We start from the raw sequence: 144,179 nt of genomic DNA, 5'->3' as shown, positions 1-144,179 counted from the left end.
CAAGAGTAGAAGCCATATAATGCATCACATGAATCAAAGCATTGAAATGAGGTACTCTGGGAGTCTGCATATACTGACTGAGTAATTGAACAGTGTAACTCAAGTCAGGTCTTGTGTGAGTAAGAAAGTTAAGCTTACCAACAAGACATCTATATAAACTGGGATCAGTAAACAACTCCCCATCAGAAGCAGTCAATTTTAAATGTAAGGGTAGAGGAGTGACCACAGTCTTGAAGCAAGAGACACCACAATCTGCAAGCAATTCTTTGGTAAACTTTCTCTGGGACAAAGTGACACCAGAAGAAAGATAGCCAACCTCTAAGCCCAGAAAATAACTCAGTTTACCAAGGTCTTTAATGCTAAAAACCTTGTCCAAGTGAGCCCTTAACAACTGAATACCAGCAACATCATCACCAGTCAATAGCACATCATCCACATACACAGCAGCTATGGTGAGAAGAGAAGAATTAGTTCTGATGAAGACAGAATAATAATTCTTGGATTGTGAGAAACCTAGAACTTTAAGCTCACTAACCAACTTGGCAAACCATTGCCTTGATGCTTGTTTTAAGCCATAAAGAGACTTCATGAGTCTACAAACTTTACCAGAAGGAATAGAGTAACCCTCAGGTGCTTTCATATAAATTTCTTCATGTAGATCACCATGAAGAAACGCATTGTTCACATCAAGCTGAAAAAGAGACCACCCTTTACTGACAGTAAAAGCAATGAGACATCTAATAGTAGTCATCTTCACAACAGGGATGAAAGTTTCAGTAAAATCAATACCAAATTTCTGAGTAAAACCTTTGGCAACTAAACGTGCTTTGAATCTTTCCACAGACCCATCAGCATTCAATTTCATTTTGAATACCCATTTGCAACTAATGCACTTCTTCTTTGCTGGCAAATCAACAATCACCCAAGTTCTGTTGTCTTCAAGAGCCTTAAGCTCCTTCTGCATAGCAACAACCCATCTAGGGTCTGCAGCAGCCTCATTGTAACTAACAGGCTCAGATAATGACTCAGTTTTCTCAATAAACTGCTTGGAAGTGGCAGAGAAAGCAGAATAAGAAATAAAGTTGCACCAGTGTTGTTGATCTGCTGCCTGACTAGTATGACAATAATATTTGTCTAACCAAGCAGGTGGCTTCCTAGGTCGATCAGACCTCTGCAAATCCTGAGGAATCTGAGAAGAAATAGAATTTGGAGATGTAGAAGAAGAAGAAGTTGGAGAAGAAACAGAAAGTGGAGAAGATACAGATAGAGGAGAAGAAGGAGAAGAGGAATCAGAATTGGAAGCTTCCTGAGTCAAAACTGGAGAAACAGGAATAATGAGAGAGGGATCATCAAAGACAGTGTTATGAAAATGGAAAACCTCAGGCAGATGATCATCATGGATAAGAGTGAAATCTGTCAAAGTTGGAAGAAAGAAAAGAGTTGGGCTAGAATGTGTTTGAGATTGTGTTTGAGAATGTGTTTGAGAGTGTGTTTGAGAATGTGTTTGAGAAGAAGAAAAATGAAAAGGAAAATGATGCTCTTTGAAAGAAACATCTCTGGAGACATGTATTGTAAAAGTATCAAGCTCAAGAACTTTGTACCCTTTTTGACCAGGAGAGTAACCAATAAACACACAAGGGGTAGCCCTAGGATCCAGCTTACTCCTACCTTGCTTAAGGGTAGAAGTAAAGCATAAGCAACCAAAAACTCTAAGATAGTCCAAGTTAGGAGGATGGCCAAACAACCTCTCATAAGGGCTACAATTATGCAAGACACTTAGGGGCATCCTATTAATAAGATGAACAGCACAAAGAATGCATTCATTCTAATACTTGACAGGTAATTTGGATTGGAAAAACAAGGCCCTAGAAACCTCAAGTAAATGTTTGTGCTTCCTCTCAACAACTCCATTCTGTTGAGGAGTATCCACACAACTTCTATAGTGTTCTATTCCTTTATTCAGATAAAAACCTTTCATAACACCTTCACACAACTCCAAGGCATTATCAGTTCTAACTCTTTTAACAGAAGCATGAAACTGATTTTCAACAAATTTTATAAAGTTCTGAAAAACAGTAAACACATCAGATTTGTTTTTCATAAAGAAGACCCAAGTCATTCTTGTGAAATCATCTACAATAGTCAAGAAGATCTTACAACCAGTGTGTGTGATTTCTCTATAAGGGCCCCAAATATCCAAATGCAACATCTCAAAAGGGAAACAAGTTTTGATAGAACTGGAAGGAAAAGAAGACCTATGTTGTTTAGCAGTAGGGCATAACTGACAAAAAGAATCACCCATACTAACAACATTATTGAAAGAAGAAGCATACCCAAGCTGTTGAACAGGGATATGCCCCAATCTTAGATGCCATAACTTGGTATTATTCACATCATCAGGCTTGGCTACATCAGCTACCAACCTTTGCTTAGCAAACTAAACCAGAGAATCATCCAAGTAGTAAAGACCATCCTTCAAACTACCAAGCACAAGTGGCTTCATTGAAATACTCTGAAGAACACATGTGTTATCAGTGAACACAGCAGAACAATGAAAGTCCATGCAGATCTTAGGAATTGAGATCAAGTTGAACTTAAATTCAGCAACATACCATGTTAACTTCAGCAAACCGAAGCTTGAAGAATCATCAATGGCGGAATTCTGTTATAGAGAGAAAGAAGAGAGAGAGAGTTTTGTAGGAAGAAAGGAAAAATTATGATATCATTAAGTGTAATAAAGTTTACATCAAAGTATTTATATCAACTCAAAATTAACAAAATAAGAAATATATTTATTACACTATTAATGATCTGGCATAGCTAGTTGTAACTAACTGTTGCTGACGTGTCATCCACTTGCTCATTAGTCAATATCTCAACATCCCCCCTCAAATTGGGAATGGTTGAAATCATGCCCAATTTGGACAATAAATCCCTGAACTGAGCTGAAGGAAGAATCTTTGTAAATATGTCTGCCAACTGAGCAGAAGTAGGGAGGTAAACAACCTCAAGAAGACCTTCAATAATCTTATCTCGAGTGAAATGCACATCAATCTCAATGTGCTTAGTCCTTTCATGCTGAACTGGGTTCTTAGCAATATGAATCGTGCTTTGATTATCACAATAGAGAGTAACTGGCCTTAAACCAGTAACTCCAAACTCCTCCAATAACCTTACAAGCCATTCAACCTCACCAACAGCAGAGGACATGGCTCGATATTCTGCTTCAGTAGAACTCTTAGAAACAATACCCTGTTTCTTTGATTTCCAGCTGACAGGTGAACCACCCAAAAGCAAAATGTAACCAGAAATGGACCTTCTGGAGTCCAGACAAGCACCCCAGTCAGAGTCTGTGAATGCTTGAAGCACCAGAGAATCAGAACCATTCAACAAGATCCCTTGACCAAGAGTAGAAGCCATATAATGCATCACATGAATCAAAGCATTGAAATGAGGTACTCTGGGAGTCTGCATATACTGACTGAATAATTGAACAGTGTAACTCAAGTCAGGTCTTGTGTGAGTAATAAAGTTAAGCTTACCAACAAGACATCTATATAAACTGGGATCAGTAAACAACTCCCCATCAGAAGCAGTCAATTTTAAATGTAAGGGTAGAGGAGTGACCACAGTCTTGAAGCAAGAGACACCACAATCTGCAAGCAATTCTTTGGTAAACTTTCTCTGGGACAAAGTGACACCAGAAGAAAGATAGCCAACCTCTAAGCCCAGAAAATAACTCAGTTTACCAAGGTCTTTAATGCTAAAAACCTTGTCCAAGTGAGCCCTTAACAACTGAATACCAGCAACATCATCACCAGTCAATAGCACATCATCCACATACACAGCAGCTATGGTGAGAAGAGAAGAATTAGTTCTGATGAAGACAGAATAATCATTCTTGGATTGTGAGAAACCTAGAACTCTAAGCTCACTAACCAACTTGGCAAACCATTGCCTTGATGCTTGTTTTAAGCCATAAAGAGACTTCATGAGTCTACAAACTTTACCAGAAGGAATAGAGTAACCCTCAGGTCCCCAAATCCCAATTTAAGTAAAAACAATACAATCTTCAGCTTATGATCAGGTCAAACTCATAAACAGTAATATCATCAATTAAATAAACAAATAACAAACAAAATATAAATGGACCGTCCATGTAAGAGTAAAACCCCAGTTTCTACATTCTCCAAAAATTAATTTCACATTGCTGTTAAAAAAATAAAAATTAACCCCAAATAAGAAAACTTTGAAATTTCTCAACATTATAAAAAATTCACTATCACTTGATCAATAAGAAGAGTGGACGACAACTATTTGATATCCGTATCCGATTCAAAAATTTATCTACATATTTGATATCCGTATCCGATTCAAAAATTTATCCGGATATCCAAAAATTTCGAATCGGATAGTTCGAATATTCAATATCCAATCAATTTGATAATATTGTTAAAAATTTAATTATTTATGGTTTTTAAAGGCAAATTAATATTTTATTGAACATCAAGAGTCATTTCATCTTTGTCCAGTATCTTAACATTCATGACTACAAGTCTACAAAAACAAACTCGTATACAATTCTTCATATTTTTTGAATCTAAATATCCCACAAATTCCAGAATCTAAATGATAAAAACCCAAATGAAAAAAACCAAATCAGAATGAAATCAAAGTACCCAGTAAAATATATGAGTCATATACAAAGAAATCGTGAAAAACGAAATTAATTTACATGATCAAACGTAGATGCCCTCTCTCCGTTCACACAGTTCTCAAAGCAGAAGAACGAACGGTAAAAATTAAACCAAAAAAGTCGCCTGAATGAACGGTGAGAAACTGAGAACAAACGAAACCACAAAGCCGCCTGATCAAACGAGTGAAGCCGTCTGAACGAATGAGTGAAGCCGCGAAGGAACGAAACTGCTAACGTAGTAAAAACTAGCTATTGATGAGATCTTAGATATTGAAATTTATATTTGAGAAGATGAAAGGAGAGAGAGAGAGATGAGGAAAGGAGAGAGAGAGTTAGAGAGATGGTGAGGAAAGAGGCGGTAGGGGCTGGGGGGAATTTTTGAGGGAATTAGGGTCAGTCGGTTTGGGCCTTGGGCCTTTGAGGGAAGCATTTCTTCACCAAAATTTGGATATTCGACATCCGATTTTATCCGATCCGAAATCTGTTTCAGATCGGATATCCATATTTTTTGGATCAGATGCAGATCGCATCATCGGATTTTTAGATAGTTTTGCTCAGCCCTAATGTAATGTGGCCTATGGTACAATAATGTTGTACGCACACATAAAATATTCTTGACCATCATTGTTTTCTGTCCAGGCCCGTTTTAGAGCATGTTTTTTATGATACACAGAACAGGGCCCCCAAAATTGAGGGGCCCAAAATTTCGTCGGTTCAAGCCAAAAAAAAAAAAAGTGAGTAAATATCTCATGTTTATCATATTCCCGTAAAATAAGGCCACCATTTTCAAAACCATGTCCAAACTCTTCGGATTCTTTCTTCTTCAAATTTAAGTCTTTGATTTTTAGTTTTTAAATTTTCAATTAAAATTAAACTTTTTTTTTTAGGAAAAATTGTAAATAATAATTCCAAATTTACTCCATTTTCTTTTAATAATCCCAACTTTGAAGGTTGTTTATTTTCTTCAATCCCATTGACCGATTACCGGTTGAATAGGTTAGGTTTTTTTTTTTTTTTTTTTTTTTTTTTTTCTATTTTCTTCAATGCCATTGACCGATTACCGGTTGAATAGGTTAGTTTTTATTTTAAAATGACACTTGTTGCAAGTTAATTGTTTAAAAATTAAAAGAAAAAACAAAAACAAAGTTTTTTTTTATTTAAAAAAAAAAAAAAAAAAAAAAAAAAAAAAAAAAAAAAAACCAAAATTTTTAAAATTCTCACCCAGACCCCACCCCTTTACGGATGCCAAACAACTCCGGCCACCTTTACTCCCGGTGCTGCGCCGATTTCCCCCTTCCCCCACGTTGGTACTGCAAACTACCCCAATTGTCGCCTTCCTTCCCTAACCCAGCCCCTCCTTTTTCGATTCTTCTCCGCCGTTGAAAGCCCCAACCTTCGCTCGCGAAACTCCCTCGAAACCCCTTTCCTGCTCTCAAAAACACCTAACCAGCCAATTCTCTGGTTTGAAAAATTCGAAGTCCTTAAAATAAAGGGAGGATACCAAAGTTCAAAGATTACCAAATTTGCAAATCAACTTTGTTCTAACAGCATCTAAAATGGGCAGAAATGAAGAATATCATCAGTTAATTCACTCAACTTATCTCTTGCATCATCTTTCATATAAGCCTTACTTTTCTTTGAAGTAGACACCATGTTTTTCGAGGTCGCCATAATTCTAGTAGAGAAATAATATTGAAGTGTTAGTTGCGGGAGAGGTTTTCTTAGGGGTTGCGGTGGGGAATGGGAGGGGTTTTAAGAAAAAGGTGACAGTGGTTCTAAGAGAAGGGGGAGGGCCGACCGCTGGGGTGGTTGAGCAACGGTGGTCCGGCGAGATGGCTGGGCAGTAGAGTTCCGATGGGGGAAGGGACAGGGGCTGCTGTTTTGGATTTCCTTTCTTTTTTTGTTGTTTTTTAAATTTTAGATTTTTTTTTTTAATTTTGTCTTTTTAATTTTTTTAGACCAATTACAACTTGACATTTGTCAAGTGACTAATTATAACAGGTCATTGACTTTAGTTGACAGGTTTGGGATTGAAGAAAGTAAACAACCCCCAAAGTTCGGATTATTCTAGAATAATCCAAAGTTGGGATTATTAAAAAAAAATTGAGCAAAGTTGAGATTATTATTTATAATTTTTCCTTTTTTTTTATCTCTCTTAAATGTCTAATTCCCATATTTGTACCCAACTACCACTATTTTTTAGGCAAACTTTAAACAATAATTTATCCTCAATTATAATTAGGGGTGTTCATAAATCGGTCCGGACTGAAAAAATGGACCAGACCACCTCAGACCGGACCGAATTAATCGGTCCGGTCTTCGGGTCTAGAAATTTATTTTAATGGTCTTCGATCCGGTTTGGTCCAAAACCCTATAAAAACCGGTCTTGGACCGAACTGATTTTTTTATTAAAAATATGCGTGAAACCTTAATTAATGGTTAAAATTATCCTTAATAAGCTTAGAAAACTTTAAATTTATGAGTTTTTTTGTACTAAATATACAAAAAAAGACGTTAAAATGTAGATTTTTCATTACTTTTTTCGAGTTTTCCATAAAATTATTAAAAAATTCTTAAATCGGTCCAAAGCAGTCCGGTCCGAGTTTTAGACTGATTCTTTCGGTCCGATCCGGGTTTGGTCCTAGCTTAATCAGTCCGATCTTCGGTTATTAAAATTCTAATTTTCGGTCCAGTCCGGTCTTGGACCGATGAACAGCCCTAATTATAATATCCGATCTTGATTGACATTAACTGCTAATTTATTTTCATATTATACCAGTATCAAGTACTTTCATAACAAACAATTAGTCAATTAGAATTTTTGCACCAAAAAAAAACAATTACAATCTTTTTTCAATTGTAATTTGGTTCAATCCATAAGTTCTTTGGCCAAGAATTCTTCCATTAGAGTTCATAGACTTGGAGCTATAATCTTTGCCGAGTTATTTTTTTTTTTTTTTTTTTAAAGTATAATAATAATAATAATAATATTTTTTACCTTTATTTAAAAATGGTTTTTTAAAAATTATTAGGACCTAATTTTTGTAATTAGATCAGGACCTTCAAATTATTGGAGATGACCTGGTACTTTCCTCATGATATGAAATATAAAATTCTTAAATTGCATGCATCAACTAATTACCTCTAGGTATTGTTTGGGGCAAGGACAAGATATTACATCAAATATGTTATACGGAGTACTGATTAATGTTTGTCAAAAAGAGTACTGATTCATGGACAGATAATGAAATTGTCATAGCTATCTAGGGTTGATCACTTGTTTCAAATCATGTGGATCAGACTGAAAAACCAGATTTTACTTTCTTTTTTTTTTTTTTTTCAATTTTAAAATAGCATCATGTATATCTTAAATACAAGGAAAATTGTCCTGTGTACCCCTAAGGTTTTAAAAAATGCACCATGTACTCTTGAAAATTTTCAAATGTATCATGTACCCCTGACGTTTGTAAATAAATGCACCAAATAACCCTAATCCTCTAACAAATGCACATATCATTGACTAATCAAATAAAAATCATGCCCACACACTGACTCACTTTTAGTACTTTATATTTATGTAGTAAAACCGCCTAAAAGCATAAATTAAATCAAAATTTAAATTTCGTTGATCATTCTAAATCCTAAATTTTTGGGTGTTAGAATTTGCTTTATTAATTAAGTTTACTTATACTTAAATGATTTAGCATTAAAGTAACATTAAATTGTAATAATTTGATGCTTAGAGAGTCTCAATTTAACAAAATTAACATTTATTGTGAGTCTAAGGGTATTTGATGCAATTTTATGCAAACCTCAAGGGCACACGGTGCATTTAAAAGTTTTCAAGAGTATACGGTGCATTTTTTAAAACCTCGAGAGTACATGGAACAATTTCCCTAAATACAATAGATAAAGGAAATTATTTTGGCACACCCTTATGTGAGAGCAAAGTTTTCTATGCTCTTCTCAAATAGGGGTGTGCCAAAATCAATTAAGGATGTGCCAAAATCATTTCCCTAGATAAACCACCATTAATCTATAAAACATGTACAAGAATAATCTTTCGTTAAAAATGAAAAAAAAAAAAAAAAAAAAAAAAAAAAGGTACAAGAATCATCTTTGTTAGAGAAACCTGGTCAACGGTCCAGCCCTTCAAGGATCGAAGCGACTGGACCAAATTTCTCAGTCCATATTAGACTTTGCGTATTTCTCCAAAGCCTGGCCTTAAATCGAAAAGCCCAAGCCTAAAATAGATATGTGTGTACATAGGCCCCAGTTGTTAAAGGCTGAGGTCGACCTCAGCTAGTGCTGGGCCTGCTGGCCGAGGTCACTGCCAAAATGAACATTTACTATAGTAAAATTGATCATTTTCTAATTGAACATATTTTATAATAATTTTGTATTCCTTATAAATCACATGTTTATTTTCATGTTGTATGATGTTCATTCTTATAAAATAAATGTTCATTTTCATGTTGTATGATATTCATTTTTATAAAAATAAATATTCATTTTATTTTTAAATTACTACAAATTTTTGTGTTTGTTTAGTTGTATAAAATGTTTGTTTTTATAATAAAGGATGTTAAATTAACATAAGCATTTTGTTCATTATTAAACAACATATTGTTGATTTATTTAAGGAATATAGGTCTTTTATTTTTCTCCTCCACAATAATCTCTCATTTGTCCTAAAAAAAACAAAAATATGACTTTAATGACATGGGTAAAATCTTCATCAATACTTTATTTTCTCTTTCCTCCCCAAAAATGGTGTTTCTAACTCAACTCAACTCCACTCTCTCTCTCTCTCTCTCTCTCTCTCTCTCTCTCTCTCTCTCTCTCTCCACTTTCCTTCTCAAACCTCAATTTACAAAGATGCTTAATAATCAAATTCTACAAAAGTAAGCTGCGATTATTTGATGCATGAAATGCAGACAACCCAAGTTCAGGGGTACCCAAATGAAAGCATCGGTCAATAATAACGAGTTTTTAGCGAGATAATCCAATGACTATTATAAGTGATTTGAGTGGTTTCAAGTCCTCAATTTTATTGGTGAGTTTTTTTTTTATTTATTTTTATTTAATCGAACATAGCATTGGGAAGAAGATAAAGATGCGAATTTTCTGCAATTGATAGGAAATAAGTTGGAGAAAGTTGATTAAAGCTTTCAAAACCATGTCATAAATGTTCATTTTTATATAATGCAATGTTCAGACATAAATATTCATTTTTTTTTTCTAGTAAATGTTCATTTTTTTTAGTAGATGTTCATTTGCTGGGCGCGACTTCAGCCAGCTCTGGCTGAGCGCGACCTCAACAAAAAATTTGCGCATAAGCCCGACTATGTTGATAGTTCAATTAGTATCATGTGCACCATGGCGCACCTAGAAATAGGTGCACCACGTCTATTCTTTTGAACATTTAGTAAAAAAAATTGAACATTTTACAAAAAAATGAAAATTTAGTAAAAAGAAATATGAACACGTCACAAAATCTGAACATAAATATGCAATTTTTATGTTCATATTTTATAAAGAAATGTTCATTTTGTATAAAGTAAATGTTCAGTTTATATTACAAAACTATTGAATTATTACGAGTCAAACCAACTTCTTTCAAAATTTGTCTGACTCGCAATAATTCAAAATTTGCGATTATTCAGATTTTTTTTTACTAAATGTTCAAAAAAAATTTATTGTTCATATTTTTTTTACTAAATGTTCAAAAGTATAGGCATGGTGCATTGCGGTTCTTCAATTTTTTTTTTACTAAATATTTAAAATTTGCGACGTTCAGATTTTTTTACTAAATGTTCAAAATTCGTGACTGTTTAGATTTTTTACTAAATATTCAAAAGTATAGGCGTAATACATTGCGATTGTTCAGATTTTTTAACTAAATGTTCAAAATTTACGATGTTCAGATGTATTGACTACATGTTCAAAATTTGCAATTGTTCAGATTTTTTTACTAAATGTTCAAAAGTATAGACGTGGTGCACCTATTTCTAGGTTCACCATGGTGCATCTTATAATTTGTGTTGATAGTTAAAAAGCAAAATGGTTCCAATCACTTAAAAATGACCTCTCGGAATCTCGTGTGGAATATGGAAAGCATCTTGACCTCTTTTAATTTCTATATGGAAAGCACCTCTTTGCAATTATTGAGAGAGATTTTGATTTGATGAGCTCCTTTCGAATCAACTTGTTGCATCTTTGCAATGAATGTAGCCCTATTAATTTGTCAAAAACTCAATTTAATAAGGATGCTCGCTGGGACCGTAGGAGTCTATCTAGTGGCTAATTGGGCTTACCGCTTGATCCAGTTGTCTTGAACTGTAGCTGTATTTGCCACTTAAGACTTCTCCTAATGTAGACATAGACGAGGAAGTAGTGGGGGAGGTTAGTTATGCATTTGCAAATGCATAACAAATACTAAAATATTAAAAAGCACATGGGGTGTGAGAAAGGAGGAGAGAGATGGGTAAGTGGGGCCACTTTTTAAATGTACCGTTGAAAGTTTAGATAGTACCATTGACTATGTAGTGATACTATTTCTACACGTAGTGAGTACCACTGAATGAATATATAGTACCACTACATACATAAATAGAACCACTGAAATGTTCAATGATACCATTTAATCATCTAGTGATACAATTGATCACCCACTAGTACTACTCTAAATTCAGAAATGCATTTACGTGAAATGACACTCATGCCCCTCGTTATGCATTTACTCATATATAACTAACCTCCCTTTGGAAGGCCTCAAAACATGACAAAGACATACGAGTCCTCTGCGATTTGTTAAATTGGATCCTTGGTTCATGTAAGTAGTCCACAATTAATACCAACATGTTATTTCATCATATATATAGATTTGGGCTAGAGAATGAAGGATAACTCAAGTGGTTAGAGATTCCCTTCCGCTTCTAGGAGATTTTGGGATCGATTTTCATCCACGTCCTTGTGTGGTCTCTAAGCAGCTAAAAAAAAAGAAAGATTTGGGCCAAACACTTCTCACGATTGAGAATGTATTTTCCTACAATTACTATAACTATACAAACATTAAAATGGTTAAACTTAGATCGTTGTTGATTGCTTAGTTGACTTATTTTGATTGTTGCACTATTTATGCTAAACAAGACCCTTTTATTTTGGAGATCCTATACTTTTAAATTTCACAAGGTAATAATAATAGCCCTTTATTCTTATGAATTTCTTTTGGTGTACATTCATAGGTCCTTTAACTGAGAGTGAGGGATAGCTCAACTGGTTAGAGCTTCCCTGCCGATTCTAGGAGATCCTGAGATCAATTCCCACCCCCGTCCCTGTGGCTCTCTAAACATAAAAAAAAAAAAAAAAAAAAAAAAAAAAAAAAAAAATCCTTTAACTATATACACATATGAAATAATATTCGAGAAAATACAAAATTATCAGCTTGATGAGATCTCATTAAAAGTACCTAGTCACCTAGAAGTTATTAGAAGATTGACCTAATATTTCCTCATGTACTATATGCATTTGTCTACCACTTACATGATATTTATATAGCTAGTCAGTCGACCAAAACATGAAGCAAACACATTTGACACCGTAAATCCATAAGAAATAATGCTAATTATTCTCCTCTTCTTCCTTGCAACCCTTTCTCTGTTTTTTCTTCTTCTTACAAAACACCAAATAAATGAACCATTATTTCATCCTCCACCCGGACCTAAAGGCCTCCCCTTTATCGGAAATTTACACCAATTCGATTTCACGAAACCACACTTATCTTTTGCAAAGCTCGCTAAGATCTATGGCCCTATATACACACTGCGATTTGGAAGTAAAAAAGTTGTAGTTATTCAATCATCGACGATGGCAAAAGAAGTCCTGCAAACACATGACTTAAACTTTTGCCATGCGAAGACTAAGTTATAATGGTTCAGACATAATGTTTGCAAAAGATTTCGAGTACTTTAGAGAAATAAGAAAGATTTGTGCTCTTCATTTGTTTAGTGCAAAGAGAGTGCTGTCATTTTCTCCAATTCTACAAGATGAATTTTCTAGACTTGTTCATAAGATTTCCTCTCTTTCTTCTGCTTCTAAAGTTGTCAACTTGAGTGAATTGTTGTTTCTTTCTGCGGGCTCCAATATATGCAGGCTTGCCTTTGGTAGGAGGTATGTAATTATTTCTTCGTTCTTTAATACTTGCATCAATTGCACTTTTATGTTATTATTTAAATTTTTTAATAATTTTTATTAATAAATATATGACTAAAAATATACATGATTGAAGTTAAGCATTAGTAAACTAAAATTTGAAAAAGTGCAAGTGACAGTGAACAGCGAAAATAGTCCACTTGTTTCAAAATATTGGTGATACGTATGAAAAGTAGGATAAAAGTTCAAATAAAAGTAATATACTCCGTAATAACGTGGGCCATAACCATTAACTCAAAATTTCGTAATGAAGATTGAGAATATGCGGTGTCATTTATTTATTTCTCTATCTATGAAATTTCTTCTTATATACATTAATCTAGCTTTATTGACTTGTATTTGATTATTCCATTTGAAATTTAACATATATACAAAATCATTTGTCCTATCTTCAAAATATCTTCAAAAACTACGAAGCACATGTCAATCTAGCAAAATTGGCATCATGTTTATGATTACTAATTGTTCCAAAATTTAAAATCCTTACAGAACCACTTGACAAAAAATTGACCCAACTAAAATTGACTGGTTGATAATATATCTAATAAATTAAAAGTTGTTATAATAAATCTATAGGCTATAGAATATAGGACTACTCGGCATATTTCAATCCGACCCGAGCCTAAAATGAACTCAAACAAGTATTTGTCAATGCATGATCCAACTTGCATTGTCTCGAACTCTCAACTTGAACTGGACATGAAACTCAATTGTTAGCTCCAAATATATGATATTCTCTCTATCTCAAAATAATTGACACAATTAACATGTCAATATGTTATTTTGACCTTAAATATGTATAATTAAACATTGGTTAAAAAAATGGTATTATGAAACTTGATATTAATAAATATTTAACAATATATTTCATGACAAATTTACGAAGTATTTTTAATATGTTATAAAAAAAAATTACTCGTATTATCAAAATTAGTATACAAATACGAGTGGTAAATATTACTTCTGTCCCATAATATAGTTCCTATTTTGGAGTGTCGAAATGTTGTTCTTGTTTCTATTTTTGGATAATATGTAAAGACCATTATAACCTCGCTTTTATAAACTTTATTCATTCTACTTCCTACATTACCCTTGAATTTTGCAGATGCCTTGTACTTTTCTCCACTTTCTCTCTCTAACTTTTGTTTATAATTGTACTTTTCACTTTTATTAATGTAGTTCATCTACTTTCTCCTCCCATTTCTTAAATACCGTGAAAAAGCATAAAGAGAAACCATATTATGAGACGGTAGGAGTATTATATATGTCAATTATTCTGATATGAGAAATATCATTTAAAATAGAACCAAAAATAGAACTAGAATTTCACAAATTCGGCCAATTTGGGTAAGGTATAATGTGTACTTTATTAATTTTGGGGGGTTGGGTGTTGGGTGATGAGGTGGAATGAATAGACCGTGTGTCTTGGATTCTTTGAGCTGCCATCAAGCTTCGGATGAGTATCTATCATTACCCATACATTAAGAGTCTATTCACTTCAGCTTTATTCAGTTCAATTCAGTTCAACTCCAATCAGTTCGGTTCAGCTCGTAATTTCCTTCTCTTATAAAATATTCATTTCAGCTCCAATCAGTTCAGTTCAGCTCCAATCAATTCTGCTCTAATCAGTTCAGTTCACCTCAATTCAGTAAATGTGAACAGACCTTAAAGTTGATAATCGTCATGTGCAAGATAAAATGTCATTAATGTCTAAATTTTTTCCCTAATGTCATTAATTTTATTTGTCTAGATCATTGTACATAATCCTTTCAAAGTTCCCGTCAAAAAAATAATTCTTTCAAAGTTAAAATAGTCACACTTATATATTTAATCATCCCTTCAAATCTAAATAATTGCAACTGTTTTATTGCCCCTTGATATCTAAATTATCGCAACTATTTAATTGTCCCATCAAATCTAAATAATTACAACTATTTAATTGTCCCATCAAATCTAAATAACTACAACTATTTAATTGTCCCATTTGCTAATGCACAATGTCCATTAGGTATTTAACATCGTGTAATTTTTACACTTCCTTCAATTCGTCTCATAATCTAGTACTCTGTATTATTTCATTTGCGCGGTCCTAAGATTTTTTTTTTTTTGACAAAAGATGTGTTTTTGACTACCAATATACAGAGTAATATTATTAATTATTTGACCCCCAAACCAATTTAATTTTACCTTGATAATTTTTGGTTAAGTAGTTGGATCAAATGTATTTTGTGTGAGAGTAATATAAAGTTGTAGCTTCCATTATTAATTTGCAACAGTGGGTCCGACCTTAAATGAAATATAAAAATAATAAGAGATGTAGTGAAAAATCATCTATATCATCAAAAGGAAAATAGAGCAAATAAATGGGGACGTAAAGAGTATCATATTAACATCACCATATTTTACATGATAAATTATTTATTTAATATGCATTTATGTAAAACTATAGTCGGGGTTAATATGAAGTGTATATTGTATAAAATTCAAATGAGTTTATTTGAGAATTTTTTTAAGAAAAACTATGTTATACGTTTCAAATTCGTTTTATATAAAAAAAATATACAAGTATAAGAAACTATCTTATAAAATACTAAATATTGTAATAAGCTATCTTATATCAGATTAATGATGAAAGGGAAGGGGAATTGGGGTTATAAGGCAACTATTGGGAAACTAGGCAGAAAAAGGGGGAAATGAGGAAATTCAAGTTTATCAATATGATAAACATGAGTTGTTTATCAAAGGGTATATTGGACTATTAACTCATGAATAGTAGGGACAATTTTGCCATTTAATATTTTTGTTAGGCAAATTCAACTAACAGTGTTAACCTTGTTGTTAGTCAAAATTTACAAACAAATTCATTTTCTTCACTAGAGAAAGCCGGTGAGTCGAACCAAACACCGGAGAGTCTGTAGTCGGTTTTCTTCTCTTTCTTCTGTTTAGAAGGAAAAGATGAGTAACTTCCGTCAGTTAGGGACCATTCTTCAGCACGTGATTAAAAGAGGATGAAAATATTTTTTAATTAACCAGCTCGAGATTCTATGCAAAATAATTACCAATTGCCATTTGACAAACATTTCAAGTTTATCAAATTGATAAACCTGGGCTTCCTCGGGGGAAATAGGGTGAGAAATGGGTCATTAAACGTCTCTTACTCAATGCGAAATTTTGTTAGAGGGTAGCTCTAGCTTCAAAAAGAAAAAAAAAACAAACAAACATTTGTAGTTTTTTCGCATAATCTGACATATATAAGGTATTTTTTTTATAAAAAAAAAATTTCTATTTTTACAAAAATAATCTTCTTGTATGAGTTGTATCTATAGTTATGAAGACGAAGAAGAATTCGAAAGAAGGAGATTTCACACCTCTTTAATGAATTTCAAGCCATGTCGACGGCCTTCTTCATCGCTGATTATTTCCCTTCCATTGGCTGGCTTGATAAGCTGACCGGAAAATACTCTAGGCTTGACAAGGTGTTCAACGACTTGGATTTATTTTATGAGGAGATTATTGATGAACATCTTGACCCAAATCGACTCGAATCTGACCAAAAGGATGTCATTGATGTACTTCTCCACCTTAGGAAAGAGCGTAACCTTTCTTTTGAGCTCACCATGGATCACATTAAAGCAATTCTCATGGTAATTTGTTCTCTTAAATCTTACTTATTCATGAAACATTATTGTTAATAATGACTCGTTTAGTACTTATAATCTAATATTATACGTCTTTCACAGAACATCTTCGTAGCAGGAACAGATACAAGCACAATCATGGTCATTTGGGCAATGACTGAGCTAATCAAGAACCCAACAATCATGAGTAAAGTACAAGAAGAGCTTCGGAATAATTTATCCTATAATAAGGGTTGTATCACAATGGACAATCTTTTAAAGTGCAAATACTTTAAGGCAGTAGTGAAAGAAACATTAAGATTTCACCCTGCAACTCCAGTAACATTTCGAGAAACACTTAAAAAAAGTAACATAAAAGGGTACGACATTCTACCCAAAACTCACGTATACTTGAGCATATGGGCTCTTAGAAGAGATCCTGAACATTGGAAAGATCCGGAAAAATTCATGCCCGAGAGGTTTATGGAGAGTTCAATTGATTATAAAGGGAACGACTTCGAGCTTATTCCATTCGGGGCTGGTAGAAAAATATGCCCGGGAATGGTTCTTGGTGTAGCTAGTTATGAGCTAGCACTAGCCAATTTGTTGTATAATTTTCAATGGGAATTGCCTAATGGTATGAACAAGGACGACATCAGCACTGATACGTTGCCTGGTCTTGTTATGAGTAAGAAAGATCCATTTTGTCTTTTGGCTAGGAAATTCACATAGTTTGTTATGGTTTAAGTGGTTTGGTCCCGCCACCCTAAGTCGCGAAATGTAGTTGAAGTCGAGTATGTGAATTGTGCATACTATTAAAATGTTGTAGTTCAAACAAATTAAAAAATAAAAAATAAAAAATTAGTTCTTGTTCTCTTTACCTTATTGATGTCATTAAGTAATTATTGCATGTAATTAATTTTTATGATTTACACAAACTTGTAACCAATTTTAAACGCCTTGATATTGATGTCATTAAGTAATTATTGCAGATAATTTTAAGATTTTAACAAAAAATCTTGTGTGAAACTAAGGTTTAACATTATGTTGAATATAGGGACCTTAATTTTAACATAGTGACTTTTGTTAAAACTTGTATGTACTTGATTCATATTAATATTTTTGCGAACCTGGGATTCATATGTGTCAACAAACGTTATGTTGAATATAGCATCCTATTTTGACATATAGACCTTTATAATTCATACTCTGTATTGACTAGTACATTGAAACTTTCATAATAAAATATATTAATATTTTTATGATCTTTATCATAATACAATAATGACTTTTATTTCAACATAATATAACCTCTATTTTGACAGGTCACCTTATCTTTATTTAAAAAATATTTAATTAAACATAGTGACCTTAATACTAATTGTTCACAATAATTTAATGTGAACTAGATCTATTTAAGATTTTACAAGATTTATTTTAAACCTAATAAACATCTTAAATATATTTATTTGCCACAAGACAAAGTGGACTTCTTTTATACATTGTTAATCCAAGTTGCACATCAGTGTCTACGTCGTCCCTTCTTAAACCACCAGGCAATTCCCAATCAAAAAAGTACAATAAATTGGCAAGCATAATTTCCAAGCTAGCAACACCAAGATGTATGCCAGGACATATTCTTCTTCCAGCACCAAAAGGAATTAGCTCAAAATCTTGTCCTAGAAAATTAATCGAACTTTTCAAAAACCTCTCGGGCTTGAATGAATCGGGGTCTTTCCAAATTTCAGGATCCCTACCAGTAGCCCAAACGTTGACATATAGTAAAGTCTTGGATTGAATATCAAATCCCTCTATGGTGCAATCTTGCAATGTTTCTCGTGGAACTAATAATGGAGCTGCTGGATGTAATCGAAATGTTTCTTTTACTACTGCCTTAAAGTATTCAAGATTTGAGAGATCATTATCTTCGATATACCCTTTGTTTTGAATTGCATTCCTAAGCTCATTCTGGACTTTCTTCATTACATCGGAGTTTTTAATTATCATAGTCATTGCCCAAATTACCATAGCTGTACTAGTATCTGTTCCTGCTACTATGATATCCTGAAAATCAGTTAAAAGTTTTATGTTAGGAGTAGTATTTTTCTTACATGCAGGTATTGTAGTTTTCATGTTAAGGAAACATATCTTTTAATATTTGTAGAATAAAGTAATTATTATTTTTTTTTATATTATGTATTGTATGGTAATTTAAGGAAGATTAAAAAAAGAATGGAGGGTGTATTGTGTACTATTTTAAGTAATCACCATTATGACTTTATTACTGAGAAATGTAATTGAAGTTGTGAGCGCAATCAGTAATCAGTATCAAGCTATCAATATCAATAATTTATACTAGCTCCGTTTTTTTTTAGTTGACACGTTTTGAGTTTATCACTATTCACACAGTTCCCTTTGACCATATTTTGTGATTTATACGTAATGAAAAATATAGTCATATGAAGTCTTTTTAGATTCGTCAGGATGTATATATTTTCAAAATATCAACTTTTTTATAATTTTTGGAAATTGGTAATTAAAGATATTAACGGTTTAATTTATATATTGGCAAACGTGACTAAAGAAATGTGTCAATTAAAAAGAAACGGAGGAAGTACGAAATATTAAAAATAATACGAGGATCCTTAAAAAAAAAAAAAAGGAGTGACACATTTGCTGGTTTAAAATTTTTCTTCCATTTTTCCTTTTCTATTAATTTTTAATTTTTAATTTCTTTTTTTTTTTTTTTTGCTAAATATTTACTAATTTTTTTAAATTAAAATATTTTCCTTTCATTTTAACATTACAAGCTAAGTGACACACAAAAATTCGTGTGTGTGAATATATCAGGTTCGATTCTCTGTTTTTTCTTTTCAGATAGAAGTTTTTTTTTTCTCTTCAGATGGTACTTTTTTTTAGATAGTAGTTTTTTTTTGTTTAGATGGTAGTTTTTTTCTTTTCTAAAGAATTGTAGCTTTTTTTTTAAAAAAAAAAAGACAAAATTGAGGTATTTTGGGAAAGGGAAACTTATCACCCAAAACCCCCTCTCACTTTATATATAGGATAAGATATCAGTATATATTTTTTTCTCACTCGAATAAAATAATTTTATATTTTCTCACTCATCTTGTTTTTTGTTGAATTAACACTATAATTTATTAGTGTAAAAATAATTACCATTAACATTGCCTTAATGTGATCCAGAGTGAGCTCAAATGAAAAGCAACGCTCTTTCTTGAGTTGGAGCAGAATGTCAATCATGTTTTCTCTTTCAAATTTATGCTTCTTTAGGTCAAGATGCTCATCAATGACCTCTTCATAAAACTCTTCCATTTTCTTGAATGTTTTCTCAAGTTTTGAATACTTTCCAGTTAGCTTATCAAGCCAACCGAAGTAAGGGAAGTAATCTGAAATGAAGAAGCCGGCGAGCATGGCTTGAGCTTCAGTCAAAAGGTCATGGAACCTACTCCTTATCCCTTCATCATCCTCGAACCTGTATATTGAGGCATAAGAGAATGAATAATATCAATACTCCCCCTATTTCTAAATAAATATCACATATTTCATTTGAACAACTAATGGCTAGCATATTGAGGAACCCATATAATCAGTAATATTGTCATTGGAGTATTAGATAGAAAAATAAGAAATTGGCTAATCCTATATATTTTTAAATTTGAAATGAAAAACATTACAAAATATCTTATTTCATTAACTAATAATTTGACAACTTTGAAAGAAAAAATCTATTTCTTCAAAGAAAGAAAAAATCTAAAATTTGTTGACTTTGCTAGTATAATTAGTAAATACTTCTTACAATTATAGTGGGTAATTTAAAATGATGACCATAAAGATCGAGTTGAAAGTCGTACCATCTATGTTATACTTGCATCTTTTATTACTTCACCTTTTTTTTTTTGTGGGGAAAAGGTAAGGGAAAATGTTTTTCCTTTTTTCTAACCCACATTTTCTCTATAAATGTGTTTATATGTATGTATTTAAATCATGCATGGTTTATAATGAAATACTTCATACTTCCTCCGGTTTTTTTTTATAGTTGCAACAGTTTGACTTTTACACTATTCACTTGTTTCAATTTGACTAGTTTTAACGATTTATGCTTAAGTAAAAATATAATCATGTGAAATATTGTTACATTCGTATTAATTTATACAATATTAATATCAAATGTTTATAATTTTTACATATTGATAATTAAAGATATAAATGATTGAAAACATGCATTGATAAGCTTAAAAAGAGAATTGTTGCAACTAAAAAAAAAAACAGAGGAAGTATGTTTTTTTATCTCTATGTGCATTATATAAAAAACATGCAAGTATATATTTTATAAAAACCCGCACAGTAAGACATGCATGATTAACATTTAAATAAACATCATGCACACACATTCGCCTTCTAAATTATTTAATTATCAAATTATCTATAATAAGTAAATATAATTAGCTAGGGAGCTTTGGCAAGATGAGTAGATACGTACCGCTTTCCAAAAGCGGTCCTGCATATGGTGGAGCTGGCACATCTAAACACCAATTCACTCAAATTGACAACTTTATTTTCAGACGAAAGAGATGAGATCTTTTGAATGATCCTTGAGACTTCTTCGTGTCGAATCGGAGCAAAAGTCTCTACTCTCTTGGAACTTAGTAGATGAACCACAAAAATCTTCTTAATTTCTCTAAAATACTCACCATATGGTGCAAAAGCAACGTCTAATCCATTGTAACTTAGCCTTTGTCTACCAACCATTACTTTTTTGTTACAAAAGTTTTTATCTCGTACTTGTAACACCTCTTTGGCTATCTTAGCCGATTGTACCACAACCATCGATCGATTCCCGATTCGAAAACTAAAGATAGGTCCATACATTTTTGCTAGCTTGGTAAAGTAGAGATGAGGGTTTTTGAAGTCAAATTGATGAAGATTTCCAATAATAGGAAGACCTTTAGGTCCAGGTGGTGGATTAAATGGCTCATTTTGTTTGTGTTTTAGATAAAGATAAATGATAGAAATTGCTGCAATGATGAATGATGACAGGAGGAATAACATGTTTTTTTTTCTTCTTCTTTTTCTTCCTATTCTTCAACTATTCATGCATGCACCTAATATAAGCATATATAGCAAGAGTAATTGTTGATCATGTAGGGCAATTTTATTTTTTTATTTTTTTATTTTTTTGGGAAAGACTTTAGTCAATGTCAATTGTTGGAGATTCGTAAGAGTAGTGGTATCTGATATGATTTATGATCGATTCATGATATGTTTCTGTCGCTATAATATGGTTCTCCACAAAACATGTTACTCACGTTTTTTTTTTGTTTTTTTGGTGAAAACATGTTACTAATGTAGTACTTCACCAATCACCACACACAATTGTGCTATTATCATAGCTAGTGTATATATGGTCCTCCTCACACAATCGGGCGTACCAACATAATACTTTTCAACACAAAATTGTACTCGTTTTTATGGTTTATTTTCAACACATTATCGATAACTTGCGTATATGTATGGTTCTCCTCTCACATTTGGTGATAGCGTTTAAATGGTTCTCCATTCACAATCGCGGCAATATACATAATGCATGCGTGGTACTCCACACACAATTGATAACCAAGCGCGGCCCTTACCATGTGCAGGTTCAGGGCGAGGGGTCCAATTTTAAGTTTCTTCTTCACTTAGGCGTACAAATGTACAACTATCATGAGCAACAAAGTATCTCCATATACTTCCTTCGTTCTCTTATTATTGCATCATAAGGGTTGGGCACAAATTTTTTGGTTGTGGAAAATAGAATGAGAAAGAAAAGTAAAAATGCATAATTGCCCAAGTAATTGTATACATAACCTAAAAAATTAAAATGGATATGGTGCAATATTTGTGAAGTTTCCTTAAAAGGCAAGTAGTGCAATATTAAAAAAAAAAAAAAAAAAAAAAAAAAAAAAAAAAAAAAAACCCAAAGGAAATATATTTTTCGAAACTAGGCATTAATTCAGTCTTGCTTTCGAAATTCTCTTTTAATGAGCATTAATTTCATCCATATTCTCTTCAATTTTGCATTTTCCTATGAACAGACGACTTTTAGAGCAATTCCTATGGTTGCTTTTTGGGGATGTACTGGCTTGCAATTTTTATATTTTTCAAGTGATAGCTAAACCATTGGAGGATAATTCATTTATTAGCTTGACAAAACAAATTAACTTACCTAAGCTAATTAGCTTAGGAATTAATTATTTATAATAAAAACTATTATTTAATAATAATATAGTTGAAAAAAATTAAATGACAACTAGCTTACCATTTAAACAAAATGACGCTAATATTAGGGTCAACAATCAATTATTGTAAACCAGATCTATTTACAAACACTTTAATTTTTTTTAAGGTAAGGAAAAAAAACATGTTTTTATTTTTTCTAACCCACATTTTCTTTATTTTGAATTATATTATATGTTTGTATGTATGTATTTAATTCATGCACAATGTTTATAAGGTACTTCATACGTTATTTATTTCTATTGAAATTTGCATAGTACACCAGGGTGTACCATGCTCACGGTACACCCTGTAAAAAATAAAGGCATTTTTCAATTCAGTTTTTTTTTTCTCTTTAAAATGATTCCTCCTTAATTTAAGGGATTGGTTAGTTATTCCCTATATTTATAGTTTTCAAAAATAGATTTGATATTTTTGGAGATATATAATTACAATTTCGAAATACAGAGACAATTTCTAGAGGGAGAAAATTTTTAGCATTGAAAATTAATGGTTGAGATTTTTTAAATTAAAGAAAATCAAATAAAATATTGGTAACTGAAATTTTAAATATGAAATGAATTTTTGAATTTAAATTTTGAATTTTGAAAATAAAATCTTGAAATATTTTGAAAAAGAAAAAAATTATAAAATGAGAAAATTATTTTGGAATCTTAATTTTTGTTGAAAAGATTGTATCAATTAATGTGGGATTTGGTTGATTTCTTTCCGAAATTTACTGAATATACCGTAAAAAAAACTCGTGTTCTTTGCTTTATATCTACATGTTCTTTTTTAGCAGGATGTTCTTTGTTCCAAAGCACTATGTTCTTTCCGCGTTTTTTTAATTTGTTTGTTGCCTGCGTTTTATTTTTTGAACAGTGTCGTTTTTGTCCGGGTGTACCATGCTCATGGTACACCCGGGTGTATAAATCAACGATTAAACGTATAAAAAAACATTAAAAGGCAAAAATAGCGGATGCTCCGGTGATATTATTTAGATAACATAACTGAAAATTGTTGCATAATATTGGTATGCATTTCAAAATTTATACGAAGTACTATTTAAAAAATATCTAACGTAATGCTTCAGAGATACTCTTAAATTATTTGGCAAGATCTTCTCTTTTTTTTTCCTAACAATCAAGACATCATGAATCACGTGATAAACTTATAAACATCATGTTACACGCGTTCACCTTCTAATTATAAATCAGTAGACTATGTAGAGATTATCAAATTATTCATAATAAACATATACTTCGTATATAATTGGTTAGCTAGCTTGAGCAAGTAAGTAGAGTACGTACCTCTTTCCAAAAGCGGTCCTGCATATGGTAGAGCACTAGAGCTTGCACATCTAAACAACAATTCACTTAAATTGACAACTTTATTTTCAGATGAAAGAGATGAAATCTTTTGAATGATCCTTGAGACTTCATCGTATCGAATCAGGGCGAAAGTCTTCACTCTCTTGGAACTTAGTAGATGAACCACAAAAATCTTCTTAATTTCTCTAAAATACTCACCATATGGTGCAAAAGCAACGTCTAACCCATTGTAACTTAGCCTTCGTTTACCAACCGTTACCATTTTGTTACAAAAGTTTTTATCTTGTATTTGTAACACCTCTTTGGCCAACTTAGCCGATTGTATTACAACCATCGATCGATTTCCGATTCGTAAACTAAAGATGGGTCCATAGATTTTTGCTACCTTGGTAAAGTATAGATGAGGGTTTTTGGAATCAAATTGATGAAGATTTCCTATAATGGGAAGGCCTTTTGGTCCGGGTGGTAATGGTTCATTTTTTCTGTGTTTTAGATGAAGATAAAAGAGAAAGATTGATGCAATAATGAATAAGAGGAGTAACATATTTTCTTTAACTTCTTTTTCTTCCAATTCTTCAACTATTGTTGATGCATATACTTAATTAATATCTTGCACCAAGAGAGTCTAAATGTATAATTATAGATGTAGGGTAATCTTTAGTTAATGTGTTTGTAAGTTGGTGAGTCTTAAATCTATACTTATAGATAAAAAGGCGTTCCTAAAATAGAATATGTGTCACGTGTCACCCTTTTAAATTCTATAAACGTGCCAAGTCATCAATATATGCCACGTGTCATGTATTTAAACACTATAAATATGACATGTCACCTCCACAATAAGAATTAGATTTGACATTTAAAAAATGCTTATAGCATGACTTGAACTTGAGACCAATAAGTACTACAATACAAGTCTTACCACCTTAGCTAACCATATATTGTGTGAATTTATCCATCAAAATTATAGTTAACTTGGATAAGATGATTAGTCCTTAATTGTACTATTTGTTACATATCATTGGATAATTTAACAACTTATATTAAATTTTGTTACAAATATTGAATATGGTTCTCCTAATACAAATCTTAATTCAAAATATTACATTTTGAAGATAATTATCAATACATTAAGCAAAAATAATCAAACGTTAATTACAAACTAACAACTCGGGGTATCGCTCGAGCCACACACTAATTAATTATTAAAAGTAGTGGTATCTGATTTGTGATCGAACCATGCGTGTTTTTGTCGCATTTATGATTTTCTATTCACAATCCGTAATTTGCTAGTAATGTATATATATATGGACATATGGTTCACACACAATCGATAACTTGCAATTTGGATCACATATTGTACTGTTATGATTAAATTGATTTTAATTTAAGTACAATTTTGATAAAGAACATACATTTAGGGTTTGTTTAGTTCACCTTAGTTTTGCTTGTTTGGTCGGATCTGATCTGATTTGACCCAACTTTGACCTTGTTAGACTTGTAATAATAGATATTTTATTAATATTTATTTTTTTAAAAAAATAATTTATTATGAAATTAAAGATAAAAAACCATGCATATAAAATGATATTGTGTGTCAAAACTTTTTTTTATATTTGATCTGAACTTATTTTTTTCTAATTAGATCTCATATGTATTTATTTAGCTGAATAAGTAAAAATAAGGTGAATAAAACATAACCTTACTAGCTAGTCTATTACCCCATTGCTACAATTTTTTTTTAATTCTACTCACTTTCTATGCATATTAGTCCATCCTTTTTTTCACTTTATTTTACTCTATTTTTGGCTTACTCCTTTTACAATAAGGCGGATTTTTGTAAACCCCTCTGTTCCCGAATAATTGACACAGTCAAACATGACAAACATGACTATTAAGAAGTTAATAATATGAAACTCTATATTAATACCTTTTTAACAAAATATATTTCATGATTAAAATTAACTTTTCATATGTTACTAATAATTGAATGTCAAAGTTGATATATGAATAGCTAGTGGAAAAAAAAAAAAAAAGTTGAACGCGTCAATTAACGCGTCAATTATTTAAGAATGAAGGGAGTGATTTTTATTGAAAGATAATCAATTTAAGGGTAACTTTAACAATTTCATTAAATCCCTAACCCATTTAAGGTTTACTCTTAATTTTTAATGTGTTTAATTGTATATTACTTTGTATTTTCTAGTAAACACATGTTATTAAAGCTAATACCATTAATCTAATATATTATGAGTGTTTTTTAAAGGTAAAATTAATGAAAAAAGGTACATTTTATAGTATAAAAAATAACTTAAAAAAAATATTTAAGGTAACTATAACTCATTTATAATAAATTAATAAGGATCTTGATGACGAACACCCCCAGCAAGACATTGATAACCCTTTAAAATACTTTATAAAATGATATTAATTTGGAAATGCATGTCAAAATCACGCATCGATTACTGTAATTAATGTTTATTTCAAGTTAATAATTCTACTTTTAATTATCTTATTTAACGCTTCTGGAGCATTTATTAGCTTTTTCCAATTAATAAAAGAACTAGTTGGTGGCCCGGGTGTTGTCCCGAGTCATTGCATTACATGTTTTATGTAAAAAATGAATTAAGCGAATTGTTAAACTATGGATTGAGATGAGATAATATTTGTATTGGATCCATGAACTTAAGTTATGAATTAAGCTAAGCCAATAGTAGGCCCCTCCCTTCACTCTTAAGAAGTTAATAGTTTCACCCTACTACTATATATACCCTTGTTCCTCATCATGTATATATATTTGTTTTTCATTATTGCATTGGTTGTTTAGACCCTCCTTTTATTGATTTCTATGCAATCTTCCTCTCCAGTAACATCACCCACACTGAATACTACGAAGTATATTAGTCGTTCTCTTGATGATCTCTCTCTCCTCCAATAGTGGAAGCTGACATATTCTATATATTCTAATTTAGTATATTGGCCGGGGGTGATTAGTAATGAAATATTTGACAGAGATGGATGATTTATATAAAAGGGTTTAGTGATTAACTAATTAATTGAGATTGAAATGGTGATGTTATTGACTATACGTTAAAAAAAGAAAAAAAAAATCATGCATAGTAATCCGTATGAAGGTGAAAGTTGAATATATTCTCAGATATAATAAATTAGCTACTCCATCTATAATTATGGACAGTGTCGATTACAAATATATTTTGGACCATTCATTAAGACCATTGAATTATTTAACGTAAATAATGTAAAAATTATATTTATGATTAACGAATCAAGTAATGACTTGTTGGTGGTAAATATTGCTATTGTTATCACGTTGACATACAATTGTTTATGTGGTGCTTTATCAATTATTAAAAGTGACACATAGCAGAATGACACTCCTTACCATAGAGTTTTAATAATACTACGCACACAAACTATAAGGTGCGTCCATCCGCACGACACCCAAATGTTTATGCGTCCAAAGACCCGAAGACGACAATGACGATGAAGATGACGATGACGACAACGGTGGATGACGACGATGACGATCGGCGATTTAAACCCTAAACTTGAAGTAGCGACTGGTCAGTGGAGTTCGCTTGGGGTGCGATTTCAGATGAGGGGTGGTGGTGGCTCGTATCAGGGAAGCAGCAATAGAGGGTGATGACCTACGGGAAGCAGCAGGGGAGGGGTCGTGGTGTTTGGTAGTTGGTGGGTGAGGTGGACGGTGGGGGTGGTGTGGCGTGAGTATTTGCGGTTGAATACTTGAATGTATTTGTGGGTTTTTTGGATGGTGGTGTTGTTTCATTGAAATGAAAAAGAGAGGAACAAAGGAAATGAAAAAGAGGGGAACAGGGGAAAAGAGCCAAAGAGGAGAGAGAAGAAATGAAAAAGAGGGAGGAAATGAGAGCCAGTGAGCCACGTATATGTTATGTGGTTAATCATATTACTATATTAGCCAACAAATAATACATATCAGTCAATTAATGTTTGATATAAGTTAATATTATGGATATATCAGATATTAATAAAAACCTATGAGCCAACAAATGGAACCTATCAGACAACAAAAGATACATATCAACCAACAAGAGAAATATATTAGCCAACAATTGGTACTTATCAGCCAATAGACGAAACATATCAACCAACAAAAGATACGACATATTAGCCAACAAAAGGCACAAATAAGTCAACACAATGAACATATCAGCTAACAAATGAAGCATATCAACCAACAAAATGATGAAATCAGCAAACAAAAGCAACAGGTTAGCCAACAAAATAAACATAACAACCAATAAAATGAAACATATAAGCCAACTATTAAAATATACATACCATCTAATGATCTAATAAAGAAGAAAAAAAATATATTAGCAAGAAATATATTAACCATAAAAAACACTATATCTGCTAACAAATGAAACATATCATCTAATACATAAAACATATTAGCTGACGAGTAAAATATATCAACCAACCAACCCCCGCATCACGCAATACCTTCTCATAATAATATTGAGTAAGTCTGTGACTTTTTTATTCCCCGTAACACTTATCGCTTTTATTGGGCGTCGTGATTCGTGAAGACGTGAAGTACGAAGTACCTATTTTGTAGGGGTGAGCAAAAAATCAGGGTACCCTGAATCGGAACCGGAACCTGTTAGGAACCGCAGGTTCCGGAACCGGAACCTGTACAAGAGGTTTCAGTTCCGAGTAGCAAATTGGAGAACCTGTTGTAACAGGTTCCGGATCAGGTTCTCAATTTTTTGGAACCGGAACCTGTAGGGTACCCTGTACCTGATAAAAATATCACTTAATTTATAATTATACACTAATTTGTACTCAATTTTTAAATAATATATATTAAAATTGCAATTATAAAAATATATATATTAAATTTGTAAGACAACTACTGTAAGTTTGTCTTATTTGCGAGTTGTAAACATTATAAATTAGTGACTAACCAGTTTTATATTAAAAAATCTACAAAAAGTTCGTGAGTATCTTATAATACAGGGTACCCTGAATCGGAACCGGAACCTACAGGTTCCGATTCCCAATTTCTAGGAACCTGTTCAACAGGTTCCGGTTCCGGTTCCCATTTTGAGGAACCTGTTGCAACAGGTTCCGGTTCCTGGAATTTTTACAGGGTACCCTGTTATGCTCACCCCTACTATTTTGCATCAACTTCCTTAATAAATTCAACAAGCCCATTTAGACCAAAAATAATGTGATAAGCCCAATTCCAAGTAATAGAGTAAAAATTGAGACAAAGTCCAAAATGACGTTTTGTTACGTGATAAGCCCAACAATAATTGGCAGTTTGACACATTTACAAATCACAATACGAGTACTTGAGAGTTCAGACTTATAGTCATACTAGATTTATTGAATCAAATATGGATTCTCTAAGCAAAACAAATTTTAAATTAAGTGTCAATAAATCATAAATTATTGTTTGCGTATGAGACAACTTAAAAAATAAAGTCCTTAATCCTCAGCTAATAGTGGCATCGAGTGATTTTTTTTATTTTTTATTTTATTTTTTATTTTTTATTTTATTTCGGGTCATTTTTTAACCTTAACATGACAAACAAAGTAGGCAAAAAAAGCTGATAATATGTTGTGATGACATTAAAATGTGTGATAAACAAATAATAAAAATCAATTTTAAAAGTCTAGTAGAACAATTTCATCAAATTAATTACTTAATAACGCATTTTTTTATGGGGCTGGACACACTGTGTGGCCGGCTTACACACACTAAAATACTGATTAGGTAAGTGGGTAACCCTCGACCAAGTAACCCCTGACCAACCAAATAACTCCTGACCACGTATCCCCAGTCATACAGAGTGATAAGCCACATATGAAATTTTGTGATTACATAATTAGAAAAAAAAATATAGAGTATTATTGAGTATATATGTGAATATAAAGAAAGTAAAGGATAAATAAATAGATACGGAGTACTGAGTATTGTTTATTGTTTTTCAATTGAGATGAGAGAAATTGAAGACAATATATAATAATATTCTGGCAAAAACTATCGAATAGTATTTAAGATGAGTTAACAAAAGAACATTAAAAGACAAAATAGAAAAAGAACCTACTCGTATTATTAAATGATTGAGAATTGAGATCATGTGTTAAGAACCTTAAACAAATTGATACATAACAAATTTTGTAACCCCTTGGTATTGATGTCACTATTCGATATATATCTGAAAATTAAATATCTTGATAATATCAATATCAATCAATCTATAACTAATACTAAAGTAGCAATCGCTGATATCATCTTTTTTTCAAAGTTGTACACGTGGTGTTATCTCAAGAAAATATTTCCCGCTCAAATGCTTTTTTTTTTTTCTGAAACAAAATGCTAATTAATTTTAAATAGGTAATAGCTATTATTTTGGTAATTAATTTAACATAGGTACCTATTATTTTGGTAATTTATATTAATATTAGGTTGTCGGAGTCTTTATAGGAGTTGTTAGCATAGTTAAGGTGAATTAAAGTGAACTTATTAACATTTTGAACTCAAAAAAATATGAAAACAAAATTTACAAAAATCCAAAGATAAATTACTGTGAAACCCGTGCATCAGCACGGGTGCTAACCTAGTATATGCTGTATATTAAAACTCATAGCAAGAATTGTAATTTTGCCACGTGTTGTCATTTCACGTACAATTATTAATTACTAATGTTTCCTCACAAAAATTTATTATTTATTAGCATTAATATTTGAACCCATAAGTCATAACCTTATATTCATTATAATTGAACTTTGACCACCACTCCTATGACACATCTTATATGATAATAAAGTTGTACTAAAAAGTGTTATTCATGTTCATAAATTCTAAAATTATAATTGTAAACTTATATGTGAATATTTTAACAACAATATGATTACAAAATTTATTTTTGTTTCTTTTAATTACTCAACCATAATTCAAATAAGTCTTATTAAAATATGTAACCCAAAAATGCATTATAATTTTACAGGTTTTTCTTTTTACCACAAAACATATTACTGGAAGGAATTTATTATGATAGCTGATTAATAAAAAAAAAAATCTCTTTAATAAAGAAAACAAACTGATACAATATAATATTTAGTTTATTGCATTTTAAAAAATGAATTTTAATGTTCAATTATATTTACAAAATTTAACAAATGATATTATTTTTATAAAATCACCAATATATTTCATTTTATTTTGTTATACGGAGTAATTTTTTATATACAAACAATCATCCGAGACCACACACTAGTTTATTTGCTAAAAGACAAAGAGGATTTTTCTTATGCATTGTTACTCCAAGCTGCACATCAGTGTCAATGTCCTCCCTCCTTAAACCAATAGGCAATTCCCAATCAAAAAAATATAGTAAATTGGCAAGCATAATATCCAAGCTAGCAACACCAAGATGTAGGCCAGGACATATTCTTCTTCCAGCTCCAAAAGGAATTAGCTCGAAATCTTGTCCTAGGAAATTTATCGAACATTCCAAAAACCTCCCTGGCATAAATAAATCAGGGTCTTTCCAAATTTTAGGATCTCTATTAATAGCCCATAAGTTGACATATAACATAGTCTTGGATTGAATATCATATCCTTCGATGGTGCAATTTTGCAATGTTTCTCGTGGAATCAATAATGGAGTTGCTAGGTGTAATCGGAATGTTTCCTTAACTACTGCCTTGAAATATTTGAGATTTGAGAGATCACCTTCTTCGATAAACCCTTTGTTTTGAATTTCATTCCTAAGCTCGTTTTGAACTTTCTTCATTGCATTGGGATTTTTCAATAACATAGTCATTGCCCAAATTACCATAGCTATACTGGTGTCTGTTCCAGCTAATATGATATCCTGAGAAGTTATGAATATTTAACAATTAATACTTTGTAATATAGACATACTCCGTATATTTTAAACATTTAATTCACGAGAAAACCTAAATTGTTGACCAAGCCACATTTTACTTTAAAATATGAATAACTTGATTTTCATTAAATACATATTTTGAAATATGAAGAACTTGAAAAATGTCTTGCCATTTATGACCTAATCGGACAATGTAAATGTTATTGTACAAGTAAATTACTAGTATGTGTATATGGCCAATATGGGATTACCATATAGTAATTGACCTAGTTTTAAGATTTCACTAGGCCCAAGTGGAGAGCCCATTATCATTTCATCTATTTCCAAAGGTTATGTACATGCTAAGACGGATTAAATTCAACTATGACGTACTATATGAGAGGTGTCAAAATAATAATTAGTTATATTATTTTCACTGAATTCAACTTAATTTTGTTTATTTTTACTGGAACTTTTTTTAAATATTTGACTAGAACTAAGCTTAGTCATACCATATCGCCTATATCTCCTTCGTTCTTCAAAAACTTGTTGCAATTTAAACTCAAAATTCGCAACATACAAAGTTCCAATTTAATTTATTTAATGGTCTCTATCCTCTATCATCCTCGTGGCATCTTTTTATTTTATTTTTTTTTTAAAAAAAACTCCTGTAGTCATATTACTCATATATAGGCTTTTTTATACTTGTGAAATTTTAATATAAATCTTCATACAAAAATAATGCTTTTTCATTTTTTGATAAATGCGTATTCCATAGTAAATGTGTTTAATATTATGGGACGGAGAGAGTATTATATAAATGAGCAAAAGTAAGAATATTTACCATTAATGTTGCCTTAATGTGATCCATAGTGAGGTCAAATGAAAATAAACGCTCTTTCTTGAGATGGAGTAGAATGTCAACCATGTCTTCTCTATCAGATTTAGGCCTCCTTACGTCAAGATGTTCATCAATGACTTCTTCATAAAACTCTTCGAATTTCTTGAATGTTTTCTCAAGTTTCGAATATTTTCCAGCTAGCTTATCAAGCCAGCCGGTGTAAGGGAAGTAATCTGCGAAGAAGAAGCCGGCAATCAAGGTTTGAGCTTCATTCAAAAGGTCATGGAATCTACTCCTTGTCTCTTCATCATCTTCATAACTGTTTATGGAGCGAGGCATAAGAATTTCTTCGTAAGAAAATAGTCACATTTATATATGATAGACAATTTAACATCATGCATTCATGCTCTTGCGTTCACCTCCTAATGAATAAAATTTGTTAGCGAGTTTGGGCAAGAGTAATACGTACCGTTTTCCAAAAGCAATCCTGCATATGGTAGAACATGCACAATTAAACAACAATTCACTCAAATTGACAACTTTATTTTCAGATGAAAGAGATGAGATCTTTTGAATGGTCCTTGAGACTTCTTCGTGTCGAATTGGAGCAAAAGACTTCACTCTCTAGGAACTTAGTAGATGAACCACAAAAATCTTCTTAATTTCTCTATAATACTCACCATATGGAGCAAAAACAACGTCTAAACCATTGTAAGTTAGCCTTTTTCCATCAACCAACACTTTTCTGTTACAAAAGTTTTTATCTTGTATTTGTAACACCTCTTTGGCCATCTTAGCTGATTGTATCACAACCATCGATCGATTTCCAATTCGAAAACTAAAGATAGGGCCATACATTTTTGCTAGCTTGGTAAAGTAGAGATGAGGGTTTATGGGGTCAAATTGGTGAAGATTTCCAATAATAGGAAGGCCTTTAGGTCCGGGTGGTAGATTTAATTGTTCATTTTTTCTGTGTTTTAGATGAAGATAAATGAGAGAAATTGATGCAAGGAATAAGAGGAAGAGTAACATATTTTCTTTTTCTTGCTATTATTCAACTATATATTCATGAAAGTGCTTTATGTGTAGTTAGTTAGAATTTTGCAACTAGGGAGATATATATAGTTAGTAATGTAGTCGGTGAAGTCTAAAGAGTGATGGTATCTTATCATCGAATTTATCACATGCGCTTATTAGGCAGCGTATGGCTCCCCACAAATACTTGGTATTTGGATCACATATTTATATTGTTAATTAATTTTGAATTTTATTTTTATTTTTTTAATACATATTTTACTAAAGGAATTTATTGTTTTATGGCACATTACCAAGTTGAGTAACCGCGTAGCTATAGTACAACCACAACAATTCAGCATATTGCAAATACGAGTAGCATTAACAATGGTTTGTACAAACAATAATAAGTACGAGTAATTGTTTTGTTTTCTTATGGTGTAACCGCATAGCTAGTGCAGCTTGTCTTATTCCAAAATTTGTCTCAAATTGTGTTATCTTTATGTGTATCACTGACTCACTGTGTGTCCAGCCAAAAATTGCAATTTTGCCATATTGAAATACCGAAATAGACTTCTTCTTATCCTTATAGTACCTGTATAATCTATAAGACACAATCCTTTTTTGGCATGTTTTTGTTAAAGTTGATTAGAGTAGGTAAATGAGTGACTTTATTACAATAAAATAATTTTGAATATTAAAATTGGAGAAAGGTTAGATACTACATGCATATATAAATGATTTTGATTAATTTGTCGGTCACATTGCTTAATCTCTTAAAATGCATGTCAAGAAAGTGTGTTGCATTTAAAAGAAAATGAAAGAAATTAGATATACTTCTTGTTATAGATGCACACGATGCATGCGTAAATATATATACAAGAAAACAAAATTAAATTAAAAAGATTTTGTTTGGCATCGTTTTTTGTTTTCAGTTTTTTTGAAAACTAAAAACCAAAAACATGAAACCAGAAAAAAGTGTTTTTACTTTTTTGTTGTAATTTTTCAAAATTACCATGATTTTAATAAGTTTAACTAATTTTTGATCATTATATGACTTATATCTTATGGTTTTGAAAAACAAAAACCAAAAACTGAAAAAACACAACAATGCCAAACAATTAGATTTTTTTTTTTTTTTTTTTTTTTTTTTTTTTAAGGACAGTTTTATTGTATTAGATCAAATCAGATCCATTTATTTCTTTTGACTAATGTGAACCTTTGATAAATTGACTTCTGCTTTCTCCCATGTTCTATCCCACTAGCATTCGATTTTCATTTTATTTTTTATTTTTTAGAGATTCTTTTTTCTTTCCTTGCTCAATGTCGTTTGCTTTCATTCTTCTTAATTGTGTTGCTTCAATTCAATCCAATCCTCATCCCCATTAATTAAATTATATAAGCATAGATTTTTCAAAAAGTGAAAGGACAACAATATTCTATTTTGATGGAAAAAGTAACAGATGAGGAGCATGCGGAAGGCAAAGCAGATTAATGTCCGACAATCAAAACCTCAAAGCTCATGTTACAGAGTTTTTACACTAATTTAAACATTGCATCAAACATACATATTTATGAATTAGGAAAAAAAAAAAAAACCGAAAACAGTTTTACAAAAACAATTTTACTGCACAAAAGCTTAACAAAAAGAGAGAATTAACACTAGTTGAACAAGAAGATGACATATACTTCTGCCAAAATGGCAAGATAATTAGTTTATTTTTAAAACTAATCTGTGAAAAATTGAAAACCGAATGTCGTGAATGACATTGAATTTTTTTTTTCAATGATTTTCAAAAATAAAATCAAATTAAAAGTCAATTTCATCAACGGTTTACATTAATCTAAAGAAATAAATAATTGTGATTTGATATAATACAAAGGCCACAATTTTATTATGGACACTCAAAAGTCATCCTACAATAATACTCCATGCATACTAATAAATTAGTTTTAAATTTTATTAATTTTTTTCGCCAAAAGGCATAATGGATTTTTCTTATGCATGGTAATGCCTGGGAACGTATCATTGTCGATGTCTTCCTTCTTAACACCACTAGGCAATTCCCAATCAAAATAGTACAACAAATTTGCAAGTGCTAATTCCATGTTAGCTACACCAAGATGAATTCCGGGGCATATCCTTCTTCCCGCACCAAATGGGATTAGTTCAAAGTCATATCCTTTGAAATCAATTGAACTTCCCAAAAACCTTTCTGGCATGAATTTTTCCGGGTCTGACCAAATTTCGGGATCTCTTCCAATAGCCCATGCATTCACATACACCAAAGTTTTAGGTAATATATCATATCCTTCAATTGTGCTTTTCATGCACAACTAGCAATGGTGTTGCTGGTTGTAGTCTAAATGTTTCTTTCATTACTGCCTTGAAGTATTCAAGTCCTACGAGGTCACTATTATTGATGCATCCCTTGTGTTGCATGACATTATGAAGCTCTTCTTGTACCTTTTTCATTGAAATAGGATTCTTCATTAGCTCTGCCATTGCCCAAATTACCATGGCTGCACTTGTATCCGTTCCTGCTATTAATATGACCTGCAAAAAGGTTTAATTTAGCAAGTTGCCACCATTAGAGTGATTTCATAAGAATGCATGTAACCAAAAAAAAAAAAAAAAAAAATAGTGTTTTTTAGAAGATGTAAACTAACAACATTAATGTTTTTTGACAAGACAAGAACATTAATGTTAGAATAATAAGTAATTTTATTATGAGAGTCTCATACTAGAAACTATAGTTATGGATCTCCATTGTCTATTATGTGTTTTATCACTAACTTTAAAGCCGTAAATGTCAATGAAATTTATAAAGACAAAAGAAAAATACGTTTGAGGGTGTATTCATGCCAAAGACGACTAGAATATGAAGTACAAGATGAAATAATTACCATTAAAACTGCTTTGATGTGGTCTAATGTGAGCTCGAATGAGCGTTCATTCATGAGTTGGAGTAGAACATCAACGATATCTTCTCCCTCGGATTTAGTCTTGTTTGGGTCAAGATGATCATTAATGATTTCTTCAAAGAATGCATCTAAATCCTTAAATGTCTTCTCAAGTCTAGAGAACTTTCCCGTTAGCTTATCTAGCCACCCTATAATAGAAGGAAAATAATCACTAAAGAAGAAGCTTGTAAACATGGCTTCTGCTTCTCTTATTAGCTTGTGAAATCTGCTACTTGACCTTTCATCATCCTCGTACCTGAATTGAAAGATACAAATTTGAACTAAATCTATGTTTACTCTAGTACAATTTTAATTTTACTAGTAGACCAACTACTACTTGGTTTTGATACAAAGTTCCTAGACAAGTTTATGAGTTGACATTCTCGGATTCTCCTTGTATCGAGTCTCAATCCATATCATGTCATCCATATGCATTTAGAATTTATGCTACAGACTTTGTCAATTTCTAACTCAACCTGAATCCAAAACTAAAGTATTGAGAGAAAACTAAACCAGATTCAAATGGAAGTCAATTGACCAGATTTGACCCAATTATCACATGTCATTGTAATGACATTATGTTTATATATAATCTGAATTGAACCGACCCGTTAATCTACTAGACATGTAACTATATTGATTCATGTCAAATTATATGTTGTAAAAAAAAAAAAAAAAAAAAGTGTATAATGATAAAGGAATATATGGATTTTATATTTGGTTTTACTCGGAATGTCGCCCAAGCCCATTAATATAGTTAAATTGTACGCAGATAATTAAAGTGTATAATGATAAAAAATAATTCAGTGAGTACTTTTTTTCGATAAGGAGAAAAACCCTGACAAGACTTTAATTCTCACGGTTTTTTTCGTTTGATATTCATGAATTAAACACTTTGACAGTGAGGGTGAAAGGGTAAGGGTTCCCCCTTCAAAATATCTCTAGTGAGAATTGAACCCCCTTACCTTGAAGTTGGAAGGTGTAATCTTTTCCACTTGACCAAACTTATCTTGGTTATTTAGTGAGTTATAAAGGTGCATTTAAGGTCTTGTTTGGTTCGCCTTAATTTTGCTTATTTGAACTTATCTGATCTGGTCTGATCTGATCTGAATGTCAGATTTGACCAAACTTTGACCTTAAATATACGGTAATCTATACGGAAAAAATATATCAATTAGGGTCTTGTTAGTTTTGTAATAATGTGTATTTTATTAATATGTGATTTTCATAATTTTTTTATTACGAAATTAAAGATATTTAGTGATAAAAAACTGCATATAAAACGATGATATGATCTAAACTTATTTTTTCTGATCTGATTTGATCTGAACTTATTTTTTTTTATCTGATCAGATCTAAACTTATTTTTTTCTGAAATAAGTAAAAATAAGGTGAACTAAACAAGGTCTTAGTCCAATTTGACTCCTTGAAAATAAATGGATACTTTTATTGTCAAGCCCAGCCTATAATCACGTCTTGAACAATGCCTAGACTCTGCCTTTTATTTTATTTATCGTCACCTTCTTGTACGGAGTACTATCTTTTGTGTGGATTACAATAGGATAAGCTTATCTCAAGTCCTCAATACATGTTCGATCCTACAGTTTTCTAATCTTACACCTAACACGTTAGTTAGATAGTTTAGAAATCATACATAATCGATCTCAAGACTCCCACTGATATGAATTAATGGTACTCACATAGTACACAAAAAGTAGCATGTACTATATGATGAGTAATATGACTTCAAGTCGTTAGTTTTTAACATAAAGTGTTACAGTATAAATTTTGTACACAAATATTTCAAAGCTATGATTATAAAAACCCGAATAATTATTAGAGTTTAATGTAATACCTCTTGCCAAATGCAGTCCTGCATACATTTAATCTTGCAAAGTTCGCTAGGAACTCAGTCAAATTTACGATTTCTGAAGCTTCGGAGAGGGATGAAATTTTTTCGATCATCCTCGATACTTCTTCTTGGCGAATTGGAGCAAAAGATTGAACTCTTTTAGAGCTAAGAAGATGAACAATACTAATCTTTTTAATTTTTATTTGATACTCATTATAAGGGGCAAAAGCTATGTCTAATCCATTATAACTTAACCTTTGAATTCCAACCATAGACGGTCTACTACAAAAGTTAAGGTCTTGTGTGTGTAAGACCTCCCTTGCTAACTTGGCTGATTGCACCACAATGACGGGTACACGTCCAAATCGTAAGCTCAAGATCGGGCCGTAGGTCTTGGCTAGCTCGGCAAAGTAGACATGTGGTTTTGAGGTGTCGAATTGGTGTAGGTTTCCAATGAAGGGGATCCCTTTAGGCCCCGGAGGTGGATGAAATGTCTCATTTTTTCTGCGGTTTGGAAGAAGGAAAAGTACTACTAGGGATAAAATTGCCAGAAAAGAGATTATTATCAACATGATTTTGTTGTAAAACTTAGGGTTAATTGATTTGATATGCGTATATTTTTGTTAGTTGTTGTAACACCATACTAATTATATATAGACAATAGACTAAAGTTTATGATCAATATTGAGAACAAAATTTTCCCTTCTGCAATCTCCATATCACAATATATTACAAGTTGCGTTACATGAAAAGTGACTGGCCATCTTTTATCCACGTGATACCTTGATGTTGTACGACATTATCAAAACTAATCTAGTATAGGTATGATCGTGAAAGTCTGAAAGAACGAAAACACATAGTATTATTTTAGCTTTAAAAAAAATATATTTAATAAATATAAGTTTAGTTCAGTAAAATCAATTTCAATTCAGTAAAAATTACGAATTAGTAACTTAAAGATGAAATATAATAGAGAATCTGTGTTTTAAAAAAAAAAAGAATAGAGAATATGTAAAAATAATTTTAATTCAATGAAATTAATTTTAGTTTAGTAAAATTAATCTTAGTTTAGAAAAAAGAATAGAGAATATGTAAAATTAATTTAAATTCAACAAAAACTATTTTAGCTCAGTAAAAATAATTCCAGTTAAGCTAATATAAGGTGAAGTGAACAAAGTCTTACCTATCTAATGCTAAAACTTATGAAGTTGTCAATCAAAATATTGCTAATTAGTTTTATTATATAACGAGTTTGTAATCTTTTTATATAGAGAGGTAAAAAAAGTAATAATGCGCGTACACGCAATTCAACTTCAAATTTCTTTTATTAGCGAGTAAAGCTATTCAAATCTTTAATAATTAAAAGGGTATCGTTATAAGTAGCCTATATATAAGCATCATATACATTTTTTATATTAAAGTGGTACTCCATTAATTTAAGTTTTTTTTTTTCACCAAAAAAAGTCACGTGCAGATCTGTGTAATTAATTGTCAAATTATTCCTATTTCTCGTATTTTTTTGGTATCTTATGTGTATCCCTTACTCCCTTAGGGTTGTATGTTTATCATTTTCCTAACTAAAATAGCTAACATTCACATGATTCCATAATATTGTCACTCGGAATACTCTCTAACCAAATGTGGGACAGAGCATTTGTCTAAATCTAAAGAGTATTAACTCACAAAGTAAATTGTGTTGAGCTAAAAAATAGGAGTATAAAGGAGAAAAGAGGAAGAGAATAAAAATCATTAAACATTGATCAGGGATGATTTTGAACATATGTAGGATGGTCGATCGCACAAGGTCATTCAGTGTTAGTATTAATAGCCCCACCTCTGACATTGATTCATTCGGTCCATGTTACAACGCAGAGATAGCTCATTAAGCTCAAAATAGGATAGACATTATCTCATGATCAACAAGTCATGCATAACTCACTACCAATCTAAGACTCCACTAACCCAAACTAATCAGACATCAAACTCGAACTATCATTAATAATTTACGTGACACACATACATACGTATGTATAAATGAAATTATTGATAAGGGACATTTAACACACATTCTCATTCATTCTCTAAATCTCAAAAGACAAATGTAAAATCATTAAGATAGAAAAATTATTAGTTACTAGTATATTTCCTTGCCACAAGGCAAAGTGGATTTTTCTTATTCATAGTCAAACCAGGAAGTGTATCAGTGTCAATATCTTCAATTTCCATACCCGCAGGCAATTCCCAGTCAAAAGAGAACAATAAGTTGGCTAGTGCTAGCTCAAAGTTTGCAACAGCAAGAAAAATTCCGGGGCACATTCTTCTCCCAGCACTAAAAGGAATAAACTCGAAATTCTGTCCTTTATAATCAATTAAACTTCCCATAAACCTCTCCGGCATAAATTTCTCTGGGTTCTTCCAATATTCAGGATCTCTTCCAATAGTCCATACATTAACAAACACGAGGGTTTTTGGTAGTATGTCGTACCCTTCTATAGTGCATTTTTCGAGTGTTTCCCTGACTATTAGCATTGGAACTGGAGGACGAAGCCTTAATGTTTCTTTCACCACAGCTTTAAAATACTCGAGCTTTGGCAGATCATCTGTTGATATATAATCCTTGTTTCTTGCTGAATCCCGAATTTCTTTTTGTACTTTCTTCATCGCGGTTGGGCTCTTAATTAGTTCTGTCATCGCCCAAACTACCATTGCTGAGTTTGTATCTGACCCTCCTACGAACATATTCTGTGTAACACATTTTCTGAACCAGTCAGTTTAAAACTGTACAACAACAACAACAAAGCCTTAAGTCTCAAATTAATTTGGGATCTGCTAACATAAATCGTCATTAGACTCTGTCATTTAACAAAAAAATATTGTAAGACAAGAACTTAATTACCATAAGAACTCCTTTGATGTGGTCTAAAGTCAGATCAAAGGTAAAAGCACGCTCTTTTCTAAGGTGTAATAAAACATCAATCAAGTCCTCTGCCTCAGATTTAGGTCGATTCGGGTCAAGATGGTCGCTAATGATTTCATCATAAAACACATCCAAATCTTTGAACGTCTTCTCAAGCCTCGATGATTCACCGGTTAGCTTATCAAGCCAGCCGATGAAAGGAAAATAATCTTTAAAGAAGAAGGCCGCGAACATGGCCTGAACATCCTTTAGAAGGTCTTGAAATCTGCTCCTGTTGGACCCTTCATTTTCATCGTATCTGTGATAAACTTGATATAGTTATATGACACAATGAAGCAAGCAGAGGGGCTACTTAATTAGATATGATTTTAATTCTAAAACATTTTGACAAATTCAAATGTACCTCTAAAACGTACCTCTTGCCAAAAGCAATTCTGCAAATATTGGAGCATGCAAAACTCATTAGCAACTCACTCAAGTTTACAGTTTCTAAACCTGAAGAAATTTGAGTAGAAATCTTGTTTACCATCCTCAAGACTTCCTCTTGTCGAATCGGAGTAAAAGACTCCACTCTTTTAGAACTAAGAAGATGTACAACACATATTTTCTTTATTTCTCTGAAGTATGCATAACTATGGGCAAAAGCTAAGTCTAACCCTTTATAACTTAGTCTTTGTGTTGCAATCATTGATGGGCGGTAACAAAAGTTAAGATCCTGTGTATGAAGGACCTCTTTCGCTGTCTTGGCTGATTGAACCACCACAGCCGGTGCACTTCCGAATCGTGTAGACAAGATTGGACCGTAAATCTTTGCTAGCTTAGCAAAGTAGATGTGAGGTTTTGAAGGGTCGAATTGGTGTAAGTTTCCGATAATCGGAAGCCCTTTAGGTCCAGGAGGAGGATTAAATGGTTCATTATTCCTTCGTTTTCGAATAAGAAAGATAAGAGAGATTGTTGCTAGGAAGATGAGTGGTAGTATCATGATAAATGATCTCCTTGGTTTTGGCTTATGGTGTACTTTGTATTTGCACACTCTATATATAATACTTTTTCGTTTCTATTTAGTTGACCATTTAATTTAGACACATATATTAAGAGGATGAGAGAGAATATTTAAAACAAGTGGATCGGGTATACTAGTAAAAGTAAGGTATAAATTTATCCAAAAAGAAAACTTGTCAATTAAAACCAAATTTTCTTAAAGGAATATGTGTCAACCAAATAAACAGAGGTAAATAGTAGATAAGCACTAAGATTATATTGGATGTACATCATAGTTAATTGTTTTTATCTTTGTTTTCTTGAAAAGTAAAGGTGCACAAATTTTAGAATAGTCTTCTTCTAATTTTGTATTTTAACTTATTTAAGTAATCAAAATAAGAAACGTAATCATATTGATTAGAAAGAAGACAAGAAGTATATAAGCATATTGGAGAGTTGATGATTAACAAGCATAGTCATGGCAGCGCCGCCATGTAGTCTATAAAAACTTTTAAAAATACTCCCTCCGTTCCTTATTTATATTCCTGCTTTTTTTATTGGGTATTTTAAAATTACATTCTTACTTTTCTTTTTTAGTAAGTAAATTTTTTACCAAATATTCCAAATTATCCCTATTTTTCTGTTTTGTAATTAATGCTTTTTTTTTATTTTCTCACCCTTATTTTCTCATTCTCACTCTTATTAATGCCTTTAAAAAATTCAGAATCCATGTGCATCACTTTAGATGAATATAATTGGTCCTTTTATTTTTCACCAAAAAATGTTATTGGTCCTTTTTCTTTTTAAAGGATTGATGACATGTGCATCATTAAATATTATTCAATCTTTGTTTTATTCAAAGACATCAGTTAATGTCTTGTAATTCCTATTGTACTTTGTTTTATTGTTCTTTGTTTTATTCCAAGTTTCTTAATTCCCGTGTAATTTTAGAAATAGGAATGTAAAAAAGGGACGGAGGGAGTACTAGTTTTGTGTCCCGATAATATCCCATGCTCGCATTGTTATTGAATTTTATCCTAAAAATCTATCAAATTCTATTTAAGATAGGGAAATTTTGCAAAAAAAAACACCATCTTTATAAGACATTTTATGCAGAAACCACCCTATAATTTATTTTATTTTATTTTTATTTTTTGGTAATAACACACCTTAATCATTTTTTTTTTTTGCAATGACACATCTTAATCAATTTTTTTTGCAATGACACACCTTTCGTCGGAAAAAGAGGATTTGACCTTATTTTTCGAAGTTGACCTGACCACGTGTGAGTCACAAAACCTCTTAAAACCAATCTCCAACTACGCCAACCACCAGAATGCCACTGAAATCGCCTTACCCACCCCATCGAAATCGCCGTACCCACCCCACCACCACCGAAACCACTCTCTCTGGTGGCGTTCTAGTGGGTGGTGTAGTTGAAGAGTGGTTTTAAGAGGTTACGTGCCTCGCACGTAGTCGGGTCGACATCAGGAAACAGGGTTAAACCCTCTTTTCTGGCCAAAGATGTGACATTGTAAAAAAATTTGATTAAGGTGTGTCATTGCAAAAAAACAAAATTTATAAGGTAGTTTTTGCAAAAAACTAATTATAAAAGGTGTTTTTTTTTTTTTTTTTTTTTTTTTTTTTTTTTTTTTTTTTTGCAGAATTTCCTTAAGATGATTAAATTAACTTTCTTATAAACATTTCTCCATTTATTTGTTGATTAATTTTATATTTTAATCAATTAAAATTTATGTAGTTTATGAATCTTATTTTTAAATAAAACAAAATTTTGTGATGTAAAAATGATTGATGGATATGATACTTAAATTTGTGATTTCAATCTCAGACAAATGAAAAAATTAATTTTCAAATTATTTGATTTTTTTAATAAACTCAAGTGTTACTTAAATACATCAACAAACAACAAATTCCTTCAAAAAAAAAAAAATACTTCCTCCGTTAACTATTAATTGCAACAAAAGGGTATTATTTGTGAGATATAAAATAAACATGTGTTGCAAATCTTGCAATTAATATTTAACAAAGGAAGAACTAACAAATATCGTATTTTTAATTCATCAACCCTTCTTGTGTGCATGTGACCGCTTGTAAAACAATAAATCCTATAACACTGAATGAGTAACTTTTATAATACTGACGAACTAACCCATATAATACTGATCGAGTAATCCTCATATCACTAAAGAAGTAACTAACCCCTATAATGACGGAATACATATAAAAATTTGTATTTTTTTAATTAAATAAAAAAAATAAAAAAAAAGTATCATTAATAGAGATTTGATCAATTTTTTACTTTTATTTTTTTTACATGTGCAGCAAACGTGCTTATATTTTGTAAATTAATAATTCGTAACAGTACATCATATTGTTAATAATCCTACAATATAAGTTATCATTAATAAGTTGTGACACATTCACAACCAATGTATAACTTAAATAATTGATGAGGAACATGTAACACATATATCACTCTCAGAAGATGAACATGAATCATTAAGATCAAGATTATAGAAAGATTATAAACTATGTATATTTCCTTGCCACAAGGCAAAGTGGATTTTTCTTGTGCATAGTTACACCAGGCAGTGTATCAGTGTCAATATCTTCCATTTTCATACCATCAGGTAATTCCCAGTCAAATGAGAATAATAAGTTGGCTAGTGCTAGCTCAAAGTTTGCAACACCAAGAAGCATTCCAGGACACATTTTTCTTCCAGCACCAAAAGGAATAAACTCGAAATCCTGCCCTTTGTAATCGATTGAACTTCCCATAAACCTCTCGGGCATGAATACTTCCGGGTCCTTCCAATATTCAGGATCTCTTCCGATAGTCCATACATTTACAAAGACGAGGGTCTTTGGTAGTATATCGTACCCTTCTATAGTGCATTTTTCGAGCGTTTCCCTGACTATTAGCACTGGAGCTGCTGGATGGAACCTTAACGTTTCTTTGATCACGGCTTTGAAATACTCGAGCTTTGGCAGATCATCTGCTGATGCATAACCCTTGTTGCCTGCTAAACCTCTAAGCTCTTTTTGTACTTTCTTCATCGCGGTTGGGTTCTTAATTAGTTCTGTCATAGCCCAAACTACCATGGCTGCGCTTGTATCTGTTCCTGCTACAAACATGTTCTGTGAAGCATAAATTCAGAACCATTTAATTTAAAAACAATTTATTACAAAGATTAAATTTGTAAGACAGGAACTTAATTAATTACCATAAGAACTCCTTTAATGTGGTCTAAAGTCAGATCAAAAGTAAAGGCACGCTCTTTTCTAAGGTGTAGCAAAACATCAATGATGTCCTCTGTCTCAGATACAGGGCGATTCGGGTCAAGATGGTCGTAAATAATTTCATCATAAAACACATCCAAATCTTTGAACGTCTTCTCAAGCCTTGAAGATTGTCCGGTTAGCTTATCGAGCCAGCCGATGGAAGGGAAATAATCCGTAAAGAAGAAGGCTGTAAACATGGCCTGAGCATCATTCAGAAGGTTGTGAAATCTGCTTCTGTTGGACCCTTCATTTTCACCGTACCTGTGATACATTTGAATCAAACTATAAGGTACTTTGTTCAACTTTTTCCTTTTTGTGTTCATGCTTTGCAATTTTTTTGTGTGTGCTCCACGTATTATTTTGCATAGCCAAATTTTAATCTAAGCTATTAGGGATGTTGAATGAGATAAAAGCATTTCACTTTAATTCCCCCGATCTAAACTTAATTTGTTTAAAAATTGCTCCTAGTTTATAATACATGTCTAAAAAAGGTGTAGAGTCTAGACACTCTACTATTTTTTAAGTATTACTCCTTCGGTCCTTCCATCCCTTTATTTTTGCCTCATTGCCATTTTTTGGGTCAAACTTTAAAAACTTTTACTATAAATTACCGTTAATCTATAAAAGATAATATAGTCATGAGTGGTCTTGTTAGATTCGTCTCATTGCATATTTTATTAATATCACATTTTCATAATTTTTACATGTATGTAAATAAAGTTATAGACGTTTTAAGAAACGTCTTGGAGACTGTGCATAGTCAAATAGGGCAAAAATTTAGGGACAGAGGGAGTACTTCTGATTTTGTATATCTATTGTATTATTTTATTATATCCTTTATATTCTTTTGTTTTATCCCATACTAGTTTTGTGCCCCCGGCAATGCTCGGGTTATTTATTGATTTTAAGATAATTTTTTAAAATCTATATGCCAAATTGATACAAACATTGTTATATAAAAGATGTATATCCTTTTTTGTTAAGGATATATTTTAACATAAGATACCATTGATTGAAAGGTGTTTTTTCTGTGTGACTGGCCACAACATGTAGTCGGAGTTACTTCTAGGGGTTACTTATTCAGAGGCTACTCAGTCAATCAGGGTGTACTTTTTTACAGGGGTTACTTATTCAGGGGTTATTCAGTCGTTTAGAAATTACTTATAGGGGTTAATCGGTCGGTCATGGGTTACTTACAAAGGTTACTTATAAGTAACCCTTGGTGTGGCTAACCACACATAAAAATTTGTGTTAATCTATATAATAGCACAATATAATATACACTCTATATGAGAAAACTATTTATGTAATTCAAATTTTTTACTCATAAAATAATAATCACTTGACAATCAAACTTGTTAATAAATTCAAAAAAAAAAAAAAAATAGTACTTCTACTCATAAAACTGTGTGTGGGAGGGATTAAAAGAATATATCCTTAAAATTTGTTTAACAATAGTAGCATGGTCATAGCAATTAAAAGAAATCGATTTGGAGTTACACTTATTTTAATGTTATTGGTTGATATTTTTATGATAAGCTGGGATTATAATGTATATAAGAAATGTTGGATTTTTTAAAAGTATAAAAGTTAAAAAGCATATTAAATTATATTAAAGATCGTAAATAGGTTTCTTAAATTTTGAAAATTTTATTATGCAAACTATAACTATAGTTGTAACATGAAAATGTACAATCAATTGTATTCTAATTAATCTAGTGCACTTTGTATTAGACCTATTGTTTCAATCAAATTACATTTTAAGTCACAAACAACACTTGTAATTTATATTTAATGTGGTGGTTTAGGCAGAACTTTCTAAGGTTACCCTTTTAGGCGAACAAAAACATTACAGGTCTTTGAGCCTAGGCATAACTCTCAAAAGGGAAGAAGAGAAAGCACATACTAGTATATAGGTAATAGGTGAACCTACATGCGAGTGTGCGACCATACAGGTTTACTATTCAGTTGCGATGATCTTTGAATTCTTGAATAATAAGTTGCTAATTGAGTCCAAGGGGTGCCTTAATCATACAAAACAGAGGAAACATATACCCTAAAAAGCACAATTTATACTACTGTTGCATGATATTTGAATTCACATCTTAAAGGTGATATATACACCTTAAATTCAGTTGTTGTCTTGAGTTAGTTGGGAGCTAGTCTCCTTTTTGGATCGTTGTAAAAATAATAATAATTAAAAAAATAGTCCTTAAATTTATAAAAATAATTTTTGAAATTTATAATTTAGTTTATACATATAAAATATTGGAATTTTATCTAACAAAATTTATCTAAATCCATCCAACATGTTTAAAATTATCCTACGTGTCATATATTAATAATTAATAGATGCCTACGTGGCGCGACACTTGGCGAAAAGTTGAAATGCCAAGTGTCGCTATCTCGTGACCTAGCTAAAAGTTTAGCTTTATATATTAATTGTTATTATTATATTATGTAGTTCTTCTATGTTTTTGTAATATTTGTTAATCTTTTATCAGGGACACATAAATTTTTGTTTTAACATATACAAAGCATTATTCTTAAATTAATTTTAGCGTATTTTTAATTGTTATAATATTAATATTGTATACAGTATTATTTATTAATTTTACATTATGGGCATCACCATACCGAGCATTTAATATTCCACTTTGAAAGGAGGGGTGGATGAGATTCAAAAGTTAAAACCCAAGATTGGTTTATATACTCTATCACATACTCATATATTATAATAACAAAATTAAAATATAAACCATTATATATTATTAATACTAATAAAGATCATAATAACATATTGTAATGAATATTATTTAAATTTAACTTGCATGATTCAAAGACAAATTTTGAAAAATGAAATTTTGAATTTCGAAAATGAAATCGTACATTATAGTTGTAATCTGGTAATATAATTTAGAGAGAGATTATTTCTGAGAAACTGTTTTTTTTAAAAAATAAAAATAAAAATAAACATTAAATATGAGGTAAAAAATATACATAGTAGTAATTATATTTTAATTATTTAAAATAGACACTAAAAAATTATCGTATTCATTATATTTTAATAATATGTCTTTATCACTTTAGATATACACTTTTTTTTTTGAAAGAGATTAGATATACATTGCTTACAATTCTGTAATATTCTCTTTTTTTATTTTTTTTAGAACAGATGTATCATGCTCATGATACATCCACCTATACGAACTAGACAATATTTTGAGTGGTTCAGAGTTACTTCGTAATTGATAATAAGACGTAGGGGTTTCTTTATCATAGATTCATAGTTAATGGGAATGATGATTGAATGGATCATTAATTTATATAATGTGTAAATGAGAATTTTTTTTTGTCCTTAGAAATTATTGCCAAAGAAGATTCAACATTTTATTACTTGTTTGTATACATAGTCAAACATCGTATATGAATATTGCAAAACAGAGAATATTCCACTTAATTTGCAAAACAGAGGAGTAACTGCAGTACTAGTTATGTAAGCTTAATTTAGTCGTAGTAGACATAATGATCATTCTTAGTACTACGGTTTAATAAAATTTAAATCAGGTCATAATTACAAATAGTAATTCACTAATACATACCTCTTGCCAAAGGCAATTCTGCAAATATTAGAGCTTGCAAAACTCATTAACAACTCGCTCAAGTTAATAGTTTCTAAACCAGAAGACGAAGAAATTTGAGTAGAAATCTTGTTTACCATCCTCAAGACTTCTTCTTGTCGAATCGGAGTAAAAGAATCCACTCTTTTAGAACTAAAGAGATGAACAACACATATTTTCTTTATTTCTCTGAAGTATCTAAAGCTTTGGGCAAAAGTTATGTCTAGCCCTTTATAACTTAGTCTTTGTGTTGCTATCGTTGATGGACGGGAACAAAAGTTAAGATCCTGTGTATGAAGGACCTCTTTCGCCGTCTTGGCTGATTGAACCACTACAGCTGGTGTACTTCCAAATCGTGCAGTCAAGATTGGACCGTAAATCTTTGCTAACTTAGCAAAATAGATATGAGGTTTTGAAGGGTTGAATTGGTGCAAGTTTCCGATAATAGGAAGCCCTTTAGGTCCAGGAGGAGGATTAAATGGTTCATTCTTCCTTCGTTTTCTAACAAGGTAGATAAGACCGATTGTTGCTAGGAAGATAAGTAGTACTATCATGTTATATGGATTTCAATGGTTTTGGCTTATGGTACGGTTTTAAGGTTTTTCTTGCAACTACCTATGCGGCTATGCAACACTCCGTACTATCTATGTATTTTAAATAGCAAATTAATGATTCAGTTCTTATCACTTGACCCATCTCAAGTCTTTCGGTTAAGTTGGCAATTCTTGGTCCATGATGAAGGTTTTGTAAGTCTCTCTTGGTTTTACCGGCTCTGAAGTCAATGGTGTTATGCAATTGGTGGTCTTCATCACAAATCCATATCTTGGTCCTCATCCACGTTACACAAGGTTGCTTGTTTGATGTTAGTGTGTTTAGTTTGGTGTGTTAGCTTGTTTTTAGTTACTTTTAGGCTTTTAGCTCTCTTAGGTATAATTTGCTCTTTATATATGAAATTCTCATTGTCCGAAAAAAATAGCAGATTAATTAGTAGTCCATTGATTTATATTAATTTCTAAGAGATCGACTGTTTGGACAATGACCGGTATGATAGGTGATAATTAATTAGTAGTCTGTATGGGTTTTTTATTATTATTATTATTGATATAAGCCTAAATGGATTAATGATTTTTTTTTTGTTTGGTACTGTAGTTGTATAATGTGATAAAAATATAAATTGAATGAATAATATATATATATATATTGAAACGTGTCCAGAAAATATTTCAATAAATAATTAATAGTATTTTTATTACTAATATGTTAAAAAAATTATAAACATTGATATTAAAGTAGTAAATTGAGAAGAATTTATAATCAATTTTTTTTTGTGATTATTAATTAGATAAAATTCAATTTTTTGCTTGGTCATTGGTAATTATTGTTATTTAAATTAAACGTTACATTATGATATTGTAATAATCTTGTTTTATTCACTATCATCCTCAATCCTCAATTCCTCATACTTCTATTCTATAAATTTTCACAGTACGAAACACCATTTTAAATGTAACTATCATCATTTTAAAAAAATAGCATAAAAAAGTCGGGATACAAGTAATTTTTTTTAAATATTATACCCTAACAAATTTACAAAGTATTGTATATATTATTTGAGGACTTAGGGTCAATGACATGCATAATTTTTTTTTTTTAGCCAAAAACTACGAGAGAGGGCCACCCATCATATCACAAGAATGGAGAGCTGTGAGGAGTCGAACTCCCATTACTTTGGGGGGGGGGGGGGGTGGAATGGAGGGACTAACCATCCCTCCATATCCTCACTCTTCATGACATGCACAACATTGAATTAGAGAGTTGATGATGAATCTGACAAACATAGACATATTATAAGATTACCAAATTGCCCTTATTTATTTTAATTATTAGTACTCCCTTAGTCTCACATTATAGTTCATGTTTTCTATTTTGAAAATCCAAAATTTTGTTCCTATTTCCATTTTTAGATGGTATGTAAGATCATTATAGCTTTTTTTTTTTTTTTTTGAAAAAAAAAAATTGTTCATTGATTTTAAATTACCCTTGAACTTTACACCTGCCTTATACTTTTTTTCATTTTCACTCTTTAACTTTTGTCTATAATTGTATTTTTCACTTTTTTTAATGAAGTTCATCTATTTTCTCCTCCCATTTCTATCTTAAAAAACACAAACAGAAACTACAAACCGAGACTGAGGAGGTTTTTTTTTTTTTTTTTTTTTTTTTTTTTTTTTTGTTGTGTGCGAGTGAGACACTTCTCTTTTTAACCAAATTCCACGTGACTATATTTTGGCTCAGGTATATATCATCATGGTTAGTCAAAATTTAACGCATACTATATTATTCCACTTAATTTGCAAAACAGAGGAGTAAGTACCCTAATATATGGTTATGTAAACTTAGTTTAGTCGTAGTAGACATGATGATTCTGTACAGTTCAACAAATTTCAAATCAAAAGGACATTACTAATTATAAGCAATAATACATACCTCTTGCCAAAAGCAATTCTGCAAATATTGGAGCTTGAAAAACTCATTAACAACTCGCTCAAGTTAACAGTTTCTAAACCTGAAGAAATTTGTGTAGAAATCATGTTTACCATCCTCATGGCTTCTTCTTGTCGAATCGGAGTAAAAGATTCCACTCTTTTCGAACTAAGAAGATGTACAACACATATTTTCTTTATTTCTCTGAAGTATCCATAACTTTGGGCAAAAGCTAAGTCTAACCCTTTATAACTTAGTCTTTGTGTTGCGATCAATGATGGGCGGTAACAAAAGTTAAGATCCTGTGTATGAAGGACCTCTTTCGCCGTCTTGGCTGATTGAACCACCACAGCTGGTGCACTTCCAAATCGTGTAGTCAAGATTGGACCGTAAATCTTTGCTAACTTAGCAAAGTAGATGTGAGGTTTTGAAGGGTCGAACTGGTGTAAGTTTCCGATAATAGGAAGCCCTTTAGGTCCCGGAGGAGGATTAAATGATTCATTCTTCCTATTCTTTCGAAGAAGAAAGATAAGAGAGATTGTTGCTAGGAAAATGAGTAGTAGTATCATGCTATAGGAATGATATGATTCCCTTGGTTTTTGGCTTAGGGTGTATTATGTAATATGTACTCTGTAGACTGTAGTAGCAGAAAAGTAAAGGTACGCCAAATTAAGAATAGTCTTCTTCTAACATTGTAATTTAACTCATTAAATTAACTTTAAAAGATAATCTATTATATTAGAGTTACATGACAACACACTTGACCCGACCCAATTCGAAAGATATTCTATTCATATTTTAATTCGACAAAATATTTTAGTATGAATCAACTATAAAAATTGACTTGACTCGACCCTCACTAAACCCGAAGCCAATTCAAACATCTAAATTGACATCTCTAGGTATGTTATTATGACATGTAGCATATGACTTTTTATTTTTATTATTGTTATTTATTCGTATAAGTTTAGATTTTTTTAACGTGTTGATGTTTTAGTCAACAAATTCAAAAATAATCATAAGAGGACAAAGATGGGTTTTATTTTGTTTAAATTATAAACATACATAATTAGCCGTTTAATTTGAATTTTTATGAATCGAGATGTACGTCCCACATAATTATATACAGTAAATAAATAGTGTAGTAATCATTGCTTAGCTGTATTTTATTGAATTATTTCAGCTTATAGAGAGTGTAATTGAAATTTTGTTCAACAATAGCGACCGACGACCGAGCAAAAACCAATAATATTTCAAGATAGTGTGTAGTTGTGATATACATGTTTTATCCATATTTTACCCTCATTCTATAGCTATTTTCGTATGGTTTTTGAGCTTTACGGAGCTATTTCTCACTAACATTCTCTTCTCTAGTGTGGCTTGGTCTATTTAATTGATTGTAGGCACATGAAGATTTCCGGATGATTTGAACTTGTTTTGAATAGCCACGAGAACTTATTAAGATAGAGGAGCGTTTTTCCCGTGTCCGCCCTGGCAGGCAACATTGTCCTGGCAGCCAGGGCGAAGGAAGGAAAAGAGAAGAACATTGTGGAAGAGATGGAGAGTTCGACTCCCTATCGCCCGGGCCGGGCAGCATTGCCCTGGCAGACCGGGCGGACAAATCTTGGCACGAGAAGGGTCACTTGAAGAAGCCGCAACTTAATTTTGCTTCTCGCGCCCGACCGGGCAGCATTGCCCTGGCTGCCCGGGCAAAGTGTCGGCGACCTATTTTTCCTACTTTTTTCGGGATTTATTATTTTGGGGGTTATAAATACCTCTTGTAAACCCCGATTAAGCAACTTAGTTATTATTTTCCAGCTTTAAAACCTTCATTAGAACCCTAATACTCTCTCTAGATCTAGATTAAATTGCATTTTCAAGTTTTGATCTTTGTTCATCAACAATTGGTACTTTTCTTCATTCAAGTAATTGGTATTCATCTTTACTTCTTCTTTTATTTTTATTTGTTTATTAATCATGTTTTCTTCATTGAATATTGTTTTTGCTTTCGTTAATATGTGTGAGTAGTTTCCTTATTCCAAGATCTAGCGGAACCCGAATATGATTGATGCATGATTTAATTCTTTCTAATGATAATTGCAATTGGTATGCTTAATTGATTGTGCTCATGCCAATACTAGATTAGGGATAATTGGTATTGTTATTAATCCATTGTTTTAATCGCAACGGGAGTTGGGTTTTGACGGGTTGAATAAATCAATTAAGGGTTTGAAGTTCATCACGGAAGTAGTTGAATGGATGATTAGGAAGTTAGGGTGATGTGTTCAAAATCTTTAATTTACATGATTCCACGGAAGTGGGCTTGATTGTGATTAGGGAAGCCATTGATAACTCGGAAGAGACCATTGTATTCAGGGATTACTTTTCCTCTTTAATCAATTGAATTATTTGTTAGGGGTAGAACGACTATTGCATTAATCGTATTCATGGTGATGCTTGATCTTGGATGTTTTTAGCATTGATTTGTCATATTGCTTAGATTTAATTGTTTTAATTAGTTCTTTAGTTATTGATTCTCACTTATTTGATTTGGTTACTTGCTTAGTATTTGCTTGAGTCTATTTAATTAGTTGAATCGTAGTCTCTTGGGATCCGACCCTTGCTTGCCTGTCTACATAGTAGTGGTCTAGTTAGGTTTATTTTTGTTAGGTACGCGACACGCCTATCAAGTTGCGTATTAACATCACATATGCCATATGAGAGGCCAAAGGCCACAATTCTTTTATTTCACTCTCTTTTGATATAGTACTGTGTTACTGTATTAGTTTAGTAAGCTTGTTTACAATAGTAATTAAAGATCAATTTTTAAATATTTACTATATATATACTTCCTCTATTCCTTAAAAATCTTTTCATCTACATTTATATTTGTATCAATCGGAATGAGAGTAGGGGATAGCTCAAGTGGTTAGAACTCCCCTTCCGGTTCCAGGTGATCTTGGGATCGATTTTCATCCCCCGCCCTTGTAGCTCTCTAAACACCAAAAAAAAAAAAAGTTGTATCATTGGGAACCAAATCCAACATACTATATATTTTATTGATTAGTAAGGTCATTATTTATACATATAATCATCCACTTATTTCAACAGTAAAAACCCATCATAAATTGAAAATACATACAAAGCTTATAATATAAAAACTTTTTCTTGGGGGGAAGGGTGCAACTATGAATATGTTTTTGCCACAAGGCAAAGTGGATTCTTCTTATGCATAGTAATACCAGGCAATGTATCAGTGTCAATATCTTCACTCTTCATACCATTTGGCAACCCCCAGTCAAAAGAGTATAACAAATTGGCTAATGCAAGCTCAAAGTTTGCAACTCCAAGAAGTATTCCAGGACACATTCTTCTTCCAGCACCAAATGGAATGAGCATGAAATCATTCCCTTTGTAATCAATTGAACTCCCTAAAAACCTCTCAGGCATAAATATTTCTGGATCCTTCCAGTATTCAGGATCTCTTCCAATAGCCCATACGTTTACAAACACTAGGGTTTTGGGTAGAATATCGTACCCTTCTATGGTACATTTTTGGAGAGACTCGCGGAGTACTAGTAATGGAGCGGCAGGTTGGATCCTAAATGTTTCTTTGACAACGGCCTTGAGATATTCGAGTTCTGATAGATCTTCTACTGATACATAACCCTTATGTCGTGCTGATGAGTCTCGAATTTCTTTCTGTACTTTCTTCATCGCGGTTGGGTTCTTAATCAGTTCTGTCATCGCCCAAACTACCATGGCTGCACTTGTATCTGTTCCCGCTACAAACATATCCTGTGAAATACAAAGTTTAGTACCACTCAATTTATGAACAATGCTTAGTAAAGTAAGGTACTAGTAATAAGGAATTTGTTACCATAAGTACAGCTTTGATGTTGTCCATAGATAGATCATACGTAAAGGTTTTCTCTTTTTTAATCTGAAGTAGAACATCAATGATATCCTCCTGCTCAGATTTAACTCTGTTTGGGTCTAGATGATCGTTAATAATTTCTTCGAAAAATGTATCTAAGTCTTTGAATGCCTTCTCGAGCCTAGAGGATTGTCCGGTTAGCTTATCGAGCCAGGCTATGGAAGGGAAGTAATCAGCAAAGAAGAAGGTGGTTAACATAGTCTGAGCGTCACTTAGAAGCTTGTGACAATTGTAACCTTCATCATCACTATACCTGTGAAACATCAATGAAATGTTAAGACTTTTTTTTTTTTTCCTGGTCACTTAGAAGTCTCGATGTTTAAGTTTATCCTGTGTGAAACTTTATGGGAATAAGGATTTGAGATCCAGAGTATTATGGGCGTGTTCGGCACTAGCTTTTGGGTAGCTTTTAGTGGTTTGACTTATTCAAACCACTACATAGAAAAAATTATGAGTGTTTGGGAATGTAGTGGTGGGGGTAGAGTTTAGTGGTTGAAGTAGCTTTTGTGAAAAGTTAACATTATTAACTTTTGTGAAAAGCTAGGTAGCTGTTGAATTTTCTTCTATTTTTTTTAGAATTTTACAGTTCACAGCTAGTTTACCAAACACTCGTACTAAATTATTTATTTTCACAGCTAACAGCTAGTTGACAGCTAACAGCTTCATATACAGCTAACAGCCACCAGCACAGCTACCTCTACAGCTATATTTTGCCGAACACGCCCTATATTACGGAGTACATGATTTGCAATAATTAGTGTACATTTGTGTTTGATATTTATTAGAAAGTACACAATTCAATGTTGGATGGAGATAGAACAATAAAATTGTTTGTATTCTTCTTGAATTAAAGAAGCCAAAAATCATATCATCATGTCTTTTATATGGAGTATTCAATGTAGGCACAATTTTCTAAAAAAATGTGCACAAAATGATTAAATTGATAACAGTTCTTTGCATAATCATTTTTAATGAATTTCCTACTCCGTATAATTAATGAATGGTACTATAAGTTGGGGAATCATTGATGGAAAAAAAAGTGTAAATTAGTGTATATAATTTTATCGTCGTCTAATTAAAATAGACTGAGGAGGAGTATTATTCATCCATAATTATAGAAATTATTGATTAAATTCAAATGTTAGTATGGAGAACTATGAAAGTTTAAGGGTTTCAAAAAAAAATAAAAAAATAATAATAATAATAATAATAATAAATAATAATAATAATATATATGAAAGTTTAAGTGTGTAAACTACTCTAGGATAAAGTAAGAGAGCATAGTACAAGCCGCTTATAGGCAATCCATAGAAAATTAATTGATATTTCCTTCATCAAAATACTCCGTCAGTAATCATGTGTTTTCTTTCTCAACAGAATTCCATGCATCACCGCACTTATTACCACCACGTCTACGCTAGCTAGCTAGCTAAGTAGCAATGACTAAATCATCACTATTATTTATTACAGAGTACCATTTATCAAACTAGCGTTTAGCTAACATCATAACATGTTATAATGAGACAAACTTAATTATAGAAGTCATGCTACATCATCAAATTTATTATTAAATTAGTAGTAGATCGACAAAATAACCGTGATAATGTAATATTTTATATGTTTATTATTTCCAAATCATAAGGTCACGAGAAGTACCTCTTGCCAAAAGCAATTTTGCATATATTGGAGCTTGAAAAGGTCATCAACAACTCGCTCAAGTTAATGATTTCTGAAGCAGAACACTTTGTAGATATCTTATTAATCATCCTCATAATTTCTTCGTGTCGAATCGAAGCAAAAGACTCCACTTTTTTCGGGCTAAAGAGATGAACAACACAAACCTTTTTTATTTCTCTAAAGTAATCAAGGCTATGAGCAAAGGTTATGTCCAACCCATTATAACTTAATTTTCGCGTTCCTAACGTTGGTGGTCGGTAACAAAAGTTTAGATCTTGTGTTTGTAGGACCTCTTTCGCCATCTTGGCGGATTGAACCACCAAGGCGTGTGCGGTTCCAAATCGCAAAGACAAGATCGGACCATAGATCTTGGCTAACTTAGCAAAGTAGATGTGAGGTTTTGAAGGGTCAAATTGGTGTAAGTTTCCTATAATAGGAAACCCTTTAGGTCCGGGCGGAGGGTGAAATGGTTCATTTTTTTTGTGTTTTAGAAAAATGAAAATAAGAGAAGAAATTGCTAGGAAGAGGAATAGTAGTATCATGTTTTATGGTTTCTCGAATTTTTGTTTATGGTTATTGGCATAATCATGAAATCTTGCAAGTACTATATATAGAAAGTAACACGTTGACTATTATTTAATATTTTGCCTCTCTTTTTTCTGTTTTTGGTAAGTAATGGAACTAACATGTTGACATGATACATGAACGATTCGAATCAATTTTGATTTTCGAGTTTTAAAACATTATATTATCATTAAATTACTACAATAAAGGATAATGTCTTACTTGTCAAGGAGAATAAATAATTAGCAGATCATATATTCTACTAAATGTCCTTTTTTTAATGTCTTCAAAAAAAAAAAAAAAAAAACAGATTGTCAAATTTTAAAGCAACCCATAGAAGACATTAAGGGACGACTAGTACTACTATAATTTTAAATTTGGAGAAATGATAATAAATAGATAACTCAGCAACTCCCCCTATTTCGTAACACAAGTACTTAATTAACACACTTCAATAGACATAAAGTTGTATTTTTAAAAAAGAAAAAAAAAATGAGTACAGTGGATTGATTTTATTGTATTGTTTCATGTTTATCCTACTCTAAAACAGTAAAATATGATACTATTGCTCTTGTAGTCTTGTGTAATGTATGGATGGAGTATATATTATACCACATAATTATATATAGGCCACATCAGTACATCATACATCATTTTTTTTTTTAAAAAAAAAAAAAAGAATTAAGCGTCTTTTACTTCTTTCTTTTTCTATGTTTTTTACACGTCTTTTACTTATTTCTCTTTATATGTATAATATATAAGATTACCGACTCATATATTATTTATTATTTTCTATATATTTCTTTTAATTTCTTATACACTTGTATGTTATGTATTACTCGGATATATATATATATATATATATATATATATATATATATATATATATATATATATATATATATATAATATTAAAGCCGGTAATTATAAGTTTATAACTAATGGGAGAGAATAAATCCAACTTATAAACCAAATTACTGATTAGCCAAGCAGGATAATTGTTTACTCCATATAAGCACCCATTTATTACAACACTCAAAAACACACTATGAATTCATAAAAACCAAGCTTATAAAAGCTACTAAGAATATTTTTTTGCCACAAGACAAAGTGGAACTTTCTTATGAGTAGTAATACCAGGAAGTGTATCAGTGTCAATATCTTCGATTTTCATACCAAGGGGCAATTCCCAGTCAAAAGAGTACAACAAATTGGCTAAGGCAAGCTCGAAGTTTGCAACACCAAGATGTATTCCAGGACACATCCTTCTACCAGCGCCGAAAGGAATGAACATGAAATCCTGCCCTTTGTAATCGATTGCATTCCCTATAAACCTCTCGGGCATAAATATTTCTGGGTCCTTCCAGTACTCGGGATCTCTTCCATTAGCCCATATGTTTACGAACACCAAAGTTTTAGGTAGAATATCATACTCTTCGATGGTGCATTTTTTGACAGACTCCCGTAGGATTAGTATTCGAGTTGCAGGTTGGAAACATTGTGACTGATTTTCATAAATGACTGGTTTTTATACTAATTCATGTAAGGTGGTGATTTAAACATTGTGATGATTATAAAGATGGTGTGGGTAACAATGAGATCAATGATACATAATGTTTGAAGTATTGCATTAAAATTTGGTTATTTGAATAAGTGTCACATTAAGGGTGTGTTTTAATCACCGATTTTCACTGATCTGAACCTATCTTAACTTATCTGACCTTATTAAAACTTATTTTAGTTGTAATTTGTACTTGGGTAACGTAACCCTTATCAAAACTTATTAAATCTGAACTGAACTTAACTGAATTTATTACACCTGAAATAAGTGAAAATAAGGTAAATAAAACAGACCCTAAATATCATAACCATTTAAAAAAAAAAAAAAAAAAAAAAAAGGGGAGTACTATTATATTTCAATATCATAATGTTATGAAAATAAAGTACCTATTGCCGAAAGCAATTCTGCATATATTGGAGCTTGAAAAGGTCATTAGCAATTCACTCAAGTTAACAATTTCTGAAGCAGAAGACTTGATAGATATCTTATCAATCATCCTCATGACCTCTTTGTGTCGAATCGGAGCAAAAGACTCAATTCTTTTCGAATTAAAGAGATGAACAACACAAATCTTCTTTATTTCTCTAAAGTAATCAAGGTTTTGAGTAAACGTTAGGTCTAACCCATTATAAGTTAACTTTCACATTCCTACCATTAGTGGTCGATAACAAAAGTTAAGATCTTGTGTTTGTAAGACCTCTTTCGCTGTCTTGGCGGATTGAACCACCAAGGCTTGCACGGTTCCAAATCGTAAAGAAAAGGTTGGACCATAAACCTTGGCTCGCTTAGCAAAGTAGATGTGAGGTTTCGAAGGGTCAAATTGGTGTAAGTTACCTATAATAGGGAGCCCTTTAGGTCCGGGTGGAAGATGAAATGGTTCATTTTTTCGGTGTTTTAGATAAAAGAAAATGAGAGAAGAGGCTAATAAGAAGAAGAGTAGAATAATCATGTTTTATGGTTTCACTGATTTTGGTTTATGGTTCTTGAATTTCCATAATCATGAAATATTGCAACTAAACTATGTATACATAGCTACACGTTGACTTGATGTATGTGAATAACTTGGGTCAATTTTAATTTCTAAGGTCTATTCTAACATAATTAATAAGGAGATAATCTTCTATTATCAAAAACAATAAATAATTATCATAAGAACCTTTCTTCTACCATATTACTCGTATTGTGTTATTTTTAATTGAAACTAACATCAAAAGGAATATAAGGACTAATATTACTTGAATTTGATAATGGAAAGATGAGTTATTAAAATACCTAACTATAAAGAGTCTTTTTAATTTTTGTTTTGTGGTAAGGAAATATCTTGCCAATACCCAATACTTATATTGGAATTTGGAAATATAAGTACAAAAAATTACAAAAAATAAGTTAGACTTGATGCTCGTGGGCTAAGTGGGACTGGCTTCGGCAAAAGTTTATATTGTTTCAGGCTAAAGATTTAGGCGGGCTTTTCATGGATTGAAATACAGTCATTCCAAACAAATTAACAATACATGTCTATTTAACTAATAGTCTAATACTAAAACAGAAAAGGAAAAATTATCAAAAATAATACAAACTTTGAGCTGTTTGCCAAAAACAAGTTTTTGAGTTATTTTAAAATAATACAAACTTTTGGGGGCATTCGCTTTAAATAAGTTATAACCTATTGTTAACTTGATTAATGGGTTAATGGGACATGTGTCAATATTTAATTGGATTAAAAAATTAATTTTTTTACTTAATAATTTTAATTTTTAATAGGTAATAATATTAATTATTATTATTATTATTAAATAAATAAAATAACCTCTTACCCCACCAGCCACCCCTTCCCTTCCCCTCCCTACCAAGGCTGCCAGCACCTGTTCCTTGGCGCACGGCCCTCCAGTGACCACCTGCCGGTGCCACAACCTCCTCATCGCGCCGGAAAAGCCGACCCAACATCCCGCCCCTTCCCATTACCGACCCCGACTCCTACAACCCCATGAAAATCGCTATAAACTCACTCTCCCCCACCCCCACAAACCCCAATAAATTGCCCTCCCCTCACCCCTGAAAACCGAGCGGCTAGGGTTTTTGAGGGTGGAGGGAAAGGGCGGTTGGGGTTTTAGGAGTGGGGGAGGGAGTTTTTAGGGGGTTTCTTGGGGAGAGAGGGGGTTTTGGAAAAGTTATTCCGGGAGAAAGGGGAGGAGCGATGACCGACAGCAGGGGTGGGGGGAAGTGCGTCGGTTCGGCGAGGGAGGGGATACGCGCCGCCGCGAGTGGGGTTGGGAGGGAGTTCGTTGGTTTTGTGGGGAAGGAGTTCGCTGGTTTGCATGGAAGAGGGATTTCGAGGGAGGGAGTTTAATTTGGTGATTCAGCCACCGCCGGGAAAAGGGAGAGGATGACGTGTGCGTGGGGAAGGGGGGTCGGCGTCGGCGCCCGCACCGGAAAGTGGGATCTGGGCGCGGCCAATGCCGAGGCTGGGAGGGAGCTGGCGCAAGTAGTGGTTGGTGGGGAGATGGTGTTTTTCTTTTGAAAAGATTTTATTTTAAAAGAAATTTTTAAAAATATTTTAATTGTTAATTAACAATCATTAAAGTTGTTGCTAAGAGTTAATTACATTGTTAAATGAAATTATTAAGAAGAGAAAAGAAATTTAACCAGTCATTCAGGTTGTAGGTTAAATTACTTGTTTAAAGCGGACACCTTCCAAAGTTTATACTATTTAGAATTAATCAAAATTTTGACTTGTTTTTGGCGGATCGCTCAAAGTTTTTATTATTTTTGACAATTTTTCCAACGGAATATTGCTGACATCATTTACTCTATACTATCGTATGTGTCGTTTTCTCAATGAAAATTTTACCTCCAATTTAATTTGTGATATCATCAATGATTTTTTTTATTGTTTTTATTTTTTGTCTTTATACAATTTAATTAGTTGTTGGACTTGGATAATGCCAAATTGTTTTGTTATCAACACTTTATACGTACTGTCAATCATTGTTTAACTCCACCTTTTCTTCAGCTTTTATAAATCAATATGCATCTTTAAATCATTGTCTTTCGACTATTTCAATTATTAATTATAATTTATAAATAATGTTGTTCATATATATTCTTAAGTGTAAATTATTTTAATATCTAATTCCAATCTTTATGTACAATATAATGCAACAAAACATAAATTATAAGAAAGATTAATTCTAACCGTGCATCGCACGGGGATAACCTAGTGGAGTATAATTGTCCCAAATCCTACTTATACTAATGTTTGTGATGAATACATAAGTTAGAAAAAATATAGTCTTGTAGGTACTTGTTAGAATCGTCTCAATGAATAGATTATTAATTTTCAATTGTTAAAATTTATACTTATTAATAATTAAAGATATAATTGATCAAAGATTTGCATCGACATATGCGCCTAGGAGAAATGGTGCAAGTATTAATTTGTGTACAACATTATAGCATAATTGACAATTAGCATAGATAGTTAAACAAATCTAAATTAAATATTCTTGAAAAAAAAAAATCTTAATTAAATAAAGATAAAAAAAAATTAGTTTAATTTTATAAGAAACTAGCTAGGTAACATTTTTAACTTAATATATACCTGTATTTTAAAAGTTATTGAATTAAAGAAACTTTGTAGCTTAGCAAACTTATGGATTAAATTTCTTCAAATTATTAAAAAAAAAAAAAAAGACTTAGTGATTAAATTTCAAAATTTTCATAATCTAGATTAATGATACAAATAAAAAAAAAAAACTAATGTTTAGAAAAATCTTTATCATCTTTTACCCATTTTAAATTACTTACTTATGACTATACAAATTCTTACTTATTTACGACTATACAAATTCTTATATGTATGTTGGCTAGTGTTGTAAGGGTTACTCAATCAATGTTATATAGGAAATACTCGATCAGTGTTATAGAGACTAATCAGAGATGTTATAGGGGTTATTACGTAGAGTTATAGGGGTTACGTGGTCAGTGTATAGGGGTTACTTTGTTATTTTACAAGTGATCACACGATGTGATCAGCCACACAAAAAATGCGTTGTTACGACTATTGTAAACATTAATTGACTCTTTAAAAAATTTCTTTAATATTTAATACAAAGTAGGATCTTGAATTCTTTTTCATATACAAAGTATTAAATACATACGAAGTTTCAAAGGTATATACTTTGTTTGTATTCCTGCAAACTTAGTGAAATTTCATATTCCTGCAAACTACTATGGCTAGTCATATCGGATATCTGAAATTTTCGGATTGGAAAAATACTAATCCAGAAAAAACTGATTATGTGGTTTTTTGGATAATGCCCAAAATTTTAAATCGGATTATCAGATATCTAATCCGAAATTCTATAATAAGTACAATTTTTTATTATTGGAAGAAACGCATATTGTAAGTTCACTAATATAAAATGTTCAAACTAGCAAACATACAATTTACCTCTTATCACCAATTTAACAAATCAATTATATGAAACAAAAATTAGAAATAATCAATATTTATATATTAAAACCCATGGCAAAACATGCTATTTTGCCATGTGTCACCGATTTTGCCATTTGGCGCCACATCATATCAGCCCATAAATGATTGTAAAACTCCATGCATTAATAGTATTAATGTTTAGTTTAATTAATTGAAAAAGTCTTCATGTGCATAACTCCCTATTTAAATTTCCCTTTGAATGTAACTCCTAAATAATTGCACAATAATAAAAATTGTAAGAAATTAAAAATTATTCCATTTTTGTGCATTAATTAATAAAATTGTAATTATAGAATAAACGAGTTGATTTATATATACATATATTACAATTGTGATTATTTTTTTAAAAAAAAAATATTACAATTGTGATTATTGAGTAATATTTTTTTGTGCATTACTAAGTACGTAGTGTATATATTGACATCAAATTTATAGATTTGATTTATCAATTTTTTTAACAACAAATTAATTGATTTATCATTTACCCTATATTTATTAATGCAAAAAAATTGTTTTATAGTCAAATCAGCTCATAAAAACAAAAAATTACTTAAACTATCACCTTTTTTAATTTAAAAAAAATAATTATAAACCACTTAAACTCTTAGTGACAAAAAAGCCAAATAATATATATTTTGATTAAAGTAATAAATTTTATAATGACCCGGGACATCGCCCGGGCCAATAACTAGTTCAATGTTAAAACCTATGAAATTATGAGGTTAGAACCAGAAAAGGAGATGCACCAAAGCAAAAATCAATCTCCTTCATCTTTATCTTTTTTTCTTACTTCACTCACTTTCTCCTCAAATTCCCTCCTTCCTCAACTCAAAGATCGCACCTTTCACAGATTTCATCACTTCGATTCTTTAGAACACTCGAATATAAATTTTTAATATTTATTCAACTTAGCTTAGAAAGAAATTTATGTGATTTTTTTTCGAGTTTGTTTAATGAATTTATAAGAATTTTCTTGCAATTTCAATCAAAAAGCCAGTGATCGGTTAGGATTTTGTCGTCTTGCTGCTTCTGACATGAGCCATTAGAAATCTAGATGAGAGTTTTTTTTTTTTTTAGAAATAGAAAACAGATCGGGTTGGATATCCCAATTTTTAAGATTCGTGATCCTAAATATGTGAAGAAAAAAAAAAGTTTGGGTATTCAATTTTTCAAACCAGATCATCCAGATCACAAATCGGATCAATCGAATTGGATTTTTACCATCGGATCATTAATTATTTTTCATATGCAAGTAAATTGGTTGCTCAATTGGTTACTATCTAGAGATAGTTTAGAACATTCTCTTAAAAGAAAAATATATAAGCGAAATTTCGATCACATTATTTCTGACTAAATTAAATAAAACAAATATAGAATGATGGAAGAAATAGAAATGCAGTTAAGTTTGCATTTGAACGTAATCACTAATGAAATAGGTTTTATATAAAGTATGTTTTATGGATAAGCAGTGACAAGATTATACTTTTCTACATGAATCCAATTAATGTATACAATTTTGTGACTCATACGAAAATTCCTATGCATGTAACTAACAGTGGTATCTGGTACAGAGTCAAGTTTGTGTTAGGACTTAGGATAGTTTTTCTATTTATACTCATACGCGATGTTTAGAATGAAGTTGGGTTGTGAAATGGCTTTCATTCTATGCCACTTGTATTTATATTGGCTTGATTGGATCCCCATCAGATCAACCTTGATATTTGAAGTCATGTAATAACACAGGAATCTTCTTAGATGTCTCAATGTATGTCTTTCAAAGTATCAACCTGTTATAATTTTTACATCTTGATAATTTGGTATATTAATGGTTAAAATAAATAGAAATTAAAAAACAAAAGTACTCTGTAGTCAGTATTAAGCATACACAGTTACACACTATACTATACCATTATCATTGTGTTATGTTAATTATATGATCTATCATATGATTCATATCATATATTTTCCACACATCATATTGAATATTGATTCCCTTAATCATGAATTAAGCCGGAGATTAACATGAGTAGAATTGAGGTTAACCAATGCTTTATCTTGAGAGTGAGGGATAGCTCAAGTGGTTAGAGCTTCTCTCCCGATTCCAGGAGATCCTGGGATCGATTCTCACCCCTGCCATGTGACTCGCTAAACACCAAAACAAAACAAAAAAAAAAAAAACCAATGCTTTATCCTCCGCAGCGGCCACCACCGCACCCTACTCCACAGGTAGTCCCAACGCAAGAACCACTTTTCGTTTTGTGTACATCATCAATATTCATTATATCATGAAATGTGAAGAGACTATTATTTACTACTTCTGGTCTGCAGTTGTTGTTGCTTGGTCTTAGCAGTAGATCATCTTCTATTGTTGTCATTATGTTGTTCGCCCCATATTTCCTTCTATATGCTGTTCGGATGGTACAGTGGGCTGATATAGTTCCTGGTAGCAGAAACCAGTCCTCCTTGATATACTTGACAAATTTTTCTTTGTTAGTAATCTTAACATGAATCTGAACTCGTTTTAAATAGTGAAAACTGTGCTGATTTTACCTGAAGAACTCCGGATTTTAAGCCAAAGAGAGCCACTGCCTTTCCATGAGGGTTTTTGGGAGAAAATTTGATTGCAGTGGTGAAGTCGTCAATTTCATCGTTCTGATCGTTGTGCTTGGTTTCATATTCTAATTTTTTACCAGGCATGAAAATTACCTGCATAAACACTAGTTCAAATAACATTTTGTTTCTTTGTAACGATTTAGTCGATTTTGTTCGGGGTAGAAAATTGTTTATGTTTACCTTCTTTTCACCAATAAGCGCCTAGTCTCATAGATGTTTCGTGGCTTGTGTTGAGGACGGAATTCCCATTGAGAATTCATGAAAGACCATCTTTCACCTACATTTTTCGCAAGTATACGAACTTCCCCTGACCTCGAACTGCCAATAATTTCTCTGATCTGTCTTTTTCCATGACATCTGAAGGTAAAAGCAACAACCAAAAGGACTTAGAACTTACCACATTAGTCTTGCTAACACTCAATAGTGTATATTATTTCTTAGACAGACAAAATTTTGGCATCAAATTATGCCCTGATCACCTCATATAGATTCCAATAACTGGATTTCCTGCCTCGTCTAGAACACAAGTATGGCTTGGGAAAAAGGCGTCATTTGAAGGAACCATGTAGAGCACATATGGAGCACCAACAGGAGGAGTGAACGAAAGAGACATTCGTAGACTTATAGGCTTTGTGTCTCTAGATTGCGAGGGTGGAAACAACTCAAATCATCTGTCAACTGAGAGTTTGTCCGGCATTTATAGCATCTACTAAATATATTGTTGTAGTGCCAATAAATTTTTCTGAATTCCTGCCTTCTGTAGTACTTGAACTAGACATCAGCTCAATAAGTAGCTGTGCAGTTGGTTCAGATTGAAAACTAACAACTGTTTCTTTGCAGATCCTGAAGAAATACTCTACATTTCCTTGCTGTTTGCTTTGTGAAGATTGCCTTGGTATTTCTGGCTGATGAAAATGAAGGAAAGTGATGGCATTAGCAACGTCGATTCCCAAAGTTCCAGACTATGATTTTTTATCTGCTGGTTAACACAACGGTGAAGTTATCAAGAATCCTACCATAAAGTTCCTCACAGTCAGTTTTATACCACGTCTGAAGAAATATATAAATATTAGTCCTCCATTGGTGCAGCAACTAGTATTCCAATAACGTATAAATTTGTCTGTTACTTCCAAGGGATACTTACCGGATTAAGGCGATGAACCGTGAAGGTGCCAGATCCATTCACAGTCAAGGGGTACAACCAAAGGGCATTCTAGGACTGCAAACTCAGCTTGTTTGGCTAGCAATGTTAGCCAACAATTTTTGTACCTTAAGATATAGAAGGTGTCAATTTATTACAAAAACTCATGAATATTGCTGTATAAATAAACTAGTACAAGTGAATGATGTACATGTATGCTGCAAGGAAATACTAGTTGATCTTCATGATCAACAAAAATTGTCAATCATAAGGGTGTAAATGAGATTTCCATCATTTACTTAGGGATGGAATGGTTGCCATTGATAGTTGGCATTCTTGCCATATCACTACTCCAGCTCACAGTTACACAATCTACTCCAGCTGTCTTACTGAAGTTAGAAGGTTTACACTCAGCGTGATCTTTTGTGCTTCGGACCATTCGATCTTTCTGCTCCTCCTCCATAGTTCTTAAATATGAGCCTATGCCGCACTCGCAAATCAAGAAAAAAAAAGTCCACTTCTCTAGTCCAAAGGAGATTTTATCCCAAAACCATATGACAATAGGAAGTTTAGCTCTTTAGCCTTATAAAGTGTTTAGCTCTCTCAACTTTTTATCAATGTGGAACACTTACATGTATTATTTGGTAGGATATACTTCAACAATAGTAATTTATAGTGTGTGAATGAAACGTCTAGGACTATACTCTGTAGCACTTAAAATTAGCTCCAACACAGATCGTGTTTTCTTAGAGATTTGTCCTCAATCAGGCTGAAAAAAGGAAGAACTTTATTGTATGTCACAAATTTGAGGTATCACCATTTATTTAGTAGCCTTACCAAAACATTCCTCGCTATTTACCCAAATGATAACCTCTTTATGCACCATGCTACATTATCGTAGACCATCATTACAAACTCCTTTGTTCATGATGAACCTAGTCCATGTGTTATACGATATTATGAGATAACATTGTATGTGATATTATATATTGTGATATAAGGAGTCTAGAATTATTAGGACTTAGGAGATAGAATTCAGAATATAGATATTATTATTAACAAATATTTATCAAAAGACTTTGAAAAACAATTATTGTGAATATGTGATATTGTATAAATGTGTAAATGATAAATAAAAAATGCTATGCGACAATTAATAAGAAAATGAAAAGTGATTATTCCGTGTAGTTATCGACAAAAATCTTCCTCATGACATAAGTAACTATAATACTACAAGTAATAAATAACTTCTTACAGTACATTGATATTATTTAAATTGCACGATCAACCAATAATATTTAAAAACCTTGACTAAAAATACGAAGTATAACATGGAGTGTGTGTGTCAAAAAAAAAAACATAGAGTGAAAATAGTTTTAAAATATTAAATAACTCATTTGTGTCAGCCTAACACCACTCGGCCACTTGCAACTTTTAGTGCAAGTTAGTGGTGAATCACCAAACAATGTACTTTAGAAAATGTTTGCAATTGTTTGTACCATCACAATTTAAATTACATTTTTACTACACGTATTCTTACAGGCTACAACTTGTAACGTCTTCAAAAATTAGTATTTTTATTGGTTTGTTTGTCCCAATTACAAATTAAAAAAGTATTAGCGTTCTAATCCTTTTTCTAGAACTGTCCTAGTGCTTCAATCTCACTCTCAAATCTTTCTCAGCTCAATTCAATGGACAAATAATAAAATCTTAGTGTGATAGAGTATAAAAATCAATCTTAAACTTAAATCATTAATTTAAACTTTTTGTTGAGTTAGCCCCCCTGACATAATATCAAAGTCAACGTGACGGGTTTATATCTCATATATCTCTCCTTCATGTATGGACTTGTATTGTTTTTTCTTAACACTCAGCGCAAAATTTGGGAAAATATTTTATATTTAAAAATTTTTGCATCCATTGCTGTAATTAAGCCACTATGAACTATTACCTTGAATTTAAGACCACTACAATCATACACAACTTTGACATTATAACGAGGAAATCCTACTAGAAGAAAGGGACCTCTTTAGATGAAGGGAATAAGGGATGATCTGGAAAATTTATTTGTGAAATGTAATGGTACCATGGTTCATTGACGTATATGATTCATTAAGAAACTAAATTATGGTAAGCGAATCAACCACACATTATGACATTAGCTTAATTGGATTAATTGCTATTTGTTAATCACTTAGTAGTCAAATCAACCACATATCCATGACATGATGACATGTTAGTTGGTCAAAAGCTAAACCAATAATAATTTGATTCCTTATCCCCAATAAAATCTAATCCTCTACCCTTAATTATTATTACCTCCTTTTTAAATTATTTGTAATGATTAAATATTTTGTAATTACACTTTATATTAAATCGTTTCAAATAATTTATAACTAAGGTAATAGCTGCATTTTTCTTGTACATTATTGATTGAGTTATAGAATTATTTTTCTTAATACTCCATAGTATTTTATCTCTACTTTCTTTTTAGATTGAATGCAAATTCATCTGATTATTTCTTCTCTCTTTTTAGTAAAATTTATGTCATACTTCCTCTATTTTGTAAGTACATATTGGTTTTATTTCACTATTTACTTATTATTATTTTTGACATATTTTTTTTCTGTTATATAGGGCTTATTTTGATTTACTGAACTGAGATGAACTGAATATTTTATGAGAGAAGAAAATTAGGAGCTGAACTGATTGGAACTGAACTGAACTGAAAATAAGCCGAAAAGAATAGGGCCATAATAATGTTATTGTATAATATATTGTTGAATTAGTCTTTTTTTATAAACAGTGTTGGATTAGTCTTAACGTAAAATACATAATGAAATACAAGTATGTAAATGGTATGTCTTTTAATGAATAATGAATAGTGATTAGTGATGAGATGCTAATTGAGGAGTATGAGGACACATCTTGTGGACAGGTAGGGTAATTATTAAAGCTATAGCAACCTACCAAAACATAGTCTTCCTCTTGGTTGGGGTTATGCACTTATGCTGTAAACGATTCCCACATCTTTAATTTTTTTTTTTTAAAAAAAAAGTTAACTTCTTTTTTTTTTTCTTTTTTTTTTTTTTTTTTGAAACCAAAAAAAAGTTAACTTTATTTAATTAATCAATAAATTTACGTAGTAATTAACTAATTATTCTCACAAAAATAAATTATAGATGGAAAAAAAAAAAACAAAAAAACAAAAAAAAAAAAAAAAAACAAATTTAGAGCATTTATATGATTATATCCACCAAAATCCAACCTAACATAGACCTATAAAAACAACATGCTTTCCCTCAACCTATAAAACCCCAAACCCATTTTTCATGTTTAATGCTTAATATTCTATGCTTTTTCGGCACAAAATTTTCATTAAACCCATACTTTATTTTCCCACCAATTGCAATTTGGCAATTAAACAAGAAAACAAAAACCCAATTTTTCAGGACTCTATTTATTTTTTGCAGGACTTTTTAAAGTTGTTAGCTTTTTGATCTTTTTTAATCTTTTTAAATTATTATAGAAATTGGGTATCAATCAAATTTCATAATTGTGGGTATTTTTTTTTCAAGATCGGTGGGAAAAGAGGAAATCTTCATCTTTACTCTTTGATTTTATGCTGTTTGTGAAGTAAAAAGAGAGAATTTTGTGTATGTCCTGCCAAATTGGACAATTGAATTTCTAGAGTAAGAAATTAAGGAGAGAAAGAGATGGTGGTGAGAAAAGTAGGAAAGTATGAGATAGGAAGAACAATTGGAGAAGGAACTTTTGCTAAGGTGAAATTTGCTCAGAACACAGAAACTGGTGAAAGTGTTGCCATGAAAGTTCTTGATCGAAGTGCCATCCTTAAGCATAAGATGGTTGAGCAGGTGATTTCCTCTCTTATCGTTATTTGACTAAGTAAAAAAATTAGAATTGGGAGATCCACTATGATAATTTTGTGGGGGTTATAATTAAGTTGGGAATTGGTTGATTTTTGACTTGTTATGTGTTTTTCTTGTGATTTTAGTTGAAAAGGCGTAATCGAGCTTATAATATATGTGTTGATGTTGCATAGTAGATGATTTGTGTATGTTGGATGGAGACTTGCATTGATATCTGATAGGCCGTCGTCGAGCCTAGTCAAAGATTAATTACCACCTGCTGACTAATGTTGTTGTAATTGGTTCTTGAAAGTACAATCAAATCCTAAGGGATAGTACATTATAAAGGGTTGATTACTTGATTTTCTGGAGGAAATTGCATTTCAATTTTGTGAATATCATTGTGAATTCCTAAAATTTAAGATTTTCCTACATTACCCTAATTACTTAATGAGTTGGTGGTGGTTGCTTCTCAAGTAGGTTAATAATGAGAAGCAATTTTGATTAGTTGATAAAATTTTGTAATCTGGCTAATCCAAGTCTCTACTCACCTGCCATTAGCAATGATCAAGGTGTAAGGATCCAGCCTTGAATATTAGTTGGCTTTGTGACTCTTGTAGTTCTGTAGTCTTTCTATGTTAGACCAATCTCAACATTGTTACCTTTTTTAGCTAGCCTCGCACCGTGATTTGAAGGGGCAAACCTAGTGAAAGTCTGTGCTTTATCAGGCTCATTCCTAGTAAAGCAGTACCACCTCACAGGCTCACGCCCATAATTTGCTGCTCTGTTAGGTGTAGTGCATACTTTGTGGATATGAATTTTCAGAAGTATCAACTGGATGATATTGAACACCTTTTAATTTTTCTTAAGAGTACCACCACTCTGCATCTATGCCTAATTGTTACTTGTTCGCCATAGAAGATGAAGTTTGCTTATGCATTATTTTTCCTATTTATGTTCGAGCTTTGTGGCACTATTATACTGTAACATAATATGATTTATTGAGATGTGTAATTGAAGATTATATTTGCATAAATTGGCAACAATCAGACACTTAATTTCTATTGCTGATATGTGTCTGTTGCTGGTTCTTTGCTTAAATGTAATTGTATGGCTTGTTCCAAATTTGTTTGCTTAGGATTGTATGAAAATGAATTTGTTTGCATCAAAGTATATGATTTTCTTTCTTTCTCATACCCCTCCTCATCCTGCTTCTATGCTCTCTAATCTTTTGGAAGTTACACCATATTGCTAATTGTACTTCCCTGCATCTCACCTCTCGTTAGTTTTCACTATACTTGATTGTACCATTACACACTGAGCATATTTGCCTTTTTGCAGATAAAAAGGGAGATAACCATAATGAAACTTGTTAGGCATCCACATGTTGTTCGGTTACATGAGGTAAGGATGCTTTGGTCAGAGTATTTTTTCATAAGTGAAGCAGAGTTTGTATTCCATGACTGGTGTGCTATAATTTTTATAGGCTGTGTGTTGTGAATACATTTTTCCTTAATAATGGAGTAGAAGAATATATTACTAGTGTTAATGGAAGAATTTTGCTTACAGAATTAGAAGGGTTTACCCTAAATAATAGGGGGCCATGAAAAAATTATTGTAGATAGATTATGCTTTGTGTTTTGTGAGGTTGCAAAATGTCCTTGAAATAAGCTGGTGTTGTCAACTGTGCAGGTACTGGCAAGTCGTACCAAGATCTATATCATATTAGAATACATTACGGGTGGTGAATTGTTTGATAAAATTGTAAGTATTTTGTGCTGAGTTTTTGTTTTGAGATATGACCTTGTTTTGTGCTGAGTTTTTGTTTTTGAGTTTTTGCTAATTGTACTTCCCTGCAGGCTCACCGTGGACGACTCAGCGAGGTGGAAGCGCGCACATATTTCCAGCAATTGATTGATGGGGTAGAGTTTTGCCATAGCAAAGGGGTTTACCATAGGGATTTGAAGGTGAATTTCTATTGTTATCAAAACGACCATTTTGCTGATATTGCTTTATGAGCATCCTAAAATCCGTTTTTATGTTTGTCCAGCCTGAAAATCTTCTCCTAGATTCCCAGGGAAATTTAAAAATATCTGATTTTGGACTTAGTGCACAACCTCCGGAGGTATATATATCATAATATTTTTGACTTTTTGTCCAGTTTAAGAGATGTTATATATTTAGATGATTAACACTAGGCTTTATTTTATTTAGGGCGTTAGTCTCCTGAAGACTACTTGTGGGACTCCTAACTATGTGGCGCCAGAGGTAAAGGCACTTCAGCAAACTACTTTATATATGTTTTTTTTTTTTTTTTTTTTGACTCCTAAATCATAATTTATCTTCAAATCGTCTACTAGGTTCTCAATCACAAGGGCTACGATGGTGCTCTGGCAGATATATGGTCTTGTGGGATTATCCTTTATGTCTTGATGGCAGGTTATCTCCCATTTGACGAACTTGAACTCACGACACTATACAGTAAGGCATGAACATTTTGATTGGACTCATTGGAGTTAATATGACTTCCTTGTTAACATTGATCCTTTGTTAAAGCTATCAGACTTTTGGTAACATTGACCCCCTGTATACTTGATCCTTTTCTTCTTCTAATCCTGCTGGATATAATTGTTCCTTTAATAAAAATGTTTTTCATTGATGAATTCTCCCATGTAATACGAGCAAGTATCAAAGCATTAAAATTATTCTGGCATTGTTCCCTTTATCTCAATTCATCTTCACACTTGACTTTTCATTTCTGATCTGCAGATTGCAAATGCCGATTTTTCATTTCCTTCTTGGTTCTCCATGGGAGCAAAATCTTTAATCAAGCGAATATTGGACCCAAATCCTCAAAGCGTAAGATTTTTCTGTCAAACTTAAGTTGTGCGTACTCAAGTGTATACAAGCATATGAAAACCTGATCACTTTGATGAAGCTTTTAGTACCTTTTCACAATTTGTTTTATGTTTTTACTTGTCAGACTATTTCAGTGACTTTATGTATTTAACTCTGAGTTGTATGTTCTTTTCTTCTTATTCTTCTCTGCAGCGCATTAGGATGGAAGATATTAAGGATGATGAATGGTTCAAAAAAGATTATACTCCTGTGAGTTATATTGAATATGAAGATGTCAACTTGGATGACATAAATGCTGTTTTCGATGAGACTGAGGTCAGTAATAACTTGAAATTTGGTTCCCTAGTTTTAGTTCATCTGAGATAGGAGAGGCTAATTCACATCACATTCCCTGAATTTAAATTTAATTTTATCTTAGTTCATCTTTTCATACGGGGTATGATGTCACTTTTATTGCAGAATCAGCAAGAGTATCAGCAACATGGAGATGATGATGCTGGGCCATTGATTCTCAATGCATTTGACCTTATCATTCTATCACAGGGATTAAATCTTCAATCCTTGTTTGATAAAGGCAAGGTATGAAGCTGTATCTCCTGGCTCCTTTATACTTTTGCTATCTTGAACCTATCATGTCTCTGTGTGTGGTATTTCACTACATTTTCCTACTTTTGCTATCTTGAACCTATCATCTCTTTTTTACTGCTTAAATTTAAGTATCCTTTCACTCTTTAACAGGATTCAGTGAAACATCAAACACGCTTTGTTTCCCAAAAGCCAGAAAAAGTTGTCTTATCAAGTATGGAAGTAGTTGCCCAATCAATGGGTTTCAAGACGCATATACGGAACTATAAGGTAGGAAGTCCTAGGAGCTTTTAACAATCTTTCTCAACCTTAATCTTAGATCTGTTATTTGGTGGTGACATTTTTTTTATGCTTGCTGTTTATGTTTGCTAGCAATAATATTTGTTTCTTTCTCTTTTTCTGTCAGATGAGGATTGAAGGTCTATCAGCTAATAAGACTGGAAATATCACTGTGATTTTAGAAGTAAGTCTTCCTCTTCATTGTGGTTGGTTACTCTGATGTTCTGAATTCTTTTCATTGGTGGGAAGTTGGAACTGGTTTAGATTCATTTTTCCAGGTATTTGAAGTTGCGCCTACATTTTTGTTGGTAGATATTCAAAGAGTTGCCGGTGATCCTAATGAGTACCTCAATGTTAGTTTTTTTACTTGCTTTTCTTATGATTTAATTAGCAGTTAACTTGTCGAGTGATTGGACACCTAAGAGAGTATTTCATCTCTGGTTCCCCAATTATTATCAACAATTGCTCTACATTTTCTGGACTGCTGTTTATGCCATGTCATTTATAGTTCAGAGGAATACTATTAGCGCAGCAGTGCTACTTCTCAAAATCATGCAATTGACTGTTACTTTTTCATGTCGTAGTTTTACAAAAACTTCTGCGAAAATCTGGATGATATAATTTGGAAGCCTCCTAATGATTCGGGGGTATCAAGAATTGGCAAGAACAAGATGGGTAGAAAGCGTCTGTAGCCTTGATCTTACTTCAGAATAATTAGGAGGCTTTTGGATTGTGATGAGCTTACTTACATTCCCACATCTGTATCAGTTGGATCCACGAAAGAAAACTAAGAGACAGCAGTGTAGCTAACTCGGGATTGAAGAGCAGAACTCACTCCAAATGATGTTTGTATATCTTTTCTTAGGGAGAAAAGGCTATAGAATTTTCTGTACTATATTACATAGTTTTGAGGAAATTAAGTATGACCTTAATTAATACAAATTATGGTTTTTGTAAATCTCATGGGTTTTCTTTACTTTTTGAAAGGCAGACAAATTTTGCTTAATATGAAGAAATGCTGAATTTTGATTTTGTTTGCTTCTTTGCTTGTTATACATATAATAGTGAGCTGATTGTCTTAGATAAGTTAATGTTACAGTGTGTTCTATTGAGTAATTATTAGTTTAATGTAGGGAAAGTCCCTGATGATTGAACGTGTAGTGCAGTAATTTCAGCTTCCTCTATTAAGAAAAATACTGATTCTTTGCTTATTTGTTTAATACCAAAAAAGAGTGATAAACTAATACGTAAAAAATAACTGCTAATATTGGCGACATTTAATTTGTCGCTGTCATGATACATGCCTGATGCAAATTCATACTGAATAATATCATACTGCCGTATACTTGGATCCTCTCCTTTCAAATAGTTGTTTTGCCGATACTTAACTATAGCCTGTTCAATTTTCCACTGGAGAGTCTGACCAATTATCTGAGCAACGCTCTCGAACTTTCGCTACTGCAATGTCTACTCTTTGTATTTCATCGTCTCTTTCTCAAAACCAATTGTCGGAAATTGTTTAGCAAAGTCCTCAACATCTTGACGCAGCTTCATGATCTCAGACTGGAAGTTGTCATTTGATTGCATGGTAGCCACAAAATCCTTCAGCTTTGTCCCTTTCAAAAGAGGTTTCAGATGGACAGCATTAGATCATTCATTATTCACTTTCATTGTGGATGGCAAAAGATGAGCATGGGGGTAATTAAAGCACAAATTGACATACGAACCTTTTGTATCAGCCTTTATCTTTAATGCCAATTTTACAGCAGCATCAAAGAAGTCAGCCACTTTGGCAAAATCCTCTTCCACAAATCCCCTGGATGTTAGCGCAGGGGTTCCTGTGACAACAAAAGAGCATTTATTTGATGACAATGGAGATTCAAAATTCATAGGAGTATGATATATTGATAGGTGACGATGGCCTACCCATACGGATGCCTCCAGGAATCATGGCTGACACATCACCAGGAACTGTATTTTTATTAGCAGCAATATGAACTGCTTCCATGACCTTTTCAACTCGTGATCCATCGATACCCTTTCCATGGGAAAATAAAGAAAAGAGAACAAAGGTTACATTTTAATAATTTGTAGACAGCCCACTTGGTTTTACCACACCTTTCCAGTCCATAAATCCCACCATGGGTTGGCAGAGGAATGCAAAATCAATTATTATATACTTTCCAAGAAACACCATAAATTATAGCATGTTATTTGCAACAATACATTAGGGGCATGCAAATTTTCCTACTTAATACTAAAAATAGCCTCCAAGCAGTTCTATAACTCGAACAAGAGATAGTGACACTATTCTCTAGTTTGGAACTTGAGGGACAACCCTTATAGCAGTTTAAAGGTTCTGAAGGAGATCAGCCATGTCAATATCAACATAAATTAATAACTGAGAAAATGCAAAACCATGAGCCATTATCTAGGACCAAATAACCTGTAGACACAAACGTTCATGAAAATACAAAAATTAGATCATTCACCTTGTCTCTCAGATTCACCAAGACTAGATGGTTATCAGTCCCGCCAGAAACCAGATGATACCCATTGTCAGCCAGCTTCTGCAAAATCAATAGTGTTGGACCAAGCCTTGTCAGGGGATTTCCTACCACAATAGCAATGAATTGATATATGAAGAAAAATACTCAGGGATTTTGTTTTGATTTGATGTACCTGGGCAAATGCAGCACAGTTACTTAGCACCTTCTCTTGATAGGCTTTGTATTCTGGAGTCCTAGCCTGAACATTACAAAGCAATTATATGGAGTAAAAATTAGTTAGATTAACATACATTACAAGCTGGAAATTGTATCTTTGATCTGAAAATTCATATACAAAATTCAAGATAGACCTGTTTCAATGCAACAGCTAAGCCAGCAATAGTGTGATTGTGTGGTCCACCCTGAAGTCCTGGAAAGACAGCCTGATTGATTTTGTCTTCAAAATCATACATTACCTGCAACAACAACTCAACTACTAAGAATTCATATACTTGATGTAAATGATCTACTCACCCATTTTCTCATTACTGAACTGGTCAACAATTAGTCCCCAGCCCGAAATAACAATTTGGAATTTGAATGAACAGAGGTTACAAATAAGCCTCAATGGATGGATGATCTCAGCATTTAAACATTACAGAGACAATGTTTCTGTAATTAGAGTTTGAATATTGTCCAGCCAAATAATTGGGACAGAAATGAATGGATTGATGCAGATTATTCTTGTCAAAGAAACAAAAACTCACTTCCTGCCCTTTCTTGTTTATCTCTTTTAGACCCTTCCTAAAAAATATCATTGCTCCTCGTGGCCCTCGGAGAGATTTATGTGTTGTAGTTGTCACTATGTCTGCATACTCAAAAGGAGATGGAATGACACCTGCAGCAACCAACCCACTGATATGTGCCATATCTGCGAGCATGATAGCTTTTTGCTTGTCACAAACCTATTGGATCAAAAAAAAAAAATTTATCATACCTTTCATTTCAAGACATAGAAGTGAATGAGGAAATAATGAGACTACAGAAACAAAAAAAATAAGCTAAGGGAGTGCACCTTTCTGATCCGTGCATAATCATATAGGCGTGCATAAGCACTTGCACCAGCAACTATTAATTTTGGCCTGAACAAAGTGGCACTCTTCTCCATCTGCAAAGAATTATATTGACAAGAATTAATATACTCTTTAATGACACGGAATATATTTTTCAATAAAGAAGTTAGTCACAAACTTATCCGTACTAAACTTTAAGAACTATGAAGAGTATTAGATTATCAGATAACAACACTATAGAGAAATACGAAGTATGGTTTATGCACATGGTAATTCATTCTTCAATAGAAACAAATGACATTATGTTATAAATTCACTTACAGATAAACTTTTATAAAACATCTAATAGTACATGTACATCCATGTTTTCCTGGCTAACATGTGACATCTAACAAGACCAGAGGAATGCTGTCCTTTTTTCATTAATCCAAAAGAAGGAAGAGCTGGAACACCACAGCAAATTGGCCAAAAACTAGATTTTTTTCCCTTTAAAAACAACATGGAGCATACAAGTCTCAAAAAGAGAGTACCTGATCATAGTCTATGTAACCTGTGCTCTCATCCAATCTATATGGCATGGTCTCAAAGAATATGGACACAGCTGATATCTTCTTGGTGTCAGTCTGCAAGTAAAAAGAAAAATGATTGAGCCTGCATTTCAACATGAGCATAAGAAAGCTCATAAGCCAGACCTACAACAATTCCTCATTTATTGTGTCAAAAAAAAAAAAACAATTCCTCATTTCAGATAGTAAAGCCAAATTGACGAAGGATAACTTTAACAATTCTCCATGGTATATAGTTAGCCAACTTAACTCAAAACCAATCAACTAATTTTACAGCTGTTTTGGAAAGCTCAATCACCAATCCGGAGAGGGACGGAAGTAGTTTTAAATATATGAACATATGTAGAGAAGGCCTATGCCATTTTTATTAAGATTGATAGTCTCCAATGGCAATTCTATTAACATGTGATCTAGAAACTTATATTTCACTTACTAAGGAAGCTGGGAAAAGTGGAGGAATATAACTTAGTTTAAGTAGTGAGTAATGAGTTCTTCCAGCAAACTGGAGGCCACAACATACAAAATGAAAGCAATGCCTAGGTCTTCTTTGAGTTGAGAGTAATTTGTTTATTAAAAATAAAACACATATAAACCAGCATGAATGATAGTTGATGATTGTTTAATTGATAAATCTTAACAAAACCCCAAAATTTTGCACACATGCACGCACACACACCCAAAATCTAAACAAATGTTTCATTGAACAAAAATTAGAGCACCTGATAACCATGCGAAAGATGTCCACCATGAGGTAGATCAAGTGCCATGATTCTTTCATGGGGTTTCAGAAGTGCAGTATAAGCTTGGAAGTTGGCTGGTGATCCAGATAGAGACTGCACATTGACTGCAATAATAATGAGAAAAAAAAAAAAAAGAATGTGCTTCATGATGCTAGATGCAAGAACTAAGGAGTACCATTGATCGCAAATTATGAAAGCCCTCATAATATGAATACAAAACAGAGACTGTTTTCATGAATCCTTTCCATGACTTTAATCAGAAATATCATCCACAATATTGGAAGTACACTGTTCAATTAAATATCCCAATTGTTCAGACACATTTTTCGTGCAAAAATGTTGTGATTGTGGAATGTATAGCTTGCGACTATTATACAACTTCTGGACATGTGCTCGCAATTATGTGCTCACCTCCCCATTTTGCAGGATCCAGTTGAAAAGCTTCCAATGCCCGCTTCTGACACAATGACTCAGCCATATCAATGTACCTGATATCCATTTCACTTAAGATGAGACAAGGAACTATAATCTATCGTAGCTACGCTACAAAAAAAAAATAAAATAAATAAAATAAATAAAATAAATAAATAAATAAATAAAAGATGGAGCTTTATCATACTCATTTCCTCCATAGTATCTAGCCCCTGGATATCCTTCACTGTATTTGTTAGTCATGACAGAACCAACAGCTTGCATTACTGAAACAGAGGTGAAATTCTCTGACGGTATAAGCTCAAGCCCCTATAGGCACCCATAAATTTTCAATGTGAGACCAGAAACAAACAATAATTCCTCAGGTCAACCTGATTAATAGGTATTACGAATGAATGAATAGTGATACTGGATTAGGGGGTGTTTGGTATAAATATTGTAAATGAAACGGAAAGGATTCAAATAAGTAGGGAAAAGGATAATGATAAACGTTATCTTTACTATATGTTTGGTATCTTAGTGGAATGGAAACAATTTGAGTAGATTGTGATTGAGTAAGGAAACGTATTTTGTTTCCACTGGTTTGTCAAGGGTAACAAATTGGGGGATTTTGTTACCCTTAGGAAACGGTATTTGTTACTTTTAACCCATACCAAACAACTAGAAATGAAAACACTTAATTGAATTCGTTTCCTACATCTAAAATTACTATACCAAACACCCCCTTAGTGTGATTTGAAAAGAAATCAAAGTCCATGGTAAAACAAACCCTCTCCCAAAGTCCCAAGTAATTGAGAGTGGAGTTGCATTAGTGTGATTTTTCTATGTACAAAGGAAACTAATTGAGACTGAAGTTGCATTAACAATTTACATTAACAATGCCAAACAAGCCTTAAATGTACACATATATGGTATATTCAATCTACATCACATGAAGTTTGGACTTCCATTATCAGATTACGGTGGCTTACAAGTTGCATCTTCCTTCCATGGTGATACATAAACACGAATTTACGGCAAGATACCAACAATGGTGTAAACAATGAAATGAATTGGCAACACATTTCGCATTTATGCATTTAAACGAAACACTCAAAAACATCATTAACATAACAGAACTGAGCAAAATCCTCATGGACAAATTTTCAATATAACTCAATCAAAATTCAAAACACAAAGAAGAAAATCCTCTTACAAACATAATACGGAGTACCATATAAAAATAAATAAATAAATAAATATTCAGTAATTAATTTACCTTCCATTGCCGAGCTTTTTCCAGCTCAATAATGTCTGCAATCTCAGGATCAATAACCTCAAGCGGTTCATTCAGCTGCTTTATCCACTAAATCCAAAAATTTAAAAATTAATAATAAATAAATTAATACATACGATCACCATTGATACAAATCACCAAACCCTAAATCACCATATTGCAATAAACATCAAACGATAAAAATGTAAAATTTCGACAAAGAAATTAAAACTTACATTAACACGAGATCGATTGCTATCCAGAGAAGCTTGATTTGACAAAGAAGACTGCCAAACAAAATGCAGAAAAAATATGAAAATGTACATACATTCAAATAAGAATGATAATGCGTAAGTTTATAATATGAAATAAAAGAATATTAACCATGTAGAAATAAGAACCGCCATTGAAGATAGGACGAAAGGAAGATGAAGAAGAAGAGGATAGTCTGCGAAGCGCCATTGACATCGCCATTGCCGCGCTTTCTCTCTCTAAAAGTGGCTGATATTCTCTCTCCTCTGAGTTTTTTGTGGCGGTTGATTGGGAAGGGAGTGGAGATGCAGTGGCTGTTGATGTCAGCAATCAGGCACTTTGCTACTTTCAGACTTCAGTGGGTTGGTGGATTGGTGCGGTTGTTATTGGTGGGACCTCCACCTACTATGTTGGATTTGATATTTTGATTACTTGATTGAGCAGGTGTTTTCATTTTCTATTTTTGGAGGGTCGTATAATTTACCTCACTTAATTTTTACTCATCCGGATGTCCATTCGGTTTTAAGTTTGAATTTAGGTCAAATTTAATCCGATTCGAAATATTATTCGGTTTTCAATTTTCAAACCAATTCAATCTGAGTTACTCTCCTAACCCAATCTGATCCAATCCAATCCAAATTGAAATTCGATTATTTGGATTCGATTCAAAAATCCGAATTAATATACGTAAATGTTTAGCCTCTAATAGATTAGTACGATAATATAAAAATAAGAATGCAATTATAATTAACATTTTGTTCAATCCTTAAGATTAATACAAATCTTGAAAATAGTCATAATTAACATAAATTATTTAACATCAAGTCAAAATACTACAAGCAACACCATTAGATTACAACAATTACTCCATGCAACAACTTTGAGCAGGTTAAGACAACAACTTTTAACAGCACACAGGTGACTACAAATACATGCTTGATTATAATTTGGTTTTCTATTTAGTTCGGATCCAATTAAGGTCAATTTGATCCAATCCGAAAATTCGAATTTCCAAAAAAATGATCCAATCAATCCGATTTAAAGTTCATATTCAATCCGAATTGAATTCGGTTTGAATTGGATTGCATTTCGATTTTAATCCGAATTATGGACACCCCTACTTAGATGGCTATATTTTTTTTTTTTTACTCAATTAGGGAAATAAAAGGATATCTTGTAATTTATTAATTATCTCATTGGGTCAACTCAAACTCGAAAAAGGCATCAACAAACATTTTTCACTTAGTAATCTAAAACTCAAATGTTATTAACTTAAAGATGATATGAATATATTTGGAAATCTCCAATCCAAATTCAAGCGATGCATTTGACAGGAGTCATATACGTAATAGGACTACCTAGTCTTGTACATGTTTCTTTTGGGTTCAATGGTAATGGAGGTTGAGTGCATGTAGTGCGTACTGCGTAGACGACGAATTGCGCTGGTTATTGAAATATATGGCCTCAAAGGAACTAGCTAGCTTAGCCTAGATTTGTTGTTTTAGATGATTTGAGAGAAATCTCAATCCTCTATTTAGTTTTAAAATAAGGATGTATTAACACGGTAAAGGCATACAGTAGGATTATTGGTGTTAGAATAGAACATGAAGACTAACTCCAATGAACATAAGAGCTACTTTATCCTTTCTTTTTTACTTGATCCACTTTGACTTTTACACTATTTACTGTCTCTCTTTTGACTGTCTTTTTTGCATAATGTGTGAGGAAAAACATATTTATGTTAGATTTTTTTGAATTCGTCTCAATAAAAACTATCATAATATATAACTTTTATAATTTTTACTTATGAAGAATTAAAGTTATTGATAGCTAAAGTTTTGCATTGGCAAACGTGATAAAAGAAACGGGTCAAGTAAAAAAGAACAAAGAAAGTATAACAATAAGATGATGTTATATATATGTTCATTGGTGTTTATATTCATAAGTGTATATGTTCATTGGAGTTAATCTTCATGTTTTTTGAATTTACTTTCATTTCATGATCTGACTTCATGTTAATCGTATGCACAATGAGCACCTTGTATATGCCTCCACCATACAATTATTGACAACCATTTAACATTGAATTCAATATTAAAATATTATGCTTTAATTTTTTTTATTATTTTTTTTGACAGGACCTTAATTTAAACACTATCTAAGATACATGTATTAATAAAATTGGTTTATTGGTTCCAAAATCTTGGTAACAAAGTTGTTATTTTTTTTTTTTTTTGGACACAATCAATTTAAACTAACAAATGAAACTGACCATCAATTAAAAACATTCACCAAAACTTTACAAATGAAACTATGTACACAAACACAATGTATGTGACAATGGTTTTGGCCGCATCCGCAATTAAGTTAGTTTTCAGTTTTTCACCATATTTTCTTATGCTCAAAATAAAAAATCACCTTGGTTAATAATAAGAATGTACATCCTCACCAATATGGAATATGATCAGTTTTTGCAATTTTCACCATATTTTCTTACAGCCAATTAATAGCTAGGTTTATTGCTGTCAGTCTGTCAAAACACAATAACGCAATACCTATTAGGTTTATTGAAATCGCTTAGGTTAAAATTATACTCCTATAGTCCTAATGTTAAGTTCCAATTCAAGCATTATAATGTAGATGAATTCTTTTTAATTTAGTATTTGTTGTAAAAACAAAAGACATGATTTCATATTGATATGGTTAATTTGCACAAATTTTTGCTATTACATATCAAAATACAAAATATTCTCAGTGTGTGCTATTACTTTTAACCATATTTTCATATGTTGAAAATAAAAATCACAACAAAAAAAAAAAAAAAAAAGAAAAGAACTACAATAAGTATATAATAGGGATATAACAGTAAATATCATCAATGTGGAATATGAATATGTGATCAATTTTAGCTGGTTCCTATTAAAAAGTCAAATCCTAAGTTGTTTTCGGCTAAAAGCCTAAAAATCAATAGATAAAATCTTCTAAAAAAAAGATTCTGTATGATTCTATCTTCAACCAAAAAAAGAATATTATCATACAACAAATTCCTATTTTTCCTTAAAAAGAATAAAACGAAATAAAAAAAAAATCCTCCTACTCTCAAAACTACGGTGTATATAATTCCACCCAAAACAAAAGTTCTGAAACCCTAGCAAAAATACACATTTCAAAGTTCAAACCAACGTTACAAAAAAAAAAAAAAAAAAAAAAAAAAAAAAAAAAACTGTACAACAATGGTGGAAACCGAAAACATATATAGAAGAAGAAAATTCACCAATAGAAGAAGTTAGATTAACAGTATCAAACACAGACGATCCCACATTACCAGTATGGACCTTCAGAATGTGGTTTCTAGGAATAATTTCATGTGTATTACTCTCATTCTTGAATACATATTTCAGTTATCAAGACCAACCATTGGTGATCACTATGATCACTATTCAGGTTGCGACGCTGCCTATAGGAAGGTTAATGGAGCGTACGATTACGACTCGAAAGTTTAAGTTGGGAGGATGGGAGTTTTCGTTTAACCCTGGACCGTTTAATATGAAGGAACATGTTTTGATTTCTATGTTTGCTAATGCTGGTTCTGCTTTGGGGAGTGGTACTGCTTATGCTGTTGGTATTGTTGATATTATTAAGGTGTTTTATATGAGGAAGATTACTTTTTTGGCTAGTTGGATCCTTATTATCACTACTCAGGTTAGTTTTTACTCTTTATTTTTTATTTAATTACCATAATATGATCTTGTTTTCTTTTGTTTCTTGCTAATGATAGATTTAAATAATTTTTTGTTCTTATTGTTGATTATTAATAAATTGTTGAAATTTTAAAGAATTAATTTACAATTCTACTATAATTGAATTTTTTAATTTATTGATTGTGTTTGTTCATGATTTTACATTTTTACTGATTTAAACCTAATTCCTTGTCAAAATCGGTTTTCTTTACTAGAGGAGACTTAAAGGCATTGTGAATAGGGCATATCAGTAAGACTTATATGAGACTTAAAGGCATTTTTAATTTCTGTTCATCAATTACAACTGTTTTTTTAGTGAATGTTACATTCGAGTATCTAAATTTTAAAAGGCACTGTGAATAGGGCATATCAGTAAGATTTATACATTTAGGTGTATAAAATATCTTTTGAGGACAAATAAACAACATTATTGATGTTTTTTTATTAATTTTTTTATTAATGAAACAACACTATAGACACCTTGGCTTTTATGTGGATTTAAATTTTACTATGGAGTAATTCATGAAATTATTAACTATGATATTATATAATGAAATCCCACACACCATGTATCTCTTGGCCCTTTTCAATTTCTCTTTAAAGGACATATCTATTGGAATTTTTAGGTCTTAATTGTTGCAATATACTACTTTTGTATTTAGGGAAATTGTTTCGTGTACCCTTAAAGTTTTAAAAAATGCACCGTGTACTTCTGAAAACTTTCAAATACACCGTGTACCCCTAAGGTTTGTAAGAACGTGTACCAAATACCCCTAGACTCATATAACAAATGATAAATTTGTTAAATTGAGACCCCATATAGGCTATAAGCATCAAATTCTATTAAATTGTTACAGTGTAAAGCTAGTATATAATGCTAAATCATTTAATTATCAAGCAAACTTAATTGATAAATCATAGTCTAACACCTTAAAGTTTAGGATTTAGAATGATCGATGGATTTCAAATTTTGAAGTAATTTATGCTTTTAGGCGGTTTTACTTTATATATAAAGTACTAAAAATGAGTCAGTTTGTACGTGGGCATAATATTAGTTTGATAAGTCAATGATATGTGCATTTGTAAGACGATCAGGGTATGTGGTGCATTTTTTTACAAACCTCAAGGGTACATGGTGCATTTGAAAGTTTTCAAGGGTACACGGTGCATTTTTCAAAACCTAAAGTACATGGAACAATTTCCCTTGTATTTATCTTCAAAAAAAATGTAACTAGATAAACTTTACCTTTAAGTTTCATAGAGGATTTATAATTAATCATATGGTGAAAAGCCTAAAATGATAATTCTTAACAAAAACTTTGATATACCATGCATTATATCTAAGTAATTAATAATTTCATTTAGCTTAGTTGAACCAAATAAAAAATCTTTGTACATACAGGTAATTAATAAAACTTGTAGTGATCATATGTGATATGTCTGAAAAAATAATAATGTACGAGTATTTATGTTATGTATGTATCAATGCAGGTACTTGGTTATGGTTGGGCTGGAATACTAAGAAAGTATGTGGTTGATCCTGCTGAAATGTGGTGGCCTGGTAGTCTTGTTCAAGTTTCACTTTTCCGGTAAGCATGCATTTTTTTAGGTCTCCTAAACTACTCCGTGTTGAATCCTTGACACTTCGGCTAAACATTTTGGAAGTTGACAAATGACAATTATATCTCTGGACTCACCATATGATTTGGTATTTTGCAGGGCACTACACGATAAGCAAGACAGTAAATCAGATAAAAGCCTAACAAGAAGCCAATTCTTTGCAATAGCACTAATATGCGCCTTCTCCTGGCAATTAGTCCCTGGTTACCTCTTCCCAACAATATCAAATCTTGCAATTATTTGCTTGGCCTTCCCAAAATCTGTCTTAGCTCACCAGATTGGTTCAGGAATTAAAGGACTTGGAATTGGGGCATTTGCTTTTGACTGGAACGTCGTAGCTGCTTTCAATGGCAGCCCTCTAGTCACTCCATTTTTCGCTATAGTTAACATAGCTGCGGGCTATGCTTTGATCATGTACTTTATTATACCAATTGCATACTGGGGGTTTAATCTGTATAATGCGAAGACTTTTCCCTTCTTTTCTTCACATTTGTTTACTGCTGCTGGGACGAGGTATGATGTTAGAGCCATTGTGAATAACAAGTTTGAGCTTGATTTGGGTGCGTACGCTAAGTATGGAAGAGTAAACTTGAGTATGTTCTTCGCGCTTACTTATGGCCTTGGGTTTGCTGCTGTTGTGGCTACTCTAACTCATGTTGCGTTGTTCAATGGCAAGTAAGTATTCTTTACAAGTCTACCTTAGTTTTTTGAAAATAATCTCAAATGAGGGTAAAGTGTATTATGCTTTGGTGCACTTTGCATGACCAAAACTAATTTTTGCTGATTAAATGTTCGACTTAAAACTAGTTTCGATTATTTTATGCAGGGACATATATAAGCAATTCAGAGCATCATCAAGCCGTAAGGAAGATATACACACAAGTTGATGAAGAGATACAAGGACATTCCTAACTGGTGGTTTTACATTCTACTAGTCGCATCATTTGCTCTTTCTTTGGTACTTTGCATTTTCATGAAAGATCAAATCCAAATGCCATGGTGGGCACTCATTTTTGCTGCAGGCCTTGCCTTTTTTTTCACCCTTCCTGTCAGTGTTATTACCGCGACCACTAATCAGGTGAGAACCTCCTTTACCTTTATACTGATCTATAACATATGAAGTACTTACACTAGAACCACTCCTTATCTTTCAATGTGACCATCTGGTATTGAGGTGACTAGTTATACTATTGAAGTGCGGGCAATTGGTATTTGGTGGCACGTCTCAACCATATGAACGACGAGGTTCTAAATAACAACTAGTACTGATAGGAATTTTTTGTTCCCACATGCAGACACCAGGGCTTAATGTCATCACAGAGTATCTAATGGGTTTGATTCTACCAGGAAGACCTATAGCTAATGTCTGCTTCAAAACATATGGTTATATGAGTATGGCACAAGCTGTATCCTTCCTTAATGATTTCAAGCTCGGCCATTACATGAAGGTCCCTCCACGATCAATGTTCTTGGTTCAGGTACGTATTGATTATTGTACTATAATATGTCCTATAATTTATTTCTGGCTTAAAGCACATCATCTAATCAAAAATCTTAGCTTTACTTAATCATTATTTCACTTTAAATCTGTTCTGAAACATGGTTCTTTTACCCTATGACTAATCTAATAGGGTCTATTTTGTACACCATAGTTCATTGGAACTATTATTGCAGGAACAGTCAATTTATTAGCAGCATGGTATTTCTTAAACACAGTCCCCCACATATGCCAAGACCAGCTCCTACCTCCAGGTAGCACTTGGACATGTCCAAACGACAATGTATTCTTCGATGCATCAGTCATTTGGGGTTTACTCGGACCAAGAAGGATGTTTGGATCCTTGGGGACTTACTCATCCATAAATTGGTTCTTCCTAGTGGGAATTGTAGGTCCTCTTCTTATATGGTTGTTACACAAAGCATTCCCTCAGCATAAGTGGATCGCGCTCATCAACTTGCCTGTGCTCCTTGGTTCAACAGGCAACATGCCCCCCGCCTCAGCCATTAACTTCACCACTTGGATATTGATCGGGTTCATCTTCAACTATGTTGTGTTGCGTTACAGGAAGAAGTGGTGGCAGAAGTACAACTATATTCTCTCCGCGGCCTTGGATGCAGGGGTGGCCTTTATGACTACTCCTTTACTTTGCCCTTGGAAAGGTTGGAGGCATTTCTTGGTGGGGTTCTGGGTCTGAATATTGTGACCTTGCTAGTTGCCCTACTGCTAAAGGGGCAGTTTCTGATGGTTGCCCTGTATTTTGATGTTTTAGTTTGGAGAATTCATATTAGGACTGTTACTTGCCCCGCGTTGTTATCTTGTGTAGGTACTTATAAATTAACAAGATTATTTTTCTATGAAGATTTCTTTTTGATTCTTCCATCTATCATTCATCTTTTAAGTTGTATAAATAATCACTTATAGCAAGCTATAAAAGATCACAAGCATCAACTGACATTAATATTGTGTTATAGAAAGTTCTGCTACAATTCTGTTATGCTTGCAGATAACCCAAAAAACTTGTGCACCCGTTGCAAATTTGTTGCAGTATAATCAGTTCACACTAAACCTGTCGAAAACTTAAATGTCGATCATGTTATTCCTCAAAAATTCTCCTCCTACTAAGGATTGTGAGAGGGTTTCACCAATGTGTGATGCTAATGTCATACTATAAGCTTGTTAAGAGCTCGTTTGCAAGGTATTATTCGCAATAATTTGGTTTCGATTTTTCTAATCTCAATAGTCAATAGTGCTTGTTAGGAGCTATAAACATGAATTCTCGAAGTTCACCAAACATATCTATTCTTTTAAATAATTAGATACAGCACATAGACGACATAGTATTACTTCATGCATAAAAAGTACAGCAACGACAAAATCACATCTTCAATAAATAAATGCCCTGTATAATTAACACTTGTATATCACTATATTGTATGCTTTCTATACAATTATAGATGACAATAATAGCAATAATCATAAATTATTTAGTGCCCCAGTTTGTTTATAACCTGAAGATACAGCATATCTGGAAGAAAACCCATGATCATAATCATCTTGATTATCATATTCAACTACACCCTCATTAAAGTTTTGGGCATAGCTTAATGCATCATACCTGAAATCATCATGAAATAAGGCCTTCTTTGGTTGAGGAATACAAACATTAGTTGCTGCTACTGCATTACTGCAGCTTTTACTAGTCTGCTTTATGTAATTCTTACCTTTCTTCCAAATATATTTGATTGGAACATTTGGAAGCTTCATCTTCAAGCAGCCCCCACATCCAACTCTTTTCCCTCCCCCTTCAATGTCTTCTCTGATAGGATATGTTGATGAATCCCCCTCCATTTTCGCGTTATCTGTTTCGTGTATTTTATCAATTTTGACAGCAATTAATGAAGAAATTTTTTTTTTGCTGAATTACATGAAGGAAAGAAGAGAAAAGAAAAACAAAAGGAGGGAATGTAGTATTATTAGTTATAATTATGTTGAAATTAAATTGTGGGGACTGAAGATCAGCATCACTCTTTCAGGATTTTGATTGTGTGGTAGAGGAAATGATTAGCTGTTGTCATGGTTGATCATACGTAGTATTATAATAAGTATTATTGTAGATTTTTATTTATGTTTGTTGAAAAATAATTAAGGGAATACAACATTTGAAGGATGGAAGTTGGTCTTTCTGATATTTTGTTGCCAAAGATACTTTTTTGGATGGCATTGCTTGTGTTTATAGGATGGAAGTTGGTCTTTCTGATATTTTGTTGCCAAAGCTACTTTTTTGGATGGCATTGCTTATATGGATTGGGTAGAGAACCATAACCCTTGCTCAAGTGGCCTTGTGAGGTTGACAGTTCATTTCTACTGCGTAGTATTATACAATCAGTAGTACTTTGTACCCGTACAGTCGTACATGGTTACTATACAATCAGTAGTATTGTAGTCGTACATTGTTACGGGAAAAAAAATACAAATACGAGTCGCAAAACAAACATCTATCAGTTGCCAGTCCTGCACCAGGGTAAAATAACATGGAATGGCCTAATGGGGCACAGGCGCACAGCAAAATTTAATCATGTCAACATATTGTTGTAATATTCAAAAACGCGCCAGGTAGGGATCGAACCTACGACTTTCTGCTTAGGAAACCGACGCTCTATCCGCTGAGCTACAGGCGCCATAATGTAGTATTTTTTATGTAATCCGTACATAAACATTCATTCATCTCAAATTATAGAATGATCATGTTAAATAAATTTCCCCACAAGGTTTCCTAATGTTTTCTTTCTTTCTTACCATTGTAAAAAAAATATACAATATATATAAATCATTTGTTGTTCATATTACATAATTATAGATATTAATTGTCATGACTTTGTGGTCTGTATATACAAATTTAATTTTTTTTTTGAAAAATTTAATTATGATAACATGACTAGTTAAATTATATTGCTAATTCCGGAAACAAACCGACTAGGCGCCGATTTGGTGTCTTGGTCCATATCAATGTGTTACAACTTACAGACTACCCTAATCATGTACGGAGTAAAAACTAAAAAGTGGTGTATGGTTTAAATATATTTGAGCCTATCATAAGATTCATAACCAAGTCCTGATGCAAGTCTTATTCTTACATGAGTTAAGAGTTTGAAGAAGGGACAAGCAATTTGATGTGATACTCTGCTACAAGCTACTCCGTACAACTCTACAAGACTACCATTATGAAGTATACGTTCCATTTGACGTTGCTGGAAGCATAATTTCAACTTCTAAAATATTACTGTACTTGTACTACATGCCTATAATAAGAACATCAAAGAGGCTTCTTAAAGCTAACCTAATCAGATTACAATGTCCTTTGATATCAATAGAACATACAGTTCGCTGTTTCTTTTATCCCTTTTGAAGTTCTCGCTTATAAGCAATAAAATGAATAAATTTGCAATATACAGTATGAATTTCATTGAGTCCCCATGTTAAGGGTAGCTCTTAAACAATATACTTAAAGAACTAATCACGAGTTTTTACAAGAAAGAGAGAGATAAAGAAATCAGCTCAAAACTATTTGGATTATACAAGTGCAAGGAAGTGATGTATCCTGGTGAAATAAACCATATAAGCAAAAGCTTACATAAGACATGATATTGAACTATGCAGGACTCAAGAACACAAACAAAATTGAATCCTGAAATCACTAACTACAGAGAGGCAGGGTAAGCAATTATAGAACTACGATAGTTTTGTGAGAAAAAAGCAGGAACATTAACTCACTAGCCTCTGTTGATCTACATCTTTACAGCTACCTGTTCAGCTGAACTTTTCTTCACAAACCCTCTAGCACACAACTCATTCAGTAACTCCAAAGCCTCCTCAGTTAGACCTTCATATGCAATACCTTCAACGAGAATGGTGTACGTAGCTTCAGTAGGTTTGCAACCTTTTGATATCATATAAGACAAGAAATCAATAGCACGAGCAGTATCTCGAGCTTTGCAAAGTCCCAACATGATAGAGTTATAGGTAATTGCATTAGGTTGAATCCCTATCCTTTCTATCTCATGGAAAAACCTAATTGCTTCTTCAATCTTTCCCTCTCTACTAAGCCCTGAAACAAGTGAAGAATAAGTTATTATATCAGGTCGCAACCCCTTCTTCTGCATCTCATCCAGAAGCTTTATGGCGTGTTCTGTCTTTCCTGATTTAGAGAGCCCGTCAATTACTGTATTGTAGGTAATCAGAACCGGTGAGCAACCCTTGCTACTTAATTGATTCAATAATTCCAAAGCAACCTCAACATTCCCATCTTTGCATAAAGCTGTAAGGAGAGTGTTGTAGGTAACAATATCAGGGTAACACCCTCGAGAGACCATTATACCAAGATATTCAAGCGCCCTATCCATTTTTTTTTCTTTGCAAAATGCATGGAGTAAAGGGTTGTAACTCAAGGAGTTAGGGGTGCATCCGTGTTTTGGCATTTTATTTAACATATCGATTGCCCGGCCCAATAGCCCCTTCCTACACAAGAAATTGATGAGTATATTAAAGGTGACAACACTAGGAGAACAGCCCTTCTGAAGCATGTCAGACAACAACTTCTCGGCATCCATCCACCTTCCAGTGCTACACATGCTTCTTAAGATAATATTGTGAGTTATTACATTTGGTTGGCAGCCAAGTGATCGCATGCTATTTAGAAAATCAATCGCCTCATCCAATCTCCCTTCCTTGCAAATTCCATTTATAAGAACATTATAGGTGACCACATCAGGCTTACAACCTTTGCTCCTCATTTCATCAAGAAGCTTCATTGCTTGGCCAACCCCACTTTCCTTACAAGTTGCTTCAATCAATATAGTATACGTGATCACATCTGGGTAACATTCCCTTTCCATCTGCCTATCAAGAACCTTCATAGCCTGTTTTAATTTCCCACTATCACACAAACTACGCAAGATGGTGTTATAGGTCACAACATCAGGAGCAACACTCATACGGTCAAGAAGCCTTAGTGCATTATCCATCTCCCCAGCTCTACAATACCCACTAATCAAAACATTATATGTAATCACATCAGGTACAGCTCCAGATTCCTCAAGAATCTCCAAAACCCTAGTGGCCTTCCTAGTTTTACCAACCCTACAAAACCCGCGAATCAAACTAGTACATGGTATAATATCAGGGATATCACCCCGATAAACCATACTTTCAAGATTCTTAAAGGCTTCCTCAAGCTCCCCGTTCCTAACCAAACGGCGAAGATGATTATTGCTCTCATATTCATCATAAGTTGGGCCTGAAGAACCCAAAGATGAATTATCTTCCTCAAACCGCCCACGAGAGTTCCTCTCGCTGTGGAAAACCTTACCATTGATAGCCATAGGTTCATTCTTAGAAACAGCACAAACCAACTTTCTCTTCTGTTTTCTATACACCCTACTATCCTTCTTCAACTCAGGAATATCAACTGATAATTCAACATACCTTATCTTATACGCTAAAAATACCTTTTCACAGACCCGCCCCTGAGCCAGGGCGCCAGGTGGGGCGGCCGCTCTGGACCCAGAGAGAGAAATTCCATTTTCATAGTTCCGTCCTAACATTCAAGGGTTCTGCAACACATTAACAACCAAATTTGGCTCAATTTTCAAATTAAATTCTTCTCGCTTAAGAACTACTAATAGCAAAATCTAGCAACAAAATTTCTCATTATAATTTTTCAGAAATTACAACTAATAGTTCAAATGTTCAATAGTTCACCTAAGAAACACCTTACAAGTTACAATGATAATCTATCAATGAAATTTCTGGTCATTATCTTTCAGTAATTATAACCAATAATTCAATAATTCACCTATAAGAACCTTAAAATGACTATAATTTATCAGCAAAAATTCTGGTTTTTATCAGTAATTATAACCAATAATTCAATAATAAACCTTAGAAGAACCCTAAATTGACAATTAAATTAACGATTAACACTAGTTTGTGAAACTAATATTCGATGAATATATAAACATATTTTACCTAAAAAGCTGCTTCAATGGAGGGGAGAACTCACAAGCCGCTTCAACGGAGTTCAGAGTAAGCTTCAATGGAAGAGAGAGGGAAGGAAGGGTACACGTGTATAAGCTCCAATATCCGTTTAATTCATTTGCAACGTATACTCCGTCTTTAAACAATTAGGGCTGTTCTATACTGGGTACCCACTTTTGTTTGGGCTTTTTAGTCTAGTTCGTATCTTTTAAACTTTATAACCCATTTTCTTGTATCTATAGATTGGGTGAGAAATTAAATTGTACGAAGTAGTTAAGAGCTTAAGAGTTAAGACTATTCTCTTGAAATAAGGTCAAATGATATGTATGATTATACGTAGTATATTTATATGGTGTATGCAATAGTATTTTTTGCTCATTTTATGCCTAGATTAAACGAGCAATAATCATCTAATCAAGTTTGTAATCGGTTGTGTGTTGTACATTTTTTTTTTTTGTCTGAATTACATGTTCAATTTATAATCACAAAAGTACAAAACCCATTTAATGGGTGTGACTTTATGCACATTTAACAAGATTTGAATATAAAAAGTGTGTGTTGTTTCTGTCAGGATCTGACAACCCGAGTATCCGTGCCCAAGATCCGTGATGCTCCTATCGGCCAACTGAGAACCTACACAATGAGCAGAGATTAGCTAACCTTGGGGTGATACGGGGATAACCACTCCGATGATAAAGTTAGAAAGTGTTTTCAAGAAGAAGATAAGAAGTTATGAAGAGAGAGAGAGAGAGAGAGAGAGAGAGAGTAATAAATGCCCCTGATGCATAATGAACCACACACTATCATTTCTCAGCCTTTTTTACTCTCCTTTATCAATTGGCAGTGCTCCATGAGCGAGGTACGCCAAAATCTTGTCATACCACTGGTTTCCATTATCCACACAAAGTATTTGCTCCGAGCTTTCATCTACACTTCTCTGTTTCAAGATCTCAACCATAATTGTTCTTTCTAGGTCATTAAAACTTGAGCTAGCTAGTCTTGCCAGTGCATCGGCCTGCGCGTTTTGTGCTCTCGACACCAACCTTATCTCAAAGTACTGCAGCTGTGCCGTCAATTGGTTTATCTTTTCCAAATACTTTATCATTGTTGACTCCCGTGCTTCATACTGTCCACTAAACTAGCTTAAAACTAACTGAGAATCAGTCGTTAGGACCAGCCGTTTGCTTCTGCCGCTATAGATAATTGAATACCTGTTATGGCTGCCTCATACTCAGCTTCATTGCTGGTCGCCCTGAACTTAAACTTCAAAGCATACTCAAAAGTTTTTCCATCTTGAGCCGTTATCACTATTCCTGCCCTCGAACCTGTTGATGTTGCGGAACCATCCACTGATACCTGCCAAGTTCCCAACTCCTCTTCTTCATCATTGTATGAGGTTTCTCCAATGAAATCCGATAAGGCCTGTGCCTTAATTGATACCCTTGGCTTGTAATGCAGCTCATATTCCGACAACTCCCCTGCCCACTTCAATAACCGTCCAGATGTATCCATCTTCTGTAGTAATTTTTTTGGAGGATGATTTGTCAACACATCTATAGGATGAGCATCAAAGTACGGCCTTAGCTTCCTGGCCGCTACCACCATGGCTAACGCCATTTTCTCTATCACTGGATATCTTCGCTCAGCAGCATTCAAGACATGACTAACAAAATATATCGGCATTTGCTGCTTCTTTCTTTCTACTAACAATACCGCAGCTATGGTTTTAGGCGAAGTCGAAATAATAACTGCAACAATTCTCCTCGTTCTGGCCTTGCAGCTGTCGGGAGAGATCTCAAATGATTCCTTACTACCTCCAAGGCTTCACTTTGCTCCTTTCCCCATTTAAAAGTTTTATTCTGCCATAACACCACAAAAAACGGGAGTGCCTTATTAGCCGATTTGCTTATAAACCGAGTTAACCCTGCCATTCTGCCGGTTAACCTTTGTATATCTCGAATAGTTCTCGGTTGTTTCATCTCAAGAATTACATTCACCTTATTTGGGTTTGCATCAATTCCCCGTTCACTGACCATAAAGCCTAAAAACTTCCCTGAGCGAACTCCAAACACACACTTTTCTGGATTCAACTTCATTTGATATCTCCGCAACGTCTCAAATGTTTCCCTCAAGTCAGCTATGTGATCCTCTTTCATCCTACTCTTAACAATTGTATCATCCACATACACCTCTACATTTCGTCCCTTCTACTTCTCAAAGATCTTGTCAACCAGCTTCTGATAAGTTGCCCCTGCATTTTTCAACCTAAACGGCATTGCTCTGTAACAATACACTCCAGCATCCGTGATGAAGGCCGTTTTTGCTCTATCTGCCTTATAAAGACTGACTTGATGGTATCCTGAGAACGCATCTAAGAAACTAAGCATTGCATGACCAGAAGTGGAATCTACCAGCCTGTCTATCCGAGGCAGTGGATAACAATCCTTGGGAAAAGCCTTGTTCAAGTCCGTGAAGTCTACACACATTCTCCATTTTCAAGTCGGCTTTCTTACCATCACGACATTTGCCAGCCATTCCGGATATGTGCAAGGTTCAATAAACCCTGCCGCTAAGAGCCTATTAACCTCAGCTTGTATGGCTTCTGTCTTCTCTGTTGAGAAATTACGTTTCTTTTGTCTTATCGGCCTGAACTTTCTATCCACATTCAACTTATGCTCCATTACCTCAGGATGTATTCCTGGCATCTTACTCGCCGAGAAGGCAAAGACATCTGCATTCTCGCGCAATAAGCTTATCAAATGACATCTCGTATCAACATCCATATCTGCCCCAACCTTTACTGTCCGACTTAGATCATCTGGCTGTAATTCAACTTGCACTGTTTCTCCCCCTGGTGACGACCTTGGTGCTGTTTCTGACCTTGCATCTAAGTTTTCCATCGATAAGTCTTGTACTGTCGGGTCTCTTTCTTTTTTGGGATTATTCGGTATCGTACCATCTCCAACTGGATTCTTCAAAGCTGTTATATAACAAGACTTTGCCATTACTTGGCCCCCTTGAACCTTTTCTACGGCTCCCAAATTTGACACATAAGCTATTGTCAGATGATAAGTTGATACCACTGCCTGTATGTCATGTATTATCGGTCTTCTGATAATTTCATTATAAGCTGACGGTACATTAACTACTAAGAACTCCGCCATTACATCCCTCGCTTTCGGCCTGTCACCCAGCCGTACTGGTAGAACAATACTTCCTTCCGGCCTCACCATCGACCCATTAAAGCCAATCACCGGATAGGATACTTGTGTCAGATACTGTCTTCCAATCATCATTTCATTAAAGGCCCTCATAAATAGAACATTTGCCGAGCTGCCTTCATCAACCAGGACTCTCTTGATGTCAGCTCCATTTATTTTTGTTATCAGAACCAACGGATCATCATAAGGAAAAACAATTCCCTTCGCATCTTCCTCTGTGAACACCACATCAAGAATAGAAGTAGGTCGAGGACGGCTATCAGCGTCCAAGGCATGGATTATATGTCGGTGTTTTGATAAATGCTTTCTAGCCCCACTGATCGTTCCTCCATGCACTGCCCCCCTGTTTTCACATCAACCCTCTTCCCAGTTGATAACGGTGGCAAGCCTCCATCCCCTTGTCGGACTACTCCGCCCTGTGGCCTTTTGGGCCTTGCTTTGAACTGCTGCCTCTCAACCTGCCGAGGTGGTGGTTGACTTCCCCCTGTATTCAACCGGTACTGAGTCAAGTGGCCCTTCCTTATCAGCTCTTCTATGTTATCTTTCAACTGTGTACACTCTTCAGTATAATGACCTACATCTCTATGAAACACACAGTACTTTTTAACATCTCTCGGCCTTACTTTCATTGGAATTGGCCTTGTCCACCCTTCTCTATTCTGATTCACCGAATAAATTGCAGCTCTCGGTGTATTCAGGGGCGTATATAAACTGTATCGCATTGGTGGCTTTGCAGCCCTGACCTCCTGCCGACTTCCCCCTCCCCTTACTGGGGCCGAGGCTCTCGGCCTTCCACTTCCTGAGGATGCTCCCTCGGACTGATATTGAACCTTATCGGCAGGCACACTCCTGCTACTTGTTTTCATCAACTCTTCACTTTTTATATAATCATGCACTTTGTTAAAAGCCGCTGCTAACGTCGGAAAATTCTTTCTTGTGAGATAGCGTTTAAACTCAGAGTTATTCAAACCATTCATCAAGGCCATAACAGCTATTTCTTGCTGCAATTTCGGAATTGTATTTGCCTCATTGTTGAACCTTCTGATGTAGTCCCTTAAAGACTCATCCGGCCTTTGCTCTACCGCCATCAGCTCTCCTGAGGTTCTCTGCCTCACACTATTACTAATATACTGTCCGACAAGCATTTCTGTCAGCTTCCCAAAGCTGTTTATTGTACCATTTCCTAGGTTATTAAACCAATCTGCTGTAGCCCCAGTTAAAGTGGTTGGAAAAACCTTACACCAAACGGCATCCGAGTTGGTGTACAAGATCATATGCCCCTCATAAGACGTTATAAACCTGCTTGGATCTCCTCCTCCATCATATCTACACGTCGGCATTTTAATTTTCTCCATCGGCTGATCTAAGATACTTTGTGCAAATGGTGATGCCCTTAATTGAACCACGGTTCGGACCGCATGTCCTTCCATCTGCGAACTTCTCTGCCACTGGGCTCTTGTACTAAAGACATGGCTTGAGGATTGGGCTTCTGACTCACGTGGGGTTATTTGTACCCTTGCCGGCGACTCCTCCCGGCGGCGCCTTAATGAATTTGCCGCCTGGTTTAACTGCACACCATGATTTGTTACCGGCGCCCCTCCTCCGGCCTGAGCTGTCTCAGCTTCCTTCCTTTTCTTACTCATTGCACTCATTACCCTAGCTGTTATCTCCAAATATTCAGGTGTAAACTCAGCCATAGGGTCTACTGCTGTCTCCACCTGCCTTTCTGGGGTTTACGGCATGTGGAACTGATTATCTTACAAAGTGTGAGTTTCATCCACTATCTCAATTTCAGGATGTGTTGTTTCATTCCTTGCTGTTATCACTTGATTTATTACTCTACTAATCACGGGTGTTTCCTGATTTCCGGCCATTTTATATATATATATATATATATATATATATATATATATATATATATATATATTGTGTGAGGTTCTTATGCGATAGAAGTGATCACTGCCCCCTCCTTCTAGTGCCAAATTGTTTCTGTCAGGATCCGACAACCCGAGTATCCGTGCCCAAGATCTATGATGCTCTTATCGGCCAACTGAGAACCTACACAATGAGCAGAGATTAGCTAACCCCGGGGTGATCCGGGGATAACCACTCCGATGATAAAATCAGAAAGTCGAAACATGTGTCATTGGCGATGCTCCCATATACTATTTTTGAACACTTATAATTAGATAGATAAGATTTATTCTTTATTATTTATTAATTATTATTTGTATTTATAATAGTTTTTCTTAAAACCTTTGAATAAATTAGTATGGAAAAACTATTGACTAATTATATAAACATGTGCTTTATATACGATTTTTAGTATAATGAAAACAAAGGCATAATTATTATCAAAATAATAAAATAACTAAAATTATTTTATAAAAATGTTTGATTTTTCTTGTATTAGTTACTTCGATGAGTATTAGCAAATGACATAATCGATTTTTTTTTTTTTAAATGCAGCTATTAATTGTTAAGTATTGAAATTCGTATATATATATATATATATATATATATATATATATATATATATATATATATATATATATATATATATATATATATATATATATATATATATATATATATATGGGTTAAGTAAAAAAAACAAGATTAATCATTAGATGAGATGGTAAGACTTCTAATGCATATTGTAGTGTTTTTGAGTTCAAATCTCATGATAAAACTTTTTAATTAATTTCATCTCATAGTTGAAAGGTGGCTTAGTGACACGTTTTAAATAAATAAAATAAAGTATATATATAGATTTCAACAAATGCTGCCTCTGTTTTAAAAATAGTTACACCATTTGGCTGTACTTAGCTAAATTACAATCTTAGTCAAAAGCAAACCTAATGTTTTCTAAGTAATTAATATATTTTGAGATCTCATGATAGTACAGCTTTTGTGATTAATCCAGCAATTAGCTATTAGTAACATTTATATTAATATATGTGTACAAAAGATAAAATCAAAGTTAATAATTTGTTTCCCAAAAAAAAAAAAAAAGGGGTTAATATGTAAGTGTGGAAGTGTTCCAATTTGATCAAAACTAAATTTTAGGAAATTAATTGAGTGAAAGTAAAATATTATACGAGTAAGATTAGTTGGAGAATTAATAAATATATGCTACAACATACAATATTCACATAAAATTACACACTTTAATTACAACTTGTAATAAAATAAACCGAATAAGAGAAAAAATGAGTTACTTATTATAATGTACCGATTTATAGAAACGACTAAAATATAGACTATAGAGTATTTTATTTTGTGTAGAGAAGTAATTTTGGCACATAAAATACATTTTCTATGCTCTTTTGACATAAAGGCGTGTGAAAATCAATTTTCTTTTATGTATCCTATACGAAATTTTCAGGAAAAAAAACTCCATTACCGGTCCGGAATACGGCTAATTGAAATACCATAGGCGGAACAAGAAACAGTGTATAACACTATTCCAAAAGAAAAAGTGTAGAACACTACCTGTCTACCTCGAAAACGATTCTCAATGAAAAAGAGAATAAAAAGAGATTAGCAATCCACTTGACAAGCTTAAATATTCTACCACACGTCGGCAGTAGAGCTAATTGGCTAAACTAATTGTTGAATCTTGGGTTAGCCAATATCTAATTAGTCAATCATAGGTATCTTCCCCACTTTTTTCTTCTGCACCATTCCATAATAATTAGTGTCACACACTTGACATACGACCTCCCTAAAAGAAGCATCTTGATTACCCTATTATAATATTCTATAATCAACCAAAAATATCTTCTTAATGAGTGATATAAATATCTACTACTATAGATTAGTATAGTCATCGTACTTAATTCACTAAACGAGAACACGTGCCGCTTAAGACGTCGGCAAGCCTACAAATTGTCATCTATGTCATTTAAGTAAGATTTATGAGTACAAAGCATTAAGAATGGTTTTTAGTAAAATCTTTTTCGTTTCTAAAAGTTTGTCTCATTATTCTTTTAAGTTGTTTTTTTAAAGTGATTGATGGTTCTATTTTCATTTTAATTAGCAAAATCTTCATAATTTGTCTTTAAATTATCTAGAGTTTATCTATGTAGTCAATACAATTCTTAATAAAGGAAAGATTAAAGACAGACCGTTTTTGTAAAACAAAGGGACTAATAAGGTTTGTTTTCTTCAATTGATTAGGTATTAATCATAGGATGATAGATCTAATTACGTGTTCAATTCTTGTTAGTTGATTTGCTTTGGATTATTTAATATGATTTATTAAGTCAAAAAGCAAAAAGCCAAAATAAATTATAGTTAGAGGGGAATTCATTAACGTTGGTTGTTGGCTAGTTGATACGGTTCAAGAAGGTGTATGGTTTGCTTGACATATGGTTCCTTTTAGAGTTGCCACTTGTATCCAGCTATGTTCATCATTGTTTGCTTATCAAAGTGGATCATGCAGTTTTTTTAATAATAACACACTTAAAATTCGTGAGTGCACAAAAGAGTGTAGAAGTATAATATATTACGAGCAAGGCCCTATTCTTTAGAGTTGCTCTGCTCTACTTACTCTATTGAAATATGCTCTGCTCTGCTCTACTTTAATTTGCTCTGCTCTACCCTGTCCTGCTCTGCTCTACTTAAAAATAATACTTAATATTGAATTATTATAATAATAATTAATATTTAATAATAATAATGAATAATTAATATTTAATAATAATAATTAATATTGAATTATTATTATAATAATAATAATAAATATCTAATAATAATAATAAATAATTAATATTTAATAATAATAATAATAATTAATATTGAATCATTATTATAATAATAATAATAAATATTTCATAATAATAATAAATAATTAATATTTTATAATAATAATAAATAATTAATATTTAATAGTAATATTATTAAAAATTAATATTTAATAATAACAACAATAAATAATTAATAATTAATATTTAATAATAATAATATTATTAAAAATTAATATTTAATAATAACAACAATAAATAATTAATAATTAATATTTAATAATAATAATATTATTAAAAATTAATAATAAATAATAAATAATAAATAATAAATAATTAATATTTAATAATTAAAATAATAATTAATATTGAACTATAATAATTAATAATTAATAATTATAATAATAATAATAAATATTTATTGATAATAATAATAATGATAATAATATTTTCTCAAAAAAAAATAATGACAATAATATTAATAATAATACTTATTATTAATAATATTAATAATAATAATAATTGAATTTTTATAATATAAATTAATATTTAAAGATAATAACTAATATTTAAATATAATACTAATTATTAATTTTTAATAAAAATAATAATAAAAATAATAATTAAATAATATTTAATTATTATTATTATAATAATTAATATTTAATAATAATATTTAATAATTATAATAATAATGCGATAATATTAATAATAGTTATAGTAATAGTAGTAGTAGTAGTAGTAGTAATAATAATAATAATAAGAAGAAGAAGAAGAAGAAGAAGAAAATCTGCTCTGCTCTGCTCTGCTCGGCTTGGCTCTGCTTTAATCTGCTCTGCTAAAATCTACTCTACTCTGCTCTGCTGAAATCTGCATTGCTCTGTCCAGAAGCTCAAAAGAATAGGGCCTAAGAAGATATATTACGGAATACCAGTTAAAATCTCTGCATTATATGAACAATTTCTATTCCATGGTGCTAATATTTAAAATTATGATATTTTGTAACTAGTTTGTGCCCAATAGTTAACTTGTAATTTAAATGAGCCTTATTTTCTTAATTATATTTTAAAAATTTATTCAATTAATATATCAACCCTCTTTTTGACAAGTTTTTTCTCAAGCAAATTAGCTTGAGCAAGCTATTTTGCTTGATCAAACTAATTTCTCTTTTTAACTTTAAACGGTCAAGCTAGTAAATAGGTTATTTTCTAAATTGTAAATAAGTACTTGTATATAATTACAAATATTGGAGATGCTCTACGCCACATAAATGTTACCAATGGATCTGATCATATTGAGATGAAGAGATTTTAGATCCAATAATTTGAACAAGCTGAATATTTTTTTTTTGATAAATCTAATATTATGTGGAGGAATAAGAAAAAGTGGTAAGCAAGTGGATAATTTTTTTTTATAAAAGAAATCACGTATCATTGTTGATGTTTATTTAGTATAGACTATAGAATGAAGGTATATAAATGAATATGTTCAAAATCACCTTAGATTTTGTAGGTTGTATCAATCAATTGAATCAAATTAGTAAGCATGGAATGTGATATATACACAAAAATTTGTATTATGATGCTCAACTGAATATTTATTTATTTTATTTTTTATTTATTTATTTTATTTTTTATTTTTTGAAGTAAATGCTCAACTAATTTTGTAGTTAATAAATTTATCTTATTCCCTTAGTTCTTTTGTATTCGATAATGGAATAAAAAAAAAACTCTTTTCAACACATAAAGAAGATACGAACAAATTCATTTTTTTGTTTTGTTTTTGAGTTCAATGCAAACTTATTTTCAATAATTCTCAAACTTTTATACATACTTGTATATTCGATAAGAATATCCTAACAAGTTAACATCAATTCTAAGTGAGGGATGAGAGTAAGTCATTCTCTCATTCTACTATGACTAATGTAGTACTTTGTGGAAATATATATTTCGTTAAAAATTGTTTTAATTTGATTAACATGATTTCACTTCTATAATCTCTCTTTCATACGAATTACGAGCAAAAACTATCTATTCAGTGGTAATATAATCAATTCATCATGATTCGTAAAAATATAACACTAGATTATTCGTATGTGACAAAACATTAAAGAACGAACGGAAGACTAGGGGCCTACATTCTACAGCTTAATTTCAGTTTAGTTCATTTCAACTCTAATTACTTCAATTTCAGCAAATCAGAATAAGCTCTAAGCAGTCAAGTAGTCGGTAGTGATAAATGGACTACCAAATCACGTAATTAGGCGATAATCAAATTATCAAATCGCCACTCTACGTAAGCAGTTGAAGTATAAACCGGTCCCCAACTCCCCATATAAAAAGCTAATCACACTATGCCAGATATTTTTTCTCGCTCCTTCTTTCGCTTTCTCGAACCCAAGGTACGTTTCTCTCTCTATGCAGACTATGCCTCACTCAAGGAGACACATTGTTCTTTCTCTCTCCTCGTTTCAATTTTGAATTACTGCAATTTTAGTTCCTTGATCGCATTTCATAGCTGTAATCTACTATGCATTTGATCAAACATCGCTTCAATTTCACTCAAAATTCGATTCATTCTCAAAGAATTTTGATAATTCTTATGGTTTCAATTTTACTTGCGATTTAATCGTCAAATTAAGGCAACGATTTTGATGATCAAAGTATTATGGTGAGATTTTAACCTAATTTTTGTAATTTCTTCAATCGCTGTTTTATCGTTGCTGAGAATTTGCATTTGTTCATACTATTTTCGTTTATTGCAATTTGCATGTGCTCTTTTGGATTTGATTCTAGATGTTACTTCTTTTGTTAATCTGTTTTTAGCTTCTTTAATCGCTTTTTATCACAAATTTTCATCAAATTGTGCTAGATTTTGCATTTAGGTGTTGTTTTACCTCATAATTTTTAAAACGAGAGTTGAATGTGCGAGAATAATGAATTGTGGAAGTATTGTTGTGGAAACAGGACTTATGCCGATGGATTGTATCATCTTAATTTGTCGCCGAGTTCGAAAAATCTACTCCTTAATTGTAAGTAATGCAGCACATTGGGATTTAGTTTGTTTTTTGTGTTTATGATTTTAATTATTTATCGTCATTGTTGAATCTATTTTGTGAAATTTGTGATCCAAGGCGAATGAGAAGAATTATGAGGAATGCAATTTGGAACACACGTTGCTGTTTATTTGATGGCTACAGCCTACAGGTAAGTATTATTTATTGCTAAACTGTCCTTTGCTTTTTGTTCAGTAAGTATATAATACGAGTTACTGTAGTTCAACTTGTATATAGCTTTATCGTAAAATGAAAGTTTTGGCATATTAAACTCTATCAATATCTTTAATGGTTTAGATTCCATGTACTATGTGAAGAAGTTGAAATTGCTAATTGTATGTTTCCGGTTGCTACCTAGTTAGGAATTTGACGAAAACTACATAAAATATTGAGTATAACAAATACTTTATAAATTTCAGCATAGACGTCATTCACTGGGTGTAGATGTGGTATGGTTTTAGCCTTTTTGTTTTATTGCCTTAGCTGTGTTTATTGGTAATTTGATCAATTACAGTTTTATTCTCCTCCAAAGTTCAGACCAAAGATTTTCATGTCTAGGCTTCCTAGTTTTCCGGTTTCGTCTCTAAAGATCCTTGCGATGTTTAGCTTAAAGAACATTAGAGCTTGTTTGTGATAAGTGTTATACTAGATTGAATAAATTTATCATATGGTTTTTTAACGAGTTACTTCTCCGTTTTAATTTGGTTGAGAGCATGTGGTGAGATATGGAGAAGAATGGAAAAAGTGAAGGAGCCTTTGTTACTAAGAGGATGATGTATATATTTGACTAAGAGAGTTAGGGATTTTGGTTTTTATACAGCAATGTGACAATGAGTTCAAAGGGATGGAGCTCATAATATTGCTGTTTCTCTGTCTATATTGGATTGTCTTACTTTTCATCATAGGATGCTTTACATTAATTGTCCTATATTTTTTTTTTATAATTTTCCAATTTCTTATGCTGAATTAGTCACTTAAGCCCTCCTTAGGTTTTTATCACTGTGAAATGGAGGGAGTACTTTAGTTTGAGAGGCCTTTCTATGAATTAATTTTTTACTGTTCTAAGTATTACTTGTCCAGCTAGGTTTTGGTCACTGTCAAGCCTGTTATTCATCCCATCTTTAGATAATTTTTACTTCACCAATTACACCATGGGTGTGTAACATAAGTAGCAGCCTTTCTTTTTATATGACTCTTTCATTTCCATCTTATAGTCCTATGTAGAATCAATTTTTGATTCTTGTGTAATAGAGTCTAATACTTAGAGAAATTTGTAAGAAGAAACATAATAATGTGTGATCTTATCTGAATGGTCTTGCGTGTATTTCTATGATATAAATATCTTTTTATAATTATACTACACGTTTGAAGATAATTATGCTCAAATATTTCACTAAAAACCGTGCAAATAATGAAACAAGATTAGTTTATGGATACAGATTGAGTAATAATTGGCTATAAATTTAACATAAAAAATAAAAATTTGTGCTTTAATTGGCCTAAAAATACCCTGCAAATATTTATTATCATTTCGATCTTCTAGAAACTAGTTTAGATAAATTTTAAATTGGGAATGTCTAATGTTGTCCCAAGTTATCCAATTATCCTACTTTAACCTCATAAAAATCCTACATACCTCTATGAGTGTTAGATTTGTAGATTCCTATGATATTTATTGGAGACTAGGCACTGGGAGACTTGGTGAAGTGATGAGCCTTTGTGTTTTTTCCTAAATAAGAATGTGTGAAGTATTGAAGTTATGTGTAGTTTCAACTATAATGCCCTAAAGAACCTAAAGAGCATGCCCTTAAAATTGCTAAAATAACCTCTGGAAGGTGTGAAGGAGGATGGTGTTATTATGATAACCTTAACTAAGGCTGTATTTGACTCATGCTAGCTAATCTTCCTCTTTTGAATGCCTAGTGTTATAAAAGAGTGTCATTTGATGGGGATTTTAAAGTTTAGGCTGATTGTGTTAAGAGGCATTGTGAACTTGTGACAATAGATTAAGTTGACTCATTTGCTACATGGCATCCCACCTCTTTACTTCTAATGAATACATTCTGTGATACATTTTTTCTTATAACTTAGAAAATAGGGTGAAGTGTGTTAATGCTAGATGTTAATACCTCTTGGAATATAAGTTGAGTTATTACAATCAACTACTACCTCCGTTTTCCTAAGTTTCACTTACTTTCCGTTTTCATCCTCTTTTCTAAGTTTTACCCACTTTTACTTTATTCCTTTTATGACAACTTTTTATTCATTTTTTTTTTATCATTTACAATTCCACTTTATAGGACCCAATTTTATTTAATAAACCTCATACTCTTTATCTCGCTCTTCTTTAATACAAAAAATCTATATATATGGTCCCAGTTTTTACTTTTCTTGATTTACGTAGTTACAACTATATAAGTATACATATATAAGTATAAGTAAGACTCGGCAAAACGCAGAGGTAGTAGTATTTATACATATAATTTTATAAAAAAAAAAACTATATAAATATACACTTTGTTTTTCTTCAAATTTCTATTTCTAAAATGATATTATGCTTTATGACAATGTTTTTTATTTAAATTACTGAATTTAATTTTTTTGTTATTTTTTTATTTGTTTAAAAATAAATCAAGTGTGGAAAAATGTTTGTTAGTTATTTAAGTTGTTTTTTTAAATTAAAAAAATATATGGAAATATAAAAGGTGTGTGGGACATCGATCATCTCTTAAGGAAAGTTTTCTTCTTTTAAATATTAGTATAGATATAGATTTGAGATTAAACTTTAAAAAGAAATAATTTATAAAGAAGACACATGATAAAGTAATGTATCCAGTCTTAGAACTTTCTAACCCCTTCATTTCTTTTTGGGTTTTCCTATATAGTAACCTTGTTAATTTTGCTTTTCTACTTTGTGCCCCAACATATATCACTTTTGTAACCCCAATATACATTTTGTTTCCATACGGTAACCTTGTCGTTATCTCGCTGTTAAAAATTCCTTTAGTGGGGCCCACTCTCAATTTATTAATATTTTTTAATCGATTTATGTGTTGGAAAATGTTCTGCTAAAGGTTTTGGGTGCTATTTTGGTCCTTAAGGGTTCAAATTGAACTCAGATTTCACAAAAAATTAACGTAAATGTCTCGTTTTAAGTATTAAAAAGTGAATACGTAAATTGAGACATTACTTGATAAGCAAAACGAGGCATTTAAGTAATTTTTTTTGTCATCTGAGCTCAATTTGGATCCTTAGGGGCCAAAATAGCCCCCAAAACCTTAAACGGAACATTTTTCGATGCGCAAATCGAGAAAAAAAATATTAATAAATTGAGAGTGGGCCCCACCAACAGAATTTTTAACGGCGGGATAACGGTAAGGTTACCGCATGGAAACAAAATATATATTGGGGTTACAGTGTGAAAAGTGATATATGTTAGGGCACAACGTAGAAAAGTGAAATTAACAGGGTTACTATATAAAAAAACCCTTTCTTTTTTATTCTTCCCACCTTTTATTTTAGCGTATTTTTTTTCTTCATTCATTTGTGCAATTTTTATGTTCTATTAAATTTTTGGTAAACATATTTACCATCTTACCCAACCATTTATCCATCTTCTACTCCTTTTTTCCTTACATTTTCCACCTTTTGCTCCACTTATTTTGTTTTATTTTAATTTAATTTTATTTATTCACATACCCCCATTTTTTTTAGCCTATTTATACCGCTTATTGTTACATCTACGCACTTATAGTAGAAGTAGTTGAATCTTTGATTTTCTTGAATTGTATGTTACATCAAATCCTATATCCAATTAGTATGTCTTGTAACACTTCTAGGGACAAATATTCTTTAAAGTATCAAATCATCTCCAATAACTATTTCATCATTCTTAGGACCAAGAGTCAGATTAATACTCTTGTTGTCTCCTTGTTTTTTTTCAAGGATGGGAAGGAATATATTTGATAATGGAGTAAATTAATTTTTCATCAATGATCATGCTTTATAATTGTTATCTTTAAACAAAGTACAAATAATTCCTTATCAATAAATCATTATTTTATGTATAAAATGTGCATTTTGTATCATTAAAATGGTTTGTACATCCACTTGTATAATTTATAGTGATAATTGTTCGGAAGAATTTCTTAAATGTAACAAATAACAAACTTAAGAAAATCGGTCCATTTCAAAATTATACAGTGTATATCTTAGCGAATAAATAGTAGAGATTTGTGGACGTAGTCGACAAAACCTTGTAAATAAATCATAATGAGGCGTCCAAAGGTGTGTCCTTTTCTCTTTATCAACTTAAATTATGTATAAACCTCATTCATTGGTGCTTGAAGTGTGTGTGGCCACACCCAAACCATCATGTTATGGCTATGAGTGTAATGGAATACTGCCACCTTACACCTGAAATACAAACATTTAAGAAACAATTGAAATGATTTAGAACATGAAGTATGATTTATAAACAAATGAAGTATTTATCAAATTAGCCTTTTCATTTTCCGTATAAGCTACAATTACAAGTTTTTAGATTCAAATTGAATATTTAACGGAAGGGTTTTTACTTTTGAATCTACGAAATATTTTTAAAGAGAATTGAAATAAAAGAAAGGACAATGCCTAAGAAACTCATTAAAATTTTTATACAATGGTATAAAGGTTACACCTGGATCCATGTGTAAGACATTTTTCCATTAAATTTATTGGAAAATTTTTAAATGCAATGTAGTGAAGCATAATTTTTTTATTATATGGCAACCTCCTTTTAATGTGATGCTTTCATCTAAGTCTCCCAGGACTTAGAATCCATTCTTATATTTGTGTCAATACAATGAATAAAGGAAAATGTAATTTTAAAACTAAGCTCGTTAGGGAGCAGAGATCAATGTGTGATCCAAATTTCCTAAAGTTCTCTTGCTTTATTTGTATTAAGTCCCCCCACCCCACAATTTAAGAATCCTAAAATAGATAATCTTCGTTGTCATAAGTGCTTGTGCCTCTTTCATTTGCTTAGCAATCTCTCTCGACACTTGTCCCTCAATAGACAAAAGGGTTAATACTGCACATTGACGGTTGCTTGTGCTGTTTTCGCTTGCTAAGTGCTAATAAGCCTGATGTGCTGCTTGGATTTGGTGTTTATGGTGTAAGGGGCTAAGGGCCCTTTGTGTGCTTTGGTAAGAAAGATTGAAATGCTTTAACAAGATGGAATTATAGACAACTTGAGTATGTTATGACCTTGTCCGCAACAAAAACTAATCAACCGGACTTACAGATTGATTGATGACTACGACTATTAACAGGGTCATTGTGGCTTAGTAGGCTGGGCTTGAGCTAGCTTAGGTTTTTGCTCCAAGCTCAATGAGCATTGGAAAAATTGAGCTCTAGACTCTTAAAGGCAAGCTCGACTCGTGGTTAGTTAAGGCTTGTGAAGGCTAATTTCAACAAGGCCCTAATGGTTCCTATAGACATTGTTTCAAAGGCAATTAAATTTTGCTTTTATAATTTTGCTTTTATAATTCTTATATTCTATAGGATTGCCATAAGACTAGTGTTGCTATATGGTATAGATTGTTGGGCTTCTAAGAAGGAGCACATTAAAAAGATGGAGGTTGCGGAAATGCGCATGTTTAGGTGGATGTGCGGGAACACTCTAAGAGATAGGATTAGAAATGAGTTTTTTCGCTAAAAAGTAGGTGTGACTGGCATTGCAGACAAACTAAGGGAAAATCGTCTGCGTTGGTTTAGGCATGTTAGACGGAGACCCAGAGTGCACTGGTTCGAAGAGTGGAAGAGTGGGACTATGGAGGGGTTAAACAAGGGAAAGGGAGACCGAAAATGACTTGGTTGGAAGGAGTTACGAAGGATGTGCAGTATATGGATTTGCATAAGGATGAAGCATTGGATTGTAAGGGATGGAGGAGGAAGATTTTTGTGGATGACTACACGGAATAATCAAATTTGGTTCATGTAGCCGACCCCACTTGCGATTAAGGCGTAGGGCTGTGAAAAGTTGACTCGACACGACACACATGACATGAACCCGACGCGAAACAAGCGTGTTTGGGTCAAGAATTCTCGACTCGTTTACATAATTGCGTCGACACAAACATGACATGAAATTAAACAGGTTAGGCTTGGGTTGAAATTTTCAACCCAAAACCGATACGCATAAATGGGTTGAATGACAACTCGTTAATCCGAACCCAACACACTTAATCCATTAATAAAGTAGTAAAAAAACTAAATTTGTTAATTCAAAACTTGTAATTTTGTCCATTACCTTACACCATTTATACATTTTGGTAATTTTTTGGTAGTTAATTTGGCAAAAAAACTTTAAATCCTTGTAGACTTGTAGTATCTTTTTCTAAAACACTAACTTTAAAGTGTTGTAGTATCTTTAATGAATTAATGATGTTTGTCTTTTTTATTTTTGAATTGAATATAAATTAATTTATACATAATATGTGGGTAAAAGATTACTCGGGTAACCCGTTTAATAAATAGGTTAGGTTTGGATCAAGGGTTTTCAACCCAATTGACTCTACGCCTTTGAGAGGCTTTGATTGATATCCTTTGCTCCTATCTTTCGATGTAGGATTATTTCATTCCTCTTTATTTTGTTAGTTCTTCTCCTTAAACAACAATTGCCATGACAAAATTTCCTAAACTTTGTAGATTAGTTTTAGATCCTAAGTCCTTTATATGAAACAAAGTTTATGTTAATGATTAATTTATTACAAAAAAAGTAATATTGTACAAAACTCGAGCATGTTCACATGCTTTCGAGCCAAGCTAAGGTTTCGAGATGAACCCGAGTTTGAGTTGAGCCCACTTAGTCGAGCATTCGAGCCTATACTGAGCCTTGGTTGAGCCGAACTTGGCTCGGTTACACCCATAATCGTGACAAAAATAGGTTATAAGACGAATCTAACAAGACCGTTCATGACTATATTTTTCTGAACATGAAATTACAAAACAAAGTCAAAGCAAGTAATCACAAAACAAAGTCAAAGTTATGTGAATAGTGCACAAAGTTAAACTGTGTCATCTAATTTAGGATGGGGGAAGAATAGCCCCTACAATGCCTTTATTGTTTAATAAGATCCGTATAAATTCTATATAAACCAACCATAAAGGTGAAGATCATGTCTTTAAAATTGACACTACCATCACAAAAAAATGTTTATTTTTGTAAACTTCTACAAAAGGAGCTTGGAATGGTAAAGCCCCACCCCCGTTATTGTTCATGTTAATTGTATGACCTTTCTTAAACTCTCACCACTCCAATTTCTTTATGAATAAACTCCTCATTACTTCTATTCTTTCCTTCAAAAACCCAAGTGCTAAGCCCCAATTGCACCCTTGTAACAAACTCCAAAATAAGTCCCACCATTGTGTTCCTTTCATTTTCTTTCTAAAGTCCACGCACCATTGGTTGAAAGTATCACCTCCAAAGGTTTTAATCTCCAGTTGCAAGGAAAAGATACCAAAGCAAGCTCGTAACATGACAATTTACAAGCATACTGTCCCCCCCCCCCCCCCCCCCCCCCCCAAGGGCATTTTGGGTTCATGCTCATCCCCAATGTCATCAATTTAGCTTTGGTTGGAAGGCTAGCGTTAACTGTTTACTTTTGGAGGGCATCTTCTCCTTCCAAAATACATTCCAATCAAAAGAACTAAAGTTGAACTTGCATAAACCATCATTGATAGAAGCATATTATTCGCATTCTTAGACGGTGTAATTTTCATCTCGTGGGAGATGGGAGATGCGAAGGTTGCTGACTCCATTCATCCTTGTCATTAAAACTTGGAAGGGGTTATATTTGCTACTCTTCTTGCCGTAAACAACTCCATTAAGGTATTACACTTTCACCTCCTTCCTTCCTACAACTCATTGACAAAGTCGAAAAATCCTTCCCATAACTTTATAGGTTGAAAGAATATTGAAAATACTCTTAGTTTCCTCCTTACTAGCATGCACAAATAGAAGACTGTCATCCACAAAAAATAGATTAATAGTCCTAATTTTTAACCCCATGAATGATTTTTCTCCTTTTAGCATCCCTGAAAAGTGCAGATAAACCCTTCTGCACGCATATGATGAACAAAAAAGGAGACAAAGGATCCCCTAGCCGTCTACTTGGGTAGTTTCGGAGGCTTGCCCATTCACCTAACACGTCAAAAGAAGGAGAGCTAGCATACCTCATTTGTTAGAAAAAAATCCTATTACACATTATCGTAAGCTTTACTCACGTAAAGTATGAAGCCTTTCTTCCCTTTTTCCTTTATTCTTATATGATGATAACACTTATAAGCTAACTAGAATATTATCCGTTATCTAGTTATTTGTGTACCCGACAATACTAGTAGGGAATATTTTCTTTAACTTGGTTGCTAAGACTTTTCAACACAATTTAATACAAAACATCATGCAAGCTAATTGGTCTTTAATCAATAGGAGGCATGTATTTCTTTTTTAGAATTTAATTAATATGATTTTAATTTAAATGGCCTTTATCATCCTCATAATGTTCATAACTTTGTCCATCACATCTTTAGCTATAATTAAAACTTGGCCGAATCAAACGTTACCAGCAAATATCCTAAGAAAAAACTCATACTCGAGGTTGTTATCATACATCTCTTTTTATTCTCATTTGAAAATTTTACTTAGCCCACCTATTCTCTTTCCCTTTGCTTTTTTCCTTTCTGACATCCCACGTGACCCCCAAGGCCCCAATCCTCTTCTTGAGTTCTTTCCCTTCTCAAGTTGCTACCCCGGGCCCACACACAATAAAAGGTTTTTATTTTTAAAATGTAAAGAGGGGGTATAGGAATTCGCAATATACTTGTATTATTGTATAAGAATATAAGATTTCTAAAATTAATGAGAAAAATATCATAAAATATAGAGTTTAAAACTTAAATATAATTTAAATTCATGCGCGACAAACTGTGTCACGATCCATGATCAATGCATCAATTCCGTTATTGAATCATTGCAACCATTTCCGAGATCGTTATCGAAATCACATTTTCGTACCAGGTCCAGCTGCGTCCTTGATAGAATTAATGTGATTTCAAGCCCTCCTTTGGTTTGCCTTTACGTGGAAATGAAATATTTTGGTCACCATTTTTAATTGTCTACTTCGTTGTCTCTAATACATCTTCTCCCGATTCTTAAGTTCGTTCACCCTATCATCAAGAGTTATCATTTGAGCAATAATGTCATCAATTTGAGCAATAATGGAAAAATGAAATGCTTAATGTTTAGCTACACTTTAAATACTAAAACAGTAAAATGACACTCAATGTATGGATACCTAATTTAGCCTAACTTAGTCATATAAATTTTTTCTTCATTAAGCATTTATTTGGCACTATTTTTGTCAAACTATTCTGCACATGTCACAAATGCTCTCTTTATTCTTTTTAGGTATTTTTTTTTTCTCACTTTTCCCTTTATTCTTTGCATTTTCTTTTATATTATACATAACATTTCAATTTTATGTGTTTTTTTTTTCCCTCTGTGTACCTATCTCTAATTTTATTTATTGTTCAATTCTTTTTATTTATTTATTTATTTATTTTAATATAATTGAAGTAGTTATAAAGTAGTACCTATCAATAATATACTACCATTTTATGTATTTATTAATTATCGTGCATTAAGTGGGGTGTTGTGGAGCCTCGACGAAGTTCAAGTGTTTTCAAAAAGAAAAAAAAAATATTCTAGTCATTACCACTTTTTCTTTGGGGATATTTTTTTAATATTCTCTAACAAAGGGGTTAATTCGCTTACTCCTGACCACTTGGTAATCGGTTTGACATGTTAAGCATATCACATGTAGCTCTTTAATTAGTCTAAAATACTTATTTATTTTATATTCATATGATTATTATAGATGTCTATTTTTTTTTTTTTAATAAAGATTGATTCATAAATAAAAAGTCATACGACACCTACAAAGAGATTTAAATATAATAAATACTTAACAATTGAATCAAATAAAAACATTCTTCACCAAAACTACGATTGTTGTTGCAAATCATACATTCTTCATATCCTCTTTCATATCGCTGTGATTTACCGCCTTCTTCGGTGAGGGGGTCTATCTATGTGTTGTAGTCTAAATTAAACTAAAGTAACTTATAATAACGATAATAGCGCCAAATGGTAATTGATTTATTTTAGTTGGGGCTCGTCCATCTTCGTGTTATCCGACATCTTAAACCTTCTTAAAAGCTTCCACCTTCATTAGTGGCATTCCCACCAGTATTTTGTCTCTTCCAACTCCCCACCCCAACCCCTAGTCCCCAACTACAAATTCCTCTATAAGCCAAGTCAGTTTTCTTCAATTCTTCACTCCCTTCACAAATGGAATTGAACCCTTCACCAGTATCTCCAATGCCGTTTTGTAACCTCATCAAAATCTTCAACCTTCTATATGGGTCTCTTTCATTAATGGAGGTCAATATGACTTATTATTACAATAAATTTTCGATTGGATTGATGACTAATTTTGTTGTTTTTGTGTTGGGATTAACCCAGGCAATTTTCCATAAATGGAGTAATGGGTGGTGACTTTCGCATGGGTGTTGTGGCTAGAGGTTTGACATTTTTTTAATTAGGGGAAGGAATTAATGGATGGTGACGTTGAATAATCATGGCTATTGGTGTCAAATCTATAAAGTGAAAAGAAATAAACCAAAATTACCTATTTTTTTTGGTTACCAATCACATGGGATCAATTAAAGTGAACTACCCTTAAAGTTTGGATTATTAAAATAGATCAAAAGGTTGGATTATTATTGGAGAACTGCTAAAAGGATGGATTAATAGTGTTAATTTTTGCTTCCCTATACAAGAAATTCTTAATATGACCTTAGCATGAGGATGTAAGGCGTGGTTTTGTTAATTTGAAAGGGAGTAGTGAGAAATATTGAAAGTGACAAGTTTAGCAAAATAATGCTTTTGCCTTAAAAGGGTTGGGCTAGTTGATTTGATATAATTTTCGAATTTGCATCATCTTTTGTTATTTTAGTTTACAAAGAGTTCTCGTACTACACAAGCACAAGACTATAATGGAGGTATAAAACTTTTAATCCTTAAAACACTATCTCATGACATTATGAAGGTATAGTCCCTTAAAATACTACCTCACTCTGTCCCTTAATTATATGTTTGTATTCCTTTTAGGAGTGCTTAAAATGTTTGCCTATTTTAGAATATTTGCATTTAAAGCATGTACGTTTTAATAATATTACCCTCATATAATTTATTTAATTCCTTCCATCTCCTTTTTTTTTTTTTTTTTTTTTTTTTTTTTTGTGAGTTTTTGTCCTTTTTTGTATTATTGATGCCTTTTGTCATCAATTCTACACCACACTTTTTCTCTCTCTTTTTATTAATTTTCAACCACCTTTTCTTTTTCTCTCTATATGTCTCTCATCAACCCCACATGCACCATTTTACTTCCAATCATGTGATTTAATTCCCGTGAAAAACTCAAATGGGCATGAATTGAGGGACGGAGGGAGTACCTCATGACATTATGGAGGTATAAAACCTTTTATTTTTGATTCATACCACTCATGACATTATGGACGTATAAAACCTTAAAATACTACCTCCGCTTCTTATTTTTTGTCCAAAGGAATTTTTTGTCTCGTAGATTATAACCATTTGCTGCAAATAGTAAGAAACAAGATTGGTATTTTTATTTTCTCATGATGGCTAATTGCGCAATCACAAAATCACTTGAATTTCCTCATGACACCTCCTTGTCTCCCTCCTTCCTTTTATCTACGTATCCTCCACTAAAAATTGGACACTATCGCACCATCATATTTGATTGGTCCATATGTTCCCTCTATCTCTTTCCTCTCTCATTTGTCTTTTTATTCCATTTCCTTTCCTTTCCTTTCCTCTCCTGTCTTGTAAATCAGCGATTGATTGCCTAGTCACCTTTTCTTTTTATAGTCATCACCTTGGTAGGTATGCATAAATCTTACAAAAAAAAAAAAAAAAAGAATACTACCACTAGGATAACCATTTTTAAACCTAGAATTCTTGCTCACACACTATCAAATTAAATAAGAAAGTAATACAAATTAATCGTATAAACAATCAAAATCTCATAAAATTTGTTATCTTTTAAAAAGATGTTTTGTTTTTTTTTTTTTTTGAAGTGACACTACATTCACAAGCACAACGACAAGGGTAAGAGCACGTTGGTAGCAACTCTTTGAACTAGAGGCAATAATTAAGAAGCATCCTTGACAACATCAAAACAGTGTATGTTGGTGCAAATGACGAATTGTGCATAACTATACCCTATGAAGGAGATGATGAGGTATTAGGGTGAATTTAAATGGGGTGGGAAGTTAGAGATGGATGAAGAGAGGAGAGAACATGTGGGAAACTATTAGAAATGGGTGAATGACCGTAAATGGTTGAGTTTGAGGATGGAAGATGTTGACGTGTTATGTGTCAAAGAGATGTAGTTAGAAAAGGAAGTGGGATGAGGAGAGAGAAGAAAATAGGGAAGGGGAGGCTTTAACCATAGAAATGCTAACTGTGGTTGGCAACTAAAGATACATTTAGGTATTAAACCTTAAGAATGATATTAACCAACAAATGAGTGTTACCATTGATATAAGTTTTTATTTATTTATTATTTTTTTATTTCCTCTACCAAATTAAAGTGCAGTTTTGAGGTTACTTAATGAGAAATTAAAACATAAAATAGAAAATCTCTTGCATGATACAATATGAAAAAATAATAGTAATGGAGGAAGTACCAAATTACATAATCATTGAACCTCTTTAACTCCTAAACTTGTACAAAGAGGAAAGGACTTAGAATAGAATGACATAATCCAATCCAATTATAATGTGGAAATCCTCTATGCTCCACCAAACCTCATATCTCGACATTGGTTGTTTTCATTTGGTGTATACTCTTCTTTATCATTTTCCCTTAAAAATATTTTTCTTCTTTATAATAGTTCATTATTTGTCCCATAAGGTGATTTAAATTCTTTCGTTGAACGTTTTGACAATCACCAAAGTAATTACATCTTTATCATCTATGTTCATGCAATGGTCAAATTTTGAAGTTTACAATGGGGGTACGAGGCTTGTAGTTCTTTGATTTCTAAAGCCACTACACTTTTATCTATAGTGTACTAAAATTTTATTTGATAAATTATGTTATGAACATATTCATTGATTTTCATCTTTGAGTGCTACGTTGGGTTTTATAAATTGCTATTAAAGATTATTCTTGAAGCAGGTAATAAAACTTAACATTTACAATATAGGAAGCTTTTTAGATAGTTGATATTGTTTTAGGCTTGTGAAAGGAATTTCTTTTTAAATATTGTTTAATTATAAAAATATGAAAAATATCATTAATAATAAGCCACGAGAAATGTGCAACAACAATCATCTCTGCATATTAATAATTTTGTAACATCAACATAATTATCTTTTTTTTTATCCACTAACAACTAGAGACCTTGATGTGGGGAGCTACACAATCATTGTTTTGTGAAACTGGAAATGTGATGTGCATTATGTTCCTTGTTCATGGTTTTTTAGCATATCGTCAATTTTTTTTAAAGGGTTATTAATTGAAAATTGGAATTTTTGTGATACACTGGAAATTAGTTGACTATATACAAATTTAACCTGAATGATATAGTTGTTCAATTTATATGTGTTTAATTTTCTTTTTTTTTTTTCTTTTTTTTTTTTTTTTTTTTTTGGCCAAGCTATACAAAGTATAACCATGTTGATTTGTCTGCTACAAAGATTTTCTTCTTTTTTTTCAACATAATATTCGGTAATTTCATAGTGGTTCTTCTCTATTTTTAATAAATTTTGTTGCACATTAAATATAATTTGTTGATAGTAACTTTTAAATACACTTTAAAAAAAAATGTCTTAACTGTTTTAATCCATATCAGGGAGTATGATGTGCATTATGGTAACTGGTGCGTAAATTAATTAACTGAACTATTCTATATTCCACTTGGTTGTTTTTCCTTTCCAATGTATCTCTTAGTGACCAACAGAATTCCACGCTTCAAGAAGCCAACCTTTATCTAATTATCTCCAAACTTAAAGAATTTCTTACGCAGAACAAGGGTGCACCAAAATTATTTCAAATAAGGCTAATGATAAACAAAGAGAAAGAACCTAAGTATAGTATAGTGAGCCTTCAAGAATTGTATAGTAGCCATTTTACTCTACTTGTTATGATGTGGCACAACCAGGCATGGTTCTTATATTAGTTATTGGGTTTTTGAAGTGTTAGAAGATAAATTTTAATTTGTAACAATTGAAACTACACAAATGCGATGAATGATGAGGGCACTGGTTTGGAGTTTGAGGGAAGTCACTTTAGAAGCGTGCCGAAGGTCCGGATTGGATCTCATCAATGTTTATGTTTTGTGAAAAGCTTCATATGGCCGGTGAAGAGAGAGCATGGGAGAGTTTGAATTTAGTTTGAGTTTGTTGAATGTTTAGACTGGTGGATTATGCTAGACAAATGAGTTCTCTACTTCTCTTACAACAAAGTTACAAGTCTAACTTTTGATTTTTTTTTTTTTTTTGTTGGGAATGCAACAGATTTTGTGTTACTGATGACTCCCATTCTGGCTTGTTCTGTAAGCAATAGAACTTGAGTGCTTTTTTTGGACTGTATTGCTGTTGCTGGCATAATCAGATCACAAAATTACTGTGTTTTAGGCAAGGTAGTGATAGTGGGATAATTGTTCAAAGGTGACAGTGAGGAGGAGTTGGAAGGGCCCTTGAAAGGAAGAATATTGAGGCCATCTAAAGAAAACATTGAAGTGGTGCACCCATGTAGGAGTAATTGGATATTTTTTTTACAGTTTTGAGTGCTATCATAAACGAGTCATTAGGTATTATTAGTTTTAAAAGGCACTCCATTCATAAAGTTGAGTATGACACATAATGAAAAATTAATTGCAAGTGTTTCTCATGTTCTCATTTTAATACCAACTATTGGGAACTTTCTTAGATTATTCTATCTACCGGTGACTTTTACTACTAGTAAAATATGTTTTTCCTTTAATTTTAAAGCTTTATCTCCCATCTCTCCACTACCCCTTTTTCTAATTGTATTACCTAATAAGTCATTGGCAAAATGGCGAGGATATCTCCACCATAACCACTAACTCTTCCAGCCCCCATTTGATTCATCTTTCAGACCCAATATTTTCTTTCTTTTCTTTTATTATATTTTCATGATTGTACCTCAAATTTCACTCTATTTTATTCTTATCATGGTCTTTTTGTTCGAATTGTTTTTTATTCTTAAAGTTTGTGCACACAAAGGATGTTTACTGAGTTTTAATTTGATGTTGGTAGTAATACTGATTTAATTTCTCTTGAGCAAATAATTTGGCTACCACTACGTGGCTTCTGTAAAACATAATTAATACTTGAAAAAAAAAAGAAAATTCCGGTTCTTTTTGTTTTGCTGGATGATTCCGTCATCACTTAAATTTCCTATATATGTAGTTCATAGTGAAAGATTGTTGCTATATATGTTAATTTAAATCATGGTGAATTTTAAAGGATTTTTGAGTTGAATGTTTGGGTGGTTATATGATAGGTGGTGGTCTTAAGGTGACATATATGGTAGGCTTAAGCATCATGGGTATGGGAGGAATGGAGATATGTGGTTGCCCATGGAAAAAAGTGGAGAGGAGAGGGAGGAAGGGTGAATAATTTAAAAAAGTTTAATAAAAAAAGTTAAAATGGCTAACTAAAAGAATACATATAATCTTGTTTACCTAGTTGGCCCCCATTTACTTCACCTTATTTTTGCTAAACTGAAATTATTTTTACCGAATTGCTATTATTTTTGCTGAACTTAAATTATTTGTCTTGAACTGAAATTATTTTTTTCAAACTGAAATTAACTTTACTTAACTAAAATTATTTAAACTAATTCTCCATTATATTTCTTCTTTAAAATTACAGATTTTTACCGAACTGAAATTATTTGTCTTGAAATCCTTAAATTATTTTTACTAAAAACTTATTTTTACTTAACTAAAATCACTTTTGCTGAATATTTGTAGTTGAAGTGAACAAGGCCTTAATGTGTCAATATAACTTTAAGACTATATTGGGATAGATATGACAAGAGGTTTGGGTTATTTTGAGTTAAACACTATTGAGAATACAATCTATAGTTGGGATTAATTGTGTTACTTTTTCAGACACATAATGAGATTAGGTAAAAGTTTGTGCATGCTCAGTAAGCAAAGAACACAATCTCATTGATTCTCGGCTTCTATAAGAATATCTTTTCAAGATATATATATTAAATATTACTAACTATAATTGAATAACCAAGTACATTTCTATTGACATTTATGTGATTTATCCACTATTATAGGTTCCTAGAGAGTCCAACTGCCTACCTTTGTTTTCTAGAATTAACTCACTTTTTATTATCAACCATATGAGTTCACTTCTCATACTTTGTCCTATTTGTGTCAAACTTTAATTCCTTTTATATCATCAACTATCACACAATGTGGGACCCTATTATTTATATGAAACCCTCAATCTCTATCGCTCTTATCCTAGAAGTAAAAGTAACCACACATGAGATCACCCTATCTCTGTTACTATGCAAACTATGTAGAACTAAGGATAACAGAGTGAATATTAGTGTTCAGCATTATGCAACTTTGTTTATTGAGACGTAGTAGGAATAAAGAGATTGAATTATTAAGGATTAAATGTATAGCCCTATGAAAACTGCATATTTTGTACTTTCTGTGACATACTAGCCTCCTTGTGGAGTACTAAAAATTGTGAGAAAGTTGATAGTGGGTTTAATAGTTTATTACTACCTCCGTCCCAAATTATTGTGCATGTATTCTATTTTGGGTGTCCCAAATTTTGCACCTGTCTAATATCACTATTTTTATTTTACACAATTTACCATAACACATCATTTTTCCTTACCTTCCCCCATATAAAATACCGAACATTTCTCCAAATATTTGTGCCATTATTTACTTTTTAACCTTCCCCTTAATATTTTCCTATATCCAAACATTCATTGAATGCATGTTTAGTTTATTTTTTATTTTTAAAAGGGGATTATGGTACATATTACTAGAATTTTATTCTATTAGATATCATTCTAAGAATATTTCCGTGAAAATATAAATATGGGCTTTTATTATGTGATGTAGGGATTAAAATAAAGGTTTTGAAAGGGGAGAAAGTATAAAGAATGTAATAGTGGGGACAATTGAAATATGTACAAATTTCCAAATCGGGGATGTTTGGGACTTCAAATAAACGGCTGTTTTTCGAAAGTTTGACGCTTAAAAAGATAAATTCAATGGAGGGAGTATTTGTTAGCCGCATATAAGTGTTTATGGTCTTTTCAAGGAGTGAGTTTGTGTACATTTTAGACTTCATCTTAGACTGAATTTCTAGTGGGTGGTGGTTGCTGAACTGATATATTGTAAAGATTCTTATTATTGGAAACCAACTAAAAGTAAAAACAGAACATATTTGAAACAAAAAGAGAACAGAAGATTGAATACAACTTCAGTGAGATTATCTTGCTTGGTTCATATCTTAGGAATTTTGTACAATCATTGCTTGACATAGACAGTATTGAAAATGTAGACTATTCTAAATATTAGTTCTCTTCCTGACAACTTATCAACATTCTAGATACAAATCTCAGTATTGCCATGCTGTCTTACCTCTTATGCAACAATGACTTCCTTCTTGCAGTTTCTTTATTAATTTCAGGACCAATCTGTGTCTATCTTCATCCATAGTCTGTTCAGTGCACATTTGAGCTGATAGACCATGTACCTATAAATTTGACATTTATGTTAGTGATTTATGCAAGTCTCTTGAAATAGACAATATCTATTAGTATGAAAGTTGTAGTTCTTTCTTTCTGATCTAGTTACCCCATACTGCCTAGTTGCAGTGAAGCATTGACTGTTCTGAGAGCCTTCAATTTGCACATTTTATTTCTGCATTGTAGTTGTCTCATTTTGTATTCACATAAAAAGTCTCATTTTGTATTCACATAAAAAGTAGTAGAATCCATTGTTTTGTTTCTACTGTTTTGGTTCCTCGTGAATTTTGTTGTAGTATATCTAGTTTTCATTGTGCTAACAATGAATTACATTTTGCTCATTTGTGACATTCCTGTTCTTGTATGACTGCTTAACCCTATCCATCTTACATGAAATCATAGACTCAGGAATCATCTTGGGAATATGATTATGCTTGAGTCTGTGTCTTTTGCATTAATTTCTGCATGCTTTCATAGTTTTAACTCCACATAAATAAATATTTTAATTTTTATATTTTGTTCTTTTAATCATCATGCTGTCATCTATACCGTGTCTATGGATATACCTATTCAATGCATGTATATTATAATGTTTGGCTCTATGATGATGTGGAATCTGATTTCTTTTATGTGTAGTGTATGCTACTTTATTTGCCGCACTCTCTCACTGATGCTAAAACAATTATATAGCGAAACATGGCTTTAGGGAGTATTGGAACACTGTGCAATCCCATAAAGCTGTATTTTCTTTGTGTTGAATTTCTTGCACAAGAGATCTAAGGATATTAACAGAACACTCAAAAATAAAACACATTGTCTTATTTGTTCTCTCTTTATTACATGACATGGTGATGAAACAATAGATTTTTTTAATGCTTTTTTTTGTTGGTTTCTTTTTGTCTAGAATTTCATTCCAACAGATGCAAACTTCTCTTTCTTCATGACCGTTCAATTGTGTTATTGATTGTCTGTGGTTCTATGCCACTATCTAGTAATAAGAGCAGAACATTAAGACCTTGGGAATTGTGACATGGAGTGTATTTCCAACTAAGCCATCTTGTCTAGTACAGTTGTAGTCTGCTGCAGCAAAACAAAAAGAACAAAAGAATTATGGATCAAACTTTCTGTTAGAGGAATAAGTACTGTAGTTTATAGGTCATGTACCCCAACTTGATAGCCCCTGGTGATGCATGGGTTTGCTGCTGTGGTTGACTAAGCTGTAGATGGACAGGTCCGTTTGAATCCTCTTCCATGTCTTCACCATCAATGAGCATGGCACCATTGGCTCCACTTGTATCTCCATTTCCATATACCTGAAAAAGAATCTCATAGCGTCTTTATTTCATCTGTAGACACAATTACATTAATTTGATTCAAAAATCTGTGCATTTTGCTGATCAAATAATCACCTTTCTGTACAGCTCTATATTTTCTTGACGAATAGTATTTGCTTTTTTGTATAGCTCCACATTTTCTTGGCGAATGAGCTCCCTCTGTCACAATGCTACTGAGCTTTAGCTGTTTGTCATTTATGATGTGCATTCATTGAAATAAATCATTAAAACAAGAAATTTGCATAGTAAATGTCATTGACCTTTTGATTTAGCTCTTGTATGTCGTTTATCAACAGTTGATCCTGCAAAAGATAAGACTATGAGTCAGCTCCTGCTTCACACTGAGGAACAGTTTATAATAAGTTATTGAACTTGCATTAGTACCTTTTTGTTACGGACTCCTCGTATACTCATTTCGAGTTGGTTTTCAAGATTCTGTAGATCTTTGATTGTCAGACCAGAGAGCTCTTCCCCCATAATTTGCCTACATCAACAAATGGTTAATGTGTCATGCTTCCTTATATTTCTAGTTATTAGTGATTTGCTCCTTTATTTTGAAGAGTATGAAGGTACACATATGCTTTATTTGGTTGACCTTGCTTCACTTTTTAAATTATTTTAAGAGGGTTGGAGCACTTTTCATATCACCTTAAACTTAAATTTATCCAAAGTTGTGTCTTGTCATTTTGAACAAATGTATTCACGTCCTTGCTTAGAGGCATACTTTGTAGTAAGCAGCATGTCCAGTGGTCATGATTGGGTAGATCTGTCCATCAAACTTCTCTACATCCTTTCTTATCTATTGGATCAAATAAAACCCAACTTTTTCTAAACTGCTTGGCTCATTTTATCATGTTTTTTCCTAAAAATACCGACATTTGGGCCAGGACAAAGACAGTAAAGAGCATCCCTTTGAGGCGCTATTAAGAAGTCTTTAACCTGTTATATTTGATGTAATTTCTAAAAACCATGGGGTTGGGAATTCTTTGTCTTAGCATTTTGGGGTACCTTTGCTGTTTATGTTTCTAGAGTTGTGGGAGAAAGTGGGTGTGCTAGGTTACTGCATTTCTGCAGTACCTCTTACTTTTTCGCTTATCGGTGAATTATAGTTACAAAGTTTTTTGGGCTTTCTCTATTTTGAATGTTTTATAGTTCAAAGCTCAGATTATCTTGATGACAATTTCTTAATTGCTTTGATTGGTCAAGTGAGAGTCGATGTGCTTGGTTGTACTAGACTGAGAGAATATGATATTATGATCCGTTGAGTAGCCTGGCCCCCAAGGATTCATGATAACATGTTTTGAACAAAATGCCAGGTTTGTTTTTGTTTTAAATATTCTTGTTATTTGTGCTTGTGATCATATGTGCCTTTAAAGTATGTCCAACAAATTGGGCAAGGTAGGGTAGAAAAGGATATAATTTGCCAAATAAGGAGGTCGAGTTGGAAGAATTTCATGGACTAGAGGGAGTTAATGTTACATCTTTTTTTTTTTTTTTTTATTGAACAATTAGTTCAATTAGAAACTGATTCTTATAAGTTTTGACTGCAATAAAAATCATTAATTTTGGATGCAAGTATATTGGATACGGAATAAAAAGTCTCTAGAAGACAAGAGCACTTATATGTTGAAATAAGTTGAACTGAATTATAAAAGCATGATTATGTTATAGAGGTGGATTTTTTTTTTGTTCAAATAGTCAAGATGTCATGTCGGGAGAGAAATCATACCGGTGGCTTTCTTGTAAGATCTGCAGTTGCTGCCTTAGCATTGCCACTTCTTTTTGCCAGAACTACCAAATACAGTTGCGCATTAGATTATGGTAAGAAATGTTGATGTAATAGGCATATACAAGATAATTATTACTCTTACATGGTACACCCTTTTCAATAATATGATAAGAGCATTTCTCCTGTTACTTTTTGGATTTGTATTACAATGGATCAAACACAAAGCTTCTTCCACCCCAAAATGTTTACCCACTTAATAATCTGTACTTTACAAGACAGAGGAATTAAAGAAAGTAGGAAATGTGGCAGAAGAATTAGCAGATGGGGAATTTATTTATAAATTTGAAATGGTCTAAGCATTTGAGAGGCTTAGATTCTATAAAAAATAAAATAAAATAAAATAAAAGAACAAAAAGGGGGAAAAAAAAAGAAAAGAAGATGCATCACATATTTTTTATGATTCCCCCTTTATCCTTCTCCTCCCTTTTTATTACCTACCCAAGTTTCTCTGTCATTTTTAACAAACTTCTCGTGATCCAATATTTCTCCTAACATCATTATTGCGACTTCCCTGCATTATAGGGACTTGCTTGAATTATGGTGACTTGCCTACTTTACCTTTGTTCCTATGTTTTCCATACATCAGCAATAGGAGTCCTTGATGGAGTCATTGCTCATGTCCCTTGTTATTCTAATCATAGCTATTTCCAGTTGTCTCCCCAGTGATGTACTCTCCCTCAAGATTTCTGTACCTAAGATTAATAATTTGTAATGAAAACCGAAGGGTTTTATTTTTATTTATTTTTGGTGATGATTCTTGGTATATTACTGATTCAAGCTGCATGCTCTGTTCTTGTTTTTAAAGTTTTTGTGCTTGTTTTCTGTACAACCTAAGTATCTTATTATAAAGAGTTTTATGTTTTACAGGTTGGTTATTTGACTAATTCTGAGATTGAATAGACGTTTGTTATTTCTTGGAGCTGTTGTCTTAGATAGGTAGGTATGCCCCTGCAATCATTTTTCACTGATAGATGTTACAATGATGTGAGATCCACTTTCTGTTTTGAAGGGATGATTACATCTCTGGTCTGCTATTTTAAGATGTCTTTAATACAACTAATACCATCTTCATGTCTGTTATTACAGAAAGGAGATTTTGTCAACGAGTTCATTCGAAATGTGTCGTCTTTCACACTATTTTTATCGTGGGGCTCAGTGAACAAAATCATAGTGGTAAGATCTCACTTGGGTATAGGGGCTCGGTCAACCAGTTTTTTTTTTTTTTTTTTTTTTTTTTTTTTTTTGTTGTAGATACATTTTTTTTATTGATTAGCTCCAAGAAATAAAGTTGGACAATTATAGAATTTTTCTTTCTGGATGGCTAGTCTCTCTATGCAAGAACAATGTTTTTCTCATCCGCATGGATATGTTGCACCCATTAGTTTGTTTCTCAATTGTCCTAGGTGTTTTGTGACGGTGATTACCTCCTAAGTAGAAGCACTAATTGCAATACCTCAAAATATCAAGTATTTTATAATAAACAATTTCTATAAATTGATTTGATTTTGATATTAAATTAAATGATTATTTATTTATTTATATTTAAAAAAAAAAAAGATAATTGATTTTCATTAAAGATACCAAAGTGATTTTCATAATTATTTATTTGAAATTTAAAATAGTTTTAAATACCTCCATCTGCCCAATTATATGACCCTTTTTTATAATCATTTGGTCTTCATTTTCTCTTCAATGTTATACTTATAGTTTTGTTTTGCTTCCATCATGAACTTTTTTGAGGTTTTCTAATGTAAGGATCTATTCCCATTGTAGGAGTACAATATGTTCTTGATTTCCCATTGATGAATATATCATTGTATTTTTTTTAAGTTATGAGAATAGTTTGCTCTCCCGAAGAGTGTATAAGAGTATGTTTTCGTCAAAACTTAAGAGTATTTATGTACTTTTTTTTAAAAGTCAAACACATACTCTTATACACTCTTCGGAAGAGAGGATCGTGATCAAAAGTCAAAACTGTTAAAAAAAAAAGTACAATGCTGTATTAATCAATGGGAAACCAATTACACAAAGTACTTCTACAAGGGGAATGGATCCCTTACTTTAGACTATCTTGAAATGCTAATGATGGAAGCAAAACAAAATTACAATTATAACAAGGAAGTTAAGAAGACCAAAAGAAATAGATAAAAGGGGGTTGTATAATTGAGGCATAAAGTGGTATTTACACCTCAAAGTCAATAATTGATAATCTAGAAATTTCAGAGAGTCAATAATAGGGTTGATCTCTAGAAATTTTAGATTTTATATTTCAAACCAAAATTTTTGTTATTATACAAATCAGTTTTTTATATTTTGTGAAAAAAATCATTTTTTTTTTAAAATCTTTTTTTAAAACTATGAATAACCTTCTATGTGATTATCGAAGAAAATTAAAATCAAATAAGTGTATTACACTAATAATGGTGGTGTCTTTGATTCAAGAGTTTAGGGTTGATGAAGTTAATTAGGCTGTCGTTAGTGTACCAAGTGTTGGTACAGGTAAGCCACTATATATTTTTGTTTGTAAGGTAAAATTAAATAATAAGTTTATAAAAGACATTTATTGATGATATGTCCCATAAACAAGATTGGGTTTGGCTATATGTCATTATTTGTTTGGTATGTGAATTCAATTCAAATTATGATGTCTTGCCTTTCTTTGTTGTTACCTGACATGTCATGATGCTTAAGAGGAATAAGTTTTTGATGTATGGGGAGTCTAATGTTTGTTACTTTTTTGGAGTGGCGTTTATGATGTGCTTTGTAGGCTTTTGGGGGCCAATGAGTTATTCCTATGGCACTATGCTTTTATGGTAATTTTGTGGTGCATTTGGCTGAAATGTATCTTCTCAAACTCCCTTTTTCCGCACCATGTTATATGGTTTGTTACTTTGTTAAGCATTTAGAAGTAACAGCTCAATAAAAAAAATGTGTATTATATGATGGATGTGTGGGAACATGGTGAGGGAGTAAAGTATGTAGGTATTCGAAGGAATATTAAAGATATGATAAGGGAGAGTCGATTACAATGGTTTTGGAATTTGGGATGTTGACTGAAAGATACAGTGGTAATGAAGGTGAAGGGTTGGAATAAAAGAGATCTAAAGTTAGGTTGAGGAAAACCAAAGATGTGTTTGATGGATGGGATTTAAAAAGGGCATGGAGAAAGGGGCTTATTAGGTGATGTAGGTCATGTAGCTGTAGAAGAAGAGATTGGAGAAGGATGATGTATGGGTTGATCATATGAGATAGACTCTTGGTCCATGTAGCTGACCCCATATCTTTTGGAATAAATCTATTTGTGGGCTAGAATAACTTACGCAACTTCCTATTGTGCAAGGACGTTAAAGGCTTATAAGAGCTATATGATTTTGGAGATCTATTAAATTTATTCCTTGGCTAATATTTGTTTGATCTTGGGAGAACTTCAGAACTAGTTCTTTTGTTGCATTTTAATTATGTATGCTTTATATGCCTCTCTATATAGAAAAAGAGGTAAAATTTGTACTTGAGAATTTTCAAGAGTCCTCTAGAACAACCAATATGATATAGTTGTAATTTGTGTTAAAAGATCCTTGTAAGGTTTTATCATGATCTCTTCATTGAATGTAAGAAGGCTTAGCAATCGTTGACATGATTGGTTGAAATCAAACCATAATTCAATCCTATACGATTATTCCGTATGGTACTATTCCTGTGTCTTAATCCATGCCTAGGCTCAGGTGTGCTTACTTGAAACATACTTTGCTCCTATTGAGTCAAGTGTGGTCCATGCACCGTTTTACATTGCTTAAATCTTGGTTGTTATCCCTTGTTTGATCTCTAATTACATCCTTTGATGGGCCAAGAGAAGAGTCATGAATCTTTCGTTTTGAACTTGTCCTGTGGAATAAAAAACATTTTGATAAAAGTTGCTCATTTTAGATCATATATCAGGATTACGTAGTACTATGTGTCAAACCATTCATGGCGTCCTATTTTCAGCATAAGACGTGGAAAATTATCTGGATAGTTGGGTCATTAGACTGCTATGGTAATATAACTATAGAGTAATAGGGAGTTGGTGATGAATGAAATGAGGGCCCATACAATGATGACAGGAGAGGGATGCAGGTTGTTATTGCTTTATTACATCCATTGCTGGCTAGGTAGCAGTGTAGAATGGCAACACACTTTGTTGCATTGTTTCTATTTACCTGTATTTTGGTGCTGTTACAATGTTACTGCAATAGTTTTCAAGGAATCAATATTAGGGGAAGGGTATGTTAGTCATAATCTATTAGTAGTAACTTGGGGAATAAGCTAGGGGTTTGTTAGTAGGGATTTTCTATAAAATAGGTCTCATTAGGAGGAAAGAGGACATGTTGAATATTGTGTGGTTTGTTATTGGGAGAGAGTGAGCCTCTCACAAGCTCAAATTAGGAGAGAATCCACCTCTCAAAAGTGGAATTATCATTCGATTTACTGTAATTCTCATCTTATCAATGTAAAAATCATTTTCTTCCCATCTGCTGCCATTGTTAGTGCTGTAAGCTATGTCAGTTCCTATCATAGTTTCAAATTGTTTTTAGCTGATTACCTGAAGTAGTTTGTAAATAACCCTGTCTGATTATTAGAGGTGAGATTGTGTTATCTTGAGTCCTGACCTTTCAAATTCCCATTTTTAAGTAGTTGCTAATGTAATCTTCTGGTGGTTGTTTTGTTTTATGTTTTTATTGCTTCTGCTTTTCTACTTTATAGAGAATTCTTAGTACTTTCCACTGAGGGAAGTAGTAATGGATTTCATTTTGCGTTTTGTTATGACAATTATATTATATGATTTCTTAGTTAATCTTCCTTGAAACTTCCATTTATAGTCTTGAAATATAATATTGCACTCGGACTAGCGTCTTGCAAATTTCTGATACTTAAGAAAGTTTTAACCATTCCTCAGTTTTTATCATCTCTTAAGAGCAAATATTTGCCTGTGAATATGAGGAAGTGATTTTCTGTTAAACAAAAAGATTTTCCTGTTTTCATATATATATTTGTCTTGGAAGGGTCCACTAATATTCTGGTAGCAATAATAGTATTATACATTCAAAATAAGAACTCAATCGTACCTTTAGCTCACAATTTGGATTCACCAGTTGATTTTCCTCCTCTTTCGCCTTATTATAGCGGTCAATTATGGATGTCATGCTGGCAAAGTAAATATCAACCATCAGCAATATTTATATTTGAATTCAAAATTCAACACTGAAAATACTGCCCTGTTAATAAAGTAACTATTTATTGTTTGATAAGATCTGTTTCTTAAAACTGCACAAGCTATACTAATTAAAAGTACATTAAGAGAACAAAGTGTCCTTTAAATAAAAAAGGAAATAACTGCAAGTTAGCCCAATTTCTTTGTATGTCTCGATAGAGTAAATTGGGAATGTCCCGGTTGCTTTAGGACGTGTTCGGCAAAATATAGCTGTGAAGGTAGATGTAACTGTGGAGGTAGCTGTTAGCTGTGTAGGTAGTTGTTAGCTGTTAACAAGCTGTTAGCTGGAAAATAAATAATTTAGATACGAGTGTTCTATAAAGTAACGGTTGATTAGCTGTTACATATAAAAATCAATATTTTATTTTTAAAATTATAGATTAAATTTTCAACAGGTACTTCAAAAGCTTCCTCTAATTTCAAAAGCTAATCTTTCTAACTTTTCATAAAAGGTACCTCCACCACTAAAAGCTACCCTAATCACTACTTTGCCAAACACTCACATTTTTTGTTAAGTAGGGGTTTAACCAAGTCAAATCACTAAAAGTTACCTAAAAGCTACTTAAAAGCTAGCGCCGAATACGCCCTTAGTCCATAGTATGGTCATAAAGGTATTAAATATTTCTCAGAATATATAGCCATTATGCTCCAGCTATACATCGCACAAATAACAAGTATTGCATTTTGTTGGATTTGTGAGCACTCTTGTATGCTCCTAGTTACCAAGGTAAATTTTTTTTAAAAGGTTATTCTCGTTCCTTATACCAAATCTTGCAAAGAGAATTATCAAAAAGATGAAGAAATTTAAAAGTTTATCTACGTAAGAGATAAATTAACTCGATTATATATAAGAACAAGGCTGCATATATATGCACACACACAAATTCTTATATATGGCAGGTGGCCAATTATTATGGGGTTACTTCATTATTGTTATAGGGATTACTTGGTGTGTTACAAGGGTTAAATTAATTCGTTAGTATTATAGGGTTACTTTGTAAATATTATAAGGTTTACTTTGTTATATTATAAGTGGCCACACGGTGTGACCAGCCACACAAGATGCTTGTTCTTTTTATTCATGGATTATGGAAAGACCAAGACCCTAGTATTGCAGTTCATACTCCATAGTCTATTAATTGTCTAAAACAGAAAAGGATATAAGGATAGATTATATTTTCCATGTGTTGTTTTAAATGCAACAAACCTTTCTGGTACACTTTTTTAGGAGTTGACTAGTGTAGACAAAAGAGCGACTTTATCAAAATAATTTTAACATCAAGATTAGACAGGAGGTAGGTACTACGCATATTAATTATTTTGAATAATTTTTTCCTTTACATTGCTTAATCTTTTTCTCAAAGTGTGTGCCAAGAAAGTGTGTTGCATTTAAAATAAAACGAAAGAAGTATTTCCTCAGTCCGTTTATTACATGCCTGTATTCCTTTTTTGGGTCATCAAAATTAAGTGTGTTTCTATTTATAGGTTATACTTTTTTATAATATTATTCTCTTTTTGATGATTTATCATCTTTTTTCTTTTTATTTTTTGTACTTTAACATCAATTTCCAATACTCTCTCTCTTAATTTTCAACCACCTTTTCTTTCTCTCTATCTCTCTCTAACTCCACATGCATATTTATACTCCCAATTATTAATTTTAAGGAATCTTTAACTTTTTTAATTCCCGTGTAAAATGAGAAATAGGCATGTAATAAAAGGACGGAGGGAGTATCATTTTTCGCACATATGTGAGTTTTATCCTATTTTACCCATCTATTATTTAGTCTCAACAAAAGTCTTACTTTTGAATTACGTGAAATATGTTGTCTTTCTACATTATTTTCTAATAATAATGTGTGGTTATTGTTAACGTCCATAAAACAAAAATGTTTTCTACCTATTTTAATTTAGTTGGTGTTTCATCGAAGTACACAAGTTTAGTGGTTCAAGATTTATTGGTTATTGTTTCTCACAATTATGGGTGATTGCAGTTCTCGGCCAACACTAGACAATCTTAATATGCTTGGCATCTTAGGTATGTTTTTATGTTCCCCTAACTAGGAGCATATTTGGCTGTTGCACCCTAATGAATCTCATGCTAAGATGCATTTTATGTTAGTTATTCCATCCTTAACTTTTTCAGCTTGTCATAAAACAATGAATCTTCTTCATTTATCTACTTAAATGTTTTGGTGGTTAGGCAACCAAAAAATCTCAATTAATCTAGATATCTAAAGTTTAATGGGATTTGCAGTTTGTGATTGTATAATGAGATGGTGGTGGTGAAATTTGTGATAGTGGTGGATAAGTGGAGTGATGTTTTGATTATATTTACGAGGATTGTAGGTTAGGTTTGTTACTTTATTGGAGGTGATGGCAATTCTACGGTAATTTTAGGAGTAGAGCGGTTGGCAATGAAGTTAGTTGATTTATGTAATTTTGTGGTGCAGTCATGGTGGAGAAATTTTGTAGCCCAAACTTGTACACGATCATAGACAAGGATATATCCCACCTTTTCTACTTGGAAGCTCTCTATATAATTATAGCCGGAGATAACTATTTTAAGTAGAAGGTGGTGAAGAACTGGTGAAGAACCACTCATCTCCTTGTTATATGTAGTTAAAGTGTGTATGTTTGGATAGAGAAAGAGAAAGGAAGGGAAAGGGAAGGGAGGGGAGGGAAGAATGATGAGTTTTTTTTTCCCCAAATCTCTCCATTATTGGAGAGATTAATTTCTTCAATTTAACCCCTTCATTTCTCTCCTCTAACTCTCTTCTTCCCTCATTTGTTATTCAAATGAAAGATAATTTATCCCTCCATTTCCTTCAATCTAAACAAATTGTTAGAGGGTTGTTAATATTAATAAAACTTTCATAATATTTACCATTAACATTCATTCCTTAGAAGTCAATAATACTTTTATAGTGCAACTTGATAATGGACTCATAACTTTATGAAGTTCTTAACTCTTATATAGGTAAAGCAAAGTATTAGAGTATCTTCTGATGAACTCATAACAATAATATGTGAGCTTTACACTATGTTTGGATAACAATAGTGAAGGAAAAAGGAAGGAAAGGAAAAAGAGGAAGTGGAAGGGGAGATAAGGGGAGGGAAAAGGTGAACTTTGTTGGAGAGATTTGGTTTATTAAAAGGGGAAGGAAAATTGATCCTTCAAATTCCCTCCTTACATTAGATATCCAAATAAAGGATGACGCATCCATTCTTTTCTCTTCTCTTCCCTTCCCTCCATTTCTTTGTATCCAAATAATGTTAATGTCAGAAATATAAATTATGTTAAAAAAAAAAAAAAAAAAAAAAACCAAATTCCTTAATGGCCTTTTTTGAAATGATTATTACATTTCATATGTTGGATTCTTGCTGAAGAGGTAGGAAATTTAGAAATAAATTTAGCTCAAGTCCACCCACAAAGTGATTAACAATGTATAAAAAGTTGTAGTGCGTTGAAGTGATGAAGGTCAGGCTAGGCCTACTTTAGGCGCTCTTTCGTGCGCCTCTTTGAAGTGAGGTGCACAACCTAATTTGCTTATGTGCGCCTTGGCGTACCTTGTGTGCCTCTTGCTTCTTAGGCGTGTCTCTGCCTTTGCATAGAGCAAGAAGTACTTTACCTAATCGCCTAGCGCCTTAATGTGCCTTTTTATATAATATCTTAAATTAATGTCATTCCCAAATTCCATCTACTAGCATTGTTAATAAGTGACTTAATGGATTAATTGAGACCCTTCAATGAAGGTAATAACACTATTTATTGCATTTCTTAAACTATAATCATTTTTAGTGTAAGTTGGGCATAACACACATCCCTCCCCCCCCCTTTTTTTTTTACATCAAGCTTAGGACCAAGGGTTTGCCATGCACGCAGGACTTATTTTTCATGAGTTATGATTCAAAAGTTTTGGTCTTTTATGTATTTATGCACGAAAGGTGTTGACAAGGAGATTGACTTGGAGTTGCAATATTCATAATTAGGCTTTGGGAGTTCAAGTTTATAGATGAGGGAGGTGGTGTTGTGTTCTAAGTATAGGCAAAGTGCAAGAATGAGGAGTTGTGATTCAGCGAAGGGTCTTATGTTCTTGGTCTTCAAAAGATAGCAAATGGTGACATAAATATATAACCATCTACAATAGGTTGTGCTAGTGTGTGCACCTAAGCATAGTTGGTGCTGTTGTAGCAAAATTTTCGGTTGATTTTAACATCTTTGAAGTGGGCTAGCCCCAGTTACTCATTTTGAGTAACAACATTTGTGTTATTTGAATGACACAATTGTAAATAATTGCGTCTTCTTCCTTCCTCCTTCCTTCTCATCATCACAACCATCATCTCTCGAGCCAATCTTCTTCTACCCCGTCGACCTCCGATCTTCTGTTTCCCGTCAAACTCCGATCTTCTTTCCCTCGCTGTCCTCCTCTTCTTTGTCCTTTCTCAAGCCCTCAGCGCTGCAGCGAAACAAAACTCAAGCTTCCCCATCTCCACCTTCCCCGATGCCCACCCATCTCCCCCGATCTCCACTCACATCTAAAAAAGGTGAAAACCCTAGGAATGAAGGGTGAAATTAAGTGCATGGTCAACCCCAAAAGGAAGGGGTGACCATGTCCTCTATTGAAGCTCCCTTAATTGAGCTAGATTTTCGAAGATGGGCGAAGAAGTGATGATGGTGGTGGTGTTGTGAGCTGTTCGGCAAGAGAAATGGTGTTTGTGGTGGTGAAAAAGTGGTTGGCGTGCAGTGCCATGGTCGAGTGCTTAAGGTAGAAGAAGAGTAAGGAGAGAGAAAGTTGAATGGTAGTATTGAAAAGATAATGCCATAATGGTACCCCTTTGAGTAACATATTTTTTTACTCATGTTGGGATTTTGCCCTTTTAAATATGAATAGTTGTGAATGATTATTTTGGTTTTTTAACACAATGAAAATGGGTAGATTTGTTGTATTTCATCAACTAGTGGCTACTATGTCGTCGATAAATTTTTAAGCCATCCTTGTGAGATTATTTTGTAAGTTTAAATTAAAAGAAATTTAATGTTTTGAAATTATACATTGAGATGAATGTATAAGGTGGGTTAAAATTTTTTTTTTTTTTAAAAAAACAAAAAAAAAAAATATCAATTCTACGCCAAACGCATAAGTCCCAAGAATGTTCGAGTTGGTTATGATTTTGGTTAGGCCAATTTTTGGATCAATTTAGATGGTTTAGACCATGGAAGGGATTTCAGGTATTTGTGCTTGCACATATGTAAGTATGTAACATCACTCTTAGTCAGCCCCTTGTAATGGGAGGCACAACATGAGATGTGGGCTATACTTGGCCAACTTATCAAAATGAAATAAACATAATATGTCTCATAGTTATGTATGTTGGTGTGGATTAGACCCTTGAATGAGAGACATGATAAGAGTTTCGTGACCTATGCATGGTGAACTCTGGTTCTAAATTGTTTATGAACAGTTCGAGCTCGACTCGATCAAAGTTTGGTCAAAGCTCGATTCATAATGGCTTGGCTCAGGTTTGAGTTTGGCTCGAGACTTTAACGAGCCGAGTTGAGTTATGCTAAGCAAGGCTCAAAAAATTTGTGAATAAGCTAGATTATTCTTTTCTATATAAAAAAAATTATGCGTATAAACATAAATATATTGATCATGGGTATCACACTATTTGAAGTTAGTATTTTCATTATAAAAATTAAACTCATTGCGAAATTCAAATTTTAATCACGAAAAGTAAAGAAAAGTAGAAAACTAAGGATAATAATTAGCCAAGGTTTTTTTGTGAACAATTTGAGTTTGGCTCGATCAACGCTTGGTCAAAGCTCGACTCGTAAAGTTTCGAGCTCGGCTCGAGTTTGAATAAACTAAAATGAACATGAGCCGAGCTAATTATAGTACAGGCTCGGCTCGGTCGATTAGCACCCCTAGGTCCAACAATAGATTTTCCATTTCCATTAGGGATAGATTTTAAAAAGTATTGGATTTATCAATGTTGGGAAAGAAGGTGGGAAGCGTAATATAGAGGTGGGATAAATATTAAGATGCACTAGTGCAGTTGGGATGCACTATGTAAACGAAAGGTGTTTTTGGCATGGGTTTTGACTAGGGATCTCAAGATCTTAAATCATGTACTTTTGGCTAACCAAGATTCACTACTTTATGTTATGAAGGCTTGTTACTTCAAAAATGGTTTGGTTTTTGACGCACCTAGAGGATACGATACGAGCTACTCTTGATGGAGTCTATGGGGCTCGAAATCTTTTATGTTGGAGGGGCTAAAATGCAAAGTGGGTAATGGTGAGGATATTAAGGTTTGGACTGATGGGTGGATCCTTGGTATTCCAAATCATGCAACTCCCGTGTGCAGCATTCACTTTTTGAGCCGGAGATTCGAGTGGCTGCCTTGATTAATAATACATGTGGTGAATGGGACATGTTGAAACTAAACGTATAATTACTAGTGGAGGTGAGCTCTTTGATTTGTAATTACCTTTAGCTAGACATGAGAATGGGGAAGCCAATTTGTGGCCAAGCGAACTCACAAGCTCTCTAACTTTGTTTGGAGAGCATGTAAGGGAAGCCTTGGTGTTTCAATAGGAGTTGTTCGGACGTAACATCACGCCTTTGTAAATGTGCAGCTCATGCGAAGTGGAAATTGAGTCATAATCTCATGTACTCTGCCATTGTGCCAATGCAAAACTTATATAGGATGCTAGTGATGTAGCTCTTATGTTGCAAGCAAAGTAGATAGGAATGAGTGATGAACCATATTGGCTTGGTCTATATGGTTTTGCAAGAACAAATGTCTACGCCTATTCAAAGGTGTGTCCTAGTTAAGAGCCATAATGTCTCCTAAGATCGTTATGAGGCAAGAAATAATGACATTGTGGGTTTGCCCTCTTATGGGAACAGTGAAGATTATTGTTGACATCCATATTAACTACAATACTTCAGGGTTGTGGCGGGGGACATTAGGGGCAATGTTTTGTGGCTAGTTGGAAAGGTGAACTAGCCATACAGTTCTAAGGTTCGGTTGTCATGTTGTTTGTAGACTCTGATATGGATGGTTTTGATGACATTACATTGCTAGTTAAGTCGTTTATTGATTGTAAGCTTTGTCATGTGAAAAGAGCATGGAATACCATAGTCCACTTGGTGGCAAGGTGGGATATAGGTAATTGTAATGAACAAATTTGTATGGGTTTCTTCCCTATGGCTAAGACCTAGGGCGGAACTTGATTTGAATAAGTCTACTTTACTCTATCCCCCCCCCCCCCCCCCCCCAAAAAAAAAAAAAAAAACTTAACCTAATGATTCCCACCTATTTCACCTGCAAAGAAATTAATCTATTCCCCCCCTAAATTTCGTCTCTCCTTCTCTCCATCTCCTTAAACCACCACCTTCCACCATTGATTTCAAATTTCTCTCTTAATCAATTCATAAATTACATCTCTCTCTCTCTCTTTCTCTTCCTTTGAATGTCGATTTCACCTTCAATGATAACCATCGCATTCGTTGTTAGAAGTTGTTGTTATCCCTTTTTCTCTCTTCCCTTTCTTTTTGTTCCATTACCACCATAAAGCTAAACTTTGAGGTTTTATGGTCGACTTGACCTTTTATGGTCGATTTGACCATGAAACTCTAAATCTAGAGTTTTCATGATCTTAACTAAATAAAGCCTTAATAGATTTGGTTTTGGGTGGTTGGGATGGAGTTTAAGGGGTAATATAAATGGTTTCAGGGTGAGTGGGGATAAGATATTGGTGTTTTGGCCAAAAAGTACTTGCTATTTAATTAGTTATGTATCCACCGTTAGAGGAATTTTGGCGGAGGAGAATTTCTTATCTATAGACTTTTGTTAGAGGAATGGTATAATAAATGGAGTTTTGGGTGGGTAAGAGCATAGCCAGCTGTTAACCATTTAGGGTGGTTATTAGGAGAGAGAATGTGAAAAAATAATTAAAAGATGATGAGAGATAATTTTTTGGGAAAAAAGCAATAACCTTGTGGAAATAACCAGGTTATAAAGCTTGGTTATTAAGTGAAACAGTAGAGCCAACTTGCTTGGTCATTGAGTGAAAGAGGGAGTTATGTGGTGGGGTTAGGTAAAAATAGGAGAGAGAAAATGTGTAACTATGGTCAACCATTGGGGTATATTGGGTATTAAGTGGGTATAAGAGTGGTTATAAGGTGAGGTAGAAAACAGATAAATTAATAAAATAAGTGATAACCATAACAGTTGTGGGTAACCATTGTATTTACTCTAAAAGGTGGGTTTCGGGATCGTGGTGGTGGGTGGGTGGGTGGGTAATGATATTTTGATGTGGTGTGAATGGGTGTTTTGTGGCTGTCGCTTACTGCTGTGGTTGGTTGTGCATGTTGGTGGCTACTGCATATTGGCTTGGATGGGGAGGGTGTTGGTGGTGGTGGGGTGGAGCCACTTTTAATTGATTAATCATCGCCATTTCTCTCCTCAACTTGATCACTTACGAAGTACCCTTTAATTTACTAGTCATACCTTAATATTGTTTGTCGAGGAGTTTTTTTCAAAGCATTTGTTACACATAATATGAAATAAATGTAGTACTCCCTCCGTTTCATAATTAGAAACTTATTTTTCCATTTTCACGGGAATTAAAAAAGTTGGTTGGGAGTATAAATATGCGTTTGTGGGTAGAGAGAGATAAGAGAGAAAAAAAAAAGTGGTTGAGAATTATTGAAGAGATGGAGAAAGTGTTAGGAATTAACGCCAAAAGTACAAAAAAAGTAAAAGAAAAAGGATGGCAAATCATCAAAAAGAGGGTATTATTATCAAAAAGTACTATTTATAAATAGAAACGGGCTTCTAATTTTAAACACCCAAAAAAGGAAAACAGACTTTTAATTATGAAACGGAGAGAGTGTGTTTTTATCAGTTACACAAAATTGGTTTTTAGGTTTGATCTAGAGGTGATCAACAAAGACCCGACCCAAAAAGCGTAGGCTTGGACAAGCCTGAAAATGTATTCTTAGTTAAACACCCGACTCAAAAACTTTAAAAGCCCGCTTTGGCCCGACAAGCTTAACGGATTAGGGCATGAGATTTTATACCAGGACATGATCGAAAATTGGTCGACTCTATTATTATCATCCTTAATTCTTTTGAATAAATGCTATGCGTGATAATTAGAAGTGAGTATTTTTTATTACCTAATAAAATTTTTAGGATTCAAAATGGAAATAAAGTGTTGAATGCATTAAATTGTTATACAAGTGGATTAAGTTCATTATAAGAGATATTTGAAATTAGCTTATTGAACATTTTAAACAATTAATAATAAATTGTTATTTACCCAATACTTTTACATAAGTAGCTCATTTCAACCAATTAGACAAACTAGTTTATATCGCCTACTAGTCAAACCAGTTGATACGGCGGACTAGTTTGCACTTGTTATATATTATTAAACAATACCTTTATCCTACTCGGACTATGTGTTAGATTAGAAAGATTATCTAAATTACAAAATTAGTAATTGAATAAAAAAAATTAAAAAAAAAATATATATATCATAAGCAAAACGAATGGTTTTTTTTTTCCTATTTATTTTTGTAAAATCTGAATTACAAAAGTTATAAATATGACAACAGCACATTAGCTAATTAAAATGGAAGAGCTAGCGAAGGTAATAGCATCAGCAACAACTTTCTTAGTCAACTGATTAGCTTGTTGGAAAAAAAGCCTTTTGTTAATATTTAAAGACCACTTGACCAAACTACACTTTCCAAATATAGAACTAAGTGCTCAAACCTCACGTCTGAAGCCTAGTAGTTTTCCTCTAGAACTAATCTGAGGAAGAATCTTACTAATTTTAGCTCTTATAATGACCACCTAAGGAATTAGTATAGCATCTTTTCCAAGATGTGACAGTGTCTGGGCCCTTTAAAATCAAATCGAAAGCTAAATAAAAGAGATATATGTATATGAACCGCATATCTTTTATCTATTTTTGGGTGGTAATTGTTGAGAGCATGTGGCAATGTACTTAACCTAGATAAGGTAACCAATTGCCAGAGATATACCAGTGATATCCATCATCTATGGTACTAATTACTATTTAGTGGTACTAATCAAGTTTATCTCTTCGTAATCATCAATTAATTGTCTGTTGAATGCTGAAATATCGTACTAATCCCACATTTAGCACAATTAGTAGTATTCTATTAAGCGTATTTTACTTTGTGGTTATTTGTATTCTCTTGAAAGCACTCTTATTTTCTTGCTACATCCTTAATAGTATCACATAATCACATCTTGTATATATTCCATTTTCAATGCTAAACTATGAGTTTATTCCTCTAAGGAGAGAAATTTACTTTTTTAATGTAAAAAAATTGTGAACAACTCGCATTTCTGTTAACTCAAATTGACTTAATTGGTGACGTTTTTTTGGGGATACTAAGGAGTTTTATTCTTTTCGAACTCATCGATCTATGCATTAAATCGATAGATTAGTTTTTAATCATCATAAATGTTTTTAAGTTGATCTATATTCAAGACAACTTGTTTTTAATCAAGCATATGAGATTAATATCACTAGAATTCATTGTTATAAAAAGAGCTGTTCAATAGAATCTAGAAAAGGAAATATTGCAAGACCCAATAACACGGAAATACTCAAATATAGCTTTCCACTAACCTGTTGCTAGCATATTCATAGAGCTTTCCTGTACTTGAAAAAATTATGACCCCAACTTCAGCATCACAAAGAACGCCCAGTTCCTCAGACTTCTTCAATAATCCTTTCCTTCGCTTCGAAAATGTTACTTGCCTGCTTGTTGTGTTGTCGATCCTTCTAATTACAATCTTCCCTCTTCCCATATTGTTGACCAATTGCTCGAAAATCCACCTAATGTCAAAAATCACAAGAAATTCGAGTTGGGGAATGTTTCGATCAAATTGGGGAAAGAAAACATTGCAAAAAAGAGAAACACAGAAAGAAGAATTCACTCAATTCAGTATGTAATCTTACCACAAAAAGGAAGAAAAATGATTGGAATTTTTGGAACAATTGAAGGAGTTTTGGGGGGCTAAAGAAAAAAGGGGGCAAAAAAATAAAATACAAGTTGTGCTTACTTGTAAAAAGGCAGCCAAAAGAAGAAAGAAGAAATACAAGTTGGTTGTAGTACTTGTTGAGGTTTGCAATAATCTGGAAATTGATTTCCCTTTCCTTTGAGCTTGATTTTGATTTCAAATCGTGGTTAGTAACTATAAAAGGAAAGTATTTAGTTTTTATACGTAAATGGAAATTAAAAGGGGGACAAAAAACACTTATTTTTGGGTGTTTGTGCTCAATCACCTATAAGAATCAATTTCTATTTCATGTCATTGGCTACTGGAAGTAAAAGGGTTGTCTAGCTAATAGATCATCGACGTGTGGCATTTCCTAGGTTGCTATTTTTAGATATCTAATTATTTTGGAATTCAGACCAACTAATGACGTACGACTGCTTTTTTATTTTAATACAAACAACGACCACTGCCCCTTCTTGGTGTCTTGTTAATGCCTTAGATGGGGTATTTTTCACTTTATTTTTTATTTGATGGTGGGGGTGCTCTACTTTC

At 32.6% G+C, this 144,179-nt stretch overlaps 9 protein-coding genes, 1 non-coding gene and 5 pseudogenes across 15 annotated transcripts; 3 read left to right on the top strand and 12 right to left on the bottom strand.

The window, feature by feature from the left end:
- Window positions 1-12,316: 12,316 nt before the first annotated feature.
- LOC145585440 (6,7,8-trihydroxycoumarin synthase-like) lies at window positions 12,317-17,295 on the top strand (annotated as a pseudogene). The gene is made up of 4 exons (XR_014100658.1): window positions 12,317-12,868; window positions 15,225-15,229; window positions 16,245-16,554; window positions 16,651-17,295. The product of XR_014100658.1 is annotated as a 6,7,8-trihydroxycoumarin synthase-like (transcript).
- Window positions 17,296-17,813: 518 nt separating this feature from the next.
- On the bottom strand, window positions 17,814-21,740 carry LOC145585439 (cytochrome P450 83B1-like). The gene is made up of 3 exons (XM_081642138.1): window positions 21,029-21,740; window positions 19,705-20,020; window positions 17,814-18,591 (listed from the first exon to the last, which is right to left on the bottom strand). Exons 1-3 carry the CDS (start codon window positions 21,595-21,597, stop codon window positions 17,983-17,985), a joined length of 1,494 nt encoding a protein of 497 aa, XP_081498264.1. The 5' UTR covers window positions 21,598-21,740; the 3' UTR covers window positions 17,814-17,982.
- Window positions 21,741-31,402: 9,662 nt separating this feature from the next.
- On the bottom strand, window positions 31,403-33,899 carry LOC145584354 (cytochrome P450 83B1 pseudogene; annotated as a pseudogene).
- Window positions 33,900-35,621: 1,722 nt separating this feature from the next.
- On the bottom strand, window positions 35,622-39,312 carry LOC145585438 (6,7,8-trihydroxycoumarin synthase-like; annotated as a pseudogene). Its single transcript, XR_014100657.1, has 3 exons — window positions 38,692-39,312; window positions 36,780-37,092; window positions 35,622-36,429 (listed from the first exon to the last, which is right to left on the bottom strand). The product of XR_014100657.1 is annotated as a 6,7,8-trihydroxycoumarin synthase-like (transcript).
- Window positions 39,313-40,683: 1,371 nt separating this feature from the next.
- On the bottom strand, window positions 40,684-42,598 carry LOC145585437 (cytochrome P450 83B1-like). The gene is made up of 3 exons (XM_081642137.1): window positions 42,022-42,598; window positions 41,585-41,903; window positions 40,684-41,430 (listed from the first exon to the last, which is right to left on the bottom strand). The coding sequence occupies exons 1-3, from the start codon at window positions 42,585-42,587 to the stop codon at window positions 40,816-40,818; spliced, it is 1,500 nt and encodes a 499-aa protein (XP_081498263.1). The 5' UTR covers window positions 42,588-42,598; the 3' UTR covers window positions 40,684-40,815.
- Window positions 42,599-45,136: 2,538 nt separating this feature from the next.
- Window positions 45,137-50,063, bottom strand: LOC145585436 (cytochrome P450 83B1-like). Its single transcript, XM_081642136.1, has 3 exons — window positions 49,492-50,063; window positions 45,832-46,150; window positions 45,137-45,745 (listed from the first exon to the last, which is right to left on the bottom strand). The coding sequence occupies exons 1-3, from the start codon at window positions 50,061-50,063 to the stop codon at window positions 45,137-45,139; spliced, it is 1,500 nt and encodes a 499-aa protein (XP_081498262.1).
- A 1,224-nt stretch (window positions 50,064-51,287) lies between these two features.
- LOC145584353 (cytochrome P450 83B1 pseudogene) lies at window positions 51,288-52,562 on the bottom strand (annotated as a pseudogene).
- Window positions 52,563-55,176: 2,614 nt separating this feature from the next.
- On the bottom strand, window positions 55,177-58,149 carry LOC145585435 (cytochrome P450 83B1-like). The gene is made up of 3 exons (XM_081642135.1): window positions 57,587-58,149; window positions 55,874-56,183; window positions 55,177-55,791 (listed from the first exon to the last, which is right to left on the bottom strand). Exons 1-3 carry the CDS (start codon window positions 58,147-58,149, stop codon window positions 55,180-55,182), a joined length of 1,485 nt encoding a protein of 494 aa, XP_081498261.1. The 3' UTR covers window positions 55,177-55,179.
- Window positions 58,150-71,282: 13,133 nt separating this feature from the next.
- LOC145586590 (CBL-interacting serine/threonine-protein kinase 8-like) lies at window positions 71,283-76,659 on the top strand. Its single transcript, XM_081643466.1, has 14 exons — window positions 71,283-71,856; window positions 73,192-73,254; window positions 73,543-73,614; window positions 73,710-73,817; window positions 73,901-73,975; window positions 74,065-74,118; window positions 74,211-74,336; window positions 74,620-74,709; window positions 74,902-75,024; window positions 75,169-75,288; window positions 75,448-75,564; window positions 75,701-75,757; window positions 75,852-75,926; window positions 76,158-76,659. The coding sequence occupies exons 1-14, from the start codon at window positions 71,698-71,700 to the stop codon at window positions 76,263-76,265; spliced, it is 1,347 nt and encodes a 448-aa protein (XP_081499592.1). The 5' UTR covers window positions 71,283-71,697; the 3' UTR covers window positions 76,266-76,659.
- Window positions 76,660-76,734: 75 nt separating this feature from the next.
- Window positions 76,735-82,688, bottom strand: LOC145586588 (serine hydroxymethyltransferase 2, mitochondrial-like). The gene is made up of 15 exons (XM_081643465.1): window positions 82,513-82,688; window positions 82,365-82,415; window positions 82,132-82,218; window positions 81,061-81,182; window positions 80,853-80,929; window positions 80,421-80,545; window positions 79,666-79,758; window positions 79,138-79,230; window positions 78,830-79,027; window positions 78,434-78,538; window positions 78,256-78,321; window positions 78,066-78,143; window positions 77,500-77,611; window positions 77,301-77,411; window positions 76,735-77,189 (listed from the first exon to the last, which is right to left on the bottom strand). The coding sequence occupies exons 1-15, from the start codon at window positions 82,600-82,602 to the stop codon at window positions 77,041-77,043; spliced, it is 1,557 nt and encodes a 518-aa protein (XP_081499591.1). The 5' UTR covers window positions 82,603-82,688; the 3' UTR covers window positions 76,735-77,040.
- A 1,013-nt stretch (window positions 82,689-83,701) lies between these two features.
- LOC145584352 (oligopeptide transporter 4-like) lies at window positions 83,702-90,002 on the top strand (annotated as a pseudogene).
- Window positions 90,003-91,846: 1,844 nt separating this feature from the next.
- Window positions 91,847-91,919, bottom strand: TRNAR-CCU (transfer RNA arginine (anticodon CCU)). The gene has a single exon. It is a non-coding gene; the product is annotated as a tRNA-Arg (tRNA).
- Window positions 91,920-92,671: 752 nt separating this feature from the next.
- On the bottom strand, window positions 92,672-95,386 carry LOC145585433 (uncharacterized). Its single transcript, XM_081642134.1, has 2 exons — window positions 95,266-95,386; window positions 92,672-94,850 (listed from the first exon to the last, which is right to left on the bottom strand). Exon 2 carries the CDS (start codon window positions 94,839-94,841, stop codon window positions 93,027-93,029), a length of 1,815 nt encoding a protein of 604 aa, XP_081498260.1. The 5' UTR covers window positions 94,842-94,850; window positions 95,266-95,386; the 3' UTR covers window positions 92,672-93,026.
- A 1,055-nt stretch (window positions 95,387-96,441) lies between these two features.
- On the bottom strand, window positions 96,442-96,957 carry LOC145584351 (uncharacterized). Its single transcript, XM_081641213.1, has one exon. The coding sequence runs from the start codon at window positions 96,955-96,957 to the stop codon at window positions 96,442-96,444; it is 516 nt and encodes a 171-aa protein (XP_081497339.1).
- Window positions 96,958-115,374: 18,417 nt separating this feature from the next.
- On the bottom strand, window positions 115,375-143,895 carry LOC145585432 (agamous-like MADS-box protein AGL17). 4 transcript variants are annotated; one of them, XR_014100655.1, is made up of 11 exons: window positions 143,587-143,895; window positions 143,254-143,463; window positions 132,424-132,502; window positions 127,262-127,323; window positions 125,917-126,016; window positions 125,793-125,834; window positions 125,608-125,691; window positions 125,363-125,511; window positions 125,214-125,278; window positions 124,092-124,206; window positions 115,375-115,508 (listed from the first exon to the last, which is right to left on the bottom strand). XR_014100655.1 is itself a non-coding variant. In XM_081642131.1 (10 exons), the coding sequence occupies exons 2-9, from the start codon at window positions 143,433-143,435 to the stop codon at window positions 125,260-125,262; spliced, it is 717 nt and encodes a 238-aa protein (XP_081498257.1). In that variant the 5' UTR covers window positions 143,436-143,463; window positions 143,587-143,895; the 3' UTR covers window positions 123,953-124,206; window positions 125,214-125,259. The 4 variants fall into 4 exon arrangements, 3 of the variants coding, with proteins under 3 accessions (XP_081498257.1, XP_081498259.1, XP_081498258.1); XM_081642131.1 differs by lacking the exon at window positions 115,375-115,508 and having other exon boundaries at window positions 123,953-124,206; XM_081642133.1 differs by lacking the exon at window positions 115,375-115,508 and having other exon boundaries at window positions 123,953-124,206; window positions 125,214-125,275.
- Between the last annotated feature and the right edge of the window lie 284 nt (window positions 143,896-144,179).

Source organism: Chenopodium album, chromosome 16 (genome assembly GCF_948465745.1).
Source record: "Chenopodium album chromosome 16, dcCheAlbu1.1, whole genome shotgun sequence".
Lineage (NCBI taxonomy): Eukaryota > Viridiplantae > Streptophyta > Magnoliopsida > Caryophyllales > Amaranthaceae > Chenopodium > Chenopodium album.
Note: the sequence above shows the minus strand (reverse complement) of the source record. Positions and strands in the feature narration are given on the sequence as shown.

What these genes read in the sequence shown, in the direction of transcription:
- LOC145585436 (XM_081642136.1), bottom strand. Translation starts at nt 50,063, where the DNA reads ATGATAGTACTACTTATCTTCCTAGCAACAATCGGTCTTATCTACCTT. An exon ending in AGAATTGCCTTTGGCAAGAG is followed by an intron (nt 46,151 to 49,491) that starts GTATGTATTAGT and finishes AATGTATCACAG; the next exon opens with GTACGGTGAAAATGAAGGGT. An exon ending in ACATTAAAGGAGTTCTTATG is followed by an intron (nt 45,746 to 45,831) that starts GTAATTAATTAA and finishes TATGCTTCACAG; the next exon opens with AACATGTTTGTAGCAGGAAC.
- LOC145585435 (XM_081642135.1), bottom strand. Translation starts at nt 58,149, where the DNA reads ATGATACTACTATTCCTCTTCCTAGCAATTTCTTCTCTTATTTTCATT. An exon ending in AAAATTGCTTTTGGCAAGAG is followed by an intron (nt 56,184 to 57,586) that starts GTACTTCTCGTG and finishes GATGTTTCACAG; the next exon opens with GTATAGTGATGATGAAGGTT. An exon ending in ACATCAAAGCTGTACTTATG is followed by an intron (nt 55,792 to 55,873) that starts GTAACAAATTCC and finishes TGTATTTCACAG; the next exon opens with GATATGTTTGTAGCGGGAAC.
- LOC145584351 (XM_081641213.1), bottom strand. Translation starts at nt 96,957, where the DNA reads ATGCCGATATATTTTGTTAGTCATGTCTTGAATGCTGCTGAGCGAAGA.
- LOC145585432 (XM_081642131.1), bottom strand. Translation starts at nt 143,435, where the DNA reads ATGGGAAGAGGGAAGATTGTAATTAGAAGGATCGACAACACAACAAGC. An exon ending in ATCCAAATTGTGAGCTAAAG is followed by an intron (nt 127,324 to 132,423) that starts GTACGATTGAGT and finishes TGTATTTGGTAG; the next exon opens with TTCTGGCAAAAAGAAGTGGC. An exon ending in ATCTTACAAGAAAGCCACCG is followed by an intron (nt 126,017 to 127,261) that starts GTATGATTTCTC and finishes TTGTTGATGTAG; the next exon opens with GCAAATTATGGGGGAAGAGC.
- LOC145586588 (XM_081643465.1), bottom strand. Translation starts at nt 82,602, where the DNA reads ATGGCGATGTCAATGGCGCTTCGCAGACTATCCTCTTCTTCTTCATCT. An exon ending in AGATACTATGGAGGAAATGA is followed by an intron (nt 80,930 to 81,060) that starts GTATGATAAAGC and finishes AATGGATATCAG; the next exon opens with GTACATTGATATGGCTGAGT. An exon ending in TAAACAAGAAAGGGCAGGAA is followed by an intron (nt 78,539 to 78,829) that starts GTGAGTTTTTGT and finishes TTGTTGTTGCAG; the next exon opens with GTAATGTATGATTTTGAAGA.
- LOC145585439 (XM_081642138.1), bottom strand. Translation starts at nt 21,597, where the DNA reads ATGTTATTCCTCCTGTCATCATTCATCATTGCAGCAATTTCTATCATT. An exon ending in AGGACCGCTTTTGGAAAGCG is followed by an intron (nt 20,021 to 21,028) that starts GTACGTATCTAC and finishes CTCAATATACAG; the next exon opens with GTTCGAGGATGATGAAGGGA. An exon ending in ACATTAAGGCAATGTTAATG is followed by an intron (nt 18,592 to 19,704) that starts GTAATTATTTTT and finishes ACTGATTTTCAG; the next exon opens with GATATCATAGTAGCAGGAAC.
- LOC145586590 (XM_081643466.1), top strand. Translation starts at nt 71,698, where the DNA reads ATGGTGGTGAGAAAAGTAGGAAAGTATGAGATAGGAAGAACAATTGGA. An exon ending in CTAACTATGTGGCGCCAGAG is followed by an intron (nt 74,119 to 74,210) that starts GTAAAGGCACTT and finishes ATCGTCTACTAG; the next exon opens with GTTCTCAATCACAAGGGCTA. An exon ending in ATATCACTGTGATTTTAGAA is followed by an intron (nt 75,758 to 75,851) that starts GTAAGTCTTCCT and finishes TCATTTTTCCAG; the next exon opens with GTATTTGAAGTTGCGCCTAC.
- LOC145585433 (XM_081642134.1), bottom strand. Translation starts at nt 94,841, where the DNA reads ATGTTAGGACGGAACTATGAAAATGGAATTTCTCTCTCTGGGTCCAGA.
- LOC145585437 (XM_081642137.1), bottom strand. Translation starts at nt 42,587, where the DNA reads ATGATACTACCACTCATCTTCCTAGCAACAATCTCTCTTATCTTTCTT. An exon ending in AGAATTGCTTTTGGCAAGAG is followed by an intron (nt 41,904 to 42,021) that starts GTACGTTTTAGA and finishes AGTTTATCACAG; the next exon opens with ATACGATGAAAATGAAGGGT. An exon ending in ACATCAAAGGAGTTCTTATG is followed by an intron (nt 41,431 to 41,584) that starts GTAATTAAGTTC and finishes TGTGTTACACAG; the next exon opens with AATATGTTCGTAGGAGGGTC.